Genomic DNA, 144179 nt, shown 5'->3' with positions numbered 1-144179 from the left:
ACTAAAGGTTAGGGTTAGGTTTAGTTTTAACATAGGTTTAATGGTGTACATTCAATACGTGCGTACACCCGATGCGGGAGATTTAATGCCAACCGTGTACTTTCTGTTGCTTGTTGGGCTCTAAAACAAAGAAAATACCCACGTTTGAACGTCGATCTATCAGTCCGTCTGTCCCCTTGATTTCTAATCGATAAATGAAGAACTCCTAAAACGTAATGGAGAGGTTGGCCGCGACTGACATATGACCCATACGACCACTATTGATTCTGAGATCAGTTGCTCAAAGGGCAAAACGAGGTGACGTTGAACCGAAAATCGCTGTCTGATCGTTAACTTAAGAACGCTTTGGTATAAAGTCGTTTAAATTCATACAATAACTGCCTATGGTCAGTAGATAACCAATGTATACAATCCATTAACTTAGGATGATTGTCTGTGGTCAGTAAATGAATCAAATTGTGTTATGGTGTAGGCGCCAAATGGCAATGGCCCGGTTATATCGGGACTATAAATGGGACTGGCCTTCATTGGGGGCAAACGTGTTTTGCAAACACATCTTGTTGACTTTTAAAATGTGATAAAAATGCACAGAACATAATCCAGTTTGAAAGAAGACTGTTCCTAAATATTTCATTATAAAATACTAGTATACAAAAAATACTCAATGATATTGAAATGAATCCCGCCAGCTAAGCTGTCATATGCATTTTCCAACAAAACCATTCATGTAACAGAGCCCTTTCGGGTCTCGAAACAAACACTGAAACAAACTACTACTGTTCAGGGAGCATTTTAAGGTATGCATGTAAAGGTGAATTTTGTACAAACTGTGTGTGATCAAGCAAAGAAAGAAAAATATAATGAACCTTTCTGAAGACCGATACTTATTGCAGACACCAAGACACTTCTTCCAAAGTCCACAATTAGCCAGGCAGTCATTCCTTCAGATATTGGAGATATGGGAGTGCTGAACACATCTGTATAACAAACAGTAATTTGCAAAGCATACTGAGGATAAATGATATAAAACATTACCATAAAAAATAGGCAAAGATCAAGCCGTCGAAGAAATCAGCCCTATAAAGACAAACAAGAGAGCCGTGATGGTCCTATATCGCTCACATGAGCTTAGCTGCTTGCTTGATTGAACAGTTAAAAGTTCCTACTAAATAAATACAGGCAGTTACTGTGTAAGTGTGTGTTGAGGTTGGAGTGGGGGTGGGCTGGGAGAGCGGTGGAAGCGGTGGGGTAAGACAACGGGGGCTGGGTGATGTGATATGAAAATATCAAACATGAAGCTTTTTTATTGAAAGTTTCCACTACATAAATAACGGATAAAGAGACCACATCTCCTAGTGGCAATGCTTTCTTATGAAACAGAATAATTTCTACAAGCTTCGTAAAAGGTCATCGAAGTAACATTTGTGTAAAATTATTTTTAATTTGGACCTGCTGTTTCTGACAAGAATATTCTATAAGTTCCCAACATATACATTCAGAGAGAAAATGGGCACACCCCCAACGGCCATGTCTTTTTACGAATCAAACTATTTTGAATAATCTTTGTAGAAGGTCACACAAGGACTAATTATGAGAAATTATTTTCAAATCAGGCCAGCAGTTTCATACAAGAAGCTTTTCAAAGTTTCCATCATACAGATATAGGGAAAAGTGATCATGCCCCCTAGAGGCCATGTATTTGACGCATCAAAGTAATTTGAATATTCTTGATAGAGGGTCACACACGGACCATTTGTGTGAAATTATTTCATAATCGGGCCAGCAGATTAATACAAGAAGATTTATAAAGTTTCCATTATAATATTATACATACAGGGAAAAGTGACCACGCCCTCTGACAGCCATGTTTTTTTTAAGAATCAGAATAATTTGAATCTTGGAAGAGGATTACACAAGGACCATTTGTGGGAATTTATTTCAAAATCGGGCCATCCGTTTCATACAAGAAGATTTTTTAAATTTTCATTATATACATATAGGAAAACGTGACCACGCCCCCAGGCGGCCATGTTTTTTAAGAAACGGACGACGGACGGACGCCGGACGGTGAGCGATCACAATAGCTCGCCCCGAGCAATGTGTGCTCAGGTTAGTTAAAAATACATATTGTCATAACTAGAATTCTCTTTTCGAAGGATTCTTAAGTATTAAGATACCAATTATTATATTTTGTTGGATGACTGTCACGTCAATTCCTTAAAACTTAAAAACTGTGTAGAATCTTACAAAATATGCCGTGTATTACCTTGGACGAAAGTCGCTGTAAAATCTCTGAGGTTCCCAAAACTGCTTGCATATCCTTTAGTGATGTTTGCAATATGCAACTTATAAGCTAAAGTAGACAGTAATAATTATTCAAACATGTTATTTATTTAATAAACTTATTAAATAAATACGGTTTGCACCAGCTGAAGTTTGATATCTCGAATTCAAAAAGATCGAGCATTTTACTGAGATAACCAAACTTTGAAAAACATACTTGTTATTGGTATTTCGTGTTAAAGGGGTTGCCATAGACTCATTTACTGTATAAAACAAGTAACCTGTCATTTGATATCTTGCCACCATCTAATCAGTTATAAAAGGTTACATTTTTGAAGTAAAGGTTAAATTTAGATCAAAATGTTATTTATAATATATCAAAATTTCAAAAATATCAAATTACGCTAAAGTATGATATAATTCATTTACTATCACACATAATTATAAAATGTCAAAAAAAAAATACGTTGTGATTTTAGAAAACGAGGGAGAATTTATGAGAATTCGGAGATGTAGACTTTGATTTTTAACTGGAAAATTGTTAAATAGTACAAACATTTTAAATGTCCTTTTTTCGAGAGGCAAGACAATGACTTCTGTGGTTTCCTTGACATTTCCTTCCTCATAACACGTTTCGCTACATTGAAAACTCTAAACATGTTGATGCAGTTTTGTAATTTTTCAAATATAGGTTAAAATCGTTATATGAGCCGCGCCATGAATAAACCAACATAGTGCGTTTGCGACCAGCATGGATCCAGACCAGCCTGCGCATCCGCGCAGTCTGGTCAGAATCCATGCTGTTCGCTTACGGGTTTTCTAATTGCAATAGGCTTTGAAAGCGATCACTATGGATCGATCCTGACCAGACTGCGCAGATGCGCTGGCTGGTCTGGATCTATACTGGTCACAAACGTACTATGTTGGTTTTCTCATGGCGCGGCTCATATGAGATATTGCGTGTCTATTTTGCAATTTTGAAATTTTATCAACAACATGGTGCTTTTAGTGTATATAAACAAACCAGTCAAAGCTTTATCAGATAAGGTGATTGCAATGTTGTTTGAATAACGAATTCTACACAGAACGAGCGGACAAAATGACACATTTCCGGTCTTGTAAATATGATTTAACGAGGTTTCTACCAGTTATATACCGAATCAATGAAAACAATGGATGCTCCTTGAGCGCATGTGAGTATTTTTCTTAGAAGATAGCTTATTTTTCTGATATTTGTGCTGTTTATTCAAACACTTATGTACAGTTTTACACTGGTGGACCGTTGAAATGTTTTGAATAAACGACACAAATAACAGCTAAAAGAACAAATAAGCTAAGAAATGGGTTCATTTGCGTTCCAGGTGCACCCATTAGTTTCATTTGATTTGGTATGTAACGGGTAGAAATGCTTTTAAATCCTACTGAAATCCGGTCAACTGGCTTTTCGGTTTTGTAGTTATCTAAGGATTTTAAAATAGATGTGATCCTGATAAAAAGTTGCAAGTGCGTCACTCCACTGTGCTGTTGTATATTTAGTTTAAATGCTAGTATATTGAAAATATAATGAATGTCGGTCTTTTGGTTTCTTCGTTATGTAGGTATTGGTGCATTTTAGAATATATAAATGGCAATAACTCTGAAGTAATTAAAGATATATTGACAAAATTTCAATGTGAACAACTACCCCACAGTGTTCTATATTAGTGTTAAGTTTTATGAAGATCAATTATTGGGTAAATTTATCATGTGGAAATTGACGAAAATTTTAAAACAATTAATGGACGATAACTCTGCAGTTACTGAAGGGATTCTGATGAAAGATTCGTTTGCACCACCATCCTATAATGATTTATATTTTTATTAAGTTGAATGAAGGTCTATCAATGAGTTATTTTGTTATGTGATAGTTTATGAATTTTAAAACAATTTAAGGAAAATAACTCAGCAGTTACTGAAAAGATCATTCTAAAAATGCGCATCCACCACTATTCTATAATTATCAATGTATCTGTTAAGTTGCATAAAGATCCATTGATGGATTACTTTTTTACATTACAATTTACAGATTTTAAAATAGTTAAAGGGCTAGACCTCATAAGTTATTGAAGAGGTCATGATAACAATTGCTCGTGTACAACGTCATTTAATGATCTACATTTCTGTAGTTTCATGAAGATCCATCAACTGGCTGATTAGATACAGTAAAAATTCTTATTTGTTTTTCAAAATCAAGGAAAACGCTATATTTTTTCTGGGTCAATGGGTGCAATATTGAATGTGAGCAAAGCAAATTATTCTTTTTTGAATTATAAGCATTTCTGACATTTTTTAAGAAACAACCCTCAAACAGTTTTGAAATCAGCTGATCTGATAAAGATCACCAATGTGATTAAATTTAGAAAAAAAAGATACTTGCAACAATTTTAAGCTATAATGTAAAATAAAAAGCGGCGGCAAAGCTGTACTGGTCAGTAGACGTGTGCATGTTAATAGGACAAACATTGTGTTAACTTATTTGTAAACCCCTGAAACAATTCGTGATATAAAGCTCATCACTGCTACTTTCTAAGTACAGCAATTTCACAACCAACGAGAAAAGTTAAATGCGTTCATTGGTTCATTTTACAAGAGGTGATACAATATAGAAGTATTTATCACCTTTTTGTAATTAGTAATTTTGATACGCGATTGAGGCAAGCTGTGTTGTTAATGTGTGGGCTTGAAGCCTTTCTTCACAGATAATAGCAACTAATTTTATAACGTCATCCTATGTCAAATGACTTTATTACGTATATGCGTACACTTTTGGTTGTTATAAGAAGGCATCTGGATCAGATTACCAAAAAACATTCAGAACAAAATATACCAAATAAAAAAGCAAACACTCATGACACGCAAAAACTACGTTAAAACGGAAACTGGTTATAATTTGTTAAGAATAGCAGATCAGACTAGCCATTAAAACAATACTTTGGAGTACATGCCGCATAGTAAAAACTGATTAAGAATTTCCCTTATAAAAAGAGTCAAACCATTAAAGGCATTAAAGAAAATCATTGATACTGCGGTAGCTCAAGTTGAAATGTTCTTAAACATTTATTATAATAATTGTATAAGAAGTGTCTAATATCAAAATTTTGGCTATTCATTCTATTTAAACATTTCGTTAAACATTTCTGACGTGCTTGACCTACATACTGAAAATAACACGTCTTACATGTGATCAAAGAAACAAATGATGTTTTCTGACATGCAAGACAGATCATGTTTTATTAAAACGTTTTGAAGCATTGCTGCTTGTAAATGTTTGAGATACTACTACAAAGAGAGCAACTGGACCTGTTGCATTTTGAACACCACCGCAGTTCGCTGGTTTTATTAGACTTGAATGCACCAAAATTTTACTCAGATCCATCAGCCTTTTATATGCTACAATAGAGTTGTATTTAACCGTGTCACGGACACTGTGCTGTTTAGTGAACTTTAATAAATCCTAATATTTATTTATGATTTGTCCAATATTTGGTAATGAGGAGATGAATGTGAATACGAATTGGATGACTCCAGTAGCGCTTTTACTTTTTCTGACCAGGGTATCTTCTGTTTACAGTTCTAAATTTTTCTGAAAAGAAACAATGCTGCTGTTACCACGGTTACAACACATTCGCGGAAATATTTTATAGATGTCCTTTGACGGAAGGACGAGCGTACGATAGACGGTGAGTGGTCACAGGTAGCTCATCCTCGTACCTTGCTTTCTATTGTTTCCTTCATATCGAGAAATATATTTCCCTCTTATTTCTTGATACAAGTTTAGTAAACTATAAAAAATAACGTTATTAAATATCTTATAGTTACCGGTTATGATAAGTTTTTCACGTAGTTCTCCTGAAAAGAAATGTTCATTTTGAATTCGTATCAGAATCATTTAAAGACATTTATTACACACAGCAAAATGTTATTTAATATAAGGGTTATAAAAAAGAGACTATTCAGAATTTTCCAAATTACCAACTGTTCAGTGTGGTTAAATTATCAACATGACTTTTATATTTATATAAGATACATGAGATTTTACATTAGACATTTACATTTGGCTAATCATCTTTAGGTGACACTGATTAAATTCCACATACCGGTATTTTACATACTTTGACTATAAATAAACTGAAAAACTAAAATGAAAATAAATAATTTACGATAACAATATTCTTTTACTTTATTCTTTTTTAATTTTTCATAAGATATTTCTTTGGAAAATATTTACAGAACAAATGATACATTAATTTTATAAACTATATTGTAAAGCTTTTATGCCCATTGCGAAATATCATATTTGATTGACTTTCAATTTGAGCGAATGTCGCACGTACTTCTTTAACATTATTACTTAGTTACGAAATTTTCTTTACACATAAAAACAGTGTGTAAACAATAATTATATTAAAATACAAATATTATTTGAAACTAGAGCTATCACTAAAGGTGATGTATGTACTCCCCCTTCCCGCACCACTGGCACAGTACATTGCAATTTGACGCACACAAATTGCATAAGAATATGGACTGAATGTATATATACTCTATGTATATAGTATAGTAACAAAAAAGTCCCATAACTCTGCAGAATATTTTTCTGAAAGAACGTAACATGCACCATGCACAACTAGGGTAGGTACTGATCATATGTGTGAAGTTTCATTAAATTTGTGTGCAGTGGTTCGGGAGATTAGGTGTGCACAAGATTGCATATCCAGACTGTATGTATAGAGTATATTAACAAAAAAGCAAAGTCCCATAATTGTGCAAAAGACATTTCTGAAAAAAACCTAACATGCAGCATGCACAATTACTGTTGTTACTGATCACTTGTGTGAAGTTTCTTTAAATTGTATCAAGAGGATGAGGAAAGCTGGTGCGCGCACAAGATTTTGTCTCATCGGATAGACGGACAGACAACCTGAGACACCGTATATCCCCCTTTACAACTTCGTTATTCGCGGGGTACAAAAAGAGCATGTAAAAAGTCCTTACTGTGTTAGTCATGCCAAAAATGCGTGTCAAATGCATACATTTCCAATTTAACCATGTCGGAGTGTATTTATTTTATGATCTACGATTGCCATCTTGTATAAAATTACACAAATAAAGATATACACCTGAAATTACATCCCTATTGAACAAAACAAATGTAGCCTTATTGATAATCAAGTGACACTGAATCCCTTTGAAAATAGTACAAAACATAAGCTATACATATTTTCATACATACCTAGGTAAGGTATAAAACTATAAGATCTATAAAAACAAAATGTCGAGAAGGATGTCACGTTTATCGAGTTATTTGTTTGTATTTTCTCTAAGTCATGCTCTATGTATAAGACCTCTTCTGTGACCTCCATAAACGTAAGAGCAGAACATGACCCTTTGCCGTGATTCTAGAATTGGAGTATAATAATATCATGATTAATAAAACAAACCGATTAAATGAAATACAACTTGAAGATTCCATATCTAAAAGAGGCATGTTTCACAAATATAAACAACTTCATTTGAAAGTAAATAGAAATAAAGCGTAAAAAATAATAACAACAAGAAAATATCGGTTAACCGATGGATGCTCCCCGAAATATGATTATTGCCTATTAACAGAACAAAAGTGGAATATAAACTGTCTGGGAACATATAGTTTGCTAATGTTGAATAATCAAATGGCAATATCGCATTGAAAAATATCATTCCACCGGAACATGAAGAAAATATGCGCACCTCCTCTCTTGAGGTGATCTTATGAGTTTTCACTGTATTCCAGTCAGTGGTTGCTGAATAATACTCCGGACTAGGATGGCGCTATAGTTTACTAATGTTGAATAATTAAAGGGCAATAACTCCGTTAAAATTATTGGACCGAATCATCAAGATAATATGCGCACCTCTTCTTCGGAGTGAAGTTTCCTATATAGTTTCTAAGAATTCAAAAAAGTGGTTGCTGAGGAATACTGCGGACAAGAAATAGTACTAACGTATACTAAAGTTGATTAATCAAAGGGCAATAACTCAGTGAAAAATCATTTGACCGGCCTATGAAGACATATTTGATCTCCTTTTAGTGCTGAACCTTCCGATGAAGTTATGATGAATTTCAGCCCGTGGTTGCTGAGAAATACTCCGGACAAGAAATGGTACTATAGTATACTATGTTGAATACTAAAAGGGCAATAACTCTGTATAAATCGTCCGATCAGAACATGAAGACAACATGCGTGAAGCTTCCCATGAAGTTTCGTTGAATTTCAGTCAGTTGTTGGTGAGGAATTCTACGGACAAGAAATGGTACTATAGTATACGTATGTAGAATAATCAAAGGGCAATAACTCGGTGAAAAATATCATGCGACCGGAACACGAAAATAATATATTATTATGCACAATTCCTCTTGAAAGTGAAAGTTCCTATGAAGTATGCCTAAATTCAAACCAGTGGTTGCTGAGAAATACTCCGGACAAGAATTGTCCTATAGTGTACTATTGTTGAATAATTATAGGGCAATAAGTCGGCGAAAAGCTATCTGACTGGAGTACGAAGACAATATGCATATCTCCTCTTGATAGTAAAGCTTCCTATGAATTATGGCTAAATTCTAACTAGTGATTGCTGAGAACACTCCGACAAGAATCGCACTACAGTGTACTGCTGTTGAATAATCAAGGGCAATAACTTGGTGAAAAATCATCTGACCGGAACACGAAGACAATATGCGCATCTCCCCTTGACAGTAAAGCTTCCTATGAGGTTTCGCTAAATTCTAAATAGTGGTTTCTGAAAAAAGACTACTGACAAAAATAGCGGCACGCACGGACGGACAAAGCGGCGACTATATGCTTCCCCTTCGGGGAGCATAAAAGTCTGCTAGGTGAAACCTTGCAAGCATTACAAATGTCATAAACAACACTCTTTATTTCACTGGAAGCCATTAAATACGTTTATTCAACATCGTGCGTACCTTTATTAATAAAAAATGTGTCTGACTAGTTTGTCCAAATGATTTGTTTCTTGATGAATGCATGTCATCCATCGCAGATTCATTGGCAGTTTTTATACAAACTTTTATTTGTAGAATGGCTGAAAATATATCAGATATATTTAATAATCTGTAATTTTCAAAGAATTATCACAGTTATGCAGTTCCCATTGAGTATGAACTAAAAATTAAAGGTCTGTTCCATTGATATATCTTATTCCCGAAACATTTCAAGGCAAAATAAAATTCATACTTTATAGATCAAACGAAGAGAAAACCCAGTGGACTACTAAAAACTTTTTTTTTTCACAGTTTACATGCAGTAAGTTGCAATACGTTTTTGATATTCCTATATCCTATGTTTAAGTATATACTTTTCCATAGATTTTTAATGACAAACTTACTTGTTTACTTCAAACTAACAATGTATTGTTATTCGTAAATTATTGGTCATTGGCTGAAATGCTCAATACTGATACAAGCATGAGACTTCCAAGTTATTGCAAATTATTGTATCTGACTAGTAGCATTTAAGATATGTCTGTTGTTGCCTTTGTAACTACCTACTGTATATATTGTACATGTGTATCTTCATTTCTTCTGCATATATACTTAGATTGTAGAACGTTTAGAGCTCAGTGATATGTGTGATGTATCTTAATAAAGACCCATCACAACCTGATGAACTACATGTACTTTTTCCTCCCACATGAACTTCGTGAAAATCGTTCTCATAATATTGGTAGAATACAGGTATATTACAAGATGACAAGTGGACTACAAGATGACAGGAGTGGTCAATTTAGGCCCTCCATGAATTATTTCTTTTCAACTTCATCTGCAAACTGATTCAATCAATCTCTTTTCATGATAGTTTTTAAAAATCATAGATAAATAAATACCTTACCCTGCAGAAACAAACTGTGGGCTAAACTCAGCTTAATACATCAAATATACTGTGAATATTGCTACATTCATTTGAAAAAAATTGTTAAGATATAGAACACAATGCCTTGGCCTTATATTTAACACTGTCACTAGATATTTGTATTTGTTAATTTTTCACGCAAACCATGTATAATTACCGCCAAGAAAATACAAAATATACAGTCATTCTGTTTATTTGGGTGTACTCTTTTATTGAAACGAAACTTAACATTAACACAACCATGTATTATTATTTTAGCTTGTCGTCCGTTCTTATTTATTCAACTGATCCAATGCTGCGTATATTTAATGTAGTTATATACATCTGAAACGACATGTCTTCAACTAAAAGCCTTTTAACGTCACATCATAATGCATACTTTATATATTATATGTCTCGAACAATGGATATCTAACAATATATAACCATGTGAAAAAAGTAAACGCTGGATGCCAATCAAGTCATGTGACTTTTGAAATGTTCCGCTCTTATAGTCAAAATATCTCACTGGCACTACATCATCCCTAAAAACGCTTTTTACTTGTAAGTATTTATAAAATTACAACCTCTAAATGCATTTCCTATACATGAACCTCGTATATGTTTTGCAAGTGGTGCATTCCAATTCCCATAAAAACTTGGACACTTCACACGGAGATTTCCAGACACTACATTGCTCAACTGTCTATAGCTTAGTCACGTAATCATATGACAAACGTGCATTTTACCAGATGTTACCCACAGAATATAAACGTCGAAACTACAAAGGTCGCCAAGCACCACAAAAATGACAAAAATGAGAATGTTGCAGGCTCGGTTTGATTGCACCTGTTCATGGACAGTAGTGGAAATCAAGCGAAGTCCGAACGTTTGGTATTCCAATAATTCTGCCATTAGTTACCAGATCTGTAAAAACCGTTCTATTCATCTCGAGTCTGATTTCTTAAATTAGCCCATCTGATTTAATTATACATTATAGATATCTTCTAAAGAAGGAAGGACAGACTGAATGAACACGTGGACTTCGATCCACAACGTAGTACATGTACATATGTTGCAGTGCAATCTTTAGAGGAGTTGTTTAAAACAGTTTCTAGAATTTTCCACTTTAACTTCTGTTCGGCGATACATGGTATTTTTGTGCGGATTCGCCGTAAAATCAAACTCATTCGTGCATTAAAGCACGCCACCTATGAAGAATTCGATCTCACATCTGTATTTATTACCCGACAGTAACTACATCATTATTTTCCTCATTAATATGTAACAGAGCGGTATCAGGAAATGTTATGAAGAGCCGTAAAAAATATTTATATATTCGGTTTATTTAACATAGCTCATTCAAGTGGTAACTTTTGCTACAAAACAAAATTGCCTCTACCCTTTGAATGTTTAAAAAACCCTTGTAATTCCTAGGATCTATTTCAGAAGTATTCATACTCACTTGGATTACCCAGAAGTATCTCCATTTCAGGTGTATAGCCATGTTTCGTCCATCTAGATACCTCGGGAAGAGAAGTTTTCCATAAATTACTTTCAAAACCTGAAAAGAGAAAAGAAACAAGCTTGAACATGATGAACTTTTTATAAGTAATTAGTTGATCTAATTACATATGGCCCTGTGACAGTGTTGAAAAATAATGGATTTCACTGACGTTGCTATGCTGCCTTTTATATCTTGAACAAGAAAATGGGTCCAATCGCTTATATTAGGCGACTATGTCTTAGACTAGCCGGCAAAGGATGTCGAATGTCCTTTGTTATAACATACAGCTGGTAATACCAATATATATCTTTTATATAAGATTTTCCTCTGGCTATTTATGCCGCATCAATTTCTTCAATTCAACCAAGCTAAGGAGAAATATTTATTTCGCAAGAACTTCTGTAAATCGATCAAGCTAACGTTGAAATATTTATTCCACATGAACTTCTGCAATTTGACTTAGCTAACGGTCTCGGTCAGCAAAAATCTCTTGGGCTTCTGCAGACGTTAATAAACAAAACAGACGTGTCATGTCGCTATTCTTGCATAAAACATTTCACATACTTTAAATGTATCGTTTATGTATCTTTTTTTTATATCCGATGACTTAACGATTCCGGTACAATTTTTTTTTTTTTTTGAAACCGTCAACATGTATTAAATACCTATAACCCTGGCGCATAAATCGACGTCACTATCAAATCATGCATTCAGTATTTTAATTGATATTTTTTATTTATCTTTATTACAAAAATGACATTAACGATATTTTGCATAGAGTTTAAAATTTCGGTAAACAGGGACACAATTTAACATGTAATTTTCATGCGAATTATTTTAGTGCGTTATCGAATAGAGTTGCTCGCAACATTTATGTGTATTTTGTGAGAGAATAAATTAAAACGTACCTGCCTGTATATCATCGATTCCGAAATGGAAAGTGAATAAACATGGGGAGTAAAAGCTCTTTATGGGGTAATGTGGCAGTGCGTTGGGTTTGGTAGCTTATATAGGAAAACATACTATGGATTGGATTGCAACTTTTATGCTACACAAAAGTAAAAGTATTCCGCGCAAGAATAAATATTCGGCCATGACATAGCATTTTCTGTAAAAATTTTGTGTTATTCGGAGTTACCTAAACTATACTTTAGAAGTAGCATGCGAGATGATTATTCCGGATGAACTTCTGCAAATTCACCAGGCATCTCATCCCTTTTGTAATGAGGATTAAAATGAAATGTGCGTATATTTGTCGATTATCCATTATGAGATGTCAGAGATGCATTCGTCAAATCATGTGTATTCGTAGGTTTTTATAATAGTAACAGAACTTTTACACAACTAGCTTTACAAGCAAAGCTGTATAAATGGACACAAAGTTATGAATTATTAATTTTCTCAAAAATACGGTGAAGCAGTTTCATTTTCTTTCTAGCTTTGGTAAAATAATGGTATTATCGTAAAGCTTAAGGGATTTTTTTGTTGTTAAAATGACAATTTCTTCCTAAAAATAAAATTAATTCTTTTATATGTTTTCGTGACTTTTTTCGAAATGGTCGTAAATGTACAAGCATATTCAGTGCATTGGTATACGCTAAAAAAGAACAAGATGTAATAGAGTTAATGTAAGAAGTACTTCACCGTCGGGACAGGAATCGTTGGTTCCATAAATACTGTAATTCCCGACTGGCCATGAACCCACATCCAACAAAGGCTCTTTTCTGTATTTATAACAAAAATGTAATTTAAAATAGTCTTTTGTCGCTTGTCCGAATGTCTTGCTTCTTTCTCCATCTAATGGTTCATTTGTTAAGTCAGTTGTACTAGCCCTGGCATACATGTGTTCGGTTTCTACGTGAACTGCTCGTGGATTGCGCCATGTTAATGATAGATGACCTTTATGCCATCCTTGTATATACGATTCCGGACAGCCATAACGTGACATCGGCAGTGCATATGTACCGGTCGGCCATTGACTTTCTATTGGTTCTGGAAAAAGATATATCAGTATTATGTAAAATGTTGTTGGTAATATCTACAACTGAAAAATAGTTTATTTTACTACAATGAGAGAAAAGTTCTTATCATGCTCGCTTAAATATCATGTCTCAGTTTGTAAAGATTGCTAGCCACTGAGGAAACCCACCGCAAGTAGACTACAGAAATTCTCTAAACGAAAGAGCTTTTTTCTGTCGATGGTATGCAGTGGTGTGTTTTACTATAGTTTGTGCTTCCACGTGGATTACAGTTTACAAGTCACTGAAAATTGAAATAAAGTCTAAATGAGGCTAAATCTATGAAAAATATAGGAAACCCGTTTATGGGAATAAAATCCTCCATATCGAACCACAGATTCCTGTAAGAAAAGAGTATTATTGTTAGTTTTTATTAATTTGGCCCGAGAGTTGTTTTCTTTATGACTTGTTCCATGTGCCAATTTCCTTGTCTGCGACGCGTCTAAATAATATCATGGCTGCACATCTTTTAATCTCCGTTATGTTGAACAGTAGTAGTACAATATAAGGGCCGCTGACTAGTTTGTATATCAATAGGAGTATATAATTTCCAACATGAAATCACTATTATTTTTTATTGCTGTTTTTTTTCGATTCAGGCGCCGTGTAATTTTGACGAAGTGTAGATATTTAACTCTTCATTTCTATGGTGTCGTTTTGAGGCAAATGGAGTCTCGCATTATGTACGCATTATTTACGTAGTAGTGAATAAATAATTTTAATGAAGTAGATTCGAGCTCGTTTTGAAGTTTTGCTTTGCCCTATTTTTAACTTTGTAGCTCTATGGTTCGAGTATTTAATTATCTATATACATCTACAGGTAAACGACATGTTTTGGTTATGTGTGTGATCGGGTGCGTAAGTGCGTGTGTGTTCGAGTTTAGCGTCTTTTTCAAACAAATTTCTGTCATGGAAAGGGTAGTGTCTACTTGTAGCATAGAGCTCACTGCTCAATTTGATAGTGTTGCCTCACTGGTATGACACGCCGTAGACAGGTTACATGACACCACACCCAGTCACATTATACTGACACCGGACTGGTCAGTCCTAGTACTGTCCTCATTATCTTCCTTATATCCAAATACATCAGCATACTAGTACACATGTACTGAAATAACCTTAACTGATGGAAACTAGACCTAAACCAGACCTATCACTAAATGTGATTTATATTCCCGCTAAAAGCCTTACTTGAAAAGGTTATGGAAAGTAATAAAACGTATTCGCATTATCATTTCGAATACTACTCACTGCACCTTTTATGTTCACCTAAGTGTTATATTTCCCACAAGTCAGAGACGGTAAGGTAATTACTTACACTTTTCTGTGCAATCACCGGGGATTGTGTGTTGGATAACGCGAATTCGAGTGGCACTTGGCTTGATCCTTCCCCTTACTGGGAAGGGTCTTTTTGTATTTGATGTTTGGTTGCATTTAGACATTATTTTGTATATGGCTGTAAACAGTCCGTTATGCTGTAGTCTGGCTGTTGGAGCTGCGTGTCGCTTTGTGTTGATTAACTCATCCAATAATTGTATCAAGGGACTGCAGGTCAGATCGACATCAGCTTTTCTAATGGGTACTTGATACAGTCTGGTGGTTTCAGCATAACCAAGATATTCTTTGTGGCAAATGGTTTGAAGCTCGTGTCTCCACAAGATGAGAAATGAAATGAATTCTGGGATCTGCCGCGTAACTAGTCTGTTTTGAATACTTGAAAGTCATAGACAAGAGGTCTGGGGTAAGGGACTTCTTGTCTACTGCAGATTCTCCTTCAGATGTTGAGGGAACCTTTACACAAGCCGTCACTATATGTCAGCTGAGGCAAATCCCAGACTGGTAAGAAGACCCATAAATTGTGACGATTTATTTGGTCCTCCAGCTTGGCATCTCAGTGTTATCCTTGTAAAAACAGTCCCTAGCATTTCTAGTATTTTTCTTACATCCCGACTCCCAGGGCATTCCAGGGTTACCATTACAAGACATTTCCTTAAGGTTTCCCTTAAAGTCTTGGGTCTCCTGTTATGAGTATGGGGGATTTCATACGTTCTGTAGTACATACCCCTCTTTACTCGATTTTCAAGAATTAAATTGTGGCAAGTTAGCACATCCCACCTCAAAGTCTTCAAGTGTGTTCCATGTTCTTTGGATTGAGCAAGTGTCAGTCAGGCAAAGGCTTATAACGTCTTGTTTCTAAAGGGCAACCTGTGTATCCCATGAACTGGGTGCAATATTTCATTAAGAACATTTGAAAGTTATTGGTTATCTTAGATCAATCTCCAAGGGTATCCCGTGACATTTATATGGGATCGTAATAGAGTTGTAGCATAACCATTTTTAAATGGTGATACGTTGCCACGGGAAATCTTCCAGTTTTATTTACTCTTCTCGTCTGTGTTTCTTTGTATCTTTTTTTTTTTGTCAATGTAAACCCCGACGATAACTTCTGCTGGTATGACATCCTGAAAAGTACCCTATCTTTGTGTAAATGAACCTTGTGGTCAACTATATAGTTCACACTACGATTTCCTGCGGTTACCTTCCTAATAGACCGAGATTGAAGTGTAGTTGAAACCAAACTGCAACAGCTAATCAGAACTGCGGATAGACGTCATGTGACTATACCGACCAATGAACGGTAGTCTTACAAATGAATCAACCTCTCTACAGCCAGAGTCCATTGAATACTGCAGTGTTCTGTTCATTAACAGAATCTAAGGCCACCTTGATAAATCGGTGTTCTAATAGTATTAATTCTGCCTTATAGGGTTAGAATCCCCTACCGTGATAATCCAGGTAATCTAGAGGCTATCCATTTCAGGTTTAACGATATTCATTTATGATTTAAATCTACATCACTGAAAATAAAAAGTTTCTGTTTTCGATGACAATTTGAGCATTATATTTGGTGTATATATTTGAGCATGTAATAATAGTAGTGGTTTACCTTCCTCGACGTCCTGGCAGTGGATTGTGCGGTTTTCTCTTTGTATGCATCTCTTTTGGGCAAAATTTCCATCATCTCCGTTGCTTGTCCCAAATTCAGCTGTAACAAAAGAAACAAGTTTTTATTTATCAGTCATAACTGATGCCTTATCACCATTGGTATCTGTACCCTTAACATGATTTTTTACAGGTCCGTGTCGCTTTACCGTTAATCGTGTGAAGAATACACAAAACGGCCCTAAACAGAATATGACTTTAAGAAATTATTGCAAAACTCATGAATCGGTTATGTTTTTGTTTTCACTGTTATTCTAACTCTTAACCCTGTGGATGTTAACATACTTCGTGCCACCTGAACTGAGACCAAAATAATGGCAATTTTGTATGAGGATTTGGTTTTAGTATTTCTGTTCCTAAATGCAAAACAGTTTCATCTTCCAAGAATCTCTCTTTATCTTCTAATTAAAATTATGACACTGAAATCCTAGCAGAAGATATACCGTATTTGAACTGATTTGTCCACGTGAATTATTTAGAAGGGACTTTCAGGACTTCAAGATTGTTTGTTTTACTGGATTTAAAGATATATGTATATAAACCCAAATTCATATTTGAAATAATAAACAATTACTTCATAGCATATATGTAAACAGAAAATTAATGTTTGTGTGTATAAATATCACTGTATGTTGCCCCCACCCCTCCCCCACGAACGTCGCCCCAACCGAATTTCGCTCCGCCTAACGTTGTCCCGCATCATGCCGCATGTATGTAACAAAAATATTGCTTATTGAAATACACAGACAACAATGGTCTTATATTAAGTGAGCGAATGGGTGAGTGAGTGAGTGTGTTGGATTTTGCGGCGAATCGACACAAAAAGTCATGTATCACTGAAAAGAAGTTATATTTAATGCGTAAATTGAAAAACGTCTCTTAAAACATTTATATAAAAATATATGCATATATAGTGTTATAATACCAGTTGTTAACATACTATTATTGCATATGTAACTATAGTATCAAATTTGCACTGAATTTAAACGTATATGAACAGCATGAGGCCGATATATTATCCGGCTGCGCAAAACATCAAAATTTTATACTTCCACCGACAGGTTGACAAGTATCTACAAATTAAGATTGATAATACAAAAGAAAATATGGTAAATTAACATTATTTCACTATCTGTCTCTTTTAGCGTAGTTAAATAAAGCTGACAGAAGAAACTACGGCCCAAAAATGCATAAATTTGTAACAAATGTTTGGAAGGAAATGGCTTCAACGTTATCAGACAACGTTGGCGTTCCCGCGCATTACATGAACATTCAATGACGCTGTCTGACATAAAAGAAAATAATCTTGAGTGGGACATATGCAGTAAAAAGGTTATAAAACGGGGCTGGTGTGCCTTAAGGCGATATTGGCATACTAGACCGGTATTTGCCCCCGGGCCAATACCTCTCCAAGTATGCCAATATCGCCTTAAAGCACAACACAGCCCTGTATGTGAGCTTTGGGTCATTATCACCTGACAATATTGTGCAATATTTTATATTTCGTTTCTTGTGAGTATTTTACATGCTATTTACCAGTTTTAACCTGTTCTGGCTGAAAAAAAATATCTGTCGTAACAGTTACTTCGTAGTGAAGCTTCTCTGATGGCATGCGATGTCACACCGGAAGAATCGCAAAATTATATTTAAAAAAAAAATGCGTCGAATGAGAGAGAGGATTGAATGAGAGACCCACGGAGATATTCTACATATTTATATCAGAAATACCGAAAAATGCGGTTATGGCACAACTTGTTATTGCTGCGCACTACACTTTTTCATAACAACTTAACCTTTAGCCTGCTGCAGGCAAGTGATTATGCCTTTGCGAATTATAAAGACGGACATGCAGACTCATCATTGTCTGCACTGTTCGCTATTCAGTCTGTAAATTTTCAATGAACACCCCTTCGAATAATAAATGGTATTGTCCAAACTGCATGATGAGCCAGTCCATTCTAGAAATCTAGCAGGGTAACAGTTCAACCGTCTTATAATAGCGAAATGGGTTAAATCATATGCGCATCCGTATGCACACGACCTAAGAAAGATTCATAAAATTTGTTCATCAGTTGTGCAATCGTACGACATCAAAAGGAACTGGGAGATCTTAAGTTAAATTAAACTGTTTGATGTTCCACCAATTAGCTCCAATATCAAGCGTTTCATTAGTGACAATAAACAAGTTTCCAATTAGTTTCAAAACTAAGCACTTTGTTCAAATTTACATCAAACGAAATAAATAACGGATGACTTGCAGAAAAGCCTATTGAATAACAAAGGAATATTGCAACATCATTCACTTTCATTGAAATGTCTTAATTTCCTAATGCATAACTTTCTTCATTTCTCCATCAAAATGTGTTTCTACACTGACATGTATATCACTTTCTACATTTAATTCTCTCGCGTTCTGCATCAAACATTTTAAAGCACAACCATTGGATAAGAAACGGCGAAAGAAATGTGCCGAGAAATGGATGTTCAATCCAATACAAATAATATCCAAGAAATACAAATCATCTTACGCCTGCGTTCTGTCCATTGCTTTCTTCTTAAAGACTAGTACCGGTAAATTATTTTAACTAGGAACCGTACGTCGCTATTCATGGACTTGCTCTCGTGTGTACCATTAAAGATTCTAAGTATACGCCAACCTATCAGTGGATGTCTGGTACTTGTAACATATGTAAATGTTGAGTTCTGATTAAACTAGGGCTAGGGGGCGTCGACGGTAGCATGCATTCCCACTATCCTGCCGTCCCTTAACAAACTCTATCAAACCGAGCCTTCTAGTGAAGCAGAACAGACGAAGCCATAAATACATTATTTATGTTTATGTTTTCTTACAAGCAGCTCAAAAACGAGGTTTTTATTTCAACACAATCATTCTCGCTAATGTACATGTACGTTTTATTTTCTGTTCTATTTTTAATATAGCAGATATATGTTTAAAGCTAATGTTCAAAAGAAGTCATTTAAGCTCAATCAAAGTTTAAAGAGCAATATTGTAATGTTATGCAACAGCCCACTATTGACCCAATATTGTTTTATATATAGTTTTTACGTAACATAAACAAACAGTAACAAAATGGTTTGAAAAATAAGGGCTGAAACTGATGCTGGAAAAAAGCAATGTATATTAGGCTCGGAAAATCTCGAAATTTTAAAAAGGATATAGCATAAATACATTCATATTTTTTGCTCATAGAGACCAATAATGGATTTTAATTCACAGCGATTCAAATTATTTAAATGTCTAGGGATTTTGTATTTCATCTTCCACTGTAGTAAAACGAATAACAGTTTATTTATAGTGAAGTAGGTCACCTCAAACTGTATCGTAGTTCTCCGAAACGACCCCTTTAACAACTTCGTCTTTCAGAAGAAAAAAAACTATTAAAACTCACCGGCTCGCATGTGCAGAAAATGGGAAAACGTATACATTTTATTGTGTGGTAGAACAATAAAATCAAATTGACAGTAAATTAACTCTACTTTTACATAACATTACTTGTTTACCTTTTGTAAATATCTTCTTCTGCTGAGGTTAGGGCTATTTCTGTTCTCTTAAGTCTTTACAATATGAAATGTTGAAACAACTCGCTTACACATGAAACAAAAAGAAGTTATCTGTATTAATACTCCTTTCACATTTTCACTTTTTTTTCTGAACACATTGTTCAGTAGAACAAGTAGTTAGATGGTAAAATAAGTGCACAAGAATGATCAATTCGTATCATCTTAGAATTATACAGTGCATAGTCTGGGGAAAACGACTACTGTAACACTAGAGTGCCCAAGAAATCAAAGAAGTTAACTTTAAATCATTTTCCTTTAACTGTTCATTCGAAAAAAAAAACACTTAAGTTTTGCCGGTCTGTCACATACCCGAAAGTTCACTAGAGGGCGCACTGGGAATTGCACATTTTATTACTTCTTATTGACAGACCCAGCCAATCCAATCCTGTGATTAATTTTGCTTGGTTAAGTTCCCTGCTTCAAAAGGTTCTTAGCCGCCTGCCCGCCCAATAGGGAGAACGTGATCGTGAGTTCGATCCCTGGATTATGTGTATGATCTCCGTGCCGATGTGATAAAACAAATTGTCTAAACTCGTTTAGTCCTTCGAATCTGATTCATATAGAGAAGGAAGTAACAGGTAAGCACGGATGCAAAATCCAGGAACACTGGTTAGATTAACTGTCCGCCGTTACATAACAGAAATACTTTCGAGAAACTGCACTAAACCCAAAACAAACAATGAAATCTTATTATTCGATTAGACGTAAAAAGATCATGACAACATTTGTTAGGAAAGAGTAAGTGCACCTTAATATTCATGTCTAGGATCAAAGCTTTAGGCCAAGACTTTAGTGAAACTGGCTGTTGGAACTTTGCGTTGTCTGTTACAGTGGCATATTTCTGCCACGAGATAGCTAGGTAGCGATACTTAAAGAAGTTATCTTGATAAAGCGAAGTTTTCTGAAAAGATTAGCTTTATAGTCGAAAGTTTCTTGGACATATTATTGCCGTAGCGATAATTTGCTTTAGTAACTCGATATGTTTGCGTAGGTGCCCACAGTTGCCATTTATTCCCGATACTTTCAGCAATTATCTTATTATTTTGAACATTTCTAGAAAATTTATCTCAATAACCTTAAGTTTCTAGGAAACTTGAAAACTATAGTTTATTGCGACAATGTTTTCAGAAAAATGCACAATTTTTCTGGAAAGTTTAAAATATTATCGTTATAGCTAGGTATATAGCGTGGCAGCTTCAAACAATAACGTGAAATTTTGCGCTTAAGTATTTTCAGGAAACAAATAAAATATCATGTTTTGCTGAAATGTTACAAATTTCTTGGAAAGTTTACAATATTATCTTGATAGCTACCTAGCTATCTCGTGGCAGAAGTATGCCACCATGGTATGTATCCATGACATTACCCATTTTAAAGCGTGACTATACAAAACTAAAGTTGTCAACTGAAGATCTGACTATTTTCAGCATATATAACACATATATCAAGTCAAGAATATACCACGATGTAAATCTTTGTTTCCAAACTAAACTTCCACTTAACCCATTTTAATATTATAACATTCCACTGAGTTTTTTTAGTCAGATAGTTAGGAAATCCATCGAGAAAAGAATTATACAAACGTTAAACAAGCATTATTTAAAACTGAAGAAGAAAAAATGTTTACAAACCTCCCGTATCTTCATTCGTTTGTACTACTACAGGCCGACAACATAAATACAATAACAGAAGAAACAGCAAATAATTTCCCGTCATTCTGTAAGTAGCGTAATGACTTATTGAAGATACGTCTGCTGTTCGACTAGATGTGTGGCAGTTACAGACTCTAATTCTACAATTGTCGTGACATTCTTCGATTGGCTAATGCAAATCACATGATCACATCATCAACGTCTTGGCGCAGATAACTTCTCTTGTTTTTCCTAGTCCGATTTTGTTCCTAGTGCTATGGTCCATTTTTCGGACTTTGAAATAATACAACTAGGTCTACATTAGGTTTATCTTACTTGTTATTCTCTATTCAAAGAACAGCATTTCAAAGCTGAAACTTTTATACAGTTACTAATGTTTGATACGACAGTTCCGTTTTATTGCAACACGAATCGCGTGGTTAAACAAGAGCTGTCAGTGGACAGCGCGCTCGACTATTGTCAGTGCTTGATAGTATAATATAAGCAATGAGTAAAACTTTAACATTACAATAAGCATATTGTAAGTCGAAAAGGGGCCATAATTCAGTCAAAATGCTTGATAGAGTTGCCTCTTCCTTTTTACAGACTGGGGTCATAATGGTAAACTAGTATGCAAAATAAGAAAGCAATATCTCAATGGACTTTGAAAATATTTGGGGTGGTACGCAAACTTTAACATTTATTCTAAGTCGAAAAGGGGCCATAATTCAGTCAAAATGTTTGATAGAGGTGCCTCCTCTTTTTTACAGACTAGGGTCATGATGGTTAACAAGTATGCAAAATATGACAGCAATATCTCAATGGACTTTGACAATATTTGGGGTGGTACGCAAACTTTAACATTTATTCTAAGTCGAAAAGGGGTCATAATTCAGTCAAAATGCTTGATAGAGTTGCCTCTTCCTTTTTACAGACTGGGGTAATGATGGTTAACAAGTATGCAAAATATGAAAGCAATATCTCAATGTACTTTGAAAATATTTGGGGTGGTACGCAAACTTTAACATTTGTGTGACGCTCACGCTCACGCTAACGCTAACGCTCACGCCGACGCCGGGGCGAGTTGGATAGCTCCCCTATTCTTCGAATAGGTAATAATAAATGAGCTAATAAATGAACCAAACCTTATAGAAAAGAACATGCATAGTAATGATAAAGAGGGACTTCTCTACCATAAGTGATCTTTAGATTTGAGGATGTGCAAAAATACAATAGCAATAATTGTATCCTTCAACTAAACAGACGACTCTATAATGGGTTTTTGATAAGGACCCTTCAAACTCCTAATATTTTAAAAGACATTAATATATAAAGTACGTTTTAAAATTGAACTGGAAATATTTTATCACTGATAATATCCACTGTTTTCAAGAGATATAGCTTTCTGAGACTTTAACTGGTACACAGCTTTAATTCGACTAAGAGCTAGGAAATGCCATATTCTAACACTAGACCGTCCAATTTATTTTCTCATTCATGTAGGGAAGTTGCAATTTGCAGTTACTTGTGGAGAACAGGTTTGTACTGGTACAGAATCAAGGAAGACTGGTTAGGTTAACTGCCCGTCGTTACATGTCTGAAATGCTGTTGAAAAACGACGTTAAACCAAAAACAAGCAAGCAAGCAAAGGTAGCTATCGTGATACTTAAAAATAATTTTATTTTATTTTATTTTGTGTTTTATAATTGTTTACCAATAGTTTGATGTTTCTTTTATCAAAATTAATGGTATAACAAATTTTCTGCAAATGTTTTGGACAGTGGCCATCTCTTTGAAATTTATCTCTATTTGAGCTGGAAGAAATACCATAAATTATACAAAATTTATGGGAAAAAAACGGCACGGTAAAAGTTGTTTAAAGCATCGCCACAGTGGCGACCATTTTACTCAAAATTTTACATGCAAATTTTCATAAAAATAAAAGATGACTATATGGTAACAATAAAGTCAATAATTTTGTCATAATTGTGTTCTAAATATCTATTTGAATATATGCAAGAAAAAGCGTGTGCATTTCACTACCTGTATTATGCCTTTATTCGATATTTTTCTCTGGCCAAAATGACAAAATTTTGCAATTTTACTGCAGTAAAACTTAATAAATATTCAATACATGTAAAAAATAATTATAGCCAATTGTAAAGCAGACCATGAAGAACAAAGTCTTAGGGGTTTATTTTGAAATTTTACCTGGTTACTGAATTATACACAAAAAATCGAAACACCATCAATTTATCCGTTCACACATAATTTACATGTACAGGTGATATTATTGATCGCGGCGGCCGCGATCATTTTGAATAGGACAAGTATATACGTGCTGGGGAAAATAAAAACTGAAAAAACTGAAACTGGTTTATTTGCTTAAACGCCTATTTCTACATTAAAAACATATTCAATGGCGTTTTACAATACAAGTTGAAATAAAATATTAAATATAAACTATTTTAAATAAGATTAATTAAAACGAATCAAAATAGCAATTATTAATTTAAAGTTAATGATAATACTATATTTTAAAATATTACTAACATATAATTATCACAGACAAACATTAAATTTCTATCACTGTCACTAGCATCACTGTTTTAAAACTTAGTCAAAACTTAGAATAATGCAAAGTAGTCTCTGAAGAAATGCGTTTTCAACTTTTTCTTAAAGCAGTCAATTGAAGAACTTTGTCTGATGTTCAGCGGCAAATTGTTCCACAACTTTGGCCCTATAGTACTAAAGCTTCTATCACTAAAAGTTTTTCGCTTGTTGAAAGGGACGGTGTAACAGTCAACTGATGACTCCGAGGATCTGAGGGAGCGCTGGGGGATTTTCGGTGTTAAGAGTTCAGTCAAATATGCAGGCGCATTTCCAACATGGCAATTGAACATGTACGTCAAGATCTTAAAGTTTATTCTGGCTTTGATCGGCAGCCAGTGCAAATCGTAGAGTGCCTGCTTAGAACTGTCTCTTCTTCTACGATTCAGAACTAACTTCGCACACATATTTTGAATGCGTTGCAGTTTTGCGATGTCACAATCAGAAATACCGTATAAAAATAACATTACAGTAGTCTAAATGCGAAATAACCAGCGATAGCACTAAGGTTTCAGTTGCATCCTGAGTCAAATATTTGCGAATGTTTTTGATTCGGAAAAAATTCAACATTGCCGTTCTACACTTTATTTTTATATGCTTTTTGAAAGTTAAAGTTTCGTCCAAATAGGCCCCCAAATATCTGATGTTACTCTGTCTCTTGATTTTATCACCACAAATATCTATCTCGTGAATGTTTAACTTATTCAACTGAGGGGCACTTCCAAAGGCAATATGTTCAGTTTTTGAGGAATTCATTTTTAGTTTGTTACTGTTCATCCACTCATTTGAATCTGTAGCAAACTCCTCTAGTTCACCAATGGATTCAGCCTCGATGGATGGTTCGGGCTTAAAACGTGTGCTTGCGGTGTGGTCGTCGGCAAAGCCATAGACGGAAATGGACGGGGGAACAATGTCAAAAATCGTTCCTGCGTACGTGAGATAGAGCCACGGCCCTAAACAGCTTCCCTGGGGGACACTACACGTAAGCTCACGTGCTGATGACACTGTTTGATTCACACTCACGCGGCAGCTCCGTGGCCTCAGATATGAGTTCAACCAGTCCAATGCAACACCAGAGACACCATACTGACATTTCAAAACGTCCAAAAGAATATCGTGATCTACCCTATCAAAAGCTGCACTAAGGTCTAATGCTATCAATGCAGTCACTTCTTGATGTTCCATAGCGTCCAAGATGTCATTGATAAGTCTCAATAAAGCCGATCCGCACGAATGATGTTGCCTGTATGCGGACTGATTTTTCGGAAGGAGATTATGTTCATTTACATGTTTATTAAGTAAATACAGTGCTGCTTTCTCTATCAATTTGGACAAGAATGATAAGTTGCTCACTGGCCTATAGTTTGAGAATATAAGTTCGAGACCAGCTTTCTTTAACAGAGGTCTAACTATTGCCTGTTTCCACTGCACTGGGAAGACTCCTTGAGTCAATGAAAGATTCACTAGTCTAGTTATAATTGGGAGGAGCTCGTTTAAATATGACTTCAACACTTTTGTTGGAATAACATCAATTTCACACGACTTTGTTTGTAACTGGTTAATGAGTTTTCTAACTTCATCCTCACTAAGTTCATCAAATTTTCCAAATTCCGGGACATTTCTCATTGATGGTTTATAGTTTTCAAAATCTTTTAAGCTGTCCCGCATTTTCTGAATCTTTTCCATGAAAAAGTCAGCAAATTTGTCAGCTAGCGTATTTTCATTTTCAACAACAGGCATTGGATTCTCCGACTTGCCGCCGGTGAGATCTGTCACAAATTTGTAAAGTTTTTTGGAATCACCTTTGTATTCGAGCACTTTTTGGCTAAGAGTTCTCTGTTTTTCTAGTTTCAGTTCATGGTGATATTTATTAAGAGCAGTCTTGAAAATTTCATAGTCCTGTGGATTTTGGTACCTCCTCCACAAACGTTCGGATTTGCGCAGAATTTGTTTTAAGTGGCGGATATCCTCATTAAACCACGGTTTCGGATTTCGACAAATAATAGTTTTCTCTTTTAAAGGAGCGTGCTTGTCAATGATATTTTTCATTTCATCTTGGAAAATGTCAACATATATCTCAATTGAATCACTTTCAATTTTCAAATCAGCAAGGTCACTAGCAAAATCTGAGTCATTTATGTCATTAAAGTTCCGGTAAGTAATAGACTTGCTGATGATGTTTTCCTTTTTCACTTTTGTAATGACTTTTACTACACGATGGTCGGATAAGAAAGGACCGGGTTCACATGGGATAAGTTCAACACCATTTATTTCATGATGGACCTGTGAATTCTTTACTTGTGGGTGAAACATGTCTCCTAAGCGTAAATACGACTAGCTTCTACTGATTATAAAACATACCGTACGATTTGTTGTGAATTAACTGTTGTTGTACTTTTAGTAGTTCAACCGCCACCCTTGTTTAAGAGCAACATTTAAAAAACACGTTTTTTTCATCCTCAAGTAATAAGTAAGTAGACTCGCCCAGTTTAATCAATCTAGACGCATACATAGAGCGCTTACTTCACCCGATTTACATTCGGAACATTTTCACGCGTTTCGGGCTTTTCCGTACGTTTAACATGGGATTTTTGAACCGTCCAAAGATGTTGGAAATGTTTGTCTCATTGTTTATTTTTTTTTAATAAAAATGTTACTGCTTTTATTTTGTACCACTTTTTTTCCACCCTTGTCTGAAAAAAAAAACAGTAATGAGTTTGTACACTGTTCAGACAATTGTGCTCTGTTGAAATTTAAACAAATACAAGTTTACCTGCATAAACAGAAAGCGTGATATGTCACCATGCGCGGATCCAGAGGGGGGGGCGGACCGGGGGTCCGGACCCCCTCTGGAAAATGTTTAAAAAAGGAAAAAAAACAAGAAGGAAAGAAAATGTTTTTCGAAAAAGGCAACATTAGGACTGCATGTAAAGTATATGCGGCTGCTGCTACATACGACCTCGACATAATTCATATTATTCATCTAAAAGAAACTAAGAATTTTACCTTCAAGAAAGCTTGATTTTATCATTTTTCCCAAATTTAACAGGTTAGTCCATAAAACTGCCCCAGAATGCAAAAAATGAAGAGCTAAATTTCAAAATTTCCAGTGGGGGGAGCAGGGGATCAGACCCCCTCTGAGAAAATTGGCTGTGTCCGTGCATGGTCACTATACCTGTCCAGTACTGGACATTATGGTAAACGCTTCTTTCCTGCACAAATGACAATTTCGCAACTTCTGTCCGGTTTGTACAAATTTCTGGCCGCGATAAACCATTTGACTTGTAGGATTTGTGTACTGGTTTACCTAGCTAGCTGTGGTTAGTAATGCATGAACAAACAACATTTTAAATTAAATTCACACGGGGTTGTCTTTTTGTGTCTAATGCAATAACCAGGAACAATTTCGACAAAAAAAATCCATCAGAGTTTGTAGTATACATATTGTACTTCAAAAAGAACTAAATTTTGACTGTGCAATATGTGTTATAATGGAGTTGGACTGCGCGTAAGATTTCTATATTTTTGGGTAAACTTTCGGTGTAAACGAGACTCAAACATTTTACAAGCGGCGTGTGTACTACAAATTATCATATGCTTCTTTCTATGTTGATGATAATTTGACCAACAGTTCAGGCTTTTGTGCACTTTTCAAGAGAGAAATACTCGGTCTGAAAATTTGAACTGATATTGAGTTGTGACTGTGGCGATGCCTTAAAAATTGAAACACAGTAAGAAACACGGTCAACTTTAAGAATATACCAAGCAAATGTCATTTTTCAAACATTAGTATTAGGGGTCCAATACCTTAAGTCTTAGTAATAAAGCGTTTATCTTTTCAGCGCACACTTGTCCCGTGCCCCGATTACTATAGAATATAGGTCAAAATCCATGTTATAGAGCTCACGCCGAAAAAGAGGTTCATTCTTTCTTATTTTAATAAACTTGAACGAATGCGCTTTTAGATGATGATCGTGTTTCTTAATATCGATAAATATAATATAATCACTTTTCAATTAAGTCGTTTCTTTAAAAATATGTATTTACTAAACACTGAACGTTTCATCTTTTGTGAAATAGGGCCGGCAATATCTTCCGGGGAAAAAGACACTGTTTTTCGTGAAAAAAATGCAGTATTAACCAGGTAATGGGAAATATATACTATGCAATGTTCCTCCGTTTTCGAAATTCCCCTCGGGTCGACATTCGGCAAGTCGACGTTTGTCGGAATAATCGCCAAAGGGGCGACGTTTGGCGGGGCGACATTCGGCGGGGCGGCCTTTGGCGGGGCGCCATAACGACCTTTCGCGGGGCGACATACGGCCGGCCGAAGTTTGGTTTAACAGTTTGAATGTGTAAAAGTTTTTCTTATAGGCATACAGACACTAAATAGGAAAATGGCGTGGAAAAAATGGTAGCATAATGGCGGATTCAAATATTTTGCTCTGTAGAGCTATTTTCCTTATTTTATTTGCATTTTTTTTTGCTGAAATCACATGACAGATCTATGTTTAACCTGTAGGTAGCATTTTCATAATGAAGTAAAAACACGACAAAAATTTTCATGGAAACTTAGATCATACACCACCTCTACAATTTGGGGTCTCATTTTTAGCTGATTTTGCAGTTTGTGTGATTGACGGGACGGTATACTTTGCAGACAAGATCTGCAGACACTAAAAACTAAGAAGGATTTTTCAGACAACATAGGTAAATAAGGATATTGGATTTTGCAGACACTATATATAAAGAACAAAAGATGTGAATGTTATAAGGGATGGTTGAGTGAACTGATTATGGTTTTATTATGTCACTGATTTTGTATTATATTTTAAGAACAGAACAGAACAGAACATGATCTTTATTACACCCAAGTAATTATACAATATGGGGATTAAATATAATGACAGTATATAATAACATGTTTACATGAACTTTCGACAGGCAAATATTATTTTGTTGTTGGGGGAAATCATGAATGTATCAGAAATTTTATACATCTAGTAAAAATCAGTATTTCAAAAATTACAGAGACTACAAGTTGTATTTATAGTTTACAAACATTAATTTAAGTTGTAGGTAAAAAAATAAAATAAAAGGAATCCTAGCAAGTTATGTAGTTATTAAAGAACGAATCGACAAAAAAAGGTCGTCATGAATATCATGCGGACGCTGCATTTAAATTCTGTTTGGGTAATGTGGTCAAAGGTGAGTCACTTACGCGTGGGATTTATTCTAATAATAGCGGCTACATCGCACTATTTTTAACGCGCACTAAGTTTTACTATGATAGTAGCGCGGTTATAATAATTACTCAAGCATATTATTCATTCATAATGGAGTAAACATGTGTGGGCGGATTATAAACTAAGGTAAAAGTAGGTCAGTTAATTCAATTAGAACCGAGTTATTATTGCTCAAATCATTTTGCACGTTTCTGACAAAATACATACTGAATTTGAGTTAAGTAAATTTCGAAAGCAACGTTCAGAATCAGTAACATTAATATTCGCTAAGAAATGGTTTCGTTGTTGCTCAAAGAAGTTACATTTGAGCAAATAGTGCTGCTCAGTGCCTACAGCTCCGCTATTGCATTTTGAACATGTTCGATCCAGAAAAGATGTGCCATCATACCTCCCGGTTTCAACCGGCAGTCTGTGATTACATGTACGGAATTTGAAAAAAAGTAAGGTAATCATTCTTCTGAAGAATGCGGAAATAATTTTCATACTCTAAGTTATCTTTAAAACTATTATATATCATTCCTTTATTAGACTGTTGCATCTGGGTGTGCCATTCTTGTTGAAATTGGTCAATGAGAGTTTGTTTAATTTGCTTATGCAAATGTTTTGTGACAGAAGTATTCTGGTGTAACCATAGGTCAGGTCTTCCAACAGAATTTAGAATTTCCTTGATTTTACTTATCCATTTATAGTCGAACTGGTCCTGAGATACCATATATTTGTAAATTATAGAAGACAATTTTGTATCTTTGCCTAGTAACAGTTTAGCCCAATAAGAGATCATTTTTGTTTTAACTATTATAGATATTGGATATCTACCCAATTCGCCATAGAGCATATACATTGGAGTACTTTTGCGCGCATTTGTTATCCTTCGAAGGAAATCATTATGAACTCTTTCAAGCAAATCAATATTTTCAAAACCAAATATTTCCGATCCGAATGTCAGTATTGGTAAAACTGTATGGTCGAAAAGTTTTAAAATGAGATCGACAGGGAGATCAGCATTATTTGCCCTTGAAAATAAAAGGTACATTGCATTGTTTGCTTGCTGGACTACATGTTTCCTGGCGTTCAGGAGCGAACCATTACTTGAAAAGGTAAGACCTAGATAATGATATTTATTCGTAATTTCAACTTGCTGTGTTCCGAGGGTAAAGTTAAAGTTATTGGTGTTTCTTGCACCGAAGACTATTATTTTTGTTTTTTGTAAAACTTTTAATTTCCAGTTATCACAGTATGTATTAAATTGATCTAAAGAGTTCTGAAAATCAGACGCATTAGAAGAAACAATAACAGTGTCATCAGCATAGAGTAATAGTAAAAGTTTCGGCCAGATCTCATCATCGGGACTATATAACTCTATGCCCATAGCACCATTTTCCTCTAGAAAAGATTATAAATCATTAAGATACAGGGGAAAAAGTATGGGACTCAAATTTTCTCCCTGACGTAAGCCGATTTCAGACTGGAAGACTAACGATTTATTACTGTTGTGGGAAATACAGGATTTGATATTCTGATACATATTAAATATTAATTTAAAAAACTTCCCATGTATTAGATTCTGTGACAGTTTATGCCACAACCCATAGCGCCAGATTTTATCGAAGCACTGGGAAAAATCCACATATGAACAGAAAAGTTTTTGCTTCTTTTTCTTTAGAATTTCAATAAGGGCATGAAGTGTAAAAATGTGATCTAAGCAAGAATAGCCTTTTCTAAACCCAGCCTGATTTTCATCTAACAAATTGAACGTTTCGACATATTTTGTGAGACGATAATTTAGAACTGCGGTAAAAAGTTTGCCTAAACAGCTTAGTATTGTAATTGGCCTATAATTATTAGGTTCCTCCGAGTTTCCTTTATTTTTAAAAATAGGTATAATGGTTCCCTCAAGCCAAGAAGAAGGGACATATCCAGTATCAAGCACGCTATTAAATAACCTGACATATATTGGCATTAAAATACGTTTCGTGCTCTTTATGTATTCATTAATGATATTGTCCGATTGACTCGATGCTTTTCCGTTGTTAAGCTTGTTAATACACGCAACTATTTCGATGTCGTTAATTGGCGAATTAAGAAATTCATTCGAGTTATCGAGAAAAATTTGTTTATCTAACGGATCATTATCCTTGATCGTCATTCAAATTGGTATTTATTTTCTTGAAATATTCATAAAACTCTTGAATGGATGGCGTTTTGTCTTCCTTTCGTTTTGGTTTTAAACTTTTTAGGAAACTCCAGTATTTTTTAGGATTTTTCGAACTAATAGATCTCAATTTTTGAGCTTTTGAAAATTTGTAATTGCCAATATAAAAGTCCATAGTTCTTTTATATGCCTTACTTGCGTTTTTAAGTCTTAATTTATTATCTTGTATTGGGTTATCTCTGTAAGTCGACTTGGCATCATGGTAATTATTTCTTGCTCTATGGCATTTTGGACCAAACCAAGGTTTATTTTTATCATTTCTGAAATACCTGTTATCCGCGCAATTAAATGTAATATTGGCTGAATGTTCAAAAAGTGTCTTTATTTCGTAAGTAATATTTGCTATAGACTGTTCAGTTTGCGGTGCATGGAACATTTCTAGAATATCGTTTACCTGCTTTATGTCAATATTCTGTATAAATTCGTTACATTTATTTGTGTTCCACTTTGGTTTCGACCCAATAGACGGACTGTTCACCCCAGCACTTTGCTCTTTCATATGTATTTTTAGCGACCAAATCAATGCGTTATGACCATCCGAAAAGAGTGAATCAGTTTCAATTATTTCAAATTCGTTTAGACTAATAAACCCTTCCGCACTTGTAATCACATAATCAATAATGGACTTATCCCTAAAAGTTTAGGCACCCTGAATCATTCCCAAATCTACCATTAACGATAAATAAGTTATTATTTCGACACATTTCAATCAACATAAGTCCATGAGCATTTGTTTTTTTTATCTCGAGATTTACGTGACAAGGGAATTCCTAACTCTTCCAAGGCAGTATATTTATCAAAATGAGTCTGCAAATCTTCATCAATGTGAAAAACTTCATTAAGGGACGGATCTGAAGGTATAAAATCGGTTAACTGAGATACTCTGCCGTTAAAGTCGCCAGTTAAGAACACGAATCTATTTTGGCTACAAAATGTGATTATTTCATTTTCAAAAGTGTTTAAATCAAAGTCATTTAAGAAACGTGAGTTTTCTGGGGGCAGGAACAGCATTTTCACTAGTACGTAACAATTGTTTATCGACGGACAACCAAAGAACGTATTCATTATTGTTTGGTAAAATTTTAACGTATGCAGAAATATTCTTGATGACATATACACCTATACCACCAGATTTACGTTTGTAACTCTGTTCTCTATTTTTGCCAAGTAAACATAATCATCAATCTCAACCAAATCAAAGCTATCAGTATGGGTTTCGATAGCACAAAATATGTCATGCATTTTAATAAAGTCAACAAAGTCCGGATAGTCTAATCGCTTTTTGAGACCATTTACGTTAAGGGAACATATTTTCAAGTCAAGACCAAGATTTGAATGAGGATTATGGTTCATAAAATATTAAAATTATAACAGTATTTACAATTAATAATAATAATATAAGGTAATAATGATAAAAATCTAATAATAATAGTAATTATTATAATTATTATCATTATTTGTAATTATTATTTTTGTTAATTTATTTATTTAATTAATTAAATTATTTATTAATTTTTTTTCTCAATAGTTGTAAATAATTTTTGAATACTTTATAACCATAAGTCTCATTTAAATTTTATCATTACTAATAGTTAAATACTATAAGGGTACAAGGCCATATAAGTGAGTTACTAACACTTTGACATACAAATGTATATTCAAATAAGACAAGAAAGGTAAATGTTTCTGGTTTCTTTTACTCTGATATGATCTTTTTTAAACAAAAGGATAAATTAACAAGCATAATAATATTTATATATATATGACAGTCAATACAAAAAAAACGTAATTCTACATGCAGAAATCATTTTTCAGAATAACACATACATAACTTTCTCAACATAACCCACAGTTAACATTTACACAAAACTTATGATACCAACATAGACATTGATCACATTGGACCATATCAGCAATACATGCTGGCATATTACAAATGCAGTATTGTTCTACATCTACTACTCTTAAATTTTTTCTCCGCCGAATACTTAATGTCTTTCTTCGGAATGTTGTTATATCAAATATTAGATCAAAACACAGAGATTTTCTTAAACAATATGATGTAGCAAATGCTACTGCAAAAAAAAAATACCATCAACAGAATTTGTTTGTTACATTACACTAGGTAAATTAAAATGTAAGGACTTTTCATCTTTACCATAAATTTGACACATTTGTATTTTCAGTCCATCAGGTATAATTCTATTAACATTTCTATCATTACCTAAACTGTCCAACAAATACACTTTATTGTTGTGAAACATGGAAACAACACATCGATCTTTATGCGTGTGATGTATTTGACATGCTGGTGACTGTTTTACTGGATCAAGGGGGAATTTAGTCTTCCAGCGATTTTCTTTCTCACTAAATACCGGCATTTTTTCAGTTAATTGTAAACCATTGACAGAATTTCCCACTTGTTTTCTAAGAAGTTTGTTGACTGCTTCCATATGATGTGAATTTAACTTGCCCCCTTCTGTAATAGCTGACTTATCCTCCAATGTAAGCTGTAGGTCTTCAATCCACCATGTTGATGTTTCTTGTAATTTAGTGCTTTCGTCACGACTAGGTTCTAACTCAACTAAATCATTGTTCTCATTGGTAATGGATAGGTCATCGTCTAATTCTGGTATCTTAATACTGTCTTCTCTCTTAAAATATAGTTTTCGCTTTCTGTAACTGGATTTTGGAATGTTAGTATATAGAAGACACAATTTGATCAGAAAAATATATGAATTCCCCCACCATCTGTATCAAATTTTTGATCATGTATGACATCATTAACGCTTGAATTTGATATTGTTTAAACTTGTGAATCTATCTTTATGTTTACTACTGGATATATACTGTTATGAATAACTTTATTAGAAAATCCCCATATTGTATATGTAAATGTATACTTGGGTAGTAATAAAGAAATCTGTCTGTATGTCTGTCTGTCTGGTTGAGACAGTTAAAAACTCTGTCTGCAAGTGGCTATAGGTGATAAAAGGATTTAAAAAGTTAGCCCCAGGCTGTTAAAATATACAGAAGAGACATCTGTATGCCATTTACTGCAAGAACATCTTTAAGTGTGACACCTATAATTAAATTAAATGCATAAAGGCTTTACATTCCCCCAAAAATATCTGACATGTAACATGACAGTAGTCTGTGACAAACAAGCAATATATATTCTATTTCAATGAATAAAAGACCAATAAAATATTTATTGAATAATATTATCATAAACTGAACTGTTCCTTCATTAGAAATAATTCAAACAGTTTTTAATTTTGGGGTTCTATGTTTTAAATGATATTCCAGTTCATTAAAAAGAAAGCATGCGTATGCTAAATATAATTTCAAATTATGACATCAAGACAAAACCTTTTCAGAACAGTTCAGAATCAATAACCTGACTTATGTCATACTTACCGAAAAGAATGGCACACCTTCAAATGTCACATCTTCTCCTAGAAATTTATTCACGGTATAACCAGGGTAAGAGAATACAATATAATGTTCCTTACTCAAATACTCTGACAAGTATTTAATCTCAGAATGTCCAATCACAAGAGCCATGCTTATAACACTACACACTGTCACAAATGACAATTAAATTTATAATATAATCCAAAGAAATAGTCAAAGCACAGAAACTTCACTGTATTAATCAAATGATCTTTTTAAAATGCAGTGATATACTTTCTTGTAAATTATGAAATACATAATGTTATTTTTTTTTATTTAGTTCACTTTATATTTACTTATTTTCATTTGTAATTCACAGTTAGAATAATGGTTAGAATAATGGTAAATAAACTCATATAATTATCACAACTACAATTTCCATTTCTACAGAACAGAATTTCTATGGATACTTTAATATTAATATTTTACATTATTTGTCTAATTACAGAATATATCATCATAAATTGGGCATTTAATATCATATTGTTTTCATAATTTCTAAATTTCCATCTTAAAAGATCTTATTTATTATTGTATAGACATTTAAATCATCTTTTGCATTACAGTGTGGACAAACTATATATTACCTAAACAAGAGGACCATGATGGTCCTGAATCGCTCACCTGCCCCCACATGAACTGAGTATGACGTCGTTTTTTCTATTATTTGACATAGTGACCTAGTTTTTGAGCTCATGTGACCTACTTCTGAACTTGACCTAGATATCATCAAGATAAAAATTCTGACCAATTTTCATGAAGATCCACTGAAAAATATGGCCTCTAGAGAGGTCACAAGGTTTTTCTATTATTTGACATAATAACCTAGTTTTTGAAGGCATGTGACCCAGTTTTGTACTTGACCTAGATATCATCAACATTCTCACCAATTTTCATGAAGATCTCATGAAAAATACGGCCTCCAGAGAGGTCACAAGGTTTTTCTATTTTTAGACGTACTGACCTAGTTTTGACCGCATGTGACCCAGTTTCGAACTTGACCTAGATATCATCAAGGTGAACATTCTCACCAATTTTCATGAAGATCCATTGAAAAATATGGCCTCTAGAGAGGTCAAAAGGTCTTTCTATGTTGAGACCTAGCGACCTAGTTTTTGACCGCAGTTGACCCAGTTTCAAACTTGACCTAGATATCATCAAGATGAACATTCAGACCAACTTTCATACAGATCCTACGAAAACTATTGCCTCTAGAGTGGTCACAAGGTTTTTCTATTATTTTACCTACTGACCTAGTTTTTGACCGCATTTGACCCAGTTTCAAACTTGATCTAGATATTATCAAGGTGAACATTCTGACCAATTTTAATGCAGATCCCATGAAAAATATGACCTCCAGAGGGGTCACAAGGTTTTTCTATTATTTGACCTAATGACCTAGTTTTGGACCGCACATGACCCAGTTTCAAACTTGACTTAGATATCATCAAGGTAAACATTCTGACCAATTTTCATGAAGATCCCATGAAAAATGTGGCCTCTAGGGAGGTCACAAGAATTTTCTATTTATAGACCTACTGACCTAGTTTTGGACTGCAGTTGATCCAATTTCAAACTCGACCTAGATATCATCAAGATGAACATTCTGACCAATTTTCATGCAGATCCCATGAAAAATATGGCCTCTACAGAGGTCACAAGGTTTTTCTATTATTTGACCTACTGACCTAGTTTTGGATTGGACGTAACCTAGTTTCGAACTTGTCCTAAATATCATCAAGATGAACATTCTGACCAATTTTAATGCAGATCCCATGAAAAATATGACCTGTAGAGAGGTCACAATGATTTTCTATTATTCGACCTACTGACCTAGTTTTTGACCGCAGTTGACCCGGTTTCAAACTTAATCTAGATATCATCAAGATAATATTCTGATCAATTTTCATGCAGATCCAATGAAAAATACGGCCTCTACAGAGGTCACAAGGTTTTTCTATTATTTGACCTACTGACCTAGTTTTGGATCGTACATAATCCAGTTTCGAACTTGGCCTAGATATCATCAAGATGAACATTCTGACCAAATTTCATGCAGATCCCATGAAAAATATGACCTCCAGAGAAGTCACAAGGATTTTCTATTATCTGACCTACTGACCTAGTTTTTGAAGGCACGTAACCCAGTTTCGAACTTGACCTAGATATCATCAAGTTGAACATTCAGGCCAATTTTCATGAAGATCTTTTAAAAAGTATGGCCTCTAGAGAGGTCACAAGGTTTTTCTATTTTTAGACCTACTGACCTAGTTTTTGATGGCACGTGACCCAGTTTCAAACTTGACCTAGATATCATCAAGATAAACATTCTGACCAACTTTCATAAAGATCCCATTAAAAATGTGACCTCTAGAGTGGTCACAAGCAAAAGTTTACGGACGCACGGACGGACGGACGACGGACGCAGCGCGATCACAAAAGCTCACCTTGTCACTTTGTGACAGGTGAGCTAAAAATAATGCAGGACAACCATTCATTCAAACCCCCCAGATATTTTGTTCTTTATTATATATAGTGTCTGCAAAACCCAATATCCTTCTTTACCTATGTTGTCTGCAAAATCCCTCTTTCTGTATAGTATAGTGTCTGCACTGCAGCAGTAATGTCTGCAAAGTATTCGGTTCTGTGTTTGACAGAAAATATTTTTCTTGCATCAAATATGACCCCCATTTTTTTAAAAAAAAATAATATTCAGCACTGACAATATTCTTCAAGAAAATGTAAGTTACAGACATTTAAAATAGGCCCTGATGTGTGCTGCGGCCATTGGAAATATGTAAATTTTATATAGAATAAAGAAGAACAGTTATTTCACGGGTATGAAACGTTGCCTGCGGCACAAAATGTGCCGCACTGAAATGAAGGCATCGCGCCTCCGACGGCGCAGGCACTGCGCAGGATGTTTACAAAAATAACGAGCAAGGTGAGTAAAATTGAATGTTTTTGGTCATTGTCTTTCTACAGTAAAAACATTTTAGAAATCGGGGGATGCAGCGGGATGTAGTTGTGTCTTGCCGACAAATCCATGCCCAGTTTGTGAAGAAATATGTAATATTGTTATTTTGCGCGTGTTTTTCATCGGATACAGTAACGTGAAAATTACAAAAGCAGTGAATATTCCGAGTCATTTCACCTGCTGCTGAAAAAGGAATGATGTATTTCTGTAGTATATCATATAAAGACATGATATCTGATCGATTGAGAAAAAATACATGCCCAGGAAAAGGCATATCCCCTCGTTCTGCCCACTTTTCAGTCCAGTGCCGCAGGCATCTGGATGGTGCCGCAGACATCGTGAGAGGCGCAGTCATCTTGAATACTACTGAGGTCAGTAGTACGTGTAATTTCGACCTTCTAACATGTATTTAAGCACAAAAATATCATTAACAATGTTGTTCCTCCAGTTATTGTAGTAGTAAGACAAATCTTTTCAATTCGAACTTTGTAATATAAATAGCTATTTTAAGAAGTTTGTAGTATTTTTCTCGTTGTTTTTGGGAATGGGACCAGGGAAAATCACGTCATTTGTATCGATTTGGGATTCTTTTTCTCCCGTAAAATAGCAATATTCAATTACTAAACATCCCATTTGTAACAATTATTGATGCTTATACTTCAAAGCAAGGTATGAAAACCAGCATCGGAGCCCAAAAACTGTCATAACTTTTGTCATTTTTCAACCAATTTTAATTTTTTTGTTTCAGCATCGAGTTTTTTTTTCTTTACAGTTTGGGCGTACTTTTTTATTAGCGGCGAGCTGAATTTCACCCCCCGCCCTCCAAAAAATAGAAAAATAAATAAATGGTGAGATTCGCAGTTTTGACGTTCCGAAAAAAAGGAACGCAATAACACACACACACACACACACACAAAACATGAAATTTCTCTCGCTCATCTCGCGACATGTTTTTCTGTAACAGTATATCAGCACAAATTTCACTGTTAAGTCAAGATATTTAGATACGAACGAAGAATTTAAAACGATACTGTTCCCAAGTTTTGTGTAGAAAAGAACCAATGAAAAAAATTGTCCAAAATGGGACTTAACTTGTTCGTATTATTTCTGAAATTCTACAAAAATATTAACGTATTTTACTCACTCTTTGTCGTTTAACTATGATTTAGGTCTGTGCACTGACTGTACACATAAGGTTTTCGTCATAAGGAGAAATGATTTTCTTTTTCCTTTTAATATACACTGAATGCATGTACATCCATCTGAAAATATAATATAAACAAGATTTTTAACTATCGATTACTAGTACTTCATTGCTTCTTTTCCACATAAAACTTGGGGACGGTATTGTTTTAAGGGAAGTTTCATGTTTTTGCGTTTTTTTGTTTTTTTTGGTGTGTCTTTTTGCGTTCCTTTTCTTCGGAAAGCCAAAACAGTGATTTTTCGCCATTTTTTTTTCGGGGGGTTGGGGGGAGGAAGGGGCGGGGGCGAAATTCAGCTCATCGCTTATCAGAATAGTACGCCCAAACTGTAAAGAAAAAAAAACAACAACAAAACTTGATGCTGAAACAAAAACATCAAAATTGGTTGAAAAATGACAAAAGTTATGACAGTTTTTATGCTCCAATGCTGGTTTTCATACCTTGCTTTGAACTAAGCATCAATAATTGTTACAAATGAGAATGTTTGGTAATTGAATATTGTTTTTTTTTTAGGAGAAAATAAACCAAATTCGATACAAAATGACGTGATTTTCTCAACTGGGAGGCACCTGGTCCCATACCTCAAAAGAGCAAGAAAAAAGTATTGCAAACTTCTTAAGGTTATTAATATTACAAAGTTCGGATTGAGAAGATTTGTTTTACACAATAACTGGAGGAACAACATTTTTATTGATATTTTTGTACTTAAATACATGTTAGAAGGTCGAAATACACGTACTACCGACTACAATAGTATTCAAGATGACTGCGCCTGTCACGATGTCTGCGGTACCATCGAGATGGACTGAATAGTCAGCAGAACGAGGGGATATGCCTTTTCCTTGACATGTATTTTATCTCAATCGATCAGATGTCATGTCTTTATATAATATACTACAGAAATACATCATTCCTTTTTCAGCAGGATATGAAATGACTCGGAATATTCACTGCTTTTGTAATTTTCATGTAACCGTATCTGATGAAAAACACCCGCAAAATAACAATATTACATATTTCTTCACAAACTGGGCATGGATTTGTCGGCAAGACACAACTAAATCCCGCTGCATTCCCCGATTTCTAAAAAGTTTTTACTGTAAAAAGACAATAACCAAAACATTCAATTTTACGCACCTTGCTCGTAATTTTTGTAAACATCCTGCGCAATGCCTGCGCCGTCGGAGGCGCGATGTCTTCATTTCAGTGCGGCAGGCAACGTTTCATACCCGTGTATTTAGTGTGTTGTAACCTATAAGATCGGTGTTGTGCAGTAATACTTCATACAACGCTTGAATTTCACGAACACCTGTTTAGAAGTTGCATGTGATTTATTTTGGCACCAAAATGAACATTCAGAGAGTGACACTCGTGTTTTCAATGTAAATATAGCAAAATATTCAAATTTATTCTATGTTGTTTATAACTTATGGCTTGCATATATTTTGTTTTTTGTTTAAATGTTGCTTGATCTGCCTGAAATTATAGTTTGCAAGTTGCGTAGTTTTCGGATAGTTTCGTAGATCTTTTTCGGTTAGACAGGTCTAGGAAAGTGTATTTATTTACAGATGTTTGAAAACTGCAAAAATCATATTTAGACACAAAATCGCAGCTTAAAATTAATTGATTTACTTATGGTATGCATAAATAATGGTCAATTGTAATTTTCAGCCATTTCTGTTGACTTTGATTTTTCAGAAAATGCCTGATTTTTCAGAAAATGCCAAAAACTCATAGTCAACAAAATTGGCTGAAACTCACAAATGACCTTAATTTATGCATGCTGTAACTAAACCAATTAATTCAAAGCTGCGGTTTAATAAAGAATAAATGTAATTTCATCAGTTTTCATACATTGTAAAATCTGTAAATTTATAGATTATCAGTAAATTTACAGATAATCTGTAAATATACCACTTTCCTGGACCTGTTAGAAGGGGTTAAATGCCTCCGCTATTATTTTCTATGTAAAAATAACAATTTATAACATAATTTTAATATGAATTAAGGCACCGCCTAGAATTGGGATTTATCGTTAATATACAGTGGTTAGGAAAGGAGGGGACAATGCGCATTTTTGCACATTCAGTTTAAAGAAGATCCATTGAAATTCCCATAAAATGGGTGAAAATCATGGCAGAAAAAAAACGAAGTCACGAAAGTCGGTAAAAAATATACCATTGAATTGATTATTGAGACCGAGTCAGTGAACTTTCCGGGGATACATATGCTAAAATAAATAGGTTTCCACAGCGTTGCATGCAGCGATCCAATCAAAATGTTCATTAGAAAAATCTCCTCACGTCACAGGTAGGCTGGATTTTCTGCGTTCAGTAGTAGCTGAGAAATTATAAAAATAAGAAATGTATTGACGATTACAACCAGTAAAAATGTGAATTTTATTTTCAGCCAGGTATCGTTAGAAAGGTATATCTATTAGTATTAGTCATGAGTAGTTTTTGTTTGATTTGCATTTGAAATGAATAGCGCAAAGCATGTTGAAAAAGAATACTGTCTGGACGACCCAACCCGTGATATTTTTCATTGAAATTAAAAAGCCCCATTAAATTTGAAAATCCCCCATTAATTTCAAGGCCAAGGGGGGACCTTTCTACTTCTCTCAACATTGTCAGAGTCAATCTTGTAGTTATTAAAGCAAGTTAAACAGCACATATGAAAATGAGACGATTTCAAAAAAAAAAATTACCTACCTACCCTCCTAACTTTTTGGGGCAATGTTCCCTAAACCACACATATTTTTGTTTTAGCCCAACCAGTCTGTGGACTGTACACAAAACAGAACCGGAAGTCATCGAAAAAGTTACCTTGGTATATGCAGACAACAAAGATGAATAACTTTACTTTACCGTCTCAGGGATTTTCATCCCCTATCAGCATTTCTAGCCTTTCACTTTGTGAGACTACGCTTGTCTTGAAGATCTGTCTTTAGGCAATCAAAAAATACCAGAAAAATATGGGGTTGACCATAATGCAGTGAAACCATGATCACCTGACTGAGACATGTGATGAAAACGCTTATATTGCATAGGTAGACATCAGGAAATACCTACTTTCCAGGGATCCAGATAATTTTTTTGGCCTATGAGTATTTACTCATTATAATTTTTGTGAATGAGTAAAATGGTAAAATCTGAAATTTACTAGGATTAAATTTACTCCTGAAAATTTGTAAATGTAAAAAAAAAAACCAGGAATCGGTTTTATAACATATTTATTGGGTGTAACACCCATGAAGTTGTTTGCAGTTCAGTTTCAATTCAGCATTCTGGTTTTTGCTTTTTTAACCCTTGGCTAGCTTTGGCTTAAAATACTTGCTACTGAATCCGATAGAATATTCAATATACCTTTAAATATGTTTTAGGGATCGTTCATGGTTTAAAGATGCGTAGAGTGTTTGTTCACTTTTTACATTCTTAGAAAGAGACATTTTGTTGTTTACTCCACACCATAAGTTAATATTTTATATAAATCAACATTGCTTTAAAATACACTACCGTACCATCAATATTGTTTTCCAGCTATTTGATTTACGCACGCATTGATTATATAATATAGTTTAACATAGGTTATATAGTACCATTCAATGTGTGTGTACGTTTAATTCTGACCGTGCTCATGTTACGGTATGCATTTAGACCATTCAGATTTTGTTTACGCTAGTAAAAAGTCATTGCGGGCATTTCTGTTATTTCTTATACGTTTTTATACGCTTAAAAGTTATCAGACATGCTTATATGCATTATTTCAAAATGTAATTTACGCTAATACACAACTTATATGGACTCTTTACAGAACAGCTTCAACTCAACTCTGAAAATGCCAAAATCTCAAGAGTCAACAAAAATGGCCGAAACTCACAAATGGCCTGAATTTGTGCAAACTGTAAATAAACCAATTAATTTCAAGCTGCGGTTTTGAGAATAAATGTAATTTTATCAGTTTTTACAATCAGTAAATTTATAGATCGAAAAATCTGTAAATTTACAGATAATCTGTAAATATACCACTTTCCTAGATCTGACTAAAGCAAGTCCTCCTTTGTTTCCAGCATTCACATTTTGAAAGTGGCCTGGGGTCTAGGGTCCCGGACTCTATAGGTCCGGTTATCAATGAACATGTAATTTTATGTACTTTATTACCACTGTAAAAGATAATTGCTGGAAAAAGTTATTATTAGTTGTCATAAAGTTGCTTTTATTACGTTTCTATGGTAGGAAGTGGCTAGTGGTCTGATATTGTCTTTGCAAACATTTCATTTTAAGATGCGACACTTGAGGGGAGATCATGCTAGGAGGTTTAAAATAGGAGGAAATTGAAACAAGAAGGTCTTCAAGAATCATTCATTCTTAGGCTATAAAAATAATATCTGTGTTTAATAGTGGTTGAGAAAGAAATTTTGCAATGTGAAAAATCCCTGCATAGTTCAGGGAGGCATGAAAAAAATAATCATTGGCTAGGGATAATAATTTAGGAGTTAATTTATTATGACCTTAACAACTTAAAATAGTCAAAACATAGCTGTTTGTTTCTCAATTTTCCATGTAATCATGTACATTCTGAATTATGATTTTCCTTAGTTCTAGGAAAGAGTATTAAATGCATGAACAGATGTTTACCTATTATTTAGGGGTGTAACGATACCTCGAACTATCGATGCATTGCGATACTAAGTGTCCCAATAGCATGCATCGATAGAAAAGTCACGATCCAATAACAATCGCCGATAGTTCCTTCAACAATCGATAGTTTCGATAGGTTTGAATTTTTTTTGTAAATACAGAAATAATTTATAATTTATAAACCAAGAAACAGAGCCAGCTTTCATTTGCAACTCGGAAAATGTTTACGCCTCAATTACAATAATTACCCTCACGGAATTAAACTACCATAAAGGACTGAGAAGTCAGTCTGGGAGATAATTAATAAATTTAGTTTCTGAGAAACTTTGATTACATATATTTAAATAACCAGTTAATTTTAGATGAGAAAATATACTATGGACATGGAGAAAGAAGGCTATATACTTGTATTATACAGCAAACTGTTCGGTAGGGCCCTTCATTTAGTGCTTGTACACCTTAATCCGATCCGTTAATTTTCGTCTTTTTTGATGCGTTGGGTTACTAAACATGTTGACATTCGCAACAAAATGGCCGATTCGTTTGAGTATACCTTGCATATATCGGTTTATTGTTTTACTTATTTTTCCGAAGCCAAGGAAGGCAAGAAATATTTAATGTTAGAATTTTTTCTGTCCGTTTCAGTTATACAAACATCTCAATGTGTGTTAACAGCAATTATAAACAGTGCCGTCTCTTACACTGTGTAACAATGCCAGTTGGTAGCTTTACTGTATAAAATATGATGGCCGATAACTATTGCAATAGTATCGCAATAGTAACCTGCAATAGAATAGTATCGCAATAGTTTTTAAGCAATATCAATAGTATTGCAATAGTCAAAATTGGCCTCAATAGTCACCCCTACTATTATTTTTGTGTACTGAGGAAAAAAAACACTGATATGTAAATAATCTTATTCAACTTGAAACAGGATCTGTACCTGGGCAATGTGCCAACTATCTGTTTTGAACTTGCCTATTAAAGGTTGAATACCGGTAGTCTAAACTTGAACACAAACTTTAAACTTGATAGTCTGAAACTGCATACTTTACTATTTTCTCTGAATACAAAGTGAAGTTGCATGTGTAAATTGATAGGCTTGTGTTACAAGCACTTGATAAATGAAGCAGTAACTTGTGATCTGCACCAGCAACTGTTAACACTGGGTCAGACTACTAGGATTGATATCTATATGACAGTCTGCTTGAAATGCAAAACAAACAAGCAGAAAGTTTTTAAAACCACATTTTATTGTTTTATAATGATCAAGATTGTTCTTTTTTTATCACAGCTGAAATTCAGTGAAGTTTTATTTAATGCAAGGTTGGGTCAAGTACATAAATGCTCGAGTATTATGAGTACAAGTACCATTTTTGCCAGTACTCGCCATATGTCACTGGACACTGCTATATTGGGCATTTCTGCACGTGTGACCTCTTCTGATGTGGTATTTTTCAAATATGGCATAAACTTTAAAAATACAGGATAATGAATATTAAATGCACACCTTTTGAGCTCACTTTAACTTGGTTCAGGGTGAGCTATTAGTATAGGTGGATGGTCTGGTGGTTGTCGTCCATCGTCCTGAGCCCAGCGTGGTTTTTTACCAAGATATTCAGCAAAATTCGGCCCCATTTCCCCTCTAACTTATTTTAAGTATGTTTTTTCCTTTTCTCGATGCGTTTAATTCCCCTCCGAAAATAAAAAAATTGCCAATCAATTGAATCATAATTCACTAATTTTTATATAGAAAACAGTCAGCCATGATACCTAGATATCTCACGCTTTGTTTACATAAACACCAGTATGACACAAGTAACTCCCCTTGATAAATCAGTATTATCGAAGTGCTTCACTATGTTTTTTGTTAACAAAAATTCCCCTTTTCTTAGATTTATGTTGTTTTTCCCCCCTCCAAAGAGCACCGATCCCCTTCCCTTAGAAGTGAAAAAAACACTGTGAGCCCATCATCCAACATCAACATAGTATGCACTGCACAGACCACATGAATAAATTTGGTTGGTAGGTCATGAGACATCCTGAGAAGTGCAACAATCCACATTATCTGCCCCTTTCCTCCAACAGATGCGCAGGCTGGTCTGGATCCATGCTGGTCGCAAAGCCACTATGTTGGTTTTCTCATGGCATGGCTCATTTCATAAATCTTTTTTCCTTACAGCAGATCTATGGAGATGTGGGAAGTCCCATGAAAATACTGGTAGATAAGAAAAGATAAATATCCCTGTATGTTTTATTAGATAAGAGTTTTAATATAAATAATGCAGTTACTGATCATTTAAGATAACATGTCAGGTGGGCAGGTCAGCTTAAACAAATTTAATATTTGATATCTGATATAGGTGAAAACTGCTGTGGTACTGACAATAATAGATCAGTAAATAATAATGTAAGCGTTTTCTTGATAGGTATTTTGTTGGTGTATTATCAAATAACAACCTTGTTCATGTTGATATGCTCATCTGACACCTAATACCCTAATTGATTAGTTAATGTTACACTGTAAATATTTGTACAAATTTTATGTACACACATGTTTTTGCCATAGCCTTGGATCTGGAGATAAGCCAATGTGGTATTCAATATAATTATATATACAATAAACATTTTTGATCTATGAAAAAACATTATGTCACTTTATTAACATTTATGAGACAATACTTTACGTTTGTAATATATTAAAATGTATCATTAAAAATGAAATCTTTAAATAACTGTCTTCTCATGAACAGCTTGATGGATCTTCATCAAACTTGGTCTGTAGCACCATTGTGAGGTCCTCTTCCAAGTTTGTTAAAATGTTTCAGCTTGGCCCCATTTAGGATAAAAAGAGAAATACCTTTAAAAGAATTCTTCTCATGATCCGCTGGATGAATCTTCATTAGAATTGATCTTTAGCATTATTTAAGGTCCTCACCTAATTGTAATCAAATGAGAGAGCTTGTTCCCTTTCAGTGGCAGCAGTAGCTAAAAGCAGAAATACCTTTAAAGGACGCCTCATGAAGTGCTTGATGAATCTCTTTCAAACTTGGTCTGTAACATTCTAAGTTCTGCTCCCAAATTTATTCAAATGAGGCATGAAACCCTTGTGAGGGGCTACTAGAGCTAAAAATAGAAATATTTTATAGGACTTCTTCTCATGAATAACTAGATGGGACTGCATCAGTCTTGGTCTGCAGAATCACTGCAAGGTCCTCTCTCTCAGTCTTGTTCTTATGGAAACACAGTCCCCTTTTATGGGCCACTAGAACTAATTATAGAAATACCTTTAAATAATTTCTTATACATGAACCGTTGGATGCATCTTCATCAAATTTGGTTTTTAGCATCGTTATTAGGTCCTCTCGCAGTTTGGTACAAACAAGGATACTTGGCCCGCTAAGGGGCTGCCAGAGGTTAAAATAGTACCATTATAAAGAAACCTTCCAAAATACCCTCAGCCTACTTCATTTGTCTTTGTATGTTTTTTCCACCAATTTTGAGCTGAAAGCCAAAATTAATAGTGTTTGAACCATAAATTTTGTTATCTCACACTATTTAACCCTTAGCCTGCTGCAGGCGAATTTAACAGCCTTTGCAAACAGCTTGGAACCAGATCAGACACCGATTAAATCGGCGTCTGATCAGGTTCCAAGCTGTTTGCTACTCTGACAATATTTCTTCCAATTTTGGAGCAAATTGAATGAACTTTACAATTTTATCAGACGACATTTCCAGCAGACGACAATTTATCTAGCATGCTAAAGGTTAATGTAATTAACTTCTACTGCCAGTCACTTTTGACATGGGACAGGAGCATATTTTGGTCCTCTTCCAAAGTTGCACGCTCTCTAACTTGTTTAAGCTCTGAGATTAGGTGACCAATCTATAGAATATTAAAAATCATATATTTGTTATTTTACAACTAAATTCCTTACTCTTGCTTTCATTTTTAGCTCATCTGATTTTTTGAAAAAAAATGATGAGTTATTGTCATCACTTGAGCGGTTGTCGGCGTCGGCGTCTGCGTCGGCGTTGCCTGGTTAAGTTTTATGTTTAGGTCAGCTTTTCTCCTAAACTATCAAAGCTATTGCTTTGAAACTTGGAATACTTGTTCACCATCATAAGCTGACCCTGTATAGCAAGAAACATAACTCCATCTTGCTTTTTGCAAGATTTATGGCCCCTTTTGTACTTAGAAAATATCAGATTTCTTGGTTAAGTTTTATGTTTAGGTCAACTTTTCTCCTAAACTATCAAAGCTTTTGCTTTGAAACTTGGAATACTTGTTCACCATCATAAGCAGACCCTGTACATCAAGAAACATAACTCCATCTTGCTTTTTGCAAGAATTATTGCCCCTTTTGGACTTAGAAAATCAGTTTTCTTGGTTAAGTTTTATGTTTAGGTCAGCTTTTATCCTAAACTATCAAAGCTATTCCTTTAAAACTTGCAATACTTGTTCACCATCATAAGCTGACCCTGTACAGCAAGAAACATAACTCCATCCTGCTTTTTGCAAGGTTTATGGCCCCTTTTGGACTTAGAAAATATCAGATTTCTTGGTTAAGTTTTATGTTTAGGTCAACTTTTTCTCTTAAACTATCAAAGCTATTGCTTTAAAACTTGCAACTCTTGTTCACCATCATAAGCTGACCCTGTACAGCAAGCAACATAACTCCATCCTGCTTTTTGCAATAATTATTGCCCCTTTTGGACTTAGAAAAATCATTTTCTTGGTAGAATATTATGTTTAAGTCAACTTTTCTCATAAACTATCAAAGCTGTTGCTTTAAAACTTGCAACAGTTTTTCACCATCATAAGTGGACACTGTACATCAAGAAACATAACTCTATCCTGCTTTTTGCAAGAGTGATGACCCTTTTTAGACTTAGAAAATCATGGGTAGGACAATATTTCTATTATACAAAAAAAATCAGATGAGCGTCAGCACCCGCAAGGCGGTGCTCTTGTTTCAAAATATTTCCCCTTTTTAACATAGAAATTTGGTTAGAGGTTTTGCATGTATGCAGGTTTCTCAAAAACTACTTGGCTAAATGCTTTCAAACTTTATTCATGACTGGCATTTTAAAGTGACCTTATTTTTGTAAGTTACATAACTCTAGCTTTATTTTGTCAAAATTATGCCTCTTTTTTTAACATAGAAATTTGTTGACAGCTTATTGAATGAATAAACATCATGTTTCTCAGGAAATACTTGACAAAATGTTTTCAGATTCTCCATACATCTTTTGCATCATGAGATGACCTTACATAGAAAGTTCTATAACTCTTGACTTACATTTCAGCAAAATTATGCCCCTTTTCCAACTTAAAAAATTTTGTTCAAGTTTTAATATGTAAGCTAGTATTCATGGTGGAAGAGCTTCAATTAAGACGAGCACTCTCTTGTAATTGCAAGTCATGCAAAACTTATATTAAGGTTTACAACATACTGAGTGCAGTGCTCCTTAAAGGTCCAATACTAAGGAAAGTGAACATCTTAATTTCTTTTAAAAAGCACAGAAACTATTTCATTTTATTGGAAAATGAAAGTTGGTATGTAGAAATTCGAAATAAATCGCAGTATATGTACAATTATTTTTCTATGAAGTATGAAGAAAGTTAAAAAGACCTTGGGGGTCATTCTGTCGATTCATTGAAATTTCAACATAATACACATACATTTCTTTGAGTTCCAAAGACCTTCTGTACATTTTGACCTGCCAATCTTCATTATTTAGTGTCTTGCAGAAGTCTGTGCACTGGCTATGAAAAGAATTGCCAACTCAATTTCACTTAGTAATGGACCTTTAAAAACTCCTCGAGCTTCAGATAAATTTTGTTTCCTGCATTAGACACTAAATGACTTTCTTTCCTCAAATAAATTATTTAGGAAATAGAAAGAAAAATATTGTTAGATGTAAAAAAACAAATTGTTTGTTTCCGGTATCTGACCTACCCTAAATTTTTGGCCCAACCCTAAATGTTTTTATGGCCTTGGAGAATAATTTTTTTCAAGTTGCAAAACTGCACTTTTTATGCTTTAAACATGGTCAGTGATGTTAGAAATCAACTTATTGATGCTCTAAAGGCATAACCCCCTTCTTTGTATTCATTTTTTTACACAAAGATGATTTCCAAAAAGTCTCACAAGTGTTTTCCCTTGACTTTTGAAAATGAGGGTCATTGCCCAGTGTTTCACATCTGGGGGTCATTTCCAAATTTGGGGGGTCATACAGATATACTAAAATTAGTATTTTGAATAAAACTTTGTTTTTGCTTATACTAGTGATTATACAGATTGAAGTCTTTCCTCATATATGTCACTGAATAAAATGATAAAAACAGCTGATGTTTGACTTTTATATATATATATGTGCTAGAATAGGTTTTAGTACTTTTTACCAGGCAGTGTTAAAGTAGAAACAGGCGATCTGAACCACTGGGTCCTACTGTACTTGCTGTCAACAATGTCATAAACATCGTCAGCTTGCTTTGCTTTTGAGCCATTTTTAGCTCGACTATTCGAAGAATAGTCTAGCTATTCTAGTCACCCTGGCGTCGGCGTCGGCGTCACACCTTGGTCACACAGCTATCATTTAAAGGCATATAGCTTTAAAACTTATTTATTCTTTTTCTAGGTCAATTACCAACCTCACTGGGTCAAGTCCCATAACTCTAACATGTATTTTGAGCAAATTATGCCCCCTTTTGGACTTAGAAAATTCTGGTTAAAGTTTTACATGCAAGTTACTATCTCCAAAACTAATGCAGATATGGAATTGAAACTTCACATGTGTCTTCAAGGTTATAAAACTAGTTGATAGCACCAAGTCCCATAACTCTGACCTTCATTTTGGCCAAATTATGCCCCCTTTTGGACTTAGAAAATTCTGGTTAAAGTTTTGCGTGCAAGTACATACAGCTATTACTAAAAGGCATATAGATTTAAAACTTATAATGTCTCCCCCAGGAGACATATTGTTTTTGCCCTGTCCGTCCGTCCTTCCGTCCTTTCGTACGTCACACTTCATTTCAGAGCAATAACTGGAGAACCATTTGACCTAGAACCTTCAAACTTCATAGGGTTGTAGTGCTGCTGGAGTAGACGACCCCTATTGTTTTTGGGGTCACTCCGTCAAAGGTCAAGGTCACAGGGGCTTGAACATTGAAAACCATTTCCGATCAATAACTAGAGAACCACTTGACCCAGAATGTTGAAACTTTATAGGATGATTGGTCATGAAGAGTAGATGACCCCTATTGATTTTGGGGTCACTCTGTCAAAGGTCAAGGTCACAGGGGCCTGAACATTGAAAACCATTTCCAATCAATAACTAGAGAACCACTTGACCCAGAATGTTGAAACTTCATAGGATGATTGATCATGAAGAGTAGATGACCCCTATTGATTTTGGGGTCACTCCCTCAAAGGTCAAGGTCACAGGGGCCTGAACATTGAAAACCATTTCCGATCAATAACTAGAGAACCACTTGACCCACAATGTTGAAACTTCATAGGATGCTTGTACATGCAAAGTAGATGACCCCTATCGATTTTGGGGTCACTCCATTAAAGGTCAAGGTCACAGGGCCTGAACATTGAAAACCATTTCCGGTCAATAACTTGAGAACCACTTGACCCAGAATGTTGAAACTTAATAGGATAATTGGTCATGCAGAGTAGATGACCCCTAACGATTTTGGGGTCACTCTGTGAAAGGTCAAGGTCACAGGGGCCCAAACATTGAAAACCATTTCCATTTCAAGGTCACAGTGGCCTGTTCATGTAAAATCATTTTTTGGAAATAACTTGAGAAGAACTTGACCTACAATGTTGAAACTTAATAGGATGATTGGACATGCAGAGTAGATGACCCCTATTTATTTTGAGGTCACTTGATCAAAGGTCAAGGTCACAGGAGCCTGAACAGTGACTTGAGAACCACTAGTCCAAGAGTGTTGAAATTTAGCGGGATGACTGGACATGCCAAGTAGATGATCCCTATTGCAGCCAACCATCAGTCACTGTGTCTCTTTGACTTTCGCTCCAGACCCTTATTGACTTCTTGCCTATAGGACTTTGCATTGGGGGAGACATGCGCTTTTTTACAAAAGCATTTTCTAGTTTTTTCTTTTTCTAGATCAATTACCTACCTCACTGGGTCAAGTCCCATAACTTTGACATGTATTTTGGCCAAATTATGCCCCCTTTTGGACTTAGAAAATTTTGGTTAAAGTTTTACATGCAAGTTACTATCTCCAAAACTAATGCTGATATTGAATTGAAACTTCACATGTGTCTTTGGGGTTATAAAACTAGTTGATAGCACCAAGTCCCATAACTCTGACCTTTATTTTGGCCAAATTATGCCCCCTTTTTGACTTAGAAAATTCTGGTTAAAGTTTTGCATGCAAGTACATACAGCTATTACTAAAAGGCATATAGATTTGAAACTTATTTTTTCTTTTTCTAGATCAATTACCTACCTCACTGGGTCAAGTCCCATAACTCTGACATGTATTTTGGCCAAATTATGCCCCCTTTTGGACTTAGAAAATCCTGGTTAAAGTTTTACATGCAAGTAACTATCTCCAAAACTACTACAGATATTAAATTGAAACTTCACATGTGTCTTCGGGGTTATAAAACTAGTTGATAGCACCAAGTCCTATAACTCTGACATGTATTTTGGGCAAATTATGCCCCCTTTTGGCCTTAGAAAATCCTGGTTAAAGTTTTGCATGCAAGTACATACAGCTATTACCAAAAGGCATATAGCTTTGAAACTTATTTATTCTTTTTCTAGGTCAATTACCAACCTCACTGGGTCAAGTTCCATAACTCTTTACATGTATTTTGAGCAAATTATGCCCCCTTTTGGACTTAGAAAATTCTGGTTAAAGTTTTACATGCAAGTTACTATCCCTAAAACTAATGCAGATATTGAATTGAAACTAAATATGTTTCTTTGGGGTTATAAAACTAGTTGATAGCACCAAGTCCCATAACTCTGATATGTATTTTTGGTCAAATTATGTCCCCTTTCGAACTTAAAACTCTTTTGATATTTAACATTTTGGGTAATAATTTCCTGCTTCTGTGACAATATTTCGAATAGTCGAGCTTGGCTGTCTTATGGACAGCTCTTGTTTTAGTAAACAGCAGACTAGTACTACTGGTAGTAGTAGCGAGCAGCGATAACAACAGTTACTGTTACAAAGTGTTAATCAGTCAAAATATCAGACTGGGTATTAAATTTGAGAAACGTGAATCGAGGCAAATATAGAAAATTGGTGACACAGTTTGCATATAATTACGAAACTGAAAGTACATTTTCAGAAAATCGCTCTTTGTAAACAGATTTGGCCTGATTTAGATTTTCAAGAAATTGCGTTCACTGTGACACACAGAATTTATTTTTATGGGTCATTTGTCAGGAAAGTGTGACTATGATGCAGGATTTGTGCATCAGGGAAAACCCTGTCTCACTATAAAAAAAAAATCCCCCCCCCCCCACTCCCCCAATACATATTTTGAGCATGTTACCAGAAACGAAACAATTTTTTTTTAGGCCTTATCAGTAGTTAATTTTTTGACTGCAGCATTGACTTACAATTCATTTATCACATTTTAACGGGGAAAAATGAAACATTCCTGTATACATCTACCTTTGCCGTTTTGCAAAATGTTCGTCACAAAAACCTTTACAGCACTTAGAAAAACAGTTGGAATGTGCAGAACAAATTTCAAGAATATTAATGAGAAAAGTTTTCAAACTGCAAATTCTGATTTACAGCACAATCCTGCAGTTGTCTGTGGACTTCATCTGTGCAGCATGCCCTCAATACCAGGTACCTCACACTGTGGACTCCACCACTGTATGCTGCAAGCCTGTATTCAACTGTACTAAAGGTTTGTCAGTATTTATTTTTATCTCCAGGTCCTGACAACTAAATATACGATGGTACAATAGCCATGTTACACATTACATGGTTTTCTCACAACTAAATGTACAGCAGTGCATTAGCCAAGTTTTACATATACGGTTTTCTCTTTTAATAGCTTGCCTGTGTAGCTTAATGGGGATAGGGCAGATCTATAGACGATAGGGTCATGAGTTCGATCCAAGGGCAAGGCATATGATCTGCGGGACAATTTGATAAAAGATACAGTGTCTGAAATTGTTTATCCACCTTTTAATTCATGTGGGGAAGTTGACAGTTATTTGCAGAGAACAGGTTTACACTGCTGGCCATTAAATAACTGAAGTACTATTGAAAAACTGCTCTGCTAAAATTAATTTGTTTGCTTTGTAGTACACTCACTTTTTAAATGGATTGAAACGCATCACAGCGAGTGTTTTATACAGCCAGGTTAGAAGTTCTGAAATTCTGTAAGTAAGGCTTTCTGACAAGAACTGGTGTTGAGATCTTGAATTCATTAAGAATTTGAAGCCTGTTACTAAATAGGGGAATGTATTTTGACAAGAAATAAAGAATAATGAAAGAGTTATATAATTGAAAATTATGTCCTTAAATCAAATTGCTTTCATTTCCGTTTTAGTGTAATAGTTACCTTTATTTACAGACCATGAGATAGTATTCTGCCTGCAGGACGGGGGAACAGACAGGTGCATTCCATGTGATGGTGAAGCCATTAACCCATTTGTAACGTCCTCTGTTGACATGAAGCGACGTGTATGTTTCAATCAGACAGAATCACACAAAGACTGTCCTATGCGTAAGTTAAAGCCAGGTTTTAATTTGAGTGACGCAGATAAAAAAAAAACACTTTATAATTATCAGTTAAGAAATAATGTATCCTAAACAGTCATTTGTCATGGAATAAAATCTTTGTTTGGAGTTCAGATTGAAGGAATTGTATCATCAAACCATATATTTCCCCTTGAAACACATGACTGGTGGAGTTCTTTAACCTGTGAACGCAGACCACCTGTCTATAAAGACCAAGATAGATGAATTGCGCAGCTATGTAGTTTGTGCAATTTGGGCAATTGCCATTTATTATCCGAAGGGGTGTTCACTGAAAATTTACTGACTGAATAGCAAACAGTGCAGACCATGATCAACCTGCCCAAATGTGCAAGTTGATCTTGGTCTGCAATGGTCGCAAAGGCATAATTATTTGCTGGCAACAAGCTTAAGGTTAAGTAGACTTGTGACAAAAATAAAGATGGCTTCATGTGGCTCATTTACACTGCTCTTTGTAATCTCAAAAACCCATAAAATGGGGGCAGAGTGAAAATGACTAGTGGTTAAAACATGTTGATGTTTGATTTTTGCAAGATATCCTAACTACCGCAGTAACCAAGAGTAGTATGTAGTAAACCCATTGCAACACCTATGATATAATGGAAACAACAATCTTGAATTAGGCTTTGAAAGCGAACAGCGTCCGGCGTCTGTTGTCCGTAAACTTTTACTTTAAACAACATCTCCTCACAAACCGCTAGGCCAGTTTCGCCCAAACTTCACAGGAATGTTTCTTGGGTGAAGCTGTACAAAAATTATTCAAAGAATTGAATTCCATGCAGAACTCTGGTTGCCATGGCAACCGAAAGGAAAGACTTTAAAAAAATCTTCTTCTCAAAAACCAGAAGCCCTAGAGCTTAGATATTTGGTGTGAAGCATAGTGGACCTTTACCAAGTTTATTCAAATCATGACCCCTGGGTGAAAATTGACCCCGCCCCAGGGGTCACTTGACTTTACATAGGAAAATCTTAAAAAATTTTCTTCTCAAAAACCAGAAGACCTAGAGCTTAGATATTTGACATGTAGCATTGCCTAGTGGACCTCTACTAAAGTTGTTCAAATCATGACCCCTGGGGTCAAAATTGACCCCGCCCCAGGTGTCACTTGATTTTACGTAGGAAAATCTTCAAAAATTTTCTACAAAAAAACCAGAATGCCTAGATCTTAGATACTTGATATGTAACATTGCCTAGTAGACTTCTACAAAATTTGTTCAAATCATGACCCCCGGGGTCAAAATTCACCCCACCCAAGGGGTCGCTTGATTTTACATAGGAAAATCTTCAAAAATTTTCTAAAAATAAACCAGAAGGCCTAGATCTTAGATATTTGACATGTAGCATTGCCTAGTAGACTTCTACAAAGTTTGTTCAAATAATGACCCCTGGGGTCAAATTGACCCCGCCCCAGGGGTTACTTGATTGTACATAGAAAATTCTTCAAAATTTTCTAAAAATAAACCAGAAGGCCTAGAGCTTAGATATTTGACATGTAGCATTGCCTAGTGGACCTCTACAAAATTTGTTCAAATCTTGACCCCCCCACGGTCAAATTGACCCAGCCCCAGGGGTTACTTGATTGTACATAGGGAAAACTTCATAAATTTGCTAAAAATAAACCAGAAGGCCTAGATCTTAGATATTTGATATGTAACATTGCCTAGTAGACTTCTACAAACTTTGTTGAAATCATGACCGCCGGGTTAAAATTGGCCCGCCCCAGGGGTTACTTGATTGTACATCAGAAAATCTTCCAAAAAATTACTACATTCAGTGCCAAACTTGGTTAAAATGGATATATTGAAAAATAATCACCAAAACTTGGGCGAGTACCTTTAAAACAATTTCAGATTATTGATATTGTACTTCGAGTATTATTTGTGATGGTTTAGTTTTTACTTTTCTTCACGTGAGGAAGCCATCCAGCTGGCTTACGGAAGGTCGGTGGTTCTACCCAGGTGCCCGCTCGTGATGAAATAGTGCACGGAGGGGCACCTGGGGTCTTCCTCCACCATTAAAAGCTGGAAAGTCGCCATATGACCTAAAATTGTGTCGGTGCGACGTTAAACCCAACAAAATAAATAAATAAATTAGTTTTTACTTATATTCACAAACAGACATGTGAATCCAAAACTTAGTTTATAGAAAATCAGAATCTTTGGCAGTCAGAATACATAATTAAAAACATGAATTCTTAACAGTGTGAATATTTTTGCTGTCTGTTAAATCATAAAATTTATGTTACATGAAAAATACTGTAAAGTCATTAAATTTCGTGGGTATGAAATTTTGTGGTTTTGGTCAAAACGACAATTCCGTGGGGACATGAATTTGTGGATTTCAACCTTCTAACATAAAATGAATGGGAATTTTATTTGTTCGTTGGGATTAAATTTCATGGATTGACTCGACCACAAAATCCACGAAAATTAGTCCCCCACGAATATTAATGATTTCACAGTACCCAATTGACTAATAATGTTCATCTACTAACCTGTCATGATGAACTATCCGCCATGTGGTTCAAAATTCTATAACATGTGTGATGTCATGGGAGTGAAATATCCGTTACATAATTTGGTATTACACAAGCATAATAAAGCTTAGATGTTGAGGTTAACTATCTAAGGAGACAAAGGTTGAATTGTATCTGTCTATAATAGGGTACAGAAGGAAGAAAGATGGCATTAGTGGATGTGGTTAATGTTGCTGACTTCAAATCACTTGCTCCTCGACAGTATGGATTCGAGCCTCACTCGGGACATAAAATTCTTCATGTAAGGAAGCTGTTCAGCTTGCTTACAGAAGGTCCGTGGTTCTACCAAGGTGCATACCCATGATGCACGAAGGGGCACCTGGGGTCTTCCTCCACCAACAAACGCTTGAAAGTTGCCATATGACCTATAATTGTGTCATTGTTATGTTAATTTACCAACAAAACAAAACAAAGCAGAGCCCTGCAACTTATTCAACTCATTTAACCTTTAGCCTGCTGGCGGCGAGTTATTCTGCCTTTGCGACCAGTGCAGACCAAGATTAACCAGTGCAGACCAAGATTAGCCTGCACATCCGTGCAGGCTAATCATGGTCTGCACTGTTCGCTATTCAGTCAGTAAATTTTCAGTAAACACCCCTTCAAATAATAAATGGTATTGCCTAAATTGAGTGATGGACCAGCCCATTTTAGAAATTTAGCAGGCTAAAGGTTAATGAATTCAGTATTATAAGATATTGTGTTATCCACTGTAGAGGATGTGTTTGTTTCAGAAGACACTTTTCCTATAACTGAGCCTGAGTTTTGTGAGCACATGCATTGTAGTTGTAATACGGAGGACTGTCGCTATGGAGACCCTTGTGGAATGTGTGAAAAAGGAACACCGTGTGGTGTCAATGAACAGATGAATGCTAAAACAGGAGGTATGCCTTATAACTTGGAGTTTATTTTGGCCATTATAAGTTAATGGCTTAATTATCATCTCCTATTTTTCATGCTCCCCCAACTCTTTTAGCTCATCTGATTTTTTGAAAAAAAAAAAAAAATGAGTTATTGTCATCACTTGATTGGCGTCGGCGTCTGCGTTGCCTTGTTAAGTTTTATGTTTAGGTCAGCTTTTCTCCTAAACCTTCAAAGCTGTTTCTTTGAAACTTGCAACACATGTTCACCATCATTAGCTGACTCTGTACAGCACTCCATCCTGCTTTTTGCAAGAATTATGGCCCCTTTTGGACTTAAAAAATATCAGATTTCTTGGTTAAGTTTTATGTTTAGGTCAACTTTTCTCGTAAACTATTAAAGCTATTGCTTTGAAACTAACAACACTTGTTCACCATCAAAAGCTGACTTTGTACAGCAAGAAACATAACTTCATCCTGCTTTCTGCAAGAATTATGGCCCCTTTTGGGCTTAGAAAATCAGATTCCTTTGTTGTGTGTTTAGGTCAGCTTTTCTCCTAAACTACCAAAGCTATGGCTTTAAAACTTGCAACACTTGTTCACCATCAAAAGCTAACTCTGTACAGCAAGAAACGTAAGTCCATCCTGCTTTTTGCAAGAATTATGACCCTTTTTAGCTCCTCTATTTTACTTGCCCCGGTGTCGGCATGACCTTTCTTGGTTAAAAGTTTTTCGGCAACCTTTGCTTTACTGTCATATCTTTGTTACTATTGGTTATATCTTACTGAAACTTTACATAAACATTGTCCAGCACAAACAAAGTATATGCAGGGGCTGGGCCCATTATACCCAAGGTCAAGGTCACCAAGTTGTTATACTTATGTTATTTTTAAGTTTAAAGTTTTTTGGCAACCTTTGTTTTTGTGTCACATCTTTGTTGCTATTGCTTATATCTTACTGTACGTTCACATAAACATCGTCCAGCATACAAACAAAGTATGTGCAGGGGCTGGGCCCATTATACTGAAGGTCAAGGTCACCAAGGTGTTATAGCTAGGTTACTTTTAAGGTTAAAGTTTTTCGGCAACCTTTGTTTTTAGCTCGACTATTCGAAGAATAGTCTAGCTATTCTACTCACCCTGGCGTCGGTGTCAGTGTCGGCGTCGGCGTAACACCTTGGTTAAGTTTTTGCATGCAAGTAAATACAGCTTTGAAACTTATTTTTTCTTTTTCTAGGTCAATTACCAACCTCTCTGGGTCAAGTCCCATAACTCTGACTTGTATTTTGAGCAAATTATGCCTCCTTTTGGACTTAGAAAATTTTGGTTAAAGTTTTACATGCAAGTTACTATCTCCAAAACTAATGCAGATATTGATTTGAAACTTCACATGTGTCTTCGGGGTTATAAAACTAGTTGATAGCAGCAAGTCCCATGACTCTGACTTTCATTTTGGCCAAATTATGCCCCCTTTTGGACTTAGAAAATTCTGGTTAAAGTTTTGCGTGCAAGTACATACAGCTATTTCTAAAAGGCATATAGATTTGAAACTTATTTTTTCTTTTTCTAGATCAATTACCAACCTCACTGGGTCAAGACCCATAACTCTGACATGTATTTTGAGCAAATTATGCCCCCTTTTAGACTTAGAAAATTTTGGTTAAAGTTTTACATGCAAGTTATTATCTCCAAAACTAATGCAGATATTGATTTGAAACTTCACATGTGTCTTCAAGGTTATAAAACTAGTTGATAGCAGCAAGTCCCATAACTCTGACCTTCATTTTGGCCAAATTATGCCCCCTTTTGGACTTAGAAAATTCTGGTTAAAGTTTTGTGTGCAAGTACATACAGCTATTTCTAAAAGGCATATAGATTTGAAACTTATTTTTTCTTTTTCTAGATCAATTACCAACCTCACTGGGTCAAGTTCCATAACTCTGGCATGTATTTTGGGCAAATTATGCCCCCTTTTGGACTTAGAAAATTCTGGTTAAAGTTTTACATGCAAGTTTCTATCTCCAAAACTAATGCAGATATTGAATTGAAACTTCACATGTGCCTTTGGGGTTATAAAACTAGTTGATAGCAGCAAGTCCCATAACTGGTTTGCATTTTGGTCAAATTATTCCCCCTTTTGAAATTAAAACTCTTTTGATATTTAACCTTTTTGGGTAATATTTTCCTGCCTCAGGGACAATATTTCGAATAGTCGAGCTTGGCTGTCTTATGGACAGCTCTTGTTAGCTCACATGTCACAAAGTGACAAGGTGAGCATTTTTAATTGCGCAGCGTCCGTCGTCCGTGCGTGCGTGCGTCCGTCTGTTCGTGCATAAACTTTTGCTCATGACCACTCTAGAGGTCACATTTTTCATGGGATCTTCATGAAAATTGGTCTGAATGTTCCCCTTGATGATATTTAGGTAAAGTTCGAAACTGGGTCATTTGCGGTCAAAAACTAGGTCATTAGGTCAGATAATAGAAAAATCTTGTGACCTCTCTAGAGGCCATATTTTTCATGAGATCTTCATGAAAATTGGTCAGAATTTTTATCTTGATGATATCTAGGTCAGATTCAAAACTGGGTCACATGAGCTCAAAAACTAGGTCACTATGTCAAATAATAGAAAAAACGATGTCATACTCAGTTCAAAACTGGGTCACGTGGGACAGGTGAGCGATTCAGGACCATCATGGTCCTCTTGTTCTGTAATATCTTTGTTACTATTGCTTATATCTTACTGTAACTTCACATAAACATTGTCCAGCACACAAAGAAAGTAAGTTCAGGGACTGGACCCATTATACCCAAGGTCAAGGTCATCAAGGTGTTATACTTAGGTTATTTTTAGCTCGACTATTCGAAGAATAGTCTTGCTATTTTACTCACCCTGGCGTGGGCGTCGGCGTCACACCTTGGTTAAGTTTTTGCATGCAAGTACATACAGCCATCAATTAAAGGCATATAGCTTTGAAACTTATTTTTTCTTTTTCTAGGTCAATTACCAACCTCTCTGGGTCAAGTCCCATAACTCTGACATGTATTTTGAGCAAATTATGCCCCCTTTTGGACTTAGAAAATTTTGGTTAAAGTTTTACATGCAAGTTACTATCTCCAAAACTAATGCAGATATTGTTTTGAAACTTCACATGTGTCTTCGGGGTTATCAAACTAGTTGATAGCAGCAAGTCCCATAACTCTGACTTTCATTTTGGCCAAATTATGCCCCCTTTTGGACTTAGAAAATTCTGGTTAAAGTTTTGTGTGCAAGTACATACAGCTATTTCTAAAAGGCATATAGATTTGAAACTTATTTTTTCTTTTTCTAGATCAATTACCAACCTCACTGGGTCAAGACCCATAACTCTGACATGTATTTTGAGCAAATTATGCCCCCTTTTAGACTTAGAAAATTTTGGTTAAAGTTTTACATGCAAGTTACTATCTCCAAAACTAATGCAGATAATGATTTAAAACTTCACATGTGCCTTCGGGGTTATAAATTTAGTTGATAGCAGCAAGTCCCATAACTCTGACCTTCATCTTGGCCAAATTATGCCCCCTTTTGGACTTAGAAAATTCTGGTTAAAGTTTTGCGTGCAAGTACATACAGCTATTTCTAAAAGGCATATAGATTTGAAACTTATTTTTTCTTTTTCTAGATCAATTTCCAACCTCACTGGGTCAAATCCCATAAATCAGACATGTTTTTTGAGCAAATTATGCCCCCTTTTAGACTTAGAAAATTTTGGTTAAAGTTTTACATGCAAGTTATTATCTCCAAAACTAATGCAGATATTGATTTGAAACTTCACATGTGTCTTCGGGGTTATAAAACTAGTTGATAGCAGCAAGTCCCATAACTCTGACCTTCATTTTGGCCAAATTATTTCCCCTTTTGGACTTAGCAAATTCTGGTTAAAGTTTTGCGTGCAAGTACATACAGCTATTACTAAAAGGCATATAGATTTGAAACTTATTTTTTCTTTTTCTAGATCAATTACTAACCTCACTGGATCAAGTCCCTTAACTCTGGCATGTATTTTGGGCAAATTATGCCCCCTTTTGGACTTTGAAAATTCTGGTTAAAGTTTTACATGCAAGTTTCTATCTCCAAAACTAATGCAGATATTGAATTGAAACTTCACATGTGCCTTTGGGGTTATAAAACTAGTTGATAGCAGCAAGTCCCATAACTGATATGCATTTTGGTCAAATTATTCCCCCTTTTGAACTTAAAAATCTTTTGATATTTAACCTTTTTGGGTAATATTTTCCTGCTTCTGGGACAATATTTCGAATAGTCGAGCTTGGCTGTCTTACGGACAGCTCTTGTTAAGGTTAAAGTTTTTCAGCAACCTTTGTTTTTCTGTCATATCTTTGTTACTATTGCTTATATCTTACTGTTAGTCCACATAAACATTGTCCAGCATACAAAGTATGTGCAGGGGCAGGGCCCATTATAACCAAGGTCAAGGTCACAAAGTTGGTACACTTTGAATTGTTTCTTGTTAGTTTTTTTCGAAAGCTTTGTTTATAGACATATCTTTGGTTCTTTAAAAGATAATGACTTGAAATTAAAAATATTTCTTTATTATGTGTGGTTACAATCCCCATAACTCTAATTGTATTTTTGACAGAATTATGTCCCTTTCATACTTAAGGTTTTTTGGCAATCTTCGCTTTCTTGATGTTACTTCAGTACAATATAAGATAAAGACTTGAAACTTGAAATGTATCTTTATCATCATCATCTGCATGTTTGGTAACAATCCCCATATCTCTGATTTGACCAAATTATGCCCCTTTCATACTTAAATTTTTGACAGTCTTCGTTTCTGGATATAACTTTGATACTATATAAGTTAATGACTTGAAACTCAAAATATATTTTTACCATCATCATCTGCATGTGTGGTAACAATCCCAATAACTCTGGTTTGTATTCTTGACAGAATTATGCCCCTTGGTGTATCCTTTTAAAGTAGAGGTCTCTTATTGAGACATATTCATTTTACTGTCAATTCCCCGAATAGTGGAGCGCGCTGTCTTACAGACAGCTCTTGTTGGACTTATAAAATATCAGATTTCTTGGTTAAGTTTTGCGTTTATGTCAACTTTTCTCCTTTACGGTCAAAGCTATTCCTTTAAAACTTGGAGCAGTTATTCGCCATTAAAAGCTGACACTGCACAGCAAGTACCATAACTCTGCGTTGCTTTTTGCAAGAATTATGGCCTCTTTTGGACTTGGAAAATCTTGGGTAGGTCAATATTTATATTATAAAGAGACAAAAAAATCAGATGAGCGTCTGATTTGGTAAATTTTAAAAAGGAGCCTGGAAAGAGCCAATCAGATTAGTGAAGTTTTGACTCTAGACTCTAAACATTGGTTAATAAGCTTTACTTGCAGGTCATAATATAAGAAATTTTGATAGTACATTGGGAAATGATTTTCCTTCTAACGTTATGTAATAATACAATATTGTTCAATGAAAGGTGAAATATTTTAAATTTTTTAGATCTTTTTTTTTTTTTAAATGAAAGCCTGTGAACCATGTGGAGATCTGATGAATAGCCCAGCTGGCTGTGGACCATGTATTTTTAATGAAACAGCATGGAGGTAAGGCTAAAAAAATCTCTTTAGTTTTCATGCCATGCTTAAATATTGGTTTATCAAATACCAGTGCAGTTCCATAGCAAGATAATAAAGCTGTTTAAAGAATGACAGATAATGGTGTCAACTCATGATAAATAGTAGTTACATGTTGCTTATTACTGTCCTTCACTTAACCAACATAAAGGAATGCAAGGATTATAGAGAGCCAGCTTGGCTAGCACAGTAGTGTATGTTTCGGACAGGGGCTACATGTTCAAGCAACATTGAAAAAATTTTTTATTCTATTTTGACCGTATTTATTGATGGATTATTATAAAATTGTTAGCATAAAAGCAGTATTTACACACAAGAGTTTTGTTTATATTTTTTGTATGCCCCCAACATAAAATGGGGGGCGGGCGCATATAGTGTTACCCCTGTCCGTGTGTGTGTTTGTTTGTGTGTTCGGGAAAGGGTGATGTTCGTGTCCGGGCCATAACTTTGACAGGCATGGTCCGATTTCAGAATAATTTCACATAAATGATAAGCAGGGATAGACGATGTGTCGTGCACAAAACCATTTCACTAGCTCAAAGGTCAAGGTCACAGTCCTTGGTTGAACTTAGCCAATTTCACTACATATACACTGATAATGTGATCTTCGTGACCAGTCCAATTTCAAAATAATTTGACTAAAATGATAAGCATGGATAGACGATGTGTCATGCGCAACAACAGTTTCACTAGCTCAAAGGTCAAAGTCACAGTCCTTGGTTGAACTTAGCCAATTTTCACTACATATACAGAATACTACTAAATTTTCTGGTTTTCCTACAATATTTTTTTTTGTAAATAAATAGGGCCCAGGGTCCTTCTTTTAGTTTGTGAGCAGTACCATGCCTGTGACCTTTCTCATGTTGCGGGGGCATCGATGTCGGTGACACTTTCTAGTTTTAAAAATATTTTTTCACGGGCAAGAATTTTACACAGGCAAAATACATTTCTGACCATGAAAAAAAGATCGTTCTATCATCAGCTTTGGAGATGTCCAGGCTGATGATTAACTTGAAAAACAATTATGCAAAGACAAAAAACATGTTGCAGGTATACTGATCAAACACTCAGTTAAATTTACATAGTTTTATTATACTGGTGGAAGGTAAATGAAGCATCCAAAATTGTAACTTGTAAATCATATTATTTTGTAGCTATTTTTCTTTTCCATTTAGCATTTGTACCACATGACAGTCCATTATATTTCCATACAGGATACATATTACATATTGGATGATGCAACAGTTTTAATTCAAAACTCCGTGTTAACTTAATGATAAAAGTCATTGACCAATAAAAGTATCTGAATGAATATCAACATCATTAAATGCTTGAGGCAGTGTTTCTGTACATGTGTAACAAACTGGATCGTTTTATCATCGAGGTCGGTCGTAAGGCCGGTCGCATCGTAAGACAGATATTTAAGATTTTTTCTGCGACTGCGGCCAAACCGTTTTATGAACACGGTCATACGTCTTCGGTCGCAGCTAAGACTGTTTTCCGTCGTATGACCTAAAAAACAGTGATGCAGTCTGAAATGTAAACATCCGGGTCACGTGACTTATGTCAAAATCATCTGTTTCTAATGAAAACAAGATGTCCGCTACATGTACTACAAAAGTAAAAGCCACAAGCGAATGAAGTCAACGTCCTCGTCAACGCATGCACACGTGCCATTTATGGTAGGCACAGAGATACCAGTGAGAAGGAAAAAGGGGATTTCTGGAGGGATATTTGTAAAAGGTTTATTTTTTCATTTCGTATTTCCACGTCGAAATATCTATATCTATTTATCTAAAGTACTGTGAATGATCTGTTGTAGACAAAGACCGTCGTTAGCTGAAAAAATGTTTTGAAAATAACGCCATACAGTATAGATACAATTATAGTCCAAATAATAGGACGTTTTGGGACCGTGTGCTAACTTTTGACTGTCGCCGTCCCTTCAAGTCTTAGAAGGATGACAACTAAAAATATAAGATCCTAAAAAAAGTCATCCTGATAAGCCAAATAAGTAAGGCTACAATTATAAGGGATTAGTGTTATGCAAATAATTTCTTCATTTGCAAATGCTGTAATTTTGTGTTTTGTGGACACAAACACAGTGTTCAGATAGATCTACAAATGACTGATGAATTATAGAATTATGTAATCGTTTATAATCAAAACAAACTTGAAAGTGTCATGTATAATAAATACACTTGACAAGACAGATTTTATTTTAAGTCGACAAGACTTATATAAGATCTAACAAAACAATATAAGCTCTGACTGAGTTTTTAACTGACTACTCTGACTTTTGTTTTTTACAAACCAATAGAGTTTCTTTTACAAGTAGATAAATACTAAGTTTTTTTTTGAGCTATTGTGACCGCTTGATGTCCGTCGTGCGTCAACTATTTTAAAAAAAATATTCTTCTTCAAAACCACTGGGCAGAATTACACATAACTAAACAGGAATGATCCTTGGGTGGCCCCCTTTCAAAATTATTCAAAGAATTGAATTCCATGGAGAACTCTGGTTGCCATGGCAACCAAAAGGAAAAACTTTAAAAATCTTCTTCTCAAAAACCAGAAGCCCTAGAGCTTAGATATTTGGTGTGAAGCATTGCCTAGTGGACCTCTACCAAATTTGTTCAAATCATGACCCCGGGGTCAAAATTGACCCCGCCCCAGGGGTCACTTAATTTTACATAGGAAAATCTTTAAAAATCTTCTTCTCAAAAACCAGAAGCCCTAGAGCTTAGATATTTGACATGTAGCATTGCCTAGTGGACCTCTACTAAAGTTGTTCAAATCATGACCTCCGGGTCAAAATTGACCCCACCCCAGGGGTCACTTGCTTTTACATATGAAAAGGTGCAAAAAATTTCTAAAAATAAACCAGAAGGCCTAGAGCTTAGATATTTCACATGTAGCATTGCCTAGTGGAGCTCTACAAAATTTGTTTAAATCATGACCCCCAGGGTCAAAATTGACCCCGCCCCAGGGGTCACTTGATTTTACATAGGAAAATCTTAAAAAATCTTCTTCTCAAAACCCAGAAGCCCTAGAGCTTAGATATATGGTGTGAAGCATTGCCTAATGGACCTCTACCAAGTTTGTTCAAATCATGAACCCAGGGTCAAAATTGACCCCGCCCCAGGGGTTACTTGATTTTACATAGGAAAATCTTAAAAAATCTTCTTCTCAGAAAACATAAGTCCTGGAGCTTAGATATTTGACATGTAGCATTGCCTAGCGGACCTCTACTAAATTTGTTCATATCATGACCCCGGAGTCAAAATTGACCCCGCCCCAGGGGTCACTTCATTTTACATATGAAAATCTTCAAAAAATTTCTAAAAATAAACCAGAAGGCCTAGAGCTTAGATATTTCACATGTAGCATTGCCTAGTGGACCTCTACTAAAATTATTCAAATCATGACCCCGGGGTCAAAATTGACCCAGCCCTAGGGGTCACTTGATTTTACATATGAAAATCTTCAAATTTTTTCTAAAAATAAACCAGAAGGCCTAGAGCTTAGATATTTCACATGTAGCATGGCCTAGTGGACCTCTACAACATTTATTCAAATCGTGACCCCTGGGTCAAAATTGACCCCGCCCCAGGGGTCACTTGATTTTACATAATTATGAAAATCTTCAAAAAAAATTCTAAAAATAACCCAGAAGGCCTAGATCTTAGATATTTGACATGTAGCATTGCCTAGTAGACTTCTACAAAATTTGTTCAAATCATGACCCCCCCCGGGGTCAAATTGGCTCCGCCCCATTGGGTTACTTGATTGTACATAGAAAAAACTTCAAAATTTTCTAAACAAAAAACCCAGAAGGCCTAGAGCTTAGATATTTGACATGTAGCATTGCCTATTGGACCTCTACAAAATTTGTTCAAATCTTGACCCCCCCCCACCCCCACGATCAAATTGACCAGCCCCAGGGTTACTTGATTGTGCATAGGGAAATCTTCATAAAATTTCTAAAAATAAACCAGAAGGCCTAGATCTTAAAGCTTTAGTTAAGAAATTTGTTCAAGCAAGCAACTCTACTCAGGTGAGCGATATAGGGCCATCATGGCCCTCTTGTTTTACACATTTGACCTTTCAGTTTGTACCTAATGCACTCATTTAATATTGGACCTTTGATATTTTCTTCCAGAATTAACAGTATTGGAGGGTCAGACAGGTCGGTGGAGGAGGTGATGAAAAAATGGAAGGATTTGAAGGTATACTCTTTGAATTTCATTTGATGATCTAAAAAATGAATGTGAAATTATAAAATACAGAAAAAAATTATAAAATACAGAAAATCTCTGTGAGGTCAGTCTTATTACAAAAGATCTATTATTTTAGCACTTTGTTCCTCATTTAGTAATTTACTCAACAATATATAGTAACCATCCAGTGGATCTCAATTTAAACCCTCATCTAGAAATTACAAGTTTCAAACTTTTTGTGTGAATACTGATCAAGCTAACTGGGCTGACAATAAAATATATGTTTTATATATATTTGTTAACTTTTATATTTCAAACATCATTGCAATGTCTTATGTAGAGGATTTCGTCTGATAATCAGAAAGCTGAATGAGAAATTTTTGAATATATCACATGAGTTTGAAATTCTACCAGTAAGAAAGACTTCATATAGATGTAAAAGTATACACAACTTCAAAAAGGTTTCTTCGATATTTAAATTCCAAAGTTAAGACATTTACGAGGGCTCTTCAAAAATAACGTAGACTTTTTCTCTAGCTTTTATATACTTTAATGAAGCAAAACAAGAAATATACCATCATAATTTGCAGTCTTTCTACTAACTGCACTGCAAATTTGACATGATTATGATCATGCATTCAGCAGTTATGCTTCCTCAAAAACAGTCACTTACCCGGCGCAACGGCGATCATATTTCAACGACGTTAACGACGTCGTGGCCTTCATGTGAGCTTTCATTAAGTTTGCATTAATTCATAATTATAAATTTTATTTTTATAAATTTTTCTTGAGCAATACTAAGTCAAAACAAGTTGTTTGGTTAGAATACTATAAATATGTATGCACTTCCGACACGCATCTCAGATAGGGTACAAAACATGAGTACTTGGTCTTTATCTACGGCATCATACATTGGCGTTAACGTCCATGTCGCAATTTTTTTCGTGTTTTCTCCCTCGTCTTCCGCTGTTTTTGACAAGTCCAGGACCATTTGAGGATCGTTTAGACCACCATAAGGTAAAGAAACACATATCTGTACATTGTGTTGCGTCTGCTTCATTGAATTATGATTTGCAGTTATAGCCTTTCGCCATAACTAAGCAACTGTCTATCGATCCATGTTAGTCAATGACGACCATTACATGCATTATAAACAGTAATACTCACTTAGGTTCAAATGTTGTTTTCCTTCCGTCCTCCCACGTCAGAATGACGCCCTACTCTAAATACAAGTCGCCCTGACATGTTCTGGCACTTTGGCGTATTTTTTGGGCAAAAGTGTACTTTTAGCTGCAACATGAGTGATCGAATTCTAATCGCGACAGAATTCAAAAACGACTGTGGCCTTTATGAATGCGCAGCTATGGTAATAAAAACGTTCGATGCGCTTCGCCAATCAGCAAGAATGTTACAAAAAATATATGACCAAATTAAAGAAAGATTCCGAATTACAACGATATATTTCACATTTGTATTAACACAATAAGGATCATTTGACAGCAAAAGTCTACGTTATTTTTGAACAGCCCTTGTAGTTAGCCTTCATTAGGGAATAAAATGTATGCATACAGTGAAAACACAGGTCATTATTAAGTGATGTATAATTTAAAGTGTTTATTTTGTATAAAGTGGGTATATACTATTTTCTTGATGACAGTCTTTCGTGGTCTTATTGGTATCCTGTGATTATATTATATATTAAGAGACTGAATTAGATTGAATTATATATCTTTGTCTGTCATTCACTGTAAGAGTAAATGAGCCATGCCATGAGAAAACCAACATAGTGGGTTTGCGACCAGCATGGATCCAGACCAGTCTGCGCATCCGCACAGTCTGGTCAGGATCCATGCTGTTCGCTTTTAAAGCCTATTGGAATTGGAGAAACTGTAAGCGAACAGCATGGATCCTGACCAGACTGCCGGTATGCGCAATCTGGTCTGGATCCATGCTGGTCGCAAACCCACTATGTTGATTTTCTCATGGCACGTCTCAAATATTTAATAGCCCCCACTATCAATACGGTGCCAAAAGGAACACATGCTAACCAGTACGAGTGAGACCATTGGTGCAGGTGGAGGGGGAGAGACAGCGGTAATCCACCCTAGTACTATTCAGTGTCAGGTATCTATATAATGTTATCAATGACTGCCTTTGATTGAAAAATCTAAAAGTAAAAGTACAAATTATTTTTAGTTTTGATGCATGAAAGCAGAAAAGGTGTCAGGTGGAAATGAAGTCCTTAACGAAATCCCCCAAAATCCAGCTATGTTCACACTTTAGTTTGTCAGTTAAGGATTAAAAAGCATTGTACAAGTTCCCATATGGCAATGCCCAAGCGCAAGGTGAGTTATTAAAGTTTTTAAGGGCACTTCAACATATGTGGTGTCTCATTCAAGAGACACAGATTTCTTCTTTTACATGTCAGTGTTTATAGCACCTATATACGAGGACATTTTTTCAAGTCCCTCTTGCAAATTGAGTTAACCTGTCTGATAATAAAATTTGACGCCATAGTTTTTAATGTAAAACTGTGGGAAATAAAATTCATACCGAAAAACTGAGATCTATGAATGAGGATTCCATCTGAATAAGACCAAATATCATTCCATTTTTCTTGGAATTTCATTGCAATAAACTTAACAGTATGTAGCTTCCAAATGTCCTTTAATGTAAAATACCCACAATCTGAAGAAAAATGCTTGTATTGCAAGGTTGAAAGCACAAAAGAATGTTTATAGATGAAGGGAGAGAGAGCAAGAAAGGAGCCAAAGGTATTTTACCTTTCCGAATCAAACTATCATGACTCGAGTGGTTTATTGTCTAATTTGCCACAGTTAACTTATGAAGCATCTGAACTCTAAACCATGGTAAATGAGAGGATAAATCACTAGAAGGCCTTGATTGTTTTCATTCTGACATGCTCATTGACATACCTTAATAAATATTATGCTTGACTTTATTTCCCCTAGCGGAGTAAATGTAATATAGAACGTCTTGTGGCAATTTTGACATCATAATTGAAGTCATAATTTTCTCTACAAGTCTCACTATGACCTGTATGTAAAGTAGGTAAAATGATGAGAATTTTAAGGCATATCAATAAAGAAACACTGAATATGAACTTAACTACATTGTAGCTAGGACATTTAGGGCCTTATTGTTTGAAATCTGTTTGCGAAAATAACTTAGTGTTGCATTTGAAAGCTGGCTATGTCATTAAGATATGATTATCTTTTGTAGTGTTTACTTAAGTTGTTTCTTACTCTGTTTTATTTCATTAGATCATTGACTGATTTAGAAGAGGCGCAGTTAAACTTCTATGAAAAAACACTGCACGCTCTGCAGAAGTCAGAGGAAGGTGCATGAGCAGCAAAGTGAAAACCTTGCTGTGCAATAGGAGTTTTTTAAGATTGGCAACCAAGACACAGGCAAAAAGAATTATTTGTCCGCATCCCTGGATCCTTTTTTACAGAACAGTAAGTTTACTTTACTTTATATGCCACACATTCATTTAATATTCTAGGTTAAAAATAGGTTCATAATTCAACCTCCGCTTGTCTACAATGAATAAAACCAATATACCCAAGAAAGAGATATTTTGACTATCAAAAACATTATTTCCAACCTTTTTGACATGTGACCAAGCGAAAGTAACTGTCAGGTCATGTGACCGATAAAATCCAATTACCCAAGAAAGAGATATTTTGAATATCAAAAACATTATTTCCAACCTTTTTGACATGTGACCAAGCGAAAGTAACTGTCAGGTCATGTGCCGAAAAAATCCAATTACCCAGGAAAGAGATATTTTGACTATCGCAAAAACATTATTTTTCAAATCCTTTTTGACAGGTGACCAAGCGAAAGGAAACTGCAGTCATGTGACCACGCTTTTATATTTTTTGGGGGAAATGTCATATAAGCATTTTACAGAAACATAGAATTTTTTTAGACTTTACCAAGTTTGTTTGATATACATTGTAATATGATACAAAGAATTGATATTCAAATTGAAAAAGACTACAACATCAATTTTCAAAATCAATTATCACCATTTTTCAGAAGAATTTTCACACCATTGATATTGAAGGATATCCTCATTTAAAACAATTTTTTTATTTGTGGATCTTTTCTATGAAAATTTTGTATTGAGACAGAAATGGATATTGACAATTTCAACATGTTGATAGCAAAATATGATATCAGCTAAGGAAAGCATGTGCTCATGACAAAAATTACATTATAGCTAGCCTGAATCAACTCTTTATAAATAGAACTTTACCTTGTAGTCATAGTCAAATTATTTCATTTCCTTTTCAATGGTTGGGTGTATTGAAAACACACAGTTTTATAACTACAAGTCACATTCACACACAAATTAATTCTGTTCTTTAGATTTGCATATAAATCAGGTCATGTGACCACGCTTATATTTTGAATGTCATATAAGCATTTTACCAGAAACATAGTTTAGAACATTAAGTCGCAAGCATTTATGCCTTATTTAAAAGAAGTATAAAAAAAGATAGATTTTCAACACATATGTTCATTTTTTCTTGTTTAATTTCAGATAAACGAGGACAGCATATACAAGGAGGATGAAATTCAATGTACAAAGTTGAAAAACTGAGATAAAAAGTAACTTCTTGTAGCACTTATTTACTTTGTTGTTTTCTTAATGGTTTCAGCACATTTACTGTCTGCAAGTTGAAGGCAGAGGAAAATAGCAGTGGCTTTGTCTGGACTGCCAACTTTCATCCACCCAAAACTATATTCAATTACTTGCTGTGGAGTAATTAAATAAAACATGGTAGAATTGAAATTTAAATCTCCAGCATAGGGGGGGGGGGAAACGCTTGTTCAAATTGTATTTAGTACGACAAGAGGTATGTTCCTTTTGTTCATGTAAACATCATTGTGGTTTTAAACCGTATTATCTGACCTTACGGGGGGGGGGGGGGGCCAGTAAGAATAGAAGGATTTCAATTAAACTAGGTAGAACTGTAAATTGCTGCAGGCAATGCTTTCCCTGCAGATCCTTCAGATTTGTTAAGGAAGTTTTATAACCATTTTACTTGTACATAAGCATCTAATTATATAAACCCTTCCCATACTAAAATTCTTTAATTCTTGTCCAGCTTTCAATTTGACAGAGTTATTAACAGTGAAAATGAATGCTTACCTTATAATAAACTGCTTCAACAGTGCAGATTAATGTTCAGGATGTGCAGTCTGATCTTGATCTGCACTGGTTGCAAAATCAGAATCAATTATGTCCAGCAATGTGAATGAAGGTACAAACATTTGTATCATTTTAAATAAGTGTCTGGATCATAACATTTTGGAAATTACATGAAAACATAATTATTGGAAATAAAAACTGCTATATGACGAACCTTTATCATGGTATCTGCTAAACAAGAGGGCCATGATGGCCCTATATTGCTGACCTGATTAAGACTATTCAAGATGAGTATTGAAATCGGTATCAAACATAATACATGTGGTCCCAAATCTTTTGCTGTACTTCAAAAACAAGAAAGTAGGTCATAGTCAGGGCTAAGAACACTAAAGATGGAATGAAGTCTTTTCGAAAGTTATTGACGGGTTTCAAATTTCTGTGCTGTTAAGATCGTGTCAAATTGTATATGTCTTATCAAAATTTCAAGCCTTACCTTAATAAAACAAAAATATAATAGGTCAGAAGGTCAAGGTTACAGTCAAGTGACCCCTAATTTACTGGGCAATCAGGTAATTATATTAAAACAGTCTAGAATACGATCAGATAATTTATTTTGAAAGTATATTTTCTTATATAACTGTATACAAATAACCCCCGGGGCAGGGCCTCTGTTCACCCCAGGGGCATAATTTGAACAATTCTGGTAGAAGACCACTAGGCAATGCAACATACCAAATATCAAATGCCTTGGCCGTTCAGTTTCAGGCAAGAAGATTTTTGAAAAAAAATTTCCTATACAAGTTTTGTAAAACTTGGGACCCCCTTGGTGGGGCCTCTTTTTACCTAAGGGGCATAATTTGAGTAATCTCGGTAAAGGCCCACTAGGCAAAGCTACATATATCTAAAATCAAAAGTCTAGGCTTGCAGTTTTCTAACAAAAAGATTTTTAAAGTTTTTCCTATACAATCTATGTAAAACTTGTATCCCCCTGGGGCAGGACCCTTTTCAACCTAGGGCATAAATTGAACAATCTTAGTAGATGACCATAAGGCAATGCTACATACCAAATATCAAAGGTCTAGGTCTTGTGGTTTCAGACAAGAGGATTTTTAAAGTTTTTATGCCCCCACTTTGGGGGGTGCATATAGATTTGCTCTTGTCCGTCCGTCCATCCTTCCGAGAATGTTGTTGTCGCGCCTAGCTCCAAAAGTATTTGCCATAGAGCCACAAAACTTTACAGGAACGTTGGTCAGCATGTGTAGTTGTGCACCCGGGGTTTTGCGTCCGGATTCATTCAGTCATGTAGAAGTTATGGCCCCTGACTTCATAAAAATTGGTCATTTTAGTGTTTGTCGCGCCTAGCCTCCTAAAGTGTATGACATAGAGTCACAAAACTTTCCAGGAATGTTGGTCCAGCATATGTAAGTTGTGCACCTGGGGTTTCACTCCGGATTCATCCAGTCAGAAGGAGTTATGGCCCCTGCCTTGTAAAAAGAATTGGACATTTTAATGTTTGTCGCGCATAGCTCCAAAAGTGTTTTTACCTAGAGCACCAAGTTTTACAGGAATGTTGATCAGCATTTGTGCAGTTGTGCACCCTGGGTTTCGCGTCCCGGAGTCATTCAGTCCTTATAGGAGTATAGCCCCTGACTTAGTTAAAATTGGTATTTAATGTTTGTTTCGCGCATAGCTCCAAGAAGTTATTTAACCTAGAGTCACCAAAGTTTAACAGAAATGACTGTTGGTTAGCATGTGCAGTTGTCACCTGGGGTTTCGCTTCCTGGGGATTTCATTCAGTCGTGTAGTGTTATGGCCCTGACTTAGTTAAAAATTGGTATTTAATGTAGTTTTTGCACGTAGCTCCAAAAGTATTTGACCTAGAGACACCACAGTTTACAGGAATGTTTGGTCAGCATGTGCAGTTTGTGCACCTGGGGTTTCGTGTCCAATTCCATTCAGTATTGTAGAGTTTTATGGCCCCTAACCTTGGGAAAAAATTATGTCATTTTGATGTCATGTAGTGGGGGCATCTGTGTCCCATGGACACATTTCTAGTTTCCTATATAAGTCTATATAAACCATGTGACCCCCGGGGCCGGGGGCCATATTTGACCCTAGGGGCATAATTTGAACAATCTTGTAGAGAACCACAATATGATGTACATACCAAATATCAAAGCCCTAGGCCCTCTGTGGTTTTTGAACTAGAAAGATTTTTAAGTTTTTCATTTTGGGTTGCCATGGCAACCAAGGTTCTGCTTGGAATTAAATCTTTGAACAATTTTTGAAAGGGGGGGCACCCAAGATTGGACCAAAAAAAGTGTCTCTTAAGGTGTAAACAAGTAATTTCTTCAATTTGACCCCAGAACATAGTTTTTGACCAAGATGACCTCATTCAAACTTTTGATCAAGGCAATCATTCTGACCAAATTTCGATGAACCTCAATTGAAAAATACAGCCTCTATAAGCCATACAAAAAACGTTTTTTCATTTGAATTGTCCTAGAGATATAGTTTTTGACCCTAGATAACCCATATTAAAAATCGACATATACTCACATCGAGACAAACATTTCTGATCAATTCATGAAATGCGGTGTAAAATGCAGTCCTTATTGCATACACAAGGTTTTTCTTTGATTTGACCTTATGACCTAGTTTTTGTACCCCATATGTCCAGATTTCGAAATTGGCCTAGAATTCATCAAGGTAATGAGTTTGACCAAAATTCATGATGATCAATGGTAGAATACAGCCACTATCACATATACACAAGTTTTTCTTGTGATTTGACCCTAGTGACCTAGTTTTTTTATCCTCAATACCAATTTTTCGAACCTATTCTAGATTTTATCAGGTTATCATTCTGACAAATCATCATGAAGCTAAGTTGAAAAATACAGCCTCATCGCATAACCAAAGCCTTAATGCGACAGACAAGACAGTCAACGGACATTGAACGATCACAATAACTCTCCTGAGCATTGCTCAGGTGAGCTAAAAATCTACCAAAAATCTGACAAGCAGAACAAAAGGGTCATGATTAACCTGGACTGTTTATCTGATTAATTGGGCCAATAGCCTCGAGTGTTAAAAAGACTTTACATTTCATTTGACTGAGCGGCCTAGTTTTTTATCAAACCGGACCCAAATTCAAACATGACTACAGATCAACAATAAAAACAGTCTGACCAGGCATCATGAAAACAGGATCATAAATGAGGCCTCTACACATAAATAAGCTTTACATTTGATTTGAACTTGTGTCCACTTTTTGACCTTTATATGACCCGATTCGAAAAATGGCCTAAGGATCATCAAGATGACCAATCCTATCAACTTTCGTTATTAGGTCATGCATTTTGGCCCATAGAATGTTCACAAGCATTCCTTTGATTTGAGGTAAGTGACCTACTTTTTTGGACCACACATGACCCAGATTCCAAACTTGGACTAAAATCATCAAGAATAAACATCTGACTATGTTTCATGAAGATAAGTCCCTTAAATTTTGGCCTACCAGAGTGTTACTAGTTTTTTTCCTTTGACTTGGAAAGGGTGACATAGATTTGGGCTATAGTTGACCCCAATTCAAATTTGGCATAAGATCAACAAGTTAAACAATTCTGACTTAAATTCATGAAGATATGGTCATAAATGTGGGCTCTAGGTGTTGACCAGCTTTTAGAACACGAAATGCCCCTTTTGATGCATTCATAATTGCACAAGGAGCCAGAAATTATTTGGTCACTGTATCATATCAAAAGTTCTACAATTCTGGTCAATGTGACCTTGACTTTTGAACCTATTGACCTCAAATCAAATTGGGGCCATCTGCTGGTCAAGATAAACCACCCTAATACGTTCGGCTGTGACTAATACAAGATTGGTGCGCCCGTGATATATTACAGACTCTCGTATATACCAGGATTAAACAAATTTGGGACACAAAAAATACCTTAAATGAATATATTTTGTAACATGGTGATTCTAACCCTAACCTTTAGAGTCAATATATAACAGGATGCACATTATACACTAATCAAGCGACATGCAAAAAAATGAGTATTTTTGCCCTGCGTTCCATTGGCTGTGACTAAATACACATTTGATAATAATTCCGTGCATGCGCCTAACGGCTGCACCAACTCTGCAATGAGAAACATTCAATAAGTTCCATGATTTTAGGCCCAAGCAAATTCAAGTCATCGTCAAGAAAGTGTTTAAATGTTACGGATCAATGTGACCTTCAACTTTGGCCTATTGACCTCAAAATCAATCATCTGCTGGTCATGACCAACCTGACTGTCAACTTCCATGATGCTAGGTCCAAGAGTTCTTTAGTTATTGTCCAGGAACCATTTAACTGTTCCTGGTCACTGTGAACTTCTACCTTATAAACTTAAAATCAAAAGGGACCATTTGCTGGTCATGACTAACCTCCCTATCAACTTTCCTGATCCTAGTCCCAAGTGTTCTTGAGTTATCATCTGGAAACCGTTAACTGTTGTAGGTCACTGTGACCCTGACGTTTAACATACTGACACAAAATCAATAGGGGTCACCCTGCTGCTGATGACCAACCTTCCCTATCAAACTGTCCTGACCTAGGCTCAAGCGTTCTTGAGTTATCTTCCAGAAACAATGGTTTACATACCAACAGATCTTATGATATAAGTTTCTGTGCAAGTTCGTTAAAATCAAAACATAAATGCGACAACTGTTGATGCAAAACCAGAAATGTGGCAGACAGACGACGGACATTAATGGTACCAAAAAGCTTAACCTTGAGCCTTTGACTCAGAGCTAAGAACACTTCCATACAGATATTAAAGATGTAATGCATTTACCTTGAGTCCACAGTTTTCAAAGAAAGATGCATCATGGTGTTGACCCTTGCCCATTTAGCTACCAAGTCAATAAACCTAAACAAATAAAAAAATTGATTTCTATCTATGATAATACAGTATTATGAAGTTAGCACAATAACTGCTTTACTTTAACAGCTAAAAAACCACTAAAGCAAATGATTTGCCAAATGACTGGTTGAGAGGAAATTCATACATGTGATAATAAACAGACAATGTTAGTTTAAAGATTCAAGAAGCAAAAGTTTGTACAATGTATGTAAGACTGAATCGGCGCCCAACAACAGTTACTAACTGTCAATTTAGGTGAAACCATTAAACACAATACCTTGCTCTGTGATCTACACAGCTTGAACATTAATTGCATGGTAGTTTTTTTCTACAGACTTTACACCGCTTCATTTTGTGACGGAGCCAGATTGTCGTCCCGTCTACAGCGCCAACTGAATTGGGAATATTGCATTTCTGAAGATAGGCCTGCTTCACATAACCAAATCCATACCTCACTGGGAATCTTGAGGCAATAAAAATACTTATCTATAATTAAAATAAATCAATATATAAAAGGTGTTCTATCGTAAGATATGTATTTGCTGATTCCTTTTCATGTATTCCTTTCATCAATGAATGAAAAACATATCAATATAACAACACATTAAATTGCAGCCCATAGCTGATGCAGACCCTGCAAAATGGTAGCCCCTTCATTGTAAATTACTGCAATTGGTGTCACTTCAATCACAAAATGTTTTAATATTCTGAGTACTTTTAACCTCTTAAAAGTCTCTTTGTTTCATACAAAATTTACAAACCACTTAGAATGATTAAAATAGAAGCAAACTTTTTACCTTACCTGATAATTGTCAAGTCTATCATTTACTGCTTCTACAAAGCTATCACTGATATAGCATGCACTGGACCTGAAGCAGAAAATGGACTTTATATATAACAAAAAAAAAGTTTAAAACAGTTAAAAAGCTAACTTTTTTATGTTTGACACAACTGATTCTGCCTTTGACACCAGAGCAGATCATGATCAGATGGCACATCCATGCAGTCTGATCATGATCTGCTGTGTTTTGCCATTCTGTCATATCTTTGGTAAGCACGCCCCTTTTACAGTTTAATAGTACTGGTCCAAATTGAAAGGGGACAAGTTCATTAATACATTATAGAAAATTTAGCATGGTAAGGGTAGTAACAAATTTTATGTTTCTTTACATAAATTATTTTTGTTCTATAGCTGCATCATCAAAAAAGATATAAAAGAGAAACATAAAGACAACATTATAAAAGTCAGTTACGATCAAGCTGTTGAATATTAACCACCATGAATTCATCTTCAACTTGATTACAACAGCTGCACTGGTCATATGAAAATAAAGAAATGTCCATTTACCTACTAACTCCCATGTAAATCTGTGCCACTTCAGACAAGAAATCACCCTTGGCCAGGTAATCTCAAACCAATAAGTACCTGAAAACAACCCTAATATAATACTGGCAACAAAAACCTTTGAGCAAAGTTTGGTATTGAAATGCTTAATTCATGAAATGAGTAAAACAGTAGAGACAATTAAAGGTACCATGAAAAAACCAAACTTTTATCCAAAATTGGTAAATAACTATAAGAAGCTTTAAGTTGCAACACTGGGCATGCTTACTTGCTGGCGCTGTCTGCAGAACAACGGATACTTAAAAAACCAGGAAACTGTCATTTTTAAGTCCTTTGATTTAGTCCATATCACCACAAGAAGTATAAAATAAATTTATGTAACAGGCTGAAATACTCCAGGCCTGACAAGGAATCGAACCCTGGACCTCTCAACCACGTCTAAGGGTACACTACCATGTCGCTATAAATTTAAAAAGCTAGCTTATTAGCAAGGAGTATAAGTGCACACCCTTATCAATCTCAGCATAACCCAACTATATATAGTGTATACATTAATTTTAAGCTCTTTGATATCACAAACATATTTCAGATGTAGTATGTTTCAAACCAATATGTATAGCGTTTTAAAATGGTAAGTTGACGTTTCAACACTGGTGGTTAGGCGGCTATAAAGCTCTTCAGAACTTGTGATTTCTGTGTACTATGTATCTATCTACTCTAAACTGCTTTCATACCTCTCCACTATGTACCAGTCTTATTTATCCCAGACTTTCATAAATAAATATTACTTGACTTGACTTTAATTTTGCAGTGCAATCATTATTTTTGGAAGCCGTGACCCATGCCCACATACAATTATGACAGGATAAAAGGCAGAACCTGACAACCTGCTTATTGATATTGACTATTGTGTTTTTTTTTTGTTTTTTTTGTTTGTTTTGTTAGGGTCACCTGAGGCAATGCCTTCACGTGAGTTTTTCTGATCGCTCGATGTCTGTCCGTCTGTCCCGTCCGTCTGTCGTCCTTGCTGCCGTCTCAACATTTAGCTTATGTAGCGATAGAGGCTGTATTTTTTCAACTGATCATCATGAAGTTTGGTCAGAATGATACCTTGATGTAATCTAGGCCGAGTTTGAAAAATGGGTCATCTGGGTCAAAAACTAGGTCACTAGGTCAAATCAAAGAAAAACTTTGTGTATGCGATAGAGGCTGTATTTTTCAACTGATCTTCATGAATATGGTCAGAATGATTACTTTGATAAAATCTAGGCCAAGTTCGAAAATGGGTCATCTGGGGTCAAAAACTATCACCTTAGGTCAAATCAAAGACAAACCTTGTGTAAGCGATAGAGGCCTGTTATTTTTTCAATGATCTTCATGAATTTTATTGTCAATGATAACCTGATGAAATCTAGGCTGATTCGAACAATGGGTCATCTGGGCTCAAACACTAGGTCACTAGGCAAATAAAGAAAAACCTTGTGTATGCGATAGATTGCTGTATTTTTCAATTGATCTTCATGAAATTGGTTCAAATGATTTGCCTTGATGAAATCTAGGCCCAGTTACGAAATGGGTCCATCTGGTCAAAAACTAGGACATCAAGGTCAAATCAAAGAAGAACCTTGGTGTATGCAGTAGGGCAGCATCATTTTACACCGGATCTTCCATGAAATTTGATCAGAATGTTTGGCTGGATGAAATCTAGCGAATTTGAATATGGGTCTCTAGGGTCAAAAACTATCACTCGCGGACAAATTAAAAGAAAAACTTGTGTACGCAATAGGGGCTGCATTTTTACACTGGATATCAAATTAACTTTAGTCAAAAGAATGAATTGCCTTAATGAAATCTAGATTCAAGTATAGAAATATGGGTCATCTATGGTTCAAAACTAGGTCACTAGGTCAAATACAAAAAAAAACCTTGTGTAATGCGATAGAGACTGTGTTTTTTCAATGATCATTCAATGAAATTTGGTCAGAATGATAGCCTTGAGAAATTAAGTCAATTTGAATACCGGGTCATCTGGGAATCAAAAAACTAGGTCGCTAGACAAATCAAAGAAAAAGGTTTTGAATGCATAGAGCTGTAATTTTCAATGAGGTTCATGAAATTTAGTCAGAATGATTGCTTGATCAAATCTAGGCCAAGTTTGAATGTAGGTTACCTTGTGCTTAAAAACTAGGTCATTATGCTAAATTTGAGAAGAAAATACTGTTTTACACTTCAAAGAGACTACATTTTGGTCCCAATCATAATGAACATTGGACAGAATATTTGTTTCCATGAAATCAACTATGTCAAACATGTTTACACTGTTATGGTGTGTTTAGGTGAGCGACCTAGGGCCATCTTGGCCCTCTTGTTATTGTAATCTGTTAAGTTCTTAAGATAAACATGTAAAATGCACCACATGCAAGTGTAACAGGTTGCTCACCATCTCAAAAGTTCTGCCTTACAATATTTTTTCAGTGTGAAATTATCGTATTAGTAAATTTACTACAATTTCAAGACATGGCTGAGTACGAATAATTTTGCCTACGTTACACACTGTGTTCAGTCACACACACTTTCATTGCAAACGATTAGAATCTATTAACAAATCAGAAACGTAACCTTCATATAAAGAATCCTCCTAGCGTGCATAATATTTTTTGATATTCACTGAATACAAGTATCTGTGTATCTGGTAAAGGGTATCATGAAAACAGGAAATAATCCTGCAGGAGGATTATTTTCCTGTTTTTCATGACAGGCTGCAGAGCGAAACTTTATAGTAGTGTCCCTTGAATCTTTAAATGGATAATTGCTAAATATAGAATCTAATCTACTACAGTAACTGACGGGAAAAATGTACGCAAAATCAAGAATTGACGTAGAATTTAATTATTCGCAGGTGTTTTTATATACCTGAGTCAAAACGGGTATTACTGTGACCTGCTGTCACCCCCGCGTTAAGATTTGGGTCTAAGTTCTTTCCTCCAGGACTCCTATTACATCGCTGGTAAGCCGATACCTAATGCCAGAATGTCCACAGCAGGCATTTCTCCAAACTATCCTGGCATGAAAGACACAGGCAAGCGCAGCGCCAACGCAAGGGGTTGAGCAGCATGTAATATCCAGCCCGTCCCCGCCATTTTTCGAGCTTTCCAGTCAACTTGGAACCTACTCAGAACCAGTCCAAGAACGTAAGGGGGGGAAGTTAAGACTCGATTACCGACGATCGTACCAACGATCTTTTTGTAAAAAACGCGACGTGGACTAAGAACGGCCGTACGACCAATGATAAAACGGGACCAGTTTTAATTGAGAAAAATAAGCATACAATTACAAAATTCTTTAACACTGCCTTATACAATATGGCATACATTTGAATGCCTACAAAAACAGTGCAGTATGTTTCTTTAAAGGAGTGCACAGACAAATATATTGTCGTATTGTACAGAAAAAAAAGTTAAATTACCAAATAGATAAAAGTTTTTGCAGATACAAAGTATTATAAATTCTTTGAAATCATTTAATTTATGAAAACAGAAACTCCATTGATTTTTGACCAAAAAGGTATTTTACAAGACATGAAAGATGTGGAATCAGAATTTTTACAACCTGTTTATGAAAATCAATATGTATTATTGTTTTCACCCTTTACAAACCAGCAAATGAAATTGGGTTTCCTATATAATTTGAGTATTTTTTTTTCTCTCAGAACAAAGCTTAACTTATATAAAATCTGTATCTCTATAAAATCTAAGTTAAGATTGAAATTTTGTCCAGAATTATGGCCCTTGAATTCATCAAACTTGAGATAATAAGTAAGTATGGCATTTTAGATGAAAATGATTTGCTGTAACAGGTTAACAGTCTTGTTAAAGACAGATTTAATTGGGAAACCTCAGTCCTGAAAGAATAGTTATTTCGCATTATATTATAAGGAAATGGACTGACACGTGTGAGGAACAGAGACAAACTTTTATGAAACAAGATAGACTGAAGAATAATTTACCGGTATATTAATTTTTGAAACACTGCAGTAAAAAACGCAGACATTTTTTTAGGCTTGAAAATTACTTTATTTATAACTGGAATTGATTCCCATGGTAAAATGTTTGATATATATGGCAGGGAGACTGTTGATAACAAAAGTGACACTTTCACATGTATTTTTTTTTTTTTTTTCGTAATACAAACAGTTAGATAATATTGTGAAAATAAATCCTTCATGAAAAATTCTGATTTCGCTGTAACTATTTAATAGGTTGAGACAGGAAGGATTGTTCACAAAGGATGCCAGCTCTTCACAAAAAGGTAAAACTAAAATTTAGATTGTTTTTATTACATTGATCATTTCATTGATCACTTATTATACCTCCAGATGAAAATTATATTAAGGCGATATAGCAGTATTTCGTATCTGTCCAGAGTTCATTTCTGGAGGCCTTTCTGCAAAACTGTTAAATGGATTTTCTGATGAATATGCACAAATGTTTGCCATTATAATATATGACAAAATGCAGGTTTGACTATTAGTAAAGTCACAGAAGTGAAACATCACAGAAGTGAAACATCACAGAAGTGAAACATCAAAAAGCCTTCTTCCTTGCCCACTCTATACCAAATATCTAACTGGAAGGATTTTCTTAAACTAGCACCTGTTGTTTACTTCATTAAGATGACATTCATAGTCTAATACCCTGGGCTTTAAGTCCAAGGTCAAGTTCAAATACTAGCGTTATTTCATGTCTACTCCATGTCTTCTGAACAGCTGGAAGGATTCTCATAAAACTAGTGTCAGCTGTTGACATTATCAAGATTGTATTGAAGCCATGTCTGGAGTTAGTAATTACATTTAATGATAGCTCCAGCTTTTTACCAAATGTTTTAGACAGAGACAGATGTCAGCTGTAAGGAATTCATTAATACTATGACGAAGCTACAAAATCTTACTGTTCGTTTTAATGCTAAATTTCAATTTTCCGTTTTGCATACAGTGTACTTCAGTGTCACTTTTCTTCCTGTTTTGTTTTGTGACATAATAATCGGCCAACTTATTACCATTGTGAAGAATTTGCAACAAAAATTTTGTCATGTTGTTGAACATATGCTTGGTAATGTTCATGCCTGTTATGAGATGAACTTCTTGTGAATGTGAAAGAAAATATGTCTTGTGAATAGTACCCACTCTGCAGTAATCATTGTCAGCCAGCATGATGGAGTTATGAACGTTGTTGCCTTCAAATCACTTGCCCATCATTGCTGTGGGTTCTAAATGGGATGTAACATTCTTTCATGTGAGCAAACAGTCAAGCTGACATATGGAAAGTTTGTGGTTTTACTTATACGCTAACCCAAGCCTGGTTAAAAATGTTCATAGGGCCACCTTGGATCTCCCTTAAAGCTTGGAAGTTGCCATATGGCCTAAAATTCTGTCAGTGTTAAAACCCAGCAAAAACAAAATAGCTATAAAAAGGCAGTTTTCATTGATACATATGCAATGCTGTACTTGTCATGAATTTCAGTTACCACAAAATCAAAACCAGTGGTGACTAAGTTAGATCCGTCATCAGTTTCTGCCGAGGACAATGCTGAAGCAGGGGAGACTGCATACAACATAGTAACAGCAAGTACATACAACACCACAACAGAAAAGGGTCAGGGGAAAGAGGAGGATGGAGTCTCTACGACAGTTGTGTAAGTTTATGGTACCTTTTTAGCTTGACTATTCAAAGAATAGTCTAGCTATTCTACTCACCCTGGTGTCGGCATCAGCGTCACACTTTGGTTAAAGCTTTGTATGCAGGTATGTAAAGCAATGTCGGCAGTTATCGACACCTTAAGCATTAGCGGAGGATAACTGATTGTTTACTAATAATAATCTTAGTTGAAACCAATTTTCAGCATTATTATTTATTCATCTGCATCATGAAATAGTCCATATAGCAACAGCAGTAAGGCAATACAAATATAAGATAACTGCAGATAAAAAAAGTCGTGGAGGCAGTTATCAACATGATTCGGCAGTTATGGACACTCTAACAAAGTTTTATAACAGAGAATATAGTAAGCTGAAGTTGTAACGCTTAAAGATATATAAATAATAACTGATAATAAGTAGCAGTGTTTTAATATAGACTTTCCAACATTTTGACTCTCTGTTGTAGACTGTGAAATCATTAATCATTTATATTCGTGGGGGACTAATTTTTGTGGTTGAGTCAATCCACGAAATTTAATCCCAACGAAAAAGTAAAATTCCCATTCATTTTATGTTCAAGAAGTAGAAATGGACACACAACTAATATCATATCCCCAAACAAATTGCCGTTTTGACCAAAACCACGAAATTTTCATGCCCACGAAATTAAATGATTTTACATATTGGGCGTAGTACAGGCCATTCTTTTTAGCCCCAAAGGTGGCTATTAAACTCGCCCTGTCTGGCGTCCATGTAATACCTTGTACAGGCTTAACTCTGCCATCCATAAAGTGATTTTAAAATAACTTGGCAAAAATTTTCTCCAAATGAACACCGACGAGTCCATGTCAAGAGCTAGACCCGTACTCCAAGGTTCAGGGTCCACTTGAGGCAAAGGTTAAATACAGGGTCTTGTTTCGTGTCCAGTCCAGAACTCTGCCATCCATAAAGGGATTTTTGAAATAAATTGGCATAAATGTTTACCATAATGAGACAACTTGTCATGCGTAAAACCCAGACCCCTAGCTCCAAGGTCAAGGTCAAACTTAGAGGTCAAAGGTTAACAGTGTCTGTTCCGTGTCCAGACCATAACTCTGCCATCCATGAAAGGATTTTTAAACTAGAGTTGCTTTTGAGAAAAGCGCATGTCTCCCACAACGCCTAATCACTTAATAGCAAGTCAGACTTAATATAAATCCTGTTTACTTACTCACTACAAATATACCCTTGAAGAGTAAAAAAGGGCCGATTTTGGGTAATTCAAGGGCCATAATTCTGGGGTGAGCTCAGGCAATTTGGCTAGTTGATGAAACCTGCCAAGGAGTAACCGGTCAAAAAACATTTGGTTTCAAGTTTGGTGAAGATCGGATGAGAAACTTTTGGACTTAGAGAGCACGAACGAGGTAAAAAGGGCCGATTTTCGTAATTAGTGGCCAAAATTCGAAGTGCCTGGGCCCGATTTGGCTAGTTTATCAAACTTGGCCGAGGACTTATCGCCCACATTCCTGTTCAAGTTTTGGTGAAGATCGGAAGAGAAATGTTCGACTTAGAATGCGGACAAGCTTGTGACAGACAGACAGACACACAGACAGGAATAAATCAATATGTCTCCCACACCACTGTGTGGTGGGAGACATAATAACTTTGCGTAAATGTTTACCATAATGAGACCGTATGTCTTGCGCAAGACCCAGACCCCTAGCTCCAAGGTCAAGGTCAGACTTAGAAGTCAAAGGTTAACAGGGTCTTGTTTTGTGTCCGGTTCTTAACTCTGCCATTCATCAAGGGATTTTGAAATAAATTGGCCTAAATGTTCCCCATAATGAGATGATGTGTCATGTGAAAGATCCAGACCCCTAGCCTAAAAGTCCAAGGTCACACTTTATGAGGTTAAAGGTTCCCTGGTCTGTTACTTGTTCGCTAGTCCAAACTCTGCCAACGCTGAAGGTTTTTAAAGTTTACTTGGCATAAATGCTCTGGAACATTATGTCACTAATAGTGACAGCTCTTGTTCCTTGATGTTATACACACGTAACTTAAACAAGAAGCGAGTAGACCTAGAATAGCTCTAAACTTGTAAGTTTAACTAAAGCAAATGAACTTTTAGTCAAGGTTCAGTAGAACATTTTAAAGCCAATAAAGGACAAAACGCAATAATTTTTAATATCTAGAACATACAACTGTCGAACCCTATATAAGAAGTGTCGAAGCATCTTAGCCTTACCCTTAAATTTCATAGCATTTTTTCAAGCAAGCAGGGTTAAGTTTTCATACACAGTTACATGTAAACCTAGCCAAATCATGGACATACTGTTGTTAATAACAGCAGTAAATCTTGTTTATATCAAGAGTCTAGATCTGATAATGTAGGCTATGGAAAATGTTTCTTAGACTGACAAGCGGACAGACACATTAATAAACACACAGACAGAATCCCTGTCACTTTTTCTAAGGAACCAGTCAAGAGCTCAATTGCACTTACGCTGTAGTTCAAATAAGGGAAGCTCTAAATGTCTTGATCTATTCTGTTCTGAAAGAAGCATAAAAGATCTAAATCGACAAATTAGGGAAACGATCTATGAACTTTCTACTGGGGTCGAAAACTGCCAACACAATGTTATTATGTAGAACAGATAATTGACATCCCACTCAGTCCCTAAACCTTGGCAGTCTTGGTAATATTATCCTCAATACTTGCTGGTCACGGACATCATACCCATTTATCCTCTGCTGCAAACCTCGAAAATAACTGAATTTTCAGAAGCAATTTCAAGGAGGAGAACACTACCCACCTCACGACTTGCGATAACTCTTCCATATATTAAGAACAGTATCTTAATGTAAAACAATAGCATGCCGAAGTTCCGCTTAGATACGCAGACTTTTAGGAAGAACCTGTGATGTCATGACAACATCACAGAAAACGTTAAAGACTGTAATAGCAGTTATATAAATGGACACTACAGTTAAGGTGTTGATAACTGACGAATGTCGGTATTACCCAACATAACTCTGTAGCTATCATATATAGGCAAATAGCTTTGAAACTTTCTTTTTCTTTTTATGCCCCCGAAGGGAGGCATATATTTTTGAACCGTCTGTTGGTCTGTCGTCCGTCGGTCTGTCGTCCTGTCTGTCCATCAATTTTTCGTGTCCGCCAAATCTTTGTCATCGATGGATGGATTTCAAATAACCTTGGCATGAATGTGTACTGCAGTAAGACAACTGTCGCCACGAGACCCAGATCCGTAGCTCAAAGGTCAAGGGTCACAAGCTCAGACATTAAAGGAAAGTGCATTGATGGGCCGGGTCCGGTCCATATCTTTTCATCGATGGATGGATTTTCAAATAACTTGGCATGAAGTTGTGTACCACAGTAAGACGACGTGTCGCGCGCAAGACCGCAGGTCCGTACTTAAAAAGTCACGGTCACACTTAGACATTAAAGGATATGCAATTGATGGGCGTGTCCGTCCATATCTTTGTCATTCCATGGAAGGATTTTCAAATAACTTGCATGACTTGTGTACCACATAAGACAACCGTGTCGCCAGCAAGAACCCAGGTCCTTAGCTCGAAGGTCAAGGTCAACCACTTAGACATTAAAGGATAGTGCATTGATGGGCGTGTCAGGTCCATATCTTTGTCACGAAAGATGGATTTTCAATAACTTGCCATGATGTGTACCACAGTAAGATGACGTGTCGCGCGCAAAGACGGGTGTGGTAAACCAGGTCCGCACTCAAAGGTCAAGGTCACACTTAGCATAAAGGTCATTTTATATGATAGTGCATTGATAGCTGTCCGTCCATATCTTTGCATTTCATAGCATGGAATTTAAAATATCCTACGCATGAATGTGTGACACAGTAAGACGACATGTCCGTGCGCAAGACCCAGTCCGTAGGTCAAAGGTCCTAAACTCTAACATCAGCCATAACTATAATATTCCTTCAAATGCCCATCGGGGGCATGTGTCCCCCTATGGAACACTCTTGTCTAGGTCAATTACCAACCTCACTGGTCAAGGTGCCATAATCTGCCATGTCTATTTTTGCCAATATATGCCCCTTTTTTGGACAAGAAAATCGTGGTTAAATTTGCATGCAAGTTACTATCTCCAAAACTAATGCAGGTGTTGAATTGAACTTCACAATGTCACCATGTGTCTTTAGGGTTATATAACTAGGTGATAGCATTAAGTCCCACAACTCTAACATGTATTTTGGCCAAATTATAATTGTAATCCTGGTTCAAATTTTGCATGTAAGTTACTATCTCCAAAACAAATGCAGATACTGGATTGAAACTCCATAGATATTTTAACATTTAGGGTAATATTCCTGCTTCTGGGACAACAGTTCAAATAGTCGAGCATTGGTTGTCTTACGGACAGCTCTTGTTTTCTAGTTGAGCTCAAATAGTGTAGCATGTTGAAAATAACAGGGTGGCCACCCCACATAACATTTCGGTTTTGTACACACAGAAAATAGGATTCAAGTAACATGTTTGCTTATATTTCCTTATTTTGATAATATAAAAAGCAACGAAGACAGGAAAACGTGAAAAAGTGCTTTCCTCGACACCAAACATCTGTCAGACATTCTCAACACTTTTAACACTTTGCCCAAATTCTTTTTCCATGGACCAATAGTGCAGGTATGGTGCACACTAGGATTTGGTCAAAGTTTTTGAAGAAAGAATTGAGAATGTGCGGCAGAACCTTTATGCTGACAAAAACATTCATTTATCTTATTGAAATCTGTCGGGTAGTAGATATATGCAAAAATGTTTCCTAAATCTAGTTATTTTTCCCTTGTGTGTGATACCTTAAAGTCACGTGGGTTGACCTGCTTGAAATAAAGTCTTTACCATATTTTACCAGGTTTTGATAGATTGGAGAATGTTGTTTGGTAGATGGAAAGATCCCAACTGATCTTGTCTTCAGTTAATAGTGAAGATGGTAAGATATGTAAAAGGAAACTTGATAAATTTGTGGTGTGGCTATCGCAAAAAGTATTTGACATATGCATTAGACCTAACAAGATTGTTGATTCATCATGTGAAGCTGGGAACCTGGTGCCTTAATTGGGACTTTGCACAGTCTGTTGAGATATGGGCTTGGCTAAGTCAAAAATACTCTTAAAGATTGTGTCAGATGTTTCTCAAAAAGTGTTTGATCTTGGATTATGAAATATGATAGGAATATTTTTCAGTATGTCTGGTTGTGCACCTGGGATTTTGTTTCGAGGTTTCACTGAGCCAGACCACAGTTAAAAGCATTGAACTTAATCAAATATATACATAAAAGGGCATAAATATTTGATGTAGGGTTTTGAAACATAATAGGAAAACATTTTTCTACATTGTAGGATAATTATTATTGTCATCTTGGTGATTATTGCTATCCTTATTGCACTCACCCTGTACATCAAAAAGAAGATAAAGAATGGAGATGAAAACTCCAGACTGGTCGTTTGTTACCGGAAATTGGTTTCCAGCGAGAGATATAGACGGGGTCAGGATGAGGGTAAGGTTTTCATATTACAACTAACTTGCTGTAAAAATAGGCAAGAAGAAAGTAACTGATGGAGGCTCAAACTTCAGAGTGGTTTTTTATTGAGGCTGAAACTTCAGACTGGTTTTAATGGAGGCTCAAACTCCAGACTGGTTTTTTATTGAGGCTAAAACTTCAGACTGGTTTTAATGGAGGCTCAAACTCCAGACTGGTTTTTGATGGAGATTCAAACTCCAGACTTGTTTTGTATGGAGGCTCAAACTCCAGACCGGTTTTTGATGGAGGCTCAAACCTAGACTATTTTGTTGATGGAGGCTGTAACTCCAGACTTGTTTTTATTGAGACTCAAACTCCAGACTGGTTTTTATTTAGACTCAAACTCCAGACTGGTTTTTGATGGAGACTCAAATTCCAGACTGGTTTTTGATGGAGGCTCAAACCTAGACTAGATTTGTTGATGGAGGCTCAAACGCTAGACTGTTTTTAGCTCACCTGAGCACAAAGTGCTCAGGGTGAGCTTTTGTGATCTCTCACTGTCTGGCATCTGTCTGTCCGCCATCCATCTGTCCACACTTTTCTTCAAACAACATCTCCTCTGAAACCATTGGATAGAAGTTGATGAAACTTGGCATGGATGTTCTTTGGGTGGTCCTCTTTCAAAGTTGTTCAAACGGTTCCACTTGATTGCGTGTAGGGGCTGCCAGAGCTGAAAATAGAAACATCTTCTAACAACATCTCCTCAACATCTCCTCTTAAACCACTGGTCCGATTTCAAAATAATTTCACTCAAATGGTCCTTATGTAATCCTCTGTTAAGGTTGTGCTAACTATTACGATTCGTCAAAAAACGTGCAGCCAGGGGGCATTGTCACTTTTCCCTATATGTATATAGTGGAAACTTTAAAAATCTTCTTGTATGAAACTGCTGGCCCGATTTTTAAATAATTTCACACAAATGTTCCTTATGTAACCCTCTGCCAAGAGTGTTCAAATTACGATTTGTCAAAAAACATGGCTGCCAGGGGTTGTGATCTCTTTAAAGACCAGACTGGTTGTGTTGATGGAGGCCCAGTTTAAAAATAATATTACACAAATGTTTCTCAGCAGTGATCACTTTTGGCAGATACCTTTATGAGATTAATTCACATTTGCTTGAATCAATGAGATTTTGACAAAATGAATGGGATTTTTATGCCCCCGGCATCTACTGATGCGGGAGGCATATAGTGATTGTCCTTTCTGTCCGTCCGTACGAGGTTAAGCAAATGGGACTGTTTCGTCTAGCATCAATACCCCTTACTAGAATTACTTGATACTAATGCAGATGTAACCTGTGACCATTCCTCATCTTCAGACATCACCTGACCTCAGTTTAACCTTGACCTTGATGGTCATTTTGAACTTAGGTTGCTTTATATGGGCATTCTCTTGGTTAATCAAATGGGACCATTTTGTCTAGCATCAATACCCCTTACAAGAATGAATTGATACTAATACAGATGTAACCTGTGACCATTCCTCATCTTCAGACATCACCTGACCTCAGTTTGACCTTGACCATGACCTCATTTTGGACTTAGGTTGCTTTATATGGGCCATCTCCTGGTTAACCAAATGGGACCGTTTCGTCTAGCATCAATACCACTTACAAGAATGAATTGATACTAATACAGATGTAACCTGTGACCATTTCTCATCTTCAAACATCACCTGACTTATGTTTGACCTTGACCTTGACCTCGTTTTGGACTTAGGTTGCTTTGTATCGACAAGGATGCCACCGGGGGCATCAAGCATTTATTGAACGCAGCTTCTTGTTTCTTTTTATAACGAGGTTTTACATGAGGGACAGCCTTTATTACACTGAAAAGCAAATATCTGTTTATTTGTAAGAACAATTTATTTTTGTAAATTATCAAAACAGTCCCTTTCAGAGAAACTTTCAACATAACTCAGAATTCTGTGCCTGAATAGGTTGATGAAAGTTGTGTGCAGGGTCCACATGTATTTTCCATTCAGTAAGGAGTTAACTTTGAGCTTTTACTTCAAAGCTGCTCTGTCCAAGTGGAAGTTCATTTATATTTTAATTTTTAGCTGGACTATTCGAAGAATAAGTAGAGCTATCCTACACACCACGGCGTTGGCGTCGGCGTCACACCTTGGTTTAGTGTTTCCTACCAGTCCACTTTTTGACAAAGTCTTTTGAGATAAAGTTTTGAAACTGTCAACACTTGTTTACCATCGTCATGTCCAGTTGTAGGCAAGAGTACATAACTCTATCAAGGATTTTTGCTGAATTATGCCCCCTTTTAACTTAGAAATCTTGGTTGAGTTTTTCGTACCAGTTCACATTTTGTGTAAAGTGTTTGACATATGGCTTTGAAACTTTTATCACTTGTTTATTATAACAGTCTCTATCTGTAGGCAAGAGTACATAACTCTGTCAACTATTTTGACTGAATTATTGCCCTTTTTGGACTTGGAAATTGGTACAATTTGTGTACAAGTCCATGTTTTGTTAAAACTACTTTACATGTGGCTTTGAAAGTTTGAATAATTGTTCATCATCATGATTTATATCTGTAGGCAAGAGTGCATAACTCTATCAACTATTTTGATGGAATTATGACCCTTTTTTGACTTGGAAATTGGTTCAGTTTTCGTACAAGTCTGTGTTGTCAAAACTATTTGACATGTGGCTTTGAAACTTTGAACAAGTCTTTATCATCATGATTTCGATCTGTAGACAAGAGTACATAACTCTGTCAACTATTTTGGCTGAATTATGGCCCTTTTTGGACTTGGAAATTGGTACATTTTTGTACAAGTCAATATTTTGTCAAAGCTATTTGACATGTGACTTTGAAACTTTTAACACTTGTTTATCACCATGATTCCCATCTGTAGGCAAGAGTATATAACTCTGTCAACTATTTTGGCTAAATTATGGCCCTTTTTGGACTTGGAAATCAGTGAAGTTTTTTGTACCAGTCTATATTATGCCTAACCTGTTTGTCATATGGTTTTGAAACTTTGAACCACTTGTTTACCTTCATAGTCTACTTACCTAGGACAAGGACTTGAACTCGGTTATGGCCCTTTTCTGGACATAGAAATAAGTTAGGTTTTGCATACCATTCGATATCTTTGTCTATCAACTGTTTGATATATGGCTTTGACACTTTGAACACTTGCTTACCAACATGGTCACACATTGCCATATAGTGCAAAACTTATCCAAATTCACAAATGCAGGTAAATTGTCGTATCTGTTCTTTTTCTTTTGTCTGAAAATCTCAGGTAATATTTTAACCCTATACTTCTATCAATGCTTCGAATAGTCGAGTGCGCTGGCAACAGACAGCTCTTGTTCTGGATTTGATACACTTACATTAGGCCAGAACAGCTTTGAAGTCAAACACATTAATGACACTTCCCTCAATTACAACCATTTCGTTTGGAATTTTGGGAATTCAGCTTTTTATTGTTTTTTTTCATGAAGGGACTTCACCAGGGGTTTCTCCACCTTGTTGTTATTCTTATCGCTACTCGTCCGCACTAAAGGAAGCAAATTTTGGCTTTCCAACACTTCAGTTTCTTCTTCGGTGTCATTTTGACACTTCACAAAAACGGGTGATTTTTGGGATCATGGAGTCCATTCAATAGATGTGTAGTAGAGTTCCGCTTAAGCCGGTACTAGGGGGCGTGAGAGGTGTTGCACATTTTATTACCTCTCATGAACAGACTCAATCAAACCGAGTCTGCTATTATTCTTTTTTGGTTGCATTCTATGCTTCCAAGGGATCTTTTTACAGATTTTATTGGTTCATTTTGGTCAGTCAGTAGATGGCCCCTTATGTTTTGGGGTCAGTAACTTAAAGTAAAGAAATCTTTGGCCTACAGTTGTCAAGCCCCATGGCATGATTATCTTTGGTCAGTAGATGTCCCGTACATTTTTTGAGATCAGCAGGTCAAAGGTCAAGTTCAAAGTGACATTGGGACTGAAAATAACTAAAGAACGCTTTGGTCTACAGTTGTCAAACTTTATAGGATGATTGCCTGCAATGAGTAGATGACACCTGCTGTTTTAGGCCATCAGGTCGAAGGTGAAGATCCCAGTAACTTCGCGACTGAAATTTTGGCCTACTGTCTTCAAACTTCATTGAATGATAGCCTATTGTTAGAAGATGTTTTTGTGGTCAGTATATCAAAGGTCAAGGTCATTGTGACCTCAAAACTGAAGATTGTTTCCCTTCTGTATGTAAAGATTGTTTTAGCCTACAGTTGTCGAACGTAATCAGATGATTGCCTATGGTTAGTATATTGCCCGTCTTTAGTTTGGAGTCAGTAGGTTAGAGGTCAAGATAACTGTGAATTCAATTTTTTTTTTTGAAAATGGAATAGGTCATCTTGGGGGGGGCATATGTGTTTTACAAATGTCTGTTGTATTTCTGGTGTTCTTACCTTGCTATGGATTTTTTTCTGTCAAACATTTTTAGGGGGCATGTGTTGTACAATGTTAACATAATCCACGTTGGTGTTTGTATGTTAGCTAGTATCTCAGTTACCACTTGAGGGAATGGATTGCATGGTTACTGTGGTCTGAACTATGATTCACAGGTTCCATAGGATTAGATGAGACAAAATGTGAGGCTATGTGGGTCAATGTCAACTAAAACACCAAGCACTATAAAAGCTCTTTAACTTGCTGTAAAATTGAGATGTTACTGTAGATTTGTTTTACACAAAGGTATAATTACTAATGAAGTGTTATTATTTTTCCAGAGGCAGCTCCTCCGAATGGTGATATTCCCCATGAGAATAATACAGACACTAAGCAAACATTAGCAGTTTCTCGTAAGTTACTTTCGTTTTTATATTTTATGAATATCTAGTAGTATGTATTTTACTGGATAACGAATATCATTGAATATGAAATTTGCTACATTTTAAATATCATGCAATATGAAATTTACTGCATATTGAAGCTGAGCAGTATGAAATTTGTTGGTTGTTACATACAATGTAATATGAAATTTATTGCTAGTTGAATACCATGTGATATTAAACTTATTGCTTGTTGAATATCATGCAATATGAAATTTACTGCATATTGCATACCCTGCAGAATGTTGTCAAGGTCAATTCCTTTAAACCAGTTGGGAATTGTTTGCAGTTGGTTTTATCCAGTGTTTGAGTGTAGGCAGTACTGAATTAATGCTTTTCAGCATGTGATTAAGTACTGTGGAGACAGACTAATGAAATTCTGTTCAACAGGGGAGCCTGTGTAGCAGAGTGGTTAATCCTTACCCTGCTAAATTTCTACAATGAACTTGTCCATCTTTCAATTTGGACAATACCATTAACTGTTAAAAGGGGCATTGACCAAAAAGATACTGACTGAATGGCGAACAGTGCATATCATGATCAGACTGCACGGATGTGCAGGCTGATCATGATCTACACTGGTCGCAAAGACAGAATCAATCGTGTCCAGCATGGTAAGGGTTAAAGTGGTCAGCTTGCCTTAAACTTCTTAGGGTTCAAAACTGTGTCTAGGATGTAGCTTTCTTTAGGAAGCCATTGTGCTGTCTTATTAACTTAACAAGATGTGATGTTTTACCCAGTAATCAGCCTCTGACTGACATAAAGCCCAGAGGGACATCTGGGATCTTCTTCTAAAGGTGGAAAGTCTTTAATAATATATTACCTAAATTGTGTTGGTGTGAATAAAAACCCTTGAACAATCATTGTTCAACTGAGATTTTAACTAAATAAACAATTTCTTAATGTTTACATTTTATTTAGCAATGGTTAAACAGAATGAATCTGTGACATTAGGGGAAGGAGCATCTGGAGGTGCAGAATGTGGAGATGCTGGGATGGCTTTACTGAAAGAGGAAGACAGCCCAGGTAACGAAGTGGAGGAAACCAGAGAGAAAGAGACAGTAAAATAAATAACTGCTGCAGAAACTGAAGGAGACACAGTGTATAAAGTATATTAATTTAATACTGAAACCATAATCTATTTAAACAGACAAGTGTAATGAAAAGCAAAGCTTTAAAAGCCTATTTTGACAGTAAGAAGTTTGATTGAAAACATGATTCAGGTTCAATGTAATGAGCCACGAGGTCAACTTTTAGCTGCAAGCCTTTTGCCAAGAGCTCGATGATTATATTAAACTATATTTAACTTAATTATGCAGTGAGTGAATATCTATGTTATGACCAAGGGCTGTAGTCCCTTGTCCATGTTTCTCCACATTTCACTAGAAACAGCATTCTTTACAAGATACTTCTTGCTGTATAATTCTCCACATGAAAGTTGATTGACAGGGATTTAACACGTCTGCTGTGAGAAATGTAGGCAAAATATATTAAGGAACTTCAGTATAAAAAATAATGTATTTAGTCATTCCTTTGTGTAAATTGTTTAAAATCTCTTGACTTGAGAGTTGTCATATAATTAGATTAGATTTTCATCTTTGATTAAGAATTTTTATGGTGTTATTTCCATTGTGAATTTTAAAAAAAAACAATGTTAAATCTGTATGCTATAGACATAGTTTTAGTTGATGGAGGCTTTTGTAGAAGTTAATACTTATAATATCTATTTCAGCTAGGAAACATATTTTTTTGCTACAGATTTCATTATTTTAGCCACGCCATGAGAAAACATTAGAGAAATTGTTAGCGAACAGCATGCAGGGTTCGCACAGGCCTATTTCTACTATATCACCGTTTGCTTGTTTCCGTTTCCGTTTAAAAAAATACGGGGAATAATAACTCGCAATTTTTAGCTATTTGTGAGTGTTTCCAGTGAATTAAAATGTGTAAGAAAAATAAACATGTTTACTCAATTAAGCGGGAGACAAAAGACGAATATAAACAGTGGCTGAAGCCCTATAGAGCAGACAAAACGAAGTGTATTTGTACGTTGTGTGACAAAATTTTGAGGTATCATTAGTAGGAGGCGCTAAAAAATCACAAGAAAAGCGTTAAACCTCAGCAAAATAGTGAATCACATCAATCTAATAATTGAATTACGTCATTTTCAAAGGTGTGACAAGTGATGGTTGTTTTATTTTTGCATTATATAATAAAAGTTGTTCAGATTAGGTCGTGGTTTTGAAAAAAAATAGTGCATGAAAAATTGTAAAAAGTCCTTGAAAAGTACTTGAATTTTGTCACTAATATTCTGTATGAACCATGGCATGGATCCAGACCAGCCTGTGCATCCGCGCAGTATGGTTGGAAAGTCACTATGTTGGTTTTCTCATGGCGCAGCTCCTTTACATTCTGAGAAAGATTCAGCAGTTACTGAGTAAATAGTTTAATATATGAGCCGTGCCATGAGAAAACCAACATAGTGGGTGTGCGACCAGCATGGATCCAGACCAGCCTGCGCATCCGCGCAGTCTGGTCAGGATCCATGCTGTTCGCTTTTAAAGCCTATTGGAATTGGAGAAACTGTTAGCGAACAGCATGGATCCTGACCAGACTGCGCGGATGCGCAGGCTGGTCTGGATCCATGCTGGTCGCAAAGCCACTATGTTGGTTTTCTCATGGCACGGCTCATATAAGAGAATATACAGGCCTACGAACAGTGCTTTAGTTGCCAGTTATAAAATAACAGGTGTTTTATAAATCTACTGATATATATACTCTATTGCTATCACAATTTAAACAGTTGAGAAGTTTGGTAAATGACATGTGTGTGTGTCAAGGATTGTTGAGGAATGATTTGTTACACATTATGCACAATTGTTTTGTATGTTTATGTTGATTATGCATATTTTTGTTTGTGTATTTTTTAGCTCACCTGTCACAAAGTGACAAGGTGAGCTTTTGTGATCGCGCAGCGTCCGTCGTCCGTGCGTGCGTGTGTCCGTCCGTGCGTGCGTAAACTTTTGCTTGTGACATCTCTAGAGGTCACATTTTTCATGGGATCTTTATGAAAGTTGGTCAGAATGTTCATCTTGATGATATCTAGGTCAAGTTCGAAACTGGGTCACGTGCCATCAAAAACTAGGTCAGTAGGTCTAAAGATAGAAAAACCTTGTGACCTCTCTAGAGGCCATATATTTCACAAGATCTTCATGAAAATTAGTCAGAATGTTCACCTTGATGATATCTAGGTCAAGTTCGAAACTGGGTCACGTGCCATCAAAAACTAGGTCAGTAGGTCTCAAAATAGAAAAACCTTGTGACCTCTCTAGAGGCCATATATTTAACAAGATCTTCATGAAAATTGGTCAGAACGTTCACCTTGATGATATCTAGGTCAAGTTAGAAACTTGGTCACGTGCCATCAAAAACTAGGTCAGTAGGTCAAATAATAGAAAAACCTTGTGACCTCTCTAGAGGCCATATTTTTCATGGGATCTGTATGAAAGTTGGTCTGAATGTTCATCTTAATGATATCTAGGTCAAATTCGAAACTGGGTCACGTGCGGTCAAAAACTAGGTCAGTAGGTCTAAAAATAGAAAAACCTTGTGACCTCTCTAGAGGCCATATATTTCATGAGATCTTCATGAAAATTGTTCAGAACGTTCACCTTGATGATATCTAGGTCAGGTTCGAAAGTGGGTCACGTGCCATCAAAATCTAGGTCAGTAGGTCAAATAATAGAAAAACCTTGTGACCTCTCTAGAGGCCATTTTTTTTCATGGGATCTGTATGAAAGTCGGTCTGAATGTTCATCTTGATGATATCTAGGTCAAGTTCGAAAGTGGATCACGTGCCCTCAAAAACTAGGTCAGTAGGTCAAATAATAGAGAAACCTTGTGACCTCTCTAAAGGCCATATTTTTCATGGGATCTGTATGAAAGTTGGTCTGAATGTTCATCTTGATGATATCTAGGTCAAGTTCGAAAGTGGATCACGTGCCCTCAAAAACTAGGTCAGTAGGTAAAATAATAGAAAAACCTTGTGACCTCTCTAAAGGCCATATTTTTCATGGGATCTGTATGAAAATTGGTCTGAGTGTTCATCTTGATGATATCTAGGTCAAGTTCGAAACAGGGTCACATGCCATCAAAAACTAGGTCAGTAGGTCTAAAAATAGAAAAACCTTGTGACCTCTCTAGAGGCCATACTTGTGTATGGATCTCCATAAAAATTGGTCAGAATATTCATCTTGATGATATCTAGGTCAAGTTTGAAACTGGGTCACGTGCCTTAAAAAACTAGGTCAATAGGTCAAATAATAGAGAAACCTTGTGACCTCTCTAGAGACCATATTTTTCAATGGATCTTCATGAAATTGGTCAGAATTTTTATCTTGATAATATCTAGGTAAAATTCAAAACTGGGTCACATGAGCTCAAAAACTAGGTCACTATGTCAAATAATAGAAAAAACGACGTCATACTCAAAACTGGGTCATGTGGGAAGAGGTGAGCGATTCAGGACCATCATGGTCCTCTTGTTTGTTGTTTCTGATCAAGAACTAATGTACAATGGAGCACACAAGTTCTTTCTTCATTACTTAACTAGAAAGAAGTTCCAGTAGTGTTTGTAGCTATACCTACTTTTAAGGAAGTGTCTATATGCACACCGTTGAAGTATGGACACAGTTTAAGTTGGACATTACCAGAAACTTCCCAGTTGAACAAGCTAGAGAACTGATTACTTATCAGGTTTAGGGAAGAATATTTTTTATTGGTTTACATAATATGAATATGAAGGAAAAAAAGTATCATGTTTTTTTCCTTCCCCACTAGTTGTTATCATAATATATTTCCTAAATTTTGTTAAAAATCATAATCCTATACTGTAAATCCATATCAGAAAAAAGAGGCATTTTCTTTACTTTATTTTGGTGGCTTATATTTAGATGGTACTAGATTTTTATGCCTGGATTGCTTCACATTGTTTCCATCATATAGGTAACAAAACCTAGGTTTTGTTGGTTTCATAACAAATTCAAGATATAGTATAACAAAGTAGAATATCTTAGCCCTTAAGTTTGTGGTTTAAAGTCATTTTTTGAAATTTTTAAGAAGTTTCAAGTTTTTCAAGTTTATTCATATATATTCCACTGGACTTTTAAGTCCATGGTGGCAACATTTACAATATATGACGAATAGTGCATACATATAAGTGGAGAAGGTATGACATATTACATTTTGACATAATAATACAATTACAATTCATATTATATATCAGAGGTAAATTTTGAATTTTATTGATTTTTATGCAGCCAAGTCCTGTATTTCCATAATAAAATTGTTGTTTACAATTTCATTACAAGAAAAAAATCTTCTAATGCTACATGAATTTCCGGAAATCTATGTACACTAGCATGTGTACCATATATGTATGTTATAGTTAGATAAAGAGTTGTATAGGGTAAATGGGCTCAATTTAGTATTAGTGTTTGTTGTGTTAATTATAATCAATTATTGATTTTTTTTCTTAACCATTGTTGTCAGATATTGATCCTTATGTCTCTTTTAAAAGAATCAAAAGAACTTACAGTTGAAACATTTGATATTATACACTATTGAATAGCTTGTCAGTCAATAGTCAAAACTGTTGCCCAAGGACAGATGGCCAATAGTTCTGGTTATTGACTGGCAAGCCATTCAATGAATGTTTTATTACATGACATCAGAACTAAATTTTCATTTTTTTTCTTCAAGTTTTGACAGTAGCATGGCAAATTCAGTGTTGAACTGTTAACTGGTCAATAGCAGAAAATATAGACTGGTGATTTATTTAAGAAGTTATGTAATAAAATAACTTGATAAAATACAAGCTAACATGATTTGGATTGTTATACTGTACCTGTTAATTAATGTTTTTCTGTTTTATGCTTTTTAAGATATTTTACAAAGTGTCACAGATACCTGTGGTTCTTAAGGAAACTACATATTTTACCCAGTGCCAATATTAAGCTTTGTTATAGAAAACTTTTGCCAGATCATTGCTTTTATTTAGCAAGATGCTTTGCTTTCATTGTCTGTTTGTTTTATATATTGTTCTATTGATTTACCAATGCTTTTAAAATGGAAAAAGAAATTGACTCTGACCATTCCACAGATTGTATATGGCACCAATGACAATATACTCTTTGTAACTGTATTGGAATATTTCCTGTTGTACTAGATGTAGAAATTCGACTGCAAGTGATTAATTGTACCAAGGCCTGCTTTACTAAGGTTATGTAAATATGATAGGGGGGGAAGTTTAAGTATCTTAATTGGATACTTGACATTTTTCTTATATAATGACAAATAAGAAAGTTTCTTTTTTCCCCATAATGGTCCTCCTTGTAAATATTTCCCAGGCCTTAACTTGTTTGGTGTTTTTAATTGATAATTTTAATTTACTAACATATTACAAGTAATTTTTTAATCTGTTTCAACATTTGAGTTTCACATTTTACAGACCAGAAATGGTGCTATGCTAACAGTATTTTCCTTTCCTGTGCTAAATATGGTGCTTAATGTTTGGCTAAACTAATTATTTAGGTTGAACAATACTAATCATTAATTTTCTGGTATTTTTGGAGGAATTTTTGTTCTTTCTTATGCATTTATTTAATTTTGGTATTGCATGAAGTTTGAAATGGTTTGATGGTTTATAAAAGAACATCATGCTGCTGTCTCATGCTCTAGATTTGATTTCTTAGATTTTTTTTAGGTCAATACAGTTACATTTTTCAAGCCATAGTAGTTCAAAAACTGTACACAAATTGTAACATTATAGAAATTCTTTGCCATTATTCACAATTGCCATTTCAATTTTTGATCTCATTTGGTTTGATACCAGTGAATATTTTATAGCTTTTTTACAGGTGTGTTTATGTAATACGCAACAAAATTTTCAGTCTTGAGAGTCTAGGTTTAAAGTTGTCTTTCCTCCTTGCTAGTGATAGAATCTTCAGCGTGAATGTGTAATTGTTTTATAATCAGTTCTCAACTCAGTTGTCATATGTATAGTTACTCTAGCTTTAACAAACAGACAAAGTAATAATATGTAAAGTACAATAACTTTTCTTAGCAAGATAAAATTTGATATTTTTAAGGGAAAGTGAGTTTAGGCATAAACATAAAGCATTTCTCACTTACAGTAATGGCTACTGTTCTATTAGAAAACACAGATGGCATGCACAAAGTTCTTTGTCTTTAAATTTATGGTTTAACAGAATACAATGGGCTTGAAGGCATTGTTCCCCTACATATCGCCCCCTTAATGCAAAAAGGTACCAAGTGCCTTCTTTATTCATTCATGTCCAGTAATACAATCTAAATGTGTGCAAAACAGGATTTATACTAAATGAGTTTTTATGTTTAAATGCTATGCTAAGCTATTGAACATTTTATCTTACAACACTGTGAAATCATTAATAATTGTGGGGGATTAATTTTCGTGGATTTCGTAGTTAAGTCAATCCATGAAATTTAATCCCAACGAACAAGTAAAATTCCCATTCATTTTATGTTCAAAGTTGAAATCCACGAATTCATATCCCCACGAAATTGCCGTTTTGGCCAAAACCACGAAATTTCATGCCCACGAAATTAAATGATTTTACAGTATGCTTTTAGATGTGTTAGTTTCTTGCTTGTTTGGATTGTTTTACATTCCTGCTTGATTTGCTCATTATTTTTAGATTTTTTAGCTCGACTATTCATAGAATAGTAGAGCTATTGGACTCGCCCATGCGTCGACGTCCGCGTCCGCGTCGGCGTCCGCGTCCCGATTTGGTTAAGTTTTGTATGTAAGCTGGTATCTCAGCAACCACATGTGGGAATGGATTGAAACTTCACACACTTATTCACTGTGATAAACTGACTTACACTGCACAGGTCCCATAACTCTATTTTGCTTTTTTACAAAATTATGCCCCTTGTTTGACTTACAAATTTTTGGTTAAGGTTTTGTATGTAAGCTGGTATCTCAGTAACCACTTGTGGGAATGGATTGAAACTTCACACACTTATTCACTGTGATAAACTGACCTACATTGCAAAGGTTCCATAACTCTATGTTGCTTTTTTACAAAATTATGCCCCTTTTTCGACTTAGAAATTCTTGGTTAAGGTTTTGTATGTAAGCTGGTATCTCAGTAACCACTTGTAGGAATGGATTGAAACATCACACACTTATTCACTGTGATAAACTGACCTACATTGCACAGGTTCCATAACTCTATTTTGCTTTTTTACAAAATTATGTCCCCTTTTCGACTTAGAAATTCTTGGTTAAGGTTTTGTATGTAAGCTGGTATCTCAGTAACGACTTGTGGGAATGGATTGAAACTTCACACACTTATTCACTGTGATAAACTGACCTACATTACACAGGTTCCATAACTCTGTTTTGCTTTTTAATGAAATTATGCCCCCTTTTCGACTTAGAAATTGTTGGTTAAGGTTTTGTATGTAAGCTGGTATCTCAGTACACACTAATGGGAATGGATTGAAACTTCACACACTTGTTCACTGTCATGATCTGACATGCACTGTATAGGTCCATAACTCTACTTTGCAATTTTTTCAAAATTATGCCCCTTTTTAGACTTAGCAGTTTTTGGTTAAGTTTTTGTATGTAAGCTGGTATTTCATTATCCACTTATGGGAAAGGATTGAAACTTCACGCACTTGTTCACTTTATGAGCTGATAAGCACTGTGAAGGTTCCATAACCCTTTTTTACAAAATTATGCCCCTTTTCGACTTTTGTATTCATTCAGTTGACAAGGCTGTTGAATAGTCGAGCGTTGCTGTCCTCCGACAGCTCTTGTTTTTGCTGTACTTAAAATGTTTCTGCATTTTGAAAACATTTAACAAAATGTTTTGAATATTGTATTGCAACCTGTGTAATGCTTAATGTCAACATGCAGTCATTTTAATTCAAGGTCAAGGCAGGAAGGTCTAATACGGGGAGTAGAAACTCCGTATAAATCAATACATTTATCTGTATTATGCTGTCGTCCATACCTGTAAATATCGACCAGTCGTTAGCGATCGATATTTTGTTTTCGCCACTATCGATTAGCGTGTAATTAGCATATTACCTCATGTTAATCATGGAGCTATAACACTTATTGTTCAAAGGGTTTACCAGTCACATGTTAAGTGGCGATAATTAGATGATCAGAGATTGATCTAAAGGGATTCTGAAGCAAAAACAGCATGCGACTGCATGTGGTGATATGCTTAATTATTATGAATTAACTCGAGCTCACTTCCCTGAAGAAATATTTTACCACGTAACTTCAAACCTTTATCAAAGGGCCGATTTTTGTTGGATTTGAATTAAAAAAATGGAAAATAACAGAAAGCTGACACTTTTCTTAATCTTGTAGAGCCATAATTATAATTATTGTTTATAATGTCAGATTTCTACATACAGAAACAAACATTCTTCTTGAACGTAGGGAATGTTTCAAACGAAATTGTTGTTTAAACTCCAAAAATTAGTTTAATAAATTTAATCTAAAAACTGATGTGTGAAAAATACAATGTATTTAAATTAAAATAACAATATTTTTTTTTTTTTAAAGGCCGACAACGAAGTTACATTTAGTATTCGGAACTTTTAGATAAAACTGCAGAAAATCATCTAGGTTTAACACGCATTTAAATGGTGAAGAACAGAGCAATATTATAAACAAATATTTTCAGGCAACAGTTTACAGTTTTGACTTGCTATTTTCATTAAAATATGTCCTATTTTTTTTGTTCTAAATACTCTGAATCAACAAGGCAAATATCATGTAAAAAACGACATCTTTCTCTCTGGGTAAGACAAGTCTAGATTTAGCCATTTTCACAGGGCGAAAAGTAACATTAATGTAGATATTTTCCATTTAAAAACAGATGCAGGCAATAATTTCATGGCAGAACTTTTGTTTTCAACAAAAAATTCAACAAATGCTTTCCCAGATTTTCACTGAAAGGACAAGTTAAACTGTAAGGCGTAAGTGTTTGAGTAATAGCAGAATATCCTACGGCATACGCTTCGATTGGACAACAGCATAAGATAAGATAAATGCCGGTTTCCAGTCCCCGTATCAGTTGTTCCAGGTCAAGGTCAATGCCAAAGTTACAACAATGAAAAAAATATAAAAGTGAAATGAAATGCCTTTTTAGTAAGACATTAGACAAAAAGAGATTTTATTACAATTAGACAAATTGATTCATTTTACACTGTTTCAAGTTCATGGTCAAATATTTAGAATGTTGTAGATTTAATGATTTTATTTCAAAATCTGTGGGAAAAAAATCTTTTCTTTTGGTTTCCATTCAAGATCGCTGTCCAAATTGGACATTTTTACTCTACAGGAGGTATCTATATTCATTTTATGCACTGTTGTTGTTAGTACTGTTTCAATACCATTTAGAAATTGTATACAACGTTCATTGTAATTTCTGCAGCTATCATGCTTGTATTTAGATAGTTTTTCAGCTCACCTGTCACAAAGTGACAAGGTGAGCTTTTGTGATCGCGCGGTGTCCGTTGTCCGTCCGTGCGTGCGTCCGTAAACTTTTGCTTGTGACCACTCTAGAGGTCGAATTTTTCATGGGATCTTTATGAAAGTTGGTCAGAATGTTCATCTTGATGATATCTAGGACAAGTTCGAAACTGGGTCACATGCCTTCAAATACTAGATCAGTAGGTCTAAAAATAGAAAAACCGTGTGACCTCTCTAGAGGCCATATATTTCACAAGATCTTCATGAAAATTGGTCAGAATGTTCACCTTGAGGATATCTAGGTCAAGTTCGAAACTGGGTCACGTGCCTTCAAAAACTAGGTCAGTAGATCTAAAAATAGAAAAACCTTGTGACCTCTGTAGAGGCCATATATTTCACAAGATCTTCATGAAAATTGGTCAGAACGTTCATCTTGATGATATCTAGGTCAAGTTCGAAACTGGGTCACGTGCCGTCAAAAACTAGGTCAGTAGGTCAAATAATAGAAAAACCTTGTGACCTCTCTAAAGGCCACATTTTTCATGGGATCTGTATGAAAGTTGGTCTGAATGTTCATCTTGATGATATCTAGGTCAAGTTTGAAAGTGGGTCACGTGCCATCAAAAACTAGGTCAGTAGGTCTAAAAATAGAAAAAACATTGTGACCTCTCTAGAGGCCATATATTTCATGAGATCTTCATGAAAATTGGTCAGAATGTTCACCTTGATGATATCTAGGTCAAGTTCGAAAGTGGGTCACGTGCCATCAAAAACTAGGTCAGTAGGTCAAATAATAGAAAAACCTTGTGACCTCTCTAGAGGCCATATTTTTCATGGGATCTGTATGAAAGTTGGTCTGAATGTTCATCTTGATGATATCTAGGTAAATTTTGAAAGTGGGTCACGTGCCATCAAAAACTAGGTCAGTAGGTCAAATAATAGAAAAACCTTGTGACCTCTCTAAAGGCCATATTTTTCATGGGATCTGTATGAAAGTTGGTCTGAATGTTCATCTTGATGATATCTAGGTAAAGTTTGAAACAGGGTCATGTGCGGTCAAAAACTAGGTCAGTAGGTCTAAAAATAGAAAAACCTTGTGACCTCTCTAGAGGCCATACTTGTGAATGGATCTCCATAAAAATTGGTCAGAATGTTCACCTTGATGATATCTAGGTCAAGTTTGAAACTGGGTCACGTGCCTTAAAAAACTAGGTCAGTAGGTCAAATAATAAAAAAACCTTGTGACCTCTCTAGAGGCCATACTTTTCATGGGATCTGTATGAAAGTTGGTCTGAATGTTCATCTTGATGATATCTAGGTCATGTTTGAAACTGGGTCAACTGCAGTCAAAAACTAGGTCAGTAGGTCTAAAATTATTAAAATCTTTTGACCTCTCTAGAGGCCATATTTTTCAATGGATCTTCATGAAAATTGATCTGAATGTTCACCTTGATGATATCTAGGTCAGTTTCGAAACTGGGTCACCTGCGATCAAAAACTAGGCCAGTAGGTCTAAAAATAGAAAAACCTTGTGACCTCTCTAGAGGCCATATTTTTCATGAGATCTTCATGAAAATTAGTGAGAATGTTCACCTTGATGATATCAAGGTAAAGTTCAAAACAGGGTCACGTACCTTCGAAAACTAGGTCAATAGGTCAAATAATAGAAAAACCTTGTGACCTCTCTAGAGACCATATTTTTCATTGGATCTTCTTGAAAATTTGTCAGAATTTTTATCTTGATAATATCTAGGTCAAGTTCAAAACTGGGTCACATGAGCTCAAAAACTAGGTCACTATGTCAAATAATAGAAAAAACGTCATACTCAAAACTGGGTCATGTGGGAAGAGGTGAGCGATTCAGGACCATGATGGTCCTCTTGTTTTATGTACACATTCTGTCTTCATGAGTGAGAACTGCTAATTCTTATGGTGCTTTGTATCCATTTAGTATTTACATGTTCCGTTTTATTCTCTGTCTCTTTTGTTTTAAATGTATGCTTTAAATATACATTATGTAATTGAAATTGTCTTTTAATCAGCATTACTTTATGAGTTTTAACTCTTATGTGTTGGCCTGAGCATGAAACACTCCTGCAGAGCTGGGATCGTTGGATGTGCGTCTTCAGTCACACCGTTTTCAAATTGTTAAATTTGCTCTCAAGTGACAAAATTTCTGAATGAAACTTGGAGACAAGGTATATGGTCAGAAGATGATGGTCGAGCTTGAACTTAGGCCTGTTTGGATCAGTGAATCAAGAAATGTAGTCCTTGTGTTATTAAATAATGCATACATATCCATGTTTATGCCCTATCTGCAGTGTTTTTTGCCAGTATTGATATTTTCAATGTACAGAGTTGAATAAGCAACAAGGGTAATTGTTAAACATAATATTTACACAAGAGAGTTTTTAAAAACATTGCTTGTTCTGTTAAACTTAAAATCTGATTTTCACTTAACCCTTACCCTAAATTTCTATAATGAACTTGTCTGTCTTTCAATTTGGACAGTACCATTAACAGTTAAAAGGGGTGCTTATCAAATCAAAAAAAATACTGACTGAATGGCGAACAGTGCAGGCCATGATCAGACTGCATGGATGTGCAGGCTGATCTTGGTCTGCACTGGTCACAAAGGCAGAATCACTTGCCGCTAGCAGGCTAAGGGTTAACTTTGAACATTCTGAAGTGTTTAAATTGACAAATATGCTAACCATTTTAATGAAAACAATTAGCTCATGAACAGGTTAGAGAACATAATAATAGTATTACAAATTTAGCAGTGTTTACCTTATAAGTTGCTGTATAATAAAGGGAGTTAATGTTTTTGACATAATTTTCAATTGACTGTTATTTTATTCATTTAATATAAATACTGCTTTGATTTTGTTGGATTTAACATCGCGCCGACACAGTTATAGGTCATATGGTGACTTTTCAGCTTTGATGGTGGAGGAAGACCCCAGGTGCCCTTCTGCACATTATTTCATCACAGGTGGGCACCTGGGTAGAACGCCTAACAATACATAAGCCAGCAGGATGGCTTCCTCACATGAAGAATTCAACACTCCGACTTGGGCACAAACCCACATTGGTGAGGGGAAAGTGATTCAAAGTCAGTGACCCTAACCACTCGGCCACGGAGGCCCCTGAATATTGCTAACAGGTTATCTTCTTTAAAACATTACTATACATGTATAAGATTGGAATCCTTGAGGTCAATAATTAACTTAGGTAAGTAGTTTAAACTGTACAAGTTGTAGCTTTTATGTTCATCAATATATCTTTCAAGTTGTAACAGTATGGTAATTGCGGAACTTCATTGGCCAAAATAAGCAACTGTCCGATAAAGTTTTCCAAAACATTCTGGTCAAGCTGAAAAGGTAGTTCATCTTTCAAATAAAATATGACAGCCATATGGGGTATTTGGGATTTCCTGTTTATAAATGTATATAATTTTCATGTTAACATTGTTAGTGCTGAACAATACCATATCAACCAAACATATTGCCAAATACTCAGGTGAGCAGATATAGTGCTATCATGGCCCTCTTGCTAGAGATTCTAAGATGCCATAGTCATGTTACGAGTATTATTTTGGAGATACAATTGTGCACAAAATAGACTTTGCAGATAGAATTTTTGTTGACTTTTGTATCAAAAAACAGCATTTAATTTGTACATTCACCATGCACAATACTCATTTCATTCATTGCCCGCCCACTTAGCTCAGTAGGTAAGAGCGTTGGTCTACGGATCGCGGGGTCGCGAGTTCGGTCCTCAGGCGGGGCATATGTTCTCCGTGACTATTTGATAAACGACATTGTGTCTGAAATCATTAGTCCTCCACCTCTGATTCATGTGGGGAAGTTGGCAGTTACTTGCGGGGAACAGGTTTGTACTGGTACAGAATCCAGGAACACTGGTTAGGTTAACTGCCCACCGTTATATGACTGAAATACTGTTGAAAAACGGGGTTAAACCCAAAACAAACAAACAAACATTTCATTCATTTGTCATTGTACAAAACTTCATCTCAGACTTCTATTATCGTACCAAGGGAGACAACTTTAAACTAGTTGAAGACTGTTAAGAGTAAGCAAGATAGTTTCAAATACAGCTTTAAATGTTTTTCATCATGTTTTTTACTGGTTTAAGTATAGTCAGTTTTGAAGTTTTGTATAGTTTCATATCAAGTTGACCATAGTGTTCATTTAATGAACATTGCATTGTAATTATACCATCATCATATATTATGTTGTGTAGCCTACATCATGTGCTTACTGCTAGTGTCAGACACTACTAACCAGGCATAATAGTTCCTTGTTCAGTATTGTTTTGTTACATAATCTATAATTTGGCAAGTGAAAATATCATTACCTATATTTGCCTTCCTTTCTGAAAGGCTTTAACGCTAGATGTTTTTAGAAAGTAATGTAAACTATATAATATTGTGTAAGCATTTCTGAATAGAAGCCTTGAAAAGATTCATACTGGCTTGAACATGAATAAACATTCAGGTTAAGAAGGTTTTTTAATTCTTATACGTCATCATCTATAAGTCATACTTATATTTTGACCATTAGAATTTAATGAACAACCCCTAAAAAGAGCATTTTCAAAAAGAAGAAAGATAAAATTCTAAAACATAGAATTTTTGAACGAAACTTTTTATAGCTAAACTTAAGTACTGAGTAGTTAATCATTTAGGAGAGTCAAAATAAACAGGAATTTTTAACAAAATTAGTATATTGTGCAAAATCATGACCTAGTTGCATTTACATAATATTGAGAACCCCATGTATTTTTTTTTTTTTTTTTTTTTGTTTTTTTTTTTTTTTATATTCATGCATAACTTCTATAAATAGCAATTCGTGAAGATGACCTTTGATTTGAAAGGCTCCGAACTACATGTATAAACATTGCAAATGCTGTTGATTTCCAACAACATCACTATTTTTATATATGTTTATGAAAATAATAACAAGAATAGAAATTTTGCCAGGACCTGAAGACGAGTTCAAGCCAAGAGTGTTGTTACAGTTATCTGAGTTCGAGCAAAGTTTTAGTGTATTTTATTCAGTGACATTCTGAAACTTTGTTAAAAGTAAATTTTGTATATAAATTATCAGTTTAAGATTATTGTATATTATCTAAGTGACAGAATGGTAATGTTTAAGCAGGAAGTTAAATCAAAATGTTGAAATATAGTTAGGTAGGTTTTAGTCTTACTTTATCACTTAACATTAGCTTGTTATGTGTACTAATATCTCAAATAAATGTATGTAAAACTATTTTTTGTTTTTTTTTTTTCATCTAATACTCATTAGTTTAATCAGGGTATGTGGATGATAAGGCACCCATTGTGTTCTGTCAAGATTTTTGTTAATACATTTTATCACGTTTTTCAAATCGTAAGGGTTGCCAGAGCTAAAAAAAGAAAACACTATTAAATGTCTTCTTCAGATGAACATCATGTCTGTAGTGTGATATTCAGTTGAGGCAGCACTATAAAGTAAGCATTGTTCTCACTGCATCGTTTATATGACTGAAAACTGGAAAAAGCTGCTAAACATGAACACACACTTCTCATGAACCACTTGATGAATCTTCACCAAACTTGCTTTGTTGCATCCTTGTATGGACCTCTCAGTTTTGTTCAAAGGCTTGGCTTAGCCACTTTCAGGGGCCCACCAGAGCGGCTAAAAGTAGAAGTAAATCTTGACACAACTTCTCGTGAACTACTTGATGGATCGTCATCAAATTTAGCTTGTATAAACCTCTTGAATGTGTGCAACTGTTTCAGACTGGCCCCTTTTAGTAGCTGCTATAGTTAAAAATTAAAAAAAAAACACTTTAAATGATTTCTCCTTTTGAACCACATGATTGATCTTCATCTAAGTTGGTCTGTTGCATCCTTGTATGGACCTCCCTGAACTGTATACAAATGGTTCCGCTTGACCCTTTTAAAGAGTCACCAGAGCTAGAAATAAAAGAAACCATTCAACAACTTCTTCACATAAATCAGTTGATGGATTTTCAGCGAACTTTATCTGCTTTTGCATCCTTGCATGGACCTCTTTCAATTTTGTTAACTTAAAGGTGATTTCTCTTGGCCTCTTTAGCAGCTACTAGAGCTAGAAGTATAAACGTCTTTAATGACGCCTTTTGAACCAGTTTAATGACTTCTTCTCATGAACCATCGATGGATCTTCACCAAACTTGGTTTATATTATCCTTATATGTTTTTTTTTTTCAATTTTATTCAAATGGTTGGGCTTAGCCACTTTTATGGGCTGCCAAAGGCTATAAATAGAAAAGTCTTGAAATGATTTCTCGTGGACGACTTTATGGATCTTTACCAAACTTGCATGGCCTTCTCTTAATATTGGATGACCCCTCCCTTGAGCCACCGGAGCTAAAAAATATAAAAACCTTCCTGGTACTATGCCATCATAAACTTTGGCTTCGTGGTACAGCAGCACCATTTCTATTATGAGCAATCCGTCATCATAAACTTTTCTGGAGAAGGCGCTCAATGGCCCGTGTATATTTAAGAAGTCGCATAATTATCTGATTTGATGAACACGTTGAGAACGTTTGTCTTTATAAAATAAAATACGTGGTAGTTTGCAATTTCGAACAATCAAACTAATTGGTCTATCGAATAAAAAGGGGGGAGGGGTGGGGGAAGGCTCCGTGGCCGAGTGGTAAATGTCGTTGACTTTAAATAGTCTAAAATCACTTGCCTCTCATCGACGTAGGTTCGAGCCTCACTCGGGGCGTTGAATTTTTCATGGGAGGAAGCCATCCAGCTGGCTTACGGAATGTCGGTGTTTCTACCCTGGTGCCTGCCCGTGATGAAATAATGCACGGAGTGGCGCCTGGGGTCTTTCTTCACCATCAAAGCTTGAGAGTCGCAATATGACCTACAATCGTGTCGGTGCGACGTTTAACCCAACAAAAAAATCGAATCAAAGGTCTGCTTAGTCCATTTTAAGAGGAGAATCATGAATGCCATTCAAATGCATGTTTTTACCATACAAGACAACAATTCATGTGGGATATAACCCCTGATCTAAGGTCTCGAATATTACTACTTTAACAAGTATTCTTATTTTTAGAACAATTATAATGTTTTGATTTCATTTGGTGTCTATGATTTGAAAAAGGCAGCACCTCGAAGATTGTTTTCGACTTATTAATGTTTGATCACATTGGCCTTTGGTACTCGGGTTAGCAACTTTGGATTATTTTTCTCATTTTGTTTAATTTTTAGCAATCATTTAATACATTGTTTACAAAGAGAATACAAGAGCTGACCTTAAAGTGGTTGTCTGTTTTGTTTACATTCTAAATTGTCCGAGAAAAATATTTTCAATAAATTTAATGGGTCACTTTCAGACCAAAGCAATACACACAAAAACATTTTTTATATCTGTATTATATTTGCCAACGAGGACTAATGGTATATTTGATGTGTTAATGTATCTAAATGGGTTACAAAAATGTTTCTATAGTTGTGGATTAAGCACAGATTGGTAACGATACTGACTTTCATAATTATCTAAATATTGTTTATATAACAAGACCGACTGATTAATACTGCGAGCTTGGTTTAGTCAGACTTTGGTCTTTGATGCGAGTAGGTTTTATGTCATTTCTATCAAAGATGTACGCCGCTTTCGTATGAGCGTTACTAACGTTTAAACATGGCACAAGTCAAACTGAACGTTTCCGGAACAATCTTTGAAATTGACATAAAAGAGCTTGAGGGCAGTGGGTTTCAGAGGTTAACAGCAATGTGTTATGATGCATCGAAAGCCGGTAAACCTTTAGAGTTCAAAATTAACCGACCAGCCGGATGTTTCAGTGCTATTTTATCGCATTATCAGACCGGAGAGTTACATATGCCTACAGGAGTTTGTCCCGGCGCATTCCGTCGGGAACTTGAATACTGGGAAGTTGATTATGGCGTTATGCAGGAATGCTGTCTGTATAAGTAAGTTACAATATTTTAACAAGTATCTGAAGCTAAGTGCATTTATTGTTGAAAGGAAAATAAGTATGCGAAAATAACTTTGTTAAAACCTAAATAATTCGAAACAAATGTATAAATATGTTATAGAACACTTAGGGGTTGAAACTGTGTTACATACGCGTGTTCATTTTGTTGTTTTATAACGTCGTGTAAATCCATTTTAATATTTAGAGATAAGAGGCAAAGCGGACACTATTTGATAGCTTTATTTCGTAGATATCATAAACAATTATATTCACCTTCGTAAAAGAAACTCTGAGTGCTATTAGTTCGAATCAACTCTCCTTTAGTCCAAATACTTAATCTAGACATAAACATTAAATAGAGGGCCTTCTTTATTTTTTATAAAACTGAGAAACTTCAAATGACAGCATTACATACCAAGACCTTTTTTTAAATGTCGTGAGCTTACATTTTCTTGAATAACATTGTCACTGCTGAATAAAGGAATTCATTTTTTAATGCCAGAAAAATATTTCCAGTCAAAACCTCAAATTGTATTGGTGGTGTGTGACCTAAGTCAATAACGCAATTATTTCATGATGAAAATGCTATGAACATTTAAATGTCGGTCATAGATCTGCAAAGCCCGACATGGCCACAGGTGCCCGTCCAGTCTTGGTGCCGATATGGGTACCGCCCCGTCAAAAAAAGTTAAAATCGACTGTTTGAATCCTAAAACGAAAAAAAACAACATTGAGAATAAAAATTCTATATACCCTTAGATGGAAAAGGTGCTTGTGTTGCCGTAACGCTATGGAGGTTTATTAGGACACGCTGTGGAACAACCAAAATGTCTAGTTCAGTAACAATGCAGGCTACCTTGCTACCATTTACACATCATGCATTTATAAAATAAAAACCCTATGCCGTTCTTGGCGTCTTTGGATTTAAATGCAAATTATTTAAGGTTGTATGCTAGGTAGAACAGGATTGTATACTGTTTTCTGAAGTCCCGATGTGTGAACGGTAGCAGGGTAGCTTGCACTGGTACTGAACTGGACATATTGGTTGTTCCACAGCGTGACCTAGTAAACCTCCATAGCGTTACGGCAACATAAATAAGAACCTTTTCCATTTAATAGTATACAGGAAAAAAATTCGTTTTAGGATTAAAACAGTGGTTTTTAACTTTTTTGAGGGGATCGCACCTATTTGGGCACCAAGACTTGACGCGCACCTGTGAACATAGCAAGGAAAATGAGCTAAATGCTCTATAGAACAAAAAGAGCCGAGATCTGTTTGAAGCCGCCATTATTCTATACTTTTTTTTTCTGCGCTACTTCTCTAGCCTGTATGTTCTTTATTTTAGTCACCGAAAAATATTTAAAACAACTATACCCACAGACCAAAATGATTTGAACAAAACGTTATTGACTAATGCAGTTCTCTCTATAATAGAAGAATTTTCAGACATAAAATTATTGTTAGAAGAAATCCGGAAATACTGTAATATTTGTAAAAAGTAGTGATAGATTTGAAAGTTGATATTAAACCTGTTTCTCCATTGACGTCGGTGTAAAACTACCTCGGTTTTGATGACAAAAAAGATTTTGATGACCAGCAAATATACATCATTTTTCATCCATGTATCCTGCATCAAAAGTAATGCCACTGTTTACAATTAACTTGATAAAATGACTAACTTCCAGTATAAAATAAGCAATGTATAAGGCCAGTGTTTTTGATGATTGGATGCCTTCAGTTAAAACGGCAATCATTGGATTCAATGAACATGTATGTTTCTTAAATGGAAGTACTTTCAATATGATAAAATAGCGTTGTGAAACCTCAAAATGGTAGTCACTACCAACATGACCAAAATTCGGCCGAGTTTTGGCAGCGACAAAATACGTTGCAAGGGTACATATGATGTGTTAAGGATCATGGAATGGAACGTATTTTGGTAGTGTTTTTTTGTTTTTTTTTGTACATCAGGGGTTGTGCTCATCTTAACATAACGCACAAAAGAAAGAGATGAAAGGAGAGAATGTCTTCTATAAACATAGTGGGGGAGGGGGTTCTGAGTTCCTCTTCCAAGATACATTTTAGTATAAAAACAACGAAAATGTAGATTCCTGAGTGAGACATTACATATGTATATTTTTGTGCATGTTGGACAAAGCTTCATTACTCATGCTACGCTCCTTTAAGAGGAAATCTTGATACAGTTGTACTTTCAAAGGTTGCTGGGTACAGTAATATTTATTTAACTGATCCTTACTGCAGGTACCAGTCCTTTATTGATGACGAGGAAACGCGAAATAGTTTCTTAGACAAAGCGGTGACCTCAGCGGCAGATGTCTCGGCCGCTGATTCTTCGGTTGTCATCGGAAAATACCAGAAATTCAGAAAGCGACTTTGGAAAATCGTTGACAACAATGAAACCTCAGTTCTTGCAAAAGTATGTATAGACTGAATGTTTCTATATATTTTAAAACCAAAGTAAAGCAACAGTTTGGCAGGGAGAAAAGACCTGGATATTAATGCGTTCAAAAAAATAATTTTAAAGTTATGTAAACATTTTTTTTTTTAAATTGAGTTCTTTGTTTCCAGCTGTATAATAATGACTGCATTATTTGGGGGAAAATGGTCAGTTCGAACGACAATCTAAATGCAGTTGCAAGCTGGTCTTTTTGATGTCGCAAGTCAGAAAAAAATAAAACATTGACCCGCATTTCTTCTAGTATAAGATTTGCTCAAACTTTTTTACCGGTTTCATATCTTGAATACTTTGGAAATGAAATATGATTAACACAGTTTATTAACAAAGAAGTTCAACTTCTCTGCAAGTCCATCTATATTATGGCGAAGTATAGAATTCCGGAACTAGTTGGTAAGCGTTACATTTGAGGATCAAGCCTTACCTTTACAATAAAAAAACAAAACTGTAAACATGTCTGGTCTGAGGTGAAAACAGCTTATTGGTACTTACTCCTCGACCACGCAAAGTACAGATCTCAGAGAAAAAATATTCATTGATGGTTAAGATTTGTCTTTGACCTTAGATGCGGATATCTATTTATAAAATTTATACCAGGCAAAGGTAAAGGCTCAATTTTCTTTTGCAATGATATAATTGAGCCGTGCCATGAGAAAACCAACATAGTAGGTTTGCGACCAGCATGGATCAAGACCAGCCTGCGCATCCGCACAGTCTGGTCAGGATCCATGCTGTTCGCTAACAGTTTCTCTAATTACAACAGGCTTTGAAAGCGAACACCATGGATCCTGACCAGACTGCGCGGATGCGCAGGCTGGTCTGGATCCATGCTGGTCGCAAACCCACTATATGTTTGTTTTCTCACGACGCGGCTCATATTGAAAATGGTGCCAGACCTCATCTAACGGCCTAGATTAATGATCTCGTGTATGTTTCTGTACAGCACAAAATATTGTGTTTGACTTGTGTATTTCAGGTGTATTTCTACCTCGTGTTCTTCATGGTGTTACTGTCTATAGTATCAATGGCATACAGCACAGAGCCCTCCATGAGACGTCCGGTGTCTGAATGTGAGATGATAGAATATATGCAACACTCTGAAAATATTCACGCAAGCAAGGTTTGCCTTTCATTATGGTCCTCGCATATAGAGAACACCGTGCTCATTACAGTCCTCGCATTTAGAGAACATCGTGCTCATTACAGTACTCGCATGTAGAGAACATCGTGCTCATTACAGTCCTCGCATTTAGAGAACATCGTGCTCATTACAGTCCTCGCATATAGAGAACATCGTGCTCATTACAGTCCTCGCATATAGAGAACATCGTGCTCATTACAGTCCTCGCATATAGAGAACATCGTGCTCATTACAGTCCTCGCATATAGAGAACATCGTGCATGTTACGTTTCAATGCTTTTATTGTTTTGTCTACGTATATTATTGACACGGTTCACTGATTATGATAGAATGATGAAAGAGAAAAAAATACATGTGGTGATTTTTATCACATATTGGCTTGCTGATGTCCTGTTGAATTTACCAATACATCATCATGTACATATTTCCAAGTAACAAAAGACTGGCAAATCATTGTCAAAACATGGTTGTCACGTCTGAATTAACAGGAACATGCATGAAATATTCAATTTAACATGTTTTGAAGCTTTAATTGATACCCAGACGTATTAAGTACGAATAATTTTTTATGTTTAATAAAGTGTACATTTTTCATTTTCATGTTCAATATGTTATTAAAAGTGCCACACTCACTTCTAAATATCTTTCAAGATCATATTATTTTATAGGTACAAAGTATATTAGGGAATCCCGATTGTTCCAACAGCGAGTCTTGGGACAAACCGTTCTATAAGGAAAACTTTAAATGGACGTTCTTTACGTTCAGCTGGGGCTGGTCCACCTTCCAGAGAAATAACGCAAATAACGACACAAACACAGCAAACAGCAGCGGACAAAGGCCAAATATGCTTCAAAGAATTTTACAAGGAGGAGCGAAGACTACCGAGGTTCCAGAAGAGGAGGAGATATATATACCCGATCTCACGGTACCAAAACTGCCTTTTTGTGTCATTGATCACGTGGTTAATGCATTTTTCACCATCGATCTAATTCTTAGACTTGTTTCCTGCCCTTCTCTCCTGCAATACTTCCGCTCTGTGATAAACATCTTGGACACCGTGGCGTTAATTTGTTGTTATGTTTACAAAGTAACTGTGACGATAGAAAAAGAGTACCTGTATATGGACTCGACATGGGTCCTACTGTTAAACTATATGCAAGTGTTTCGTACACTTCGGCTTTTTCGGGTGGTGAAAAATGTCCGAGCTAGCAAAGTGCTTGCGTACTCACTGAGCCAAGATGTCCGTGACATTACTTTATTGGCTCTGCTCCTAATCGTCGGAATATCTACGTTCGCCTGTCTCTTCTACTTCGCAGAATCTCGCGAGACAATTCCCTCCATTCCGAATGCATGGTACTGGGCAATTGTAACAATGACTACAGTTGGCTATGGTGACATCTCGCCTGAAACGGGATTTGGGCGCGTGATTGCCTCGATCTGCGCAATATGCGGCGTTCTGCTGCTCGCGGTAACACTACCGATGTTTGTCAACAACTTTCTCACATTATATCAGTACTCCTGTGTCCATGAATCGATTGAGAAAAGGAAAAATGAGAAAGTAAGCAAAGAAATCTTGCCCGGCGAACAAACAAATTGCGGTACAGTAAAGCCGACGACAAAATTCTCCGAATTTCATGGTTACAGCGTGAACACCAAGGTCAAACCACCAGCGTACACGCCACCAAAGAAACCAGTCGACAACTTCAGGGAAAATACGATTTATCACGTGAAAGAGGCGGAAATAAAGCAACAGCTGTCGTAGATTGTAAAAAGTATGGTCTGTTTGTAAATAGTTCTGTTACAGTGTAGTTCCTCGGAACTAAGCACATGATGACAAGTATTGTAGTCTTCAAACAAGCATGTCTGACGAAATTTAAAAAGTTCTCTTAATACTGTTTTTCTTCTCATAAAGATATAGATCCAAGGTAAAAAAACAAACTTATCTGGAGTCAAATCTACAAATTCCTGTTGCTTTTCGTCACAATGTCAAGGACATGTCTTTAACAACCTAGGACCAGTCTACTGCAGAGCTTTACACGTTGCAGCAGTACAGCTTTTCTGTGATTCAAGACATCATGGCTAATAAACTAATAAACATTCTCGTTTTTGACGTTTTTACCCATTACATTTTGCATTTGTCTCACCTCTATCCTTTAAAAAAACATCTTCGTGCTTGAGAAGAAAAAACTTTGTGTCTTGATCAAGATGCCTATAATTATTTGTAAATACAATGAAAGTGTTAATAATGTCAAAAATTGTCGACCTATTAATACACGAAACTGAAGAATGAAGCAGTTTGATTCGTTGGCAGACAAATAAAGGAAATTGTCCATGAGAGGGGAGCAAAGGTATAAAGTTCATATAATACATTTTTGTCTTTTACTTTGAACAGAAATTCACAACTTAGAGCAGTGTTTGAAGTGATTCCATTGATAGTGTACATATACTTAGACTAAAGAAACAAAGACATGTGGTGTGTTGAGCATTGTAGGGACTGGGTAAAGAAATAGTCTTTTCCGTGGTAGATATATCAAGCCTCAAATCAAACTAATTTAGTGTTTAACACATGGACATTTGTAAGGCTTTTTTTTCATAATACCTACATTCGAAAAGTAATTGTTTGAGCTAAATAACATTGTAGGGCAAATTAAAAAAAAAAACTAATATTTTATAATTACCTAATAAAATTGCTAACTTCACAGAATAGTGTGAAAATCTGTAATATTTATTGTTCGCACTGTATACTATGTTTATTGTACTTGTCTTTTTTTCTGTTTCATACCATATAAAAGGGAATGATGCATACAAATTTAATTTTGATTGAAAATTGCAAGATGTACATAAATATGAGAGAATGTAGTAGTACATTTATGTTATGCTAAATGTAGTATCTGAAAAAGCCATAGACTTATCTGTTATTTTCAGTATCATGTCTATTGAATAAAAACATTCTCCTCCCTAAAATGTTCCTTACCCAGCCCAGAGATCGTCACTGAAATCATTAATGCCAAGGTTAGAGATTGTCCCAGATCAGAGATCGTCATAAGGATATTTGCTCAGGTCCGAGGTCGCCACAGTGGATCACTGCCCAAGTCAGGTCGGAGATTTTTCAGGTCAAAGATCATCAATGACATACTTGCGTGTGAGAGCATCGCCGAGATCATTGTCCAGGTCAGTTTGTTTTGGGTTTAACGCCGTTTTTCAACAGTATTTCAGTCATGTAACAGCGGGCAGTTAACCTAACCAGTGTTCCTGGATTCTGTACCAGTACAAACCTGTTCTCCGCAAGTAACTGCCAACTTCCCCATATGAATTACCAGAGATTGAGGACGAATTATGTCAGACCCAATGTCTTTAATCAAATCGTCACGGAGAACATACGCCGCGCCCGGGGATCGAAATGGCGACCCTGCGATCCGTAGACCAACGCTCGAGATACTTGCGTAGGCGAGAGAACGTCATTGAGACCATTGCCCAGGTCAGAGATTGTCAGTGGGATACTAGTAATTGTGTAGGCGGGTGGATGCCGCTGAGATCATTTCCTAGGTCAGATCTCGAGATGGCTATTGAGATACTTGCTATCGAGATTGTTGCGTAGGTGAGAAAACGTCACTGAGACCATTGCCCAGGTCAGATGTCATTGAGATACTTGTGTAGGTGAGAGAACGTCACTGAGACCATTGCCCAGGTCAGATGTCATTGAGATACTTGTGTAGGTGAGAAGTCATCACCGAAATACTTGCGTTGCTGAGAGATTGTAACAGAGATACTTGCGTAGGTGAGAAATCGTCACTGAGATCGTTGCGCAGGTCAGAGATTGTCATTGAGATACTTGCGTAGGTGAGAGATCGTCACTGAGATACTTGCGTAGGTGAGAAAACTTCACTGAGATCATTGCGATGGTAAGACATTGTCACTATAGGATCATTGCCCATGTCAGAGGTCGTCACCGAGAACATTTGCCGAAAATAATCATCATCCAGCAAGATCATTGCCAAAGTCAGAGATAGTCACCAAGATCATTGTCCAGGTCAATTTGTTTATTTTAGGGTTCAACGCCGTTTTTTTTTTCAACAGTACGGCGGGCAGTTAACTTAACCAGTGTTCCTAGATTCTGTCCTAGTACAAACCTCTTCTCCGCAAGTATCTGCCAACTTCCCCACATGAATCAGAGATAGAGGACGAATGATTTCAGACACAATGTCTTTCATCAAATCGTCACGGAGAACATACGCCCAGGGCTCGAACTCACGACCCCGAGATCCGTAGACATGCGCTCTCCCTATTGAGCTAAACGGGCGGACGCTTTTCCAGGTCAAAGATCGTCACTGAGATCATTCCCCAAGTTGGAGATCGTCACTTACATCACTGCCCAGGTCAAAACACAAACTCGCAGCATCTTGATTGGGAGGTTATACTCTCTGGTGGGACCACACGCTGATACTCATGTTACCCATTGAAAATAATTATCTTTCCCACTCTGGTTCTCAAAAAATGATAAAGTGTTTCTAATACTAACAAACCACTGAATATTAATTGAGATCTATACAACATATTATATTCTGTTTAATTTATACAGACTTCAGTCCACTATTTTTGTAACCGGCCATTTATAGATCCCAGTAGATGTATAATCCAACTCATGTACAGAATCCACCAGAACGGTGAACCTGGCTGCTTTCAGGTCAGTCACTGATTTGTAATTTTACTATTGCATGTACCTGGGATTCACCTGGCGGGGATAACATTTATTTTTTCTGACCTGTAACTTTGGAACACGACGGGATTAAGACCGAAGGCCGGTGCTCCTCTTTTGTCGGTTTAAACACCCAGGTAACAATAATGAGTTTTATATACTGACCGTTCCGTGGCGGTGCCCCGCTGTGTTTCCCTATGTTTTCCTGTTTTACTAAATGTATTTATATGGAAATGCAAATCACTTACACATCGATATACACAGTGCTGTAGGGTTTGTTTTCATGAGGCTACGTTCATAAAGTTATTCCACGAATGGTGGTACCAGATACTTGAAGATCTACAGGCTAATTTAAAGGATAATTCTGACATAGGCTTTTGTTTGTTTGTTGTTGTTGTTGTTTTTTTCAACAGTATATCAGTTATGTTACGGCGGGCATTTTAACCTAACAAGTGTTCCTGGATTCTGTGCAAGTACAAACCTGTTCTGCGCAAGTAAATGCCAACTTCCCTACATGAATCAGAGGTGGAGGACGAATGATTTAAGATACAATGTCTTGATATATCAAATTGTCACGGAGAACATACGGCCCAACCGGGGATTAAACTCATGACCCCGCGATCCGAAGATCTGCTCTCTTCCTATTGAGCTAAGCGGGCGGGCTCTGAAATTTGTTAAAAAGGACAGTTCTGACATTGGTATTTAGATTTCTCCACAGATTTGTTATTGATATAACCACAAAAACTTTCATATTTAATTTTCCAATCACCTTATTAATCATTCTATTCGGTTTCTGTTAGAAACATTATGACATACTTAAAAGTACTCTCAGATTGTCTTTCAATAAAAATCTCTAAATATGACACAGGTAATTACGTTACTCAGTGTATGTAAGTAATAAACATCCAACTAGCTTTTTCTGCAATCACAATTTAGCCACAGAGTGTTCGTCCACTAGATCCTTTAACCTAAGATTGCATATCTTCTTCACTTCATTTGTGCCTGTATTTGCCTCTACTTCGACAGAATTATTGAGTCTTCTTTCCAAACCAAACAAAATGGCTTCCTTTTTGTTTTCTCTAGCGCATATAACAAAAGGAAAACCAAACTTCTCCCTGTATTTCGTATTCAACTTCGACATTTTCTCTCTCTCCTCCTCCGTCATTTTATCTAGCCCGGCACTAGCATGTTCTCTTGTGGATTCAGATGTAAGACTGTTCGACTGTGCAAGTTTACCGGCAAGGTCCGGGTAAAGTCGAAGAACTCCAGATTTACCTGCAGAAGAATTTAAATAAGTAAGTTGTCTCTATAAGAAACTGATTTTTTTATTGTAAATACAATTAGTTTCAGTTAAAACATCATTCTGCAATTAATGTCCGTTTGCGATATGACTTTCTACAAGCAAAAGGTACGAACACAAGCTAAACTGACTTTCGCACAACAAGGTGTTTACAGTATATACTTGTTGGCCCTAGGGGATAACTTGAACAATCCTTGTAGAGGACCACTAGATGGTGTTATATACACAATATCAAAGCCCTAGGACCTGTTGGTTTGGACAAGAAGATATTTTCAGTTTCTCCTTTCGGTTGCCATGGCAACCAGCGTATAGTATTAAATTGAATTATTTGAACAATGTTTAAATAAGACCATCCAAGGAACATCCCTGTGAAGTTTCATCAAAATAGGCCTGGTAGTTTAGGAGGATCTGTTGATTAAAAGAAAGTGTTGTCGGACGACGGACAATCACTGATCACAATAGCTCGGCCTTGAGCACTTCGTGCTCAGGTGAGCTAATAAAGTAGCTAATAAAGTAAAAACATCCATACAATCATAATTACTTTAACCACACACAAAGTACACGTACTCATTTAGTCATATCTATGTTAATTACACTTAAAGCGGGGCAAACATATCATACACATATTTAAAGTAAACACATTCATTCAATCATATCTTTTTAATTATACATGAATCAAACACATCCATATAGTCATACCTATCCGATTACACATAAAGTTTAAAACAACTGTTGTAATACCTGACAGAGGAAGCTGTTCTATAAATTCATTAAATTTTGACTGCATTTCTCCGTAGTTTCGGAATGGTCTGTCTCCCCACACTACCGCTGCGCAGAGCGCACAGTGCTCTACTACATTACCAAATATCGCAATGAAATCATCGTAGGCTAGAGAGTTCACTTCTGATATGTTCCGCTTTCTCTTTTCTTCTGTCATTCTACAAAGAAAATGAATCAAAGTTATGAACCAGGTAAAATACCTTGTGAAATGGCCTTTTTTATGAAGATGGCTCAGTTTGTCAAATTTTATAGCGGTATTTGGGGGAAAACAAGGACGTAAGATTACACAAAATTGTTAAGCAATTATTTCTACAACAAAAGGCAAATGGTGCAAGCTTTAATATCAGACAATAAGTTATACCAATTCATCATTGCTTTTTCGTTTTGTTAATCTGTCTTTATTTTGCGGAAAATATATGACAAAATGGCCAGTAACAAAAAAGCAAGTACATTTGTATATACATGCATCTTCAGGGAATTTTTTTCCCTCTTGTTGTTGTAGTCATTGACGTTGATGTTATGACAAGAGATGCCAGTCGAAAACGTTTTGAGAATAATAATTAATATGGTTAAGATGCAATTTATGACCATTTTGTAATTTGAGCTTGCTAAACTAGTAAAATCTAAAAAAAAAACAAAAAAAAAAAAAAAAAAAAAACAATCTTCTATAGTAATATGTATGTGAGGAAACAGAAGGTCCCATTAAAGGGAAAAGCATAAAAGACCAAACGTGTGGAAGAAAGAAAAATCTAAAAAAATCATAGTACTGTATTACTATTCATATGATCATTAGTATCCATATGATCCGCGCCATGAGATAACCAACATAGTGGCTTTGTGACCAGCATGGATCCAGGCTGTTCGCTTTCAAAGCCTATTGTAATTAGGGAAACCGTTAGTGAACAGCATGGATCCTGACCAGACTGCGCGGATGCGCAGGCTGGTCTGGATCCATGCTGGTCACAAAGCCACTATGTTAGTTTTCTCATGGTGCGGCTCAATTATGATCTAATGTAAGGGAAAAGATTTAATGGAGTTGCGTTAGACCGAATGACCAAGGAAGTAATATCTGTATCAAAGATTTAGTTATCGCCATCAATTAGATGAATAAAATAGTAAACTTAAAGTACTAAGTATTTGCTAAACTATTGTATTGAAGAACTTTGATAAATAAAGAATATAATATATAAAAATAAAACTTCACAAACAGGAAATGGGCAACATAAACTTAAGATCTACAGGTTGTTACATGTAGATTCTCCTACTGAAAGCTACAATGCCTCACAAGTGCACTCGTAGAATTTTGATGGAGAAATACCGTTATAAGGTTAGTAAAAAAAAATAATGTGAATGTCAGGGACCGTTTTAATTATGTTAATGCAATGGAAGATAAAAACACATGAAACAAGTTACGTTGCAAAGTCCATTGTATGTACATGTAATAATGATTAAGCATAACTTGAACATGTCGTGACATTGAATAAATACGAGGCATTGAATTAATATAAGATGTGGTATCTTAGTTGGCTTGCTAATTTAATTTTTTCACGGCTTGATAATTACCGTATGCCACACTGGAAAAGTATGCCCCCTTTTTAAGTAAGAAAAGTTATCTTAAGCATTTTTCACGCTTCTGCACGCCTATCCAGTTGTTTACTTTCAATATTTTCATCGTTCTGTACACCTATCCAGTTGTTTACTTTCAATATTTTCATTGTTCTGTACACCTATCCAGCTGTTTACTTTATATATTTTTATCGTTCTGTAAACCTATCCAGTTATTCACTTCCAATATTTTCATCGTTCTGCACACCTATCCAGTTGTTTACTTCACATATTGTCATCGTTCTGCAAACATATCCTGTTGTTTACTTCACATATTAACATCGTTCTGCAATTCTATCCCATATTATCATCTCTCTGCACACCTTTCATGTTATTTATTTCATATAATGACATCGTTCTGCAAAACTATCCAATACTGTCATCGTTCTGCATGCACTTTTCCTGTTATTTACTTCAAATAGTGACGTCGTTCTGCAATCATTTCCTGCTGTTTACTTCACACAGTGATATCGTTCTGCAAACCTTTCTTGTTGTTTACTTCACATAGTGATATCGTTCTGGAAACCTGTACCATATGATCACCGCTCTGCAAACATTTCTTGTTGTTTACTTCAAATAGTGACATCGTTCTGCAAAACTATCCCATATTGTCATCTTTTCCATACTGACATCGCTCTGCAAACCTTTCCTATTGTTTACTTCACATAGTGACATCGTTCTGGAAACCTATCCCATATGATCATCGCTCTGCAAACCTTTCCTGTTGTTTACTTCACATATTGACATCGTTCTGCAATTCTATCTCATATTGTCATAGTTCTGCAAACCTTTCCTGCTGTTTACTTCCCATATTTCCATTGTTCTGCAAATCTATCCCGTTGTTTACTTCACATAGTGGCATCGTTCTGCAAACCTACCCAATACTGACATATCGTTCTGCAAATTTACCCTGTTGTTTACTTCACATAGTGACATCGTTCTGCATATCTTTCCCATACTGAAATCGTTCTGCAAACCTACCCAATACTGACATATCGTTCTGCAAATTTACCCTGTTGTTTACTTCACATAGTGACATCGTTCTGCATATCTTTCCAACTGAAATCGTTCTGCAACCTTTCCTGTGTTTACTTCACATATTGACATGTTCTGAAATTCATCTCATATTGTCATAGTTCTGCAAACCTTTCCTCTGTTTACTTCCCATATTTCCATTGTTCTGCAAATCTATCCCGTTGTTTACTTCACATAGAGGCATCGTTCTGCAAACCTACCCAATACTGACATATCGTTCTGCAAATTTACCCTGTTGTTTACTTCACATTGTGACATCGTTCTGCATACCTTTCCCATACTGAAATCTTTCTGCAAACCTTTCCTGTTGTTTACTTCACATATTGACATCGTTCTGCAAACCTATCCCACATGATCATCGCTCTGCAAACCTTTCCTGCTGTTTACTTCCCATATTTTCATTGTTCTGCAAATCTATCCCGTTGTTTACTACACATAGTGGCATCGTTCTGCAAACCTACCCAATACTGACATATCGTTCTGCAAATCTATCCTGTTGTTTACTTCACATAGTGACATCGTTCTGCATACCTATCCTATAATGACATATCGTTCTGCAAACCTATCCTGTTGTTTACTTCACATAGTGACATCGTTCTGCAAACCTATCCTGCTGTTTATTTTCCATACCATTGTTCTGCAAGCCTGCCCTTTTGTCTGCACCGCGCCAGACCAATTTAATTTTATAAATGCTTACTAATAAACACTTACCTATACTAAATATATAAAGTAGGTTTCCATAGAGCTAAATTCATAATGAAATTTAATATTAAATAGTCTAGATTGTTAAAAAACAGCCTGTATTTTCAATGGTAGATCTAGTACGTGTATCTATACATACAGTATGTACTATTTTAAACCTAGTGCATAGTACTGTTAATATACAAACTTGTTACTAACTATATGAAGTAATTTTTCATCTTTTGATATGAAATTTGGATCTAACTTACCTTTAAATTGTCCTAACTGGATGCTAAATTCTTTTATTTGTACAAACACAGACTTCATTTCAGTACAGCTCGTTTAAATGGGTCAGCCGTGTTATTGTACTTATAAAATAAACTGGTCCGGTTTATACTAATCCCCAATGATAACGTGATTCCCGCCGAAACGCGAGGACGAGTCTAATTCATGATAACTGATGAAATAACCATTCATAATGCTTGCACATTACTTGACAAGCAAATATTAGTATTTGTTTCATTTCAAATATCCAGTAAAAGTATATGGCAACATAGCTCAGTGGGATAAAATGCAGACAATGATTGGGTGTAAGCGGATCGTTTTGTGGGTTCGAATCCTCACGAGGGTTTGTTTTGTTGTTTTTTTCAGATTTTTGTTTTTGTTTTTCCTATTCGTTTTCATTTTTGCTTCCGTATTTTTGTTTCTTTCTTTGATGGTTTATTGTCAAGCACGCTTGCGGTGAGCTCGATATAGTCGCCACTTTCTGTGTATGTGCGTGCGTACGTCCATCTGTCCGATTTTGTCCGGACCATAACTTTGACATGCATGGACCAATCTTGTTTAGAGTTTCGCAATAATATTTAACTCAATGAGAAGGCTGTCATGCGCAAACTCCATGTTCCTATCTCAAGGTCAAATTGAAGTTTGTCGGAGCATTTCTCCTTCAGCATGGTAGGATTTTGATGTAACTGGCATGAATGTTCACCATTATAAGACGGAGTGTCATGCGTAAGAACAGTCCTTAGGTCAAAGGTCCAGGTCGCACTAAGAGGTCAAATGTGCTGGTGGCTCGACATTTGCCCGTGGCATACTTGTATTTGTATTATGTCTTTATATAACACTAGTATGTTCATATTTGCATGGCTACGTGCATGCATTTAATCAAAATCATTTTGTTGTGTAATAAACTCAAAAACTATTCTCATCTGCAATATCGCCTTTCGATACCTCTCTGTCGTGTTGCACAGAGCTATGAAGAATCTAAATTTTAGCAAAGGTGAAATATAAATTTAAAAAGAAATAAATATTGATGCTTTCGAACCCACACGGCAAAAGATCTGTTGAATATGGACTGTATGCTTTACCACTGAGCTAATTCGTAACTGGTACAAAACCTGGAAATATTTAGATTGTAACATTTTAGATAAATGTTGAATTCCCTATGCTCCATTTTAATCTATTTATAGTCATGTTTGTAAATATCAAGTTATCGTTGGGGCATAGTACATACAGTCTGACCCAGATATATATGACAATGTCACATGATGTTATATGTACTGGTGAAGTTTTCTTTAAAGCTGGGTTTTATTTCTAGAAATCTTTCCACATTGCTACTGAAAACCATGGAGGTAAAGACCTCCGTGTGAAAACTGCATGACCAGCAACGGAAAATAAAAACATGTTCGCGAAGACAGTTTTTATTTCATACAGTATCGCTTTTACTTTAGTTTAAACATATTTTATTGCAAACGATACATGTTTATAATACAAATAAACACATACCGAGGGCTCAACGCGAAACTAGCTTAAGGGTATATAGAAATAGAAGCAGATAGACTAGTTTCGCGCTGAGCTCTCGATGCGTTATTTTAACATAAGATAAATTGAAATTAGAAAAGCATGTTACGTAATGTATACATTGAAATCAGAAGCAAAAGGCTTTAACTTAAATACAAGTTAAAGCGACAGTAACTGTTACAGTATTTAAAACCTCTAGATAAACTTAAATTAATATAGAGCACGTTTAAGTACATAAAAGGTATTAACTATAAAACACACATACCTTACATCATGATGACATATGAGCACTCAAGATTCCGTTGGTTTTTTTTCAGTGATCAAGAGATAGCGTTACATGATGTATTTAAATATTGTTCATCTTTTTGAATTTGTAGAAACATAAATACAAGATAAAAGCTATATTAACATTATAACAAAAGATATTCAAATATCATTTTCAGCAGGTTAATATATTTTTCTACACTAAACAGCTTATTGATACAGAAGTAGAAATAGGCTTACCTTTTCCGCCGCCGGTGAAATGCTTTATTTTGTATTCGTCAGAACTGAGTACAATCGTTTAATAACATTTCAGTTAATGTAATTCAATCATAACTAAAATCGAGTAATAGGAAGCTAATTTATTTTCAGATGCCATATCCCGCTAATGCTCTAATGACAGAAAATTATCATACCTATTAATCATACAAAGCAAATCATCTGTTTATCCGCGTAACCTCTTAGTATAACATACACTCGATAATGCTGTGTACTGTGAGGGGAAGTAATCGCGTTTTTCATTACATAGGCGTAGCCCCATTTAGGTTATTAATATTTTAAACATCGAAGAACAAAGATAAACTTGCGCATAAATGTGCAACTCGCTACGATGTGCGCGTGTATATTTATATATACAATGTAAATATATACAATGTATATATATATATATTTTTTAAATCGCCATTTTCGACGTTGCGTTATAAATATGCTAAATAAGAGTTTTTAGTTCTAGTCTAGTTTGATAGATAGATATCTTTATTGCCTCCTCATAGGGAGAGTATAGCACATAAATATATACAATATACATAGCATTATATACAAATACAGAACACATATTGACTGACAAAGTATGTAGCAAGCAAATACATTACATTACATACATAACGTCAATTTCTATTATATTAGACAAATTATTAAAAAGAAACAAAGAACAACATTGAGATGTCACGTGTCCTACAACTTGCCGAAGCGAAACACAATTAAGTTTGATAGAGAATGACAAAGGAAATGGCAGACAATTCTCAATGTTTATGAGATTCACGTACAACACCAATGTTGATTATCTACACTGTTAAGACAGTTACTATCAATGTACTTGAATGTACTTTTGTTGAATATAATTAAAGGAGGTGATCAGACCATTACATGTACATAAACCAGAATGCTTCATTAGAACTGCTAGACTGGCTGATGTCGCGATTCCGACTCACCTGCATTGCACTGCGGTGTGAACAAAACTCCAGTTTAGAATGTTGGCTTCTTTGATTTGATGGTTTATGGTCATATCATAAAATTGTGCTGTTTTTTTCTTTCTTTATTTTCTTTAACGACAAAACAAATCTCCTAAGACACGCTAAGACACTTCAAACCTTTTTTCGAACTAAAGTTTCTCAGCACAAAGGTTGGCGAATAATGATAACCAGTATGTAATTTCGAAAAGAATTTTGAATATGGCCATTGGGTATGGCTAGTGTTGATAACCGCTCCCCTGCAATAACACTATCACAATAAAGCAGAAGCGTCTTCTCAAGCAACCTGCTGATCACACGCAATATATACTGTCAATAATTAAACGCAAATTAAAAGAAGCAAGACTTAGTCAAGACTCGTGTCATGTTATGTTTGGTTTAGATTTAATTGTCAGCGTTAACATACCACTATATGTAACAACATACCACTATATGTAACATAAAGTATATGGTTAAGAATTCAACTATTAAGGCTTGCCAAAGCGTCATCTGATCAGATGTTTTCAACGTTGTTTGAGTGGTAGATGATTCTTATGCAGAAAAAAAAATGGTCAAATATGGAAGAAATTACACATGAGAGTATGATTTAAAGGAATTTCTACCGATGCATTGCATACGTACAACTGGGGCGCAAACGAGTCAGTTTCCTATCATATATCTTCATTTGTGTCGTTTATTAAAACAATTTCGTACAGTCAAACGGGGGAAAGGCGATTTTGTAAGGAGATTTTTTAGAATACTTGTACCGCATCATATACACAATGACTATCAATATCAATTATGTAACACAATGCATTTGTCATAGAATTATTCGGGTTTGTTTCTATTTCTGCTTAACATGCAACATAAAATAATGTTAGAACTACGTAACTTGATAAGCTTATGACAAATGTGAGTATATTTAAAAGGAATAAACATCTTATTACATGAGCCGCGCCATAAGAAACCCAACATAGTGGATTTGCGACCAGCATGGAACCAGACTAGCCTGCGCATCCGCGCAGTCTGGTCAGGATCCATGCTGTTCGCTTTCAAAGCCTATTGTTATTAGAGAAACTGTTAGCGAACAGCAAGGATCCTGACCAGACTGGGCGGATGCGCAGGCTGTCTGGATCCATGCTGGTCGCAAAGCCACTATGTCGGTTTTCCCATGGCGCGGCTCACATCTAGTTAAGACATACCAGATGTTGACATTACCGCCACAATGTTGAGGATTCGAAACACTGGAAAAGCATCGACAACCGCCATCAGTATAATGCCCCAAGCACTGCTACGGAAGTAAAACCTTACAAATTTCATGTTCGGTTAATCTTAAAATTATGTTGCAAGGTGTAAGCGACTTTTCCTGAAATATGATAAAGAAAACACCCTATATGCAATATTTCTCTTTATATAATACATCGATTGCGTCATAGCGGATTTTAAAGTCATCAAGAGCATGAGCTGATTTTTAGCCAGTTCTTTAGCAACTGGCTATAGCTCTTAATAAAGTAACAAGTATCAATCTTGCGTCGTTTGAGCTATTTGACCTCATCACACAAGTATTCTTGACGTATAAAAATAGTCTATAATCTTGGTATTGTATGAGTGTGTGAGCAACTGAGAACTACTGTTTTAAACAACAACAAGAGCTGTCACTATTGGTGACAAATGCCCCGCAGCGACTTGGCCTTTGACCTGGTGACCTTGACCTTTGACCTGGTGACTCCAAAGTCAGTAGGGTTCGTGTACTCAATAAGTACTATCAGCATGTGAAGTTTGAATGTCCTGGGTGCATTGGTTCGCAAGTAAAGTGCCTTCATGCAAAAAGTTAACGTTTGACCTGGTGACCTTGACCTTTGACCTGGTGATTCCAAAGTCAGTAGAAGTCGTGTACTCAATAAGTACTATTAGCACGTGAAGTTTGAAGGTCCTGGGTGCAGTGGTTCGCGAGTAAAGTGCCTTCATGCAAAAAGTTAACGTTTAATCTTGTGACCTTGACCTTTAACCTGGTGATCCCAAAGTCAGTAGGGGTCGTGTACTCAATAAGTACTATCAGCATATGAAGTTTGAAGGTCCTGGGTGCATTGGTTCGCGAGTAAAGTGCCTTCATGCAAAAAGTTAACGTTGTGACGAACGAACGAACGAACGAACGGACAGTTGAAAACTAATATGCCTTCCTCCGGGGGCATAAAAACAAGCTGCAACGTTCAGATACCAGAATAATTATGAACTTTACATTCACATTCGGAATCACTTGTTCTACGGTTAGGATTGAATATGGCCACATTCTGGGGTGGGGTGAGGGTGAAAACATAGTTTTACATAGAGTTGTATAGGGATAACCTTAATTTGAAAATCTTCTTGTCTTAAACCAAAATGCACAGAACTTAGATATTAGGCATGTAGCATTGTCTAGCGGACAAATGCCAACATAGTTCAAATCATGACCGGCCTATGCATGATGGAATGGTATTTCTTCAGGTGTATCGACTGAAATACCATTCGATAAGTACTGGCTAGCTTTGATGGTAACAATAGAAAAAGAAAAAAGTGGAAACCCAGAGATGGCTCAACAAGTCAAGAATGGAAATATTACAGACGCTGATATTTTGTCTTTCTTTTTATGCAATAAGGCTATATGATAAATGACCTCTTAAATCAATTGACCTTGTATCGGCGATATCATACGTTTCCCATCGACCTATGTGCTTTACAATCTGTGAATGCATCGATCAAAGGCTTTTGATTTATTTATTTCAATATATACAATACATGGTATGGTACAACACAAATTAAAACAAATTTCAAATATCATATATACAATGACTAGGATTCTAGGAGTGTTTCATGTAAGTAGTATTGTGAGGGTATATTAACGTTTCTTTCTCTTAGCGAGAATAACTGGACACTTTGGAGACTGAAATCCATATCCAACTTCAACATTCTCATGTTTGTGCATACAGACACTAAATAGGAAAATGGCTTGAAAAAATGGTAGTCACATAATGGCAGATTCAAATAGTCCTAAGTTTGTTTGTTTGTTTGTTGTTTTTATTTGTTCTTTTTTTTTGCTCTGTAAAGCTATTTGTCTTATTTCCTTTGCAATTTTTGCTGAATCACATGACAGATCTATGCTTGACATTTATTTTGGAAACATTTTTTCATAATGAAATGATAGAATGACAGAATTGTCATAGAATCTTAGGTCATACACAACTTCTACAATTTGGGGTCTCATTTTTCAGCTGATTTTGCAGTGTGTGTGACTGGAAATAATTTTCTTGCATCAAACATGACCCCCACTTTTCTTTTGATTTTTTTTCATCACTGACAATATTCTTCAAGAAATGTAGGTTACATACATTTAAAATGGGTCCTGCTGTGTGCTGCAGCCATTGGAAATATGTCAATTTTATATAGAATAACGAAGAACATCTATTTAGTGTGTTGTAACCCGTCATTACCACCGAAAAAAATATTATTTCCTCTTAATATTACCTTTTTATATATATACCCAAGGCTTCATCATTTTCCAGAACATTAAATGGCACTGACTAAGTTTGGTCACATTGAAATTTCTTTTACTCGTAAATGGTTCACAAAGTAAACTGAATAATAAATTTACTAGATATGCATACCAAGCAAACATTTTACAATGGCAACATTTTGAATTTTGAATTAATGAAATATAACTATTTTTTTCATATAATTATAGTTTGAGTTTGAATAATGTTATATAATTTTGTTGTAGGGATAACGCATATTTTTTCGTGTTACAACATCTGCAGAATCCCTCTGGATTGGTTGGTACTCGAGCCCGTTAGGGAGAGGGTACCAAAAATTCCCTCGGGATTCTGTTGTTGCTAGAACAAGAAAAGACCATGCGCTAACGCTATTCTAGCATAAAACGCGTAAAAATCAGGTAAATAAATTTATTGTCCCTCGGCGTCATTGAATTTCCATGAAATGCGCGGTAAAGTCTACGTTATTTTTTTCACCTTGATATTATTTCATTTTGATTTATCCATTTTGGGACCGCAATACAGTTACACTTTACCACGGAACGCGCATATATAATCAAAGCCTTGAGATGTCTGGTGGTTGCGGGTTTTGCGGGGGGACAACTTCATTCCCAAGTGTTTTAGTGCATTAGACATGGAAAACCTTAAGTGTTGTACGGAGCCAGAAACTGGAAAACTCTACTTACATTATTCATCATCATCACGTAATACAGAAAGTCTACAACACTGTTTTTTTCGGCACCCGCCCGGTGTCAGGCTATGTAAAACGGATTTGATGAAAGGCTTTAGCATGGTATAGTGCAAAAGAGGGGGACAACATCATTCCCAAGTGTTTTAGTGCGTTAGACATGGAAAACCTTAAGTGTTGTATGGAGCCAGAAACTGGAAAACTCTACTTACTTTATCATTATTGTTATTGTAATAATTATTAGTATTATTATTAATCATCATCATAATCATCAATTCTTTTTATTATCATTACTTTCAGCATCATCATCATCATCATCATCATCATCAATACTTTTTATTATTTTTACTTTTTGTTATTACTATTATTACTATATTAATATGTCTTTTGCCACACACAATAAAGAAAGTTTACTTCACTGCCTTTTGGCACCTGCTTCAAAAGAGGGGGACAACTTCATTCCGAATTGATTTAGTGCATTAGACATGGAAAACCTTTTAAGTGTTGTAAGGGGCCAAAAAACTGGAAAACTCTACTTACATTATCCATCATCATCATCATTATCATCAATTCTTTTTATTATCATTACTTTCATCATCATCATCATCATCATCATCATCATCATCATCAATACTTTTTTTATTATCATTACTTTTTATTATCATTACTTTTTATTATTAGTATTATTACTATATTTATATGTCTTTTGCCACAGACAATACAGAAAGTCTTCTTCACTAATTCTTGGCACCTGCTGCAAAAGAGGGGGCAACTTCATTCTTAAGTGTTTTAGTGCATTTGACATAGGAAACCGTAAGTGTTGTATGGGGCCAGAAACTGGAAAACTCTACTTACATTATCATTATTATCATCATTATTATTTTTAATATAATTATTATTATTATTCATTATCAATTCTTTTTATCATCATTACTTTAATCATCATCATCATCATCAAAACTTTTTATTACATTAATTTTTATTATTACTATTATTACTATATTAATATGTCTTTTGCCACACACAACCCAGAAAGTCTTCTTCACTGTTTTTTGGCACCTGCTGTGTTTTAGTGTATTAGACCTGGGAAACCTTAAGTGTTGAATGGGGCCAGAACCTGGAAATGTCTACTTACATTATTATTATTATCATCATTATTATTATTATTATTATTATTATTATTATAATCTAAATAATAATCATCATCATCAATACTATTTATTGCATTACTTTCATCATCATCATCATCATCATCATCATAAATACTTTTTATTATTGTTACTTTTTATTATTACTATTATAACTATATTAATATGTCTTTTGCCACACACAATACAGAAAGTCTTCTTCACTGCACCTGCTGCAAAAGAGGGGGACAACTTCATTCCCAAGTGTTTTAGTGCATTAGACATGGAAAACCTTAAGTGTTGTATGGGGCCAGAAACTGGAAAGCTCTTCTTACATTATCATTATTATTATTATTCATTATCAATTCTTTTTATTATCATTACTTTTATCGTCACCATCATCATCAACATTATCATCTTTTTTATTATTACTATTATTACTATATCAATATGTCTTTTGCCATACACAATACAGAAAGTCTTCTTCACAGATTTTTTTTGGCACCTGCTGCAAAAGAGGGGCACAATTTCATTTCCACGTGTTTAGTGCATTAGACACGAGAAACCTTAAGTGTTGTATGGGGCAAGAAGCTGGAAAACTCTGACACTGGGCAGGTGCCAATAAACGGGATGTAGACTTTCTGTATAGTGTGTGACAAAGAAATATTCAAATAGTAATAATTAATGATGATGATGATGATGATGATGATGATGACAATAATAACAGTAATAATAATAAAAAAAATAACATTTATATTAATAATAATAATGATAATAAATGATGATGATGATGATGGTGAAAATTATAATAATAATAATAGTAGAAATAATAATAATAATAATAATAATGTATGTAGAGTTTTCCAGTTTCTGGCCCCATACAACACTTAACGTTTTCCATATCTGTTGAACTAAAACACTTGGGAATGAAGTTGCCCTCCTTTTTTTGCACCATACATTGCTAAGTTGTTCATACAATCTGTTCTACCTTGCCTGACACTGGGCATCATCACCAGCATTTATTATTACTATTATTACTATGTTAATATGTCTTTTGCCACACACAATCATCATCGTCATGATTTATTATTATTATTATTATTATTATTATTACTGTTATTATTATCATTATCATCATCATAATCATCATTTATTATTACAATCATAACTATATTAATATGTCTTTTGCTAAACACAATATAGAAAGTCTACATCACTGTTTTTGGCACCTGCCATGTGTCAGGCCAGACAGAGCAGATTGGATGAACAACTTTAGCATTATATGGTCCAAAAAAGGGAGGGCAACTTCTACTACTACTATTATTATTATTTTTATCATCATCATCATATATTATTATTAATATTATTAATATTATTATTATAAATCTTAATATTTGTATCATCATCGTCATCATCATCGTCATTATCATTTTTTATTATTACTATTATTATTTATTAAAAAAAAAAAGTTAAGTTGCATATTTTTGGCACCTAATTCACTAGTAGAGATTGGATGAACAATATAGCATATGTAATGCGAATAACGTGGGGTTTTCCTATTGTTTTTATAGTCATAGACAGGAAAATTTGTTATAAACACTAGCGACAATTTACTGTATTTTATATTATATCTCTTATTCAATCACCACCACTTATAGTAATTAATTACTCATAATATAATAAATTTAAACTACATTCCTCCGCGCCTTGACTAACTCACTTTTTGTCTAGTCCTTTCCTTCCTCATTGTTTTTACGTCGACTATTTTAACACGTCATCGAGGTTTTTGTTATTCCTCCCTGAGGAAGGTTTTAACGCCGAAACTTTGGGAAGTTAATAATTATCTATGAACAAACGCTACACGTGTTGTTGTTGATTTTTCTTATTTATTATTATTATATTAATATGTCTTTTGCCAAACACAATACAGAAAGTCTACATCACTGTTTTTGGCACCTACCCAGTGTCAGGCTAGGTAGAACAGATTGGATGAACAACTTTAGCATTGTATGGTGCAAACAAAGTGGGGCAACTTCATTCCCAATTGTTTTAATGCCACAGACATGGAAAACGTTAAATGTAAATGTTGTATGGGGCCAGAAACTAGAAAACTTTACTTACATTATTATTATTATTATTATCATCATCATCACCACCACCAACATCATCAGTAGAAGGGTGTAAATTGTACTGTCATAAAATAATAATAAATTTAAAGCTACATTACCTCCGCAGCTCTTGCACAACTCAGTCCTTTTCGCGTTTCTAGTCCTTTCCTTCCTCAATATGTCTCTTTACTCGATACTAGTTAAAACCGCTGACGCCATCTGAAAGGTTCAAATTAGCCTACATAATGAAATTTTACATGACCCAAGTGTTTTAGTGCATTAGACATGGAAAAGCTTAAGTGTTGCAAGTGGAAAACTCTACTTACATTATTATTATTATTATCATTATTACCATTATCATTATAATCATCCTCATCATCATCATCATCATCATCATCATCATTTAGTATTACTATAATTGCTATATTGATATGTCTTTTGCCACACACAATACAGAAAGTCTACATCACTGTTTTTTGGCACCTGCCCAGTGTCAGGCTAGGTAGAACAGATTGGATGAACAACTTTAGCATTGTATGGTGCAAAAAAGGGGAGCAACTTCATTTCCAAGTGTTATAGTGCAACAGACATGGAAAACCTTAAGTGTTGTATGGGGCCAGAAACTGGAATACTCTGCTTACATTATTATTTTTCTTATTACTACTACTACTATTATTATTATTTTCATCATCATCATCATCATCATCATTTATTATTATTATTATTATTATTATTATTACTCTTAACATTTTTATCATCATCATCAACATCTTTTATATTACTATTATTCCTATATTAATATGTCTTTTGCCACACACAATACAGAAAGTCTACATCACTGTTTTTGGCACCTGCCCAGTGTCAGCCTAGGTAGAACAGATTGGATGAACAACCTTAGCAATGTATTGTGCAAAAAAGTGGGGCAACTTCATTCCCAATAGTTTTAGTGCAACAAACATGGAAAACCTTAAGTGTTGTATGGGGCCAGAAACAGGAAAACTCTTCTTACATGATTATTATTATTATTATTATTATTATTATTATTACTTTTATTATTATTATCATCATCACCATCATCATCAGTATGAGAGTGTAAATTGTACTGTCATCAAATGCGGTTTAAAGCTACATTACCGCCGCGCTTCTTGCACAACTCAATCAGAACTTGTTCGAGTTGCTAGTCTTTTCCTTCCTCAATATGTCTCTTTACTCGATACTGGTTAAAATCGCTGAGAATACAGGAAGTCTACATAACTGTTTTTGGCACCTGCCCAGTGTCAGGCTAGGTAGAACAGATTGGATGAACAACTTTAGCATTGTATGGTGCAAAAAAGTGGGGCAATTTCATTCCCAATTGTTTTAGTGCAACAGACATGGAAAACCTTAAGTGTTGTATGGGGTCAGAAACAGGAAAACTCTACTTACATTATTATTATTATTTTATTATTATTATTATTATTATCATCATCATCATCATCATCATTTATTATAATTATTATTATTATTATACTTACTGTTATTTTTATCATCATTATCATCATCATCATCATCATCATCATCATCATTTATGATTATTATTAATATTATGATTATCATTATTATTATTATACTTACTGTTACTATTATCATCATTTTCATCATTATCATTATCATCATCATCATCATCATCATCATTCATTTTTACAATTATTACTATATTAATATGTCTTTTGCCACACACAATACAGAAAGTCTTCATCACTGCTTTTCTGACACCTGCCCAGTGTGAGGCCAGGTAGAACAGATTGGATGAACAACTTTAGCAATGTATGGTGCAAAAAAAAGGGGGCCAGCTTCATTCCCAAGTGTTTTAGTGCAACAGACATGGAAAACCTTAAGTGTTGTATGGGGCCAGGAACTGGAAAACTGTACTTGCATGATTATTATTATTATTATTTTATTACTAATATTATTATTATTTTATTACTAATATTATCATTTTCATCATCATCATCATCATCATTTATTATTGTTATATTTACTGTTATTATTATCATCATTTTCATCATCATCATTATCATCATCATCATCATCATCATTCATTTTTACAATTATAATTATATTAATATGTCTTTTGTCACACACAATACAGAAAGTCTACATCGCTGTTTTTTGGCACCTGCCCAGTGTCAGGCCAGATAGAATAGATTGGATGAACAACTTTAGCAATGTATGGTGCAAAAAAAGTGGGGTGGGGGGGGGGGGGCAACTTCATTCCCAAGTGCTTTAGTGACATTGAAAACCTTAAGTGTTCTATGGGGCCAGAACTGGAAAACTCTACTTACATTATTATTATTTATTATTATTATTTTTTTTTTTTTATCATCATCATCATTTATTTTTATTTTAATTATTATTATTATACTTACTGTTGTTATTATCATTATCACAATTATCATCATGATCATTATCATCGTGATCATCATCATCATCATCATCATCATCATTTATTTTAAATATAATTGCTATATTGATATGTCTTTTGCCACACACTATACAGAAAGTCTACATCACTGTTTTTTGGCACTTGCCCATTGTCAGACCAGGTAGAACAGATTGGATGAACAACTTTAGCATTGTATGGAGCAAATAAAGGGGGGCAACTTCATTCCAAAGTGTTTTAGAGCAACAGACATGGAAAACCTTAAGTGTTGTATGGGACCGGAAACTGGAAAACTCTACTTACATTATTATTATTATTTTTAATTTATTATTATTATTATTACTACTATCTATATGTATTATTAGTTTTATTTACATGATTTCATCTATCATCATCATCATCATCTCATCATCAAGTTTTTTTATTATTAGTTTTTTAATTTTTATCACGTTACTTTTTAATTATTATCATAAATTATTCATATCATCCATTGATGGGCCAACATTCCATATCAATCAGTTTATTATTTACTATATATCACTTTTAAATATTAATATGTCTTCTGCCACTCACAATACAGAAAGTCTATATCACTGTTTTTTGGCACCTCAGTCAGGCCAGGTAGAACAGATTGGATGAACAACTTTAGCATTGTATGGTGCAAAAAAGGGCGGCAACTTCATTCCCAAGTGTTATAGTGCAACAGACATGGAAAACCTTAAGTGTTGTATGGGGCCAGAAACTGGAAAACTCTACTTACATTATTGTTATTATTTTGTTATTATTATTATTATTTTATTATTATTTTGTTATCATTATTAATATTATTACTATTATTATTATAATTTTCAAAATCATCATCATCATCATCATCATCATTTATTATTATTTTTATTATACTTACTGTTATTATTATAATCATTATCATCATCATCATTATAATCATCCTCATCGTGATCATCATTTATTATTACTATTATTATTATATTAATCTGTATTTTGCCACACACAATACAGAAAGTCTGCATCACTGCTTTTCTGACACCTGCCCAGTGTGAGGCCAGGTAGAACAGATTGGATTAACAACTTTAGCAATGTATGGTGCAAAAAAGGGGGGGGGCAACATCATTCATAAGTGTTTTAGTGCTACAGACATGGAAAACCTTAAGTGTTGTATGGGCCAGAAACTGGAAAAACTCTACTTGCATGATTATTATTGATTATTAATTATTATTATTACTTATTATTATTACATATATATATATATTTCATCATCATCATCATTTTATTATTATTATTATATTTACTGTTATTATTTATCATCATTTTCATCATCATCATTATCATCATCATCATCATCATTCATTTTAACAATTATTTCTATATTAATATGTCTTTTGTCACACACAATACAGAAAGTCTACATCGCTGTTTTTTGGCACCTGCCCAGTTTCAGGCCAGATAGAATAGATTGGATGAACAACTTTAGCAATGTATGGTGCAAAAAAAGGCGGGGAGGGGCAACTTCTTTTCCAAATGTTTTAGTGCAACAGACGTGGAAAATCTTAAGTGTTCTATGGGGCCAGAAAATTGAAAACTCTACTTACATTATTATTATTTTTATTATTATTATTATTATTATTATTATTACTATTATTTTTTTTATCATCATCATCATCAACATTTATTATTATTTTTATTATTATTATTATATACTTTCTGTTATTATTATCATCATTATCATCATGATCATTATCATCATCATCATCATCATCATCATCATCATCATTTATATTTACTAAAATTGCTATATTAATATGTCTTTTGACACACACTATACAGAATGTCTACATCACTGTTTTTTGGCACTTGCCCAGTGTCAGGCCAAGTAGAACAGATTGGATGAAAAACTTTAGCATTGTATGGTGCAAAAAAGGGGGGCAACTTCATTCCCCAGTGTTTTAGAGCAACAGACATGGAAAACCTAAAGTGTTGTATGGGGCCGGAAACTGGAAAACTCTACTTACATTATTATTATTATTATTATTATTATTATCATCAACATCATCATCATTTATTTTTATTTTTATTATACTTACTGTTTTATTATCATCATTATCATCATCATTATTATCAACATCATCATCATCATTTATTATCACTATTATTACTATATTAATATGTCTTTTGCCACAGACAATACAGAATGTCTACATCACTGCTTTTTTGACATCTGCCCAGTGTCAGGCCAGATAGAATAGATTGAATGAACAACTTTAGCAATGTATGTTGCAAAAAGAAGGAGGGGGGTGCAATTTCATTCCCAAGTGTTTTAGTGCAACAGACATGGAAACCCTTAAGTGTTCTATGGGGCCAGAAACTAGAAAACTCTACTTACATTACTATTATTTTTTATTATTATCATTATTATTACTATTATTTTATTTTTATCATCATCATCATCATTATTAATTATTATTTTTATACTTACTGTTATCATTATCATCATTATCATCATGATCATTATCATCATCATCATCATCATCATCATCATTATATTTACTATAATTGCTATATTGGTATGTCTTTTGCCACACACTATACAGAAAGTCTACATCACTGTTTTTGGCACTTGCCCGGTGTCATGCCAGGTAGAACAGATTGGATGAACAACGTTAGCATTGTATGGTGCAAAAAAAGGTGGGCAACTTCATTCCCAAGTGTTTTAGAGCAACAGACATGGAAAACCTTAAGTGTTGTATGGGGCCGGAAACTGGAAAACTCTATTTACATTATTATTATTATTTTATTATCATTTTATTTATCATTTTCATCATCATCATTATCATCAACATCATCATCATGAT

General features: G+C 35.3%; 3 protein-coding genes and 1 long non-coding RNA gene across 9 annotated transcripts; 3 read left to right on the top strand and 1 right to left on the bottom strand.

The window, feature by feature from the left end:
* Positions 1-40940: 40940 nt before the first annotated feature.
* LOC123527071 (uncharacterized) lies at positions 40941-98359 on the top strand. 3 transcript variants are annotated; one of them, XM_053523096.1, is made up of 10 exons: positions 40941-41037; positions 54100-54215; positions 54891-55043; positions 58346-58492; positions 64013-64088; positions 84046-84095; positions 85307-85478; positions 90855-91012; positions 95786-95857; positions 96809-98359. In XM_053523096.1, exons 1-10 carry the CDS (start codon positions 41003-41005, stop codon positions 96955-96957), a joined length of 1128 nt encoding a protein of 375 aa, XP_053379071.1. In that variant the 5' UTR covers positions 40941-41002; the 3' UTR covers positions 96958-98359. The 3 variants fall into 3 exon arrangements, with proteins under 3 accessions (XP_053379071.1, XP_045162270.2, XP_045162271.2); XM_045306335.2 differs by having other exon boundaries at positions 58343-58492; XM_045306336.2 differs by lacking the exon at positions 40941-41037 and adding an exon at positions 41764-41965 and having other exon boundaries at positions 58343-58492.
* A 130-nt stretch (positions 98360-98489) lies between these two features.
* Positions 98490-110999, top strand: LOC128548417 (uncharacterized). The gene is made up of 2 exons (XR_008367024.1): positions 98490-104870; positions 106042-110999. It is a non-coding gene; the product is annotated as an uncharacterized LOC128548417 (long non-coding RNA).
* Positions 111000-114142: 3143 nt separating this feature from the next.
* On the top strand, positions 114143-119818 carry LOC123526704 (potassium voltage-gated channel protein Shaw-like). Its single transcript, XM_045305951.2, has 4 exons — positions 114143-114432; positions 116701-116875; positions 117891-118034; positions 118724-119818. Exons 1-4 carry the CDS (start codon positions 114143-114145, stop codon positions 119816-119818), a joined length of 1704 nt encoding a protein of 567 aa, XP_045161886.2.
* Positions 119819-123492: 3674 nt separating this feature from the next.
* Positions 123493-130734, bottom strand: LOC123527070 (2-oxo-4-hydroxy-4-carboxy-5-ureidoimidazoline decarboxylase-like). 4 transcript variants are annotated; one of them, XM_045306329.2, is made up of 3 exons: positions 130631-130734; positions 124794-124990; positions 123493-124027 (listed from the first exon to the last, which is right to left on the bottom strand). In XM_045306329.2, the coding sequence occupies exons 1-3, from the start codon at positions 130639-130641 to the stop codon at positions 123678-123680; spliced, it is 558 nt and encodes a 185-aa protein (XP_045162264.1). In that variant the 5' UTR covers positions 130642-130734; the 3' UTR covers positions 123493-123677. The 4 variants fall into 4 exon arrangements, with proteins under 4 accessions (XP_045162264.1, XP_045162265.1, XP_045162266.1 ...); XM_045306330.2 differs by lacking the exon at positions 130631-130734 and adding an exon at positions 130458-130624; XM_045306331.2 differs by lacking the exon at positions 130631-130734 and adding an exon at positions 128423-128536.
* Positions 130735-144179: the final 13445 nt, after the last annotated feature.

This window comes from Mercenaria mercenaria, chromosome 14 (assembly GCF_021730395.1).
Source record: "Mercenaria mercenaria strain notata chromosome 14, MADL_Memer_1, whole genome shotgun sequence".
Lineage (NCBI taxonomy): Eukaryota > Metazoa > Mollusca > Bivalvia > Venerida > Veneridae > Mercenaria > Mercenaria mercenaria.
This window is presented reverse-complemented; position numbering and strand designations above follow the sequence as displayed.

Excerpts from the sequence above, each read along its gene's own strand:
- LOC123526704 (XM_045305951.2), top strand. The coding sequence starts at position 114,143 with ATGGCACAAGTCAAACTGAACGTTTCCGGAACAATCTTTGAAATTGAC. Across the intron at positions 114,433-116,700 it reads CAGGAATGCTGTCTGTATAA|GTACCAGTCCTTTATTGATG; the intron begins GTAAGTTACAAT and ends TCCTTACTGCAG. Across the intron at positions 116,876-117,890 it reads AAACCTCAGTTCTTGCAAAA|GTGTATTTCTACCTCGTGTT; the intron begins GTATGTATAGAC and ends TGTGTATTTCAG.
- LOC123527071 (XM_045306335.2), top strand. The coding sequence starts at position 41,003 with ATGAACATTCAGAGAGTGACACTCGTGTTTTCAAT. Across the intron at positions 64,089-84,045 it reads TTTAATGAAACAGCATGGAG|GTTGAGACAGGAAGGATTGT; the intron begins GTAAGGCTAAAA and ends ACTATTTAATAG. Across the intron at positions 85,479-90,854 it reads GGAGTCTCTACGACAGTTGT|GATAATTATTATTGTCATCT; the intron begins GTAAGTTTATGG and ends TCTACATTGTAG.
- LOC123527070 (XM_045306329.2), bottom strand. Across the intron at positions 124,028-124,793 it reads AGAACAGCTTCCTCTGTCAG|GTAAATCTGGAGTTCTTCGA; the intron begins GTATTACAACAG and ends ATTCTTCTGCAG.